This window comes from Denticeps clupeoides, chromosome 3 (genome assembly GCF_900700375.1).
Source record: "Denticeps clupeoides chromosome 3, fDenClu1.1, whole genome shotgun sequence".
NCBI lineage: Eukaryota > Metazoa > Chordata > Actinopteri > Clupeiformes > Denticipitidae > Denticeps > Denticeps clupeoides.
Window position 1 is genome coordinate 13636839 of NC_041709.1, and position 143629 is coordinate 13780467.

At 41.2% G+C, this 143629-nt stretch overlaps 7 protein-coding genes across 19 annotated transcripts; 4 read left to right on the plus strand and 3 right to left on the minus strand.

Moving 5' to 3' along the window:
• Positions 1-3155: 3155 nt before the first annotated feature.
• On the minus strand, positions 3156-10513 carry klhl8 (kelch-like family member 8). The gene is made up of 10 exons (XM_028973421.1): positions 10431-10513; positions 9533-9743; positions 8821-9369; positions 8550-8736; positions 8277-8420; positions 6997-7108; positions 6722-6890; positions 6239-6398; positions 5035-5236; positions 3156-4797 (listed from the first exon to the last, which is right to left on the minus strand). The coding sequence occupies exons 2-10, from the start codon at positions 9719-9721 to the stop codon at positions 4674-4676; spliced, it is 1836 nt and encodes a 611-aa protein (XP_028829254.1). The 5' UTR covers positions 9722-9743; positions 10431-10513; the 3' UTR covers positions 3156-4673.
• Positions 10514-12174: 1661 nt separating this feature from the next.
• On the minus strand, positions 12175-41119 carry rab27b (RAB27B, member RAS oncogene family). 2 transcript variants are annotated; one of them, XM_028974689.1, is made up of 6 exons: positions 40969-41119; positions 21204-21375; positions 18437-18522; positions 16492-16595; positions 15884-16007; positions 12175-15176 (listed from the first exon to the last, which is right to left on the minus strand). In XM_028974689.1, coding segments are annotated over exons 1-6 (675 nt in total). In that variant the 5' UTR covers positions 40971-41119; the 3' UTR covers positions 12175-14989. The 2 variants fall into 2 exon arrangements, with proteins under 2 accessions (XP_028830522.1, XP_028830523.1); XM_028974690.1 differs by lacking the exon at positions 40969-41119 and adding an exon at positions 30211-30313.
• Positions 41120-45037: 3918 nt separating this feature from the next.
• Positions 45038-50962, plus strand: wdr91 (WD repeat domain 91). Of its 2 annotated transcripts, none has more exons than XM_028973402.1 (16): positions 45038-45114; positions 45286-45425; positions 45591-45770; positions 46173-46380; positions 46605-46687; positions 46849-46955; positions 47733-47898; positions 48044-48199; positions 48291-48481; positions 48567-48717; positions 48831-48925; positions 49021-49162; positions 49343-49451; positions 49567-49679; positions 49786-49983; positions 50153-50962. In XM_028973402.1, exons 2-16 carry the CDS (start codon positions 45303-45305, stop codon positions 50315-50317), a joined length of 2187 nt encoding a protein of 728 aa, XP_028829235.1. In that variant the 5' UTR covers positions 45038-45114; positions 45286-45302; the 3' UTR covers positions 50318-50962. The 2 variants fall into 2 exon arrangements, with proteins under 2 accessions (XP_028829235.1, XP_028829236.1); XM_028973403.1 differs by having other exon boundaries at positions 45046-45114; positions 45289-45425.
• A 1313-nt stretch (positions 50963-52275) lies between these two features.
• c3h18orf54 (chromosome 3 C18orf54 homolog) lies at positions 52276-55773 on the minus strand. 2 transcript variants are annotated; one of them, XM_028974062.1, is made up of 7 exons: positions 55053-55773; positions 54177-54956; positions 53623-53746; positions 53403-53478; positions 53133-53327; positions 52907-52965; positions 52276-52679 (listed from the first exon to the last, which is right to left on the minus strand). In XM_028974062.1, exons 1-7 carry the CDS (start codon positions 55324-55326, stop codon positions 52565-52567), a joined length of 1623 nt encoding a protein of 540 aa, XP_028829895.1. In that variant the 5' UTR covers positions 55327-55773; the 3' UTR covers positions 52276-52564. The 2 variants fall into 2 exon arrangements, with proteins under 2 accessions (XP_028829895.1, XP_028829894.1); XM_028974061.1 differs by having other exon boundaries at positions 53623-53779.
• Positions 55774-56127: 354 nt separating this feature from the next.
• On the plus strand, positions 56128-60024 carry dck (deoxycytidine kinase). Its single transcript, XM_028973640.1, has 7 exons — positions 56128-56295; positions 56558-56673; positions 58509-58702; positions 58813-58960; positions 59085-59200; positions 59387-59486; positions 59697-60024. The coding sequence occupies exons 1-7, from the start codon at positions 56220-56222 to the stop codon at positions 59721-59723; spliced, it is 777 nt and encodes a 258-aa protein (XP_028829473.1). The 5' UTR covers positions 56128-56219; the 3' UTR covers positions 59724-60024.
• A 1124-nt stretch (positions 60025-61148) lies between these two features.
• slc4a4b (solute carrier family 4 member 4b) lies at positions 61149-89656 on the plus strand. 7 transcript variants are annotated; one of them, XM_028971134.1, is made up of 27 exons: positions 61149-61226; positions 61306-61453; positions 66600-66673; positions 67551-67724; positions 72572-72704; positions 73688-73848; positions 74048-74227; positions 74692-74784; positions 75193-75269; positions 76539-76696; positions 76877-76964; positions 77685-77839; positions 77970-78086; positions 78223-78397; positions 79823-79956; positions 81877-82145; positions 82692-82750; positions 83491-83679; positions 84304-84417; positions 85231-85392; positions 85569-85747; positions 85930-86002; positions 86508-86576; positions 86667-86840; positions 86977-87138; positions 87704-87759; positions 87855-89656. In XM_028971134.1, the coding sequence occupies exons 2-27, from the start codon at positions 61434-61436 to the stop codon at positions 87961-87963; spliced, it is 3354 nt and encodes a 1117-aa protein (XP_028826967.1). In that variant the 5' UTR covers positions 61149-61226; positions 61306-61433; the 3' UTR covers positions 87964-89656. The 7 variants fall into 7 exon arrangements, with proteins under 7 accessions (XP_028826967.1, XP_028826969.1, XP_028826968.1 ...); XM_028971136.1 differs by having other exon boundaries at positions 61149-61215; XM_028971135.1 differs by having other exon boundaries at positions 61156-61226; positions 61303-61453.
• Positions 89657-99027: 9371 nt separating this feature from the next.
• On the plus strand, positions 99028-113242 carry LOC114786169 (neuropeptide FF receptor 2-like). 4 transcript variants are annotated; one of them, XR_003749176.1, is made up of 7 exons: positions 99056-99164; positions 103923-104273; positions 105516-105615; positions 106044-106905; positions 108852-108948; positions 111001-111029; positions 111658-113242. XR_003749176.1 is itself a non-coding variant. In XM_028973045.1 (5 exons), exons 2-4 carry the CDS (start codon positions 103931-103933, stop codon positions 106900-106902), a joined length of 1302 nt encoding a protein of 433 aa, XP_028828878.1. In that variant the 5' UTR covers positions 99028-99144; positions 103923-103930; the 3' UTR covers positions 106903-106905; positions 111001-113242. The 4 variants fall into 4 exon arrangements, 2 of the variants coding, with proteins under 2 accessions (XP_028828878.1, XP_028828877.1); XR_003749175.1 differs by having other exon boundaries at positions 111001-113242; XM_028973045.1 differs by lacking the exon at positions 108852-108948 and having other exon boundaries at positions 99028-99144; positions 111001-113242.
• Positions 113243-143629: the final 30387 nt, after the last annotated feature.

The following is a 143629-nucleotide window of genomic DNA, read 5'->3' on the forward strand; positions in this document are numbered from 1 at the left end:
TCTTAATTCAGGCAGGTAAGCAAGCAGACACGTAATAAGAAGGTTGCCACCAAGGTGCCACTGAGGTGCCATTGAGCAAAGCACCGTCCCCACACACTGCTCCCCGGGCACCTTTCATGGCTGCCCACTGCTCACCAAGGGTGATGGTTAAAAGCAGAGGACACATTTTGTTGTGTCACCGTGTGCTGTGCTGTGTTTCACAATCACTTCACCTTGACAATGACACTTGTGGAACCAGCTACCACTTCACATTAAATTTGCCCCCACAACCTCTGTTTTTAAATCCAGGCTTAAAACTCGTCTGTTTTCTTTATTTGTTAGCTTCTACTGTCTATGTTTATTAGACTTTGTTCTTATTATGTATATTTGTATGTCCTTTTATGCCTGTACTGCAGTTTGCTAGAAAACAGTTGCTATTGGAAGTTAAATGACTAAACATTTATTCTGTCTGTTCAGAACATACGGTTGTCATGCTTGCAGATGTAACGCCGCCTGACCCCACAGTTCTCATCGTTCCACTGTCCATTGGCACCGCCAACCTGACCACAGTCTTCATTGTTATCCCAGTTATCTGGCTGACCCGATCTCCAGTTCCTGAAAGATAAAAGCACACAGCTCTTGCATAACAGTAATGTAAAAACGCAAAAACACCCCACCATCTTCAGATTCTCATCTACTCACTCTAAGTAATGGTCATATGTACTACCATCAACCCACTCCCACTTCCCTTCCTCAGCGATGTCATTCAGGCCAATCCAGTAGATTTCGCTGTTTATCTGAGTTTGAACCCATGTCTGCAGAGAGAGTGTTTATAAGATTGTGCCAGTGGTAGATCAGACCAGGTCTGAATAATTAGAGCATGATGATCAGTGATGGACGATCCTGGATCATAAATTACAAATTCAGATCAGGATGGAGAGCAATGAGTAGTGAATTCATTTGTGGACCCAACAAACTTTGTAGTTTGAGATCAAGGAACACCCATCACTGATGATAATATGTTTTTGCACATTATATCTTTTGGAAGTAGAGAAAAGTTTTGGACATCTGTGCTGTACAACGTACCCGCTCACGGACGGTGGTGATGCTCATCAGCCTGGCACCTTTGGTGTCACAGTCTGTGCGTGCCTCATCCCACGGCAAAGTTGAGGTAGAAAAGTAGTAACATCGCTCATCTAAGGGCCGCCATCCTTCTTCACACTGACAAAAGGCTTAAAATTCATCAGAGCAGATTTATCAGAGACATTATAAAATAAGGGGAAAGGTATTTAAAAGCACAAATTAACTGTAATCTGTGACCTTTCTTGTCCACACATTCACCAAATAATGTAGCAAAGAAATACATATAGACTTTTTAAAAGACATATTTCATCACAGATAGGTTTTTAATGGCTGAAGTGAGAGGTCCTTCTCATTACCATTTAAGTAATAAAAGTCGCATGACACAGCAAGCCATATAAACATTTTAAAGCTGTAATAATGGTAGCATTGATAATGTTTTACCAAGAGTCATTTCATAGACAGAGGGGAACAATAAAAATCACATGCTCCAAAATATAGACTGCTAGACAACATGGAACAATATATACTTCTGGACTAGTATGGAACATAAAAGTCATTTAAATGCAATAAGCATACCAGTCAATTGAAAAGGTAACAGTAAAAAGCATCAGCACCATCAACAAAAATTGAATTTCTTACTGCTATGACAATGATTAAAAACTGATGGAAAAACGATCTTGCGCTAGAACCCTGTGCAACACAAACAGCTTTCACTACTTCCTTTTGGTAGCAAGTCCAAAGGACTGGTTTTCCTCCATTCTGTAAAAGCAGTGAAAGCTGATACATCGGCATGAACAAAGTTTTACATTAACGGCACGCACTACTGTTCCATATAACATTAAAGAGAAAAAGACAGGTTACCCTCTTTTGAAATGTAAAGGGAGTTTCAACACCGCAAAAAACAGTGTATACTGACACAAACACCTCAACCCAGACTTTGCTGAATCCCTGATACTTACCAGCGCTGATGAGGCCGCAAATCGTAATAAAGAACAGCAGCATGCTTTGTCTGTTCCTCAGGAGATACACCTCTACATACACCTCTCTTATGGTTTCCTCCAGCCTACATTAGTTCATTGTGTCAACAACTGTGCTCTGTGTTGGAACCTACAGCCACTGCACAGCACTCTGAGCATCCAAGGTTGATGCGCCTTCTTTTGACAGAGCCGCTAGTCCAAAGGGCATTTCAGAGCGGGAGGGAGGGACAGAGATCATTCCGCATCCTCAAATCTGATGGATCAGCAGTGGGGTTAGTGTAGAACAAATAAAAAACATAAACCTTGGCATGAACAAGCCATTCAGAGAAAGGGAATTTAGATGTATACTTGAGCGGCACATCATGGAAAAAAACTTTGGAGGACCCGAATCTGTGTCTAGATATTAAGTTTAACCTGTCATTAAAACACACCACGGACCACAGAGACTTGTCAAAGTTCATTAAGGTGGACACACAAAAAACCCAAAGTCCACGAGAAGCAATTTTATATGCTCCACAACACAGCATATTTTTGGACTATAAAGTTTAGCCAACTTAAAATGTCTATTACTTTTTAACCAGTTTTATAGTAAATTTAAGATGGGTTACTATCATCAAACCTCTGAAAGTTAAATGGAGAAGGCAGCAAAAGCTTCATCTTTTTCACGTGTGCAGCAACACATTGTCAAATGCAACAAATGCAAACATTGTCTATTTTTCTGCATATGGACAATTTTCTTGGGAGCATTATACTACAAATAATTAATACTACGAATGTGTTTATATGGATTAAAAAGGTGTTTAAAAAAAAAAGTTCAATTGTTGCAATCACATGACTTTATTCTAAATGGACCAAACACATACAATAAAAATACTAGCAAATGGACAGACAATCCACTGCAGTAAACAATCAATCTATCAGTCGCTAAATGAGAACTAAATAGGCTTTCTCCTTTCGGCAAACAGGTCATTAATAACGGTCGCTCAAAAGAACCGTGTGAGAAACAAGCTTATGCCGAAACAGAGAGAACAAATATTTCATTTTAATTGTTCAAACCAGAGTAAAATTGACATGCACTGACACTGAAGTAGACTTAAATAAGACACAAGACTGAACTTTCAAGTGCCTGATGGAGAAGCATTAGTTTATTTTGTACTTTACAGTCATGAGAACATCTTGCAAAATGTGTCCTTGAATTGCACACAAAAAGTAAACAAGCACTCAATAGGCAACTATTTTGAGCAGAACCGTTCTACAAACATTAAAAACGCAACTTTTCTCTCTACCTGAGTCAGAAAAAGTTGCTGAGAGGAGGAAAAGCAATTATTTAATAAATAGCAAACATTCATTTAGCAAACTTCAGTCAATATTCAATATTTATTCAGCAATAAAATGAGAGACAATTATAAATAATACTCAGAACATAATCCTTTTTTTGCCCCATGTAAATGCAATGTGAAACGATAGTGGTGCAGCGGTGGCCTAGCAGGTAAGGAAACGGCCCCGTAATCAGAAGGATGCCGGTTCAAATCCCCACACACTGCTCCTCGGGTGCCTGTCATGGCTGCCCACTGCTCACAAAGGGTGATGGGTCATTACTTCACTTTCACTTTTGAGGATGTTACGATAAAATACATATTTGAAAAATAGCATGTATCACTCCAAAACATGTTTTTCAAGAAAAGACAAAATATATATATTTCATTCTATTCTACGAAAATAGTGCACAATAAGAGATAATAAGATTGTGAAGAATAACACACCAAATGAAACAGTCACACAACTTTAAAATACAAATTTCATACATCAAAATTCAGCTTTCCTTTTAATCTTGGCCCTGACGGATCAAGAAAAGCTCAGTGCCATTGACCACTGAAAAATGATTCCTGCCACAGCCATGCCTGACAACCTGATCTGCTTTCTAGCTTCTAAACCCAGTCATAACGAACCAGGTCTTTTTTCCATCGCATTACCCTCCTCCATTCCTCCATGGCAGGCACATTCATATCACTGCAAGGCAGGGTGAATTGGTCCAACACTACTGGTATCTGTACAGTATGATTGTTTACACGCAGTGGCAGGCTACAGCCAAAGCCCTGGTCATTTGCACTTTAATACAGAACCAGTGCATTCTGACATGTCAGCAACAAAATATCAAAGCTAATGGCTCAGTTATGGCAAGGTTGTACAGTAAAGTGAAAGAAGAGAGGTCATCTGTGCTGGCAATTTTATTTACAGTCACTCTCTTCACTGGCAAGAAACTGGCAACTGGCATACACTGCATATCATGATCCCCTGATCAGTCAAACTACTTACAGTTCATAAGTGAAGCAAACAATTGTTAAAGGAAAAAAAAGCAAAACGGAACAATACAATATATATCTTTTTAAATATATTTGTCATTGTCTTGAACATATAAAAAGTGATTGAAGAATTTAAATAAACTCTTATTTGCTTGTCCTGAACATTTTAGCCCACAGCTTCAGTCTGAGTGTGTGTGTGTGTGTGTGTGTGTGTGTGTGTGTACAGGTGTGAGAGTGTTGTATGCTCAGAGCGCTTACAAGCTTTAAAACATTCTTTCCAAAAGCAGTCCGGCCTTTCTGGCCAAACCCAGTGCAGCCGCTGCCTGTATTGTCACATGCAGTCCACAACGTTGCTAGAACCCTGTCCCACGTCTCTGATCTGACTGATGTGAGAGGCACAAACTGCCACACCAGCACCAGCTCTGCAATGAGACACTGAGCCAACCAACTCCCACCTGGAAGCAGAGTCAAACTGTTAAAACATGCCAGACCACTGCAGTTAATGAAAAGCAAGAACTACTACATAAATAAATAACTACACACACTTCAATACATATAGACATATATGGGTTATATATACAGACGCTAGGTTATTATATTTTATATACAGTATCACCTAATTTCATACATACATGTGTACAATTTAAAGTGTTTTAGATAACTACTGTATGTACTGCAACTAACGTACTGACCTGTTCATGCGGGGTTCATAGGCTTCTACAGTGTTCAGGTAGATATTCCCATTGTGGCCGCCAACTGCAAAGACACGTCCCATTACGGTGGCGACACCAACACCACCACGTGGAGTGGTAAGCTCAGCCACATATTCCCAGCTGTGCATACGAGGATCATAGCGCTCCACTGAACTTAGGGGAGAGTTATCGTCAAACCCACCTACACATACAAGAAGAACAAACATATCTTTGACCATTGACAATACTTTGACAATATTTAAGTTTGTTGTTTGCTTAAAGCAATATCCAATCAGAAAATGGCAGAATTGTATCTGGGTATTTTTCAACACACCCACCATTGAATATGCACCCTGTTACAACAAAAATTTTATTGACCTCATCCATAGGCACTCCAAGCACAGAGTAAGCCATCTTCTGTTTTAATGTTACAAAATCACAACTTGTTTGACAAAAACAATGACAGCTTGACTGAGAATGTTACCCAGATAATTAGCATCACTTTTTCCAATGCTGAGTGTCTGTAGCCTAAAATTTTACCACCTGTTCAGAACAAGTAGTCTCGGTCATATTTCAATATCACAGGATGACTGACATATAATAACAACAACACTTTTTTTCATTAATAAAATGAAACACCCATATTCCTGAAGCGGTGGTGGTGGTGTTTAGTGGAATGTCACTCTTACCAGTCTTTAAAACTTTAGAGCACTCCGTCTAGTTAGCCTTTACCCGCTACTTGGGGGGAAGCTAATTTTTTATTGGTCAACATGCTCAAGTTCATATATTTTCTTATATTTCTTTTCTAAGTATTTAAAATTTGATTTATTTAAATATAGAATGTCTAACACCAAGCTATTCAGGTTCTGTAGCTCTTTTATCCCATTGTCCTGAAGCTTGACTGTTATTCCATGTCAGCAAGTTGCTTTGAATGTCAGGCGTCTGCTAAATGAATGCAAAGTGAAGCTTTTCCTATGGTGCACCCCATGAGCTATTATGCAACAGTATAGTTATATGTGCTATCATGTCATGTTTAAAGGTGGCATCCTACAAAACTCATCATAAAGCTGGATTACTGGATACAACACAGAGTAACAGTACATATTACAGTATATATTACATGGAAGACCCAGTATGCAACTTTTCAAACACGGGTTGCTGCAGGTAGACCAGAAGTTATTACATCTTCAAAAATGTTACTTACCTACAACATAAAGGCAGCCATCCAGTTCACTCACTCCATTGCCAGCACGTCTCTGTCCCATCTCTCTGACGTCGGTCCACTTGTTAAGATGGGGGTCAAACCTCTCTACACTTGATAGAGAAGCCACACCATCATTACCCCCAACTGCGTACACATAGCTCTGAAAGGAAAGCCACAAAAGAAGGCGTTTAACTGCAGAAAAATCAATGTTGATTTAAAGAATAAATGTTGAAATTTAAAAATGACCCTAACAGAGAAACGCCTTCAGGTACCTATAAATCTAAATTCTTCCCCCTTCTTTTCACCAATGCCAATGACTAGCTGTGATAAAATGTGCTTTTTCTTTTACAGGGTCATTAAAGAGCGTAATAAAAAAGCTGCAGCAGTAGGTATACAGCTGATGTGATCATTAAATAATTGTAAATTCCACAGAGAACACGAAAAGATACTGTAAACTAATTACCCAGAAGCCTCAGCACTTACCCCTAAGGCCACAGATCCCACTCCTCCCCGAGGTGTATTCATGGGTGCCACTGCACTCCAGCGGTCTGACTCTATGTCATAGCGCTCCACATCGCTGAAGCACGAGTTGTCATCTAGTCCGCCAATGGCATAGATTGGACCTCCAAGTGCAGCCAAAGCTATACCTCTCCTTCACAACAGAGAAAGAGCCAAAGAATACCATTTATTGTACAGTTGCAGCCATGTCCCTGCATGACTGCTTACACTTAAACACTATGATTCTGCATCATGAGTACCTTTTGGTGTTCATAGAAGCTTTCATCATCCACTTGTTAGTAAGTGGGTCAAACACCTCCATGTTGCCCAGGTGCTCACTTCCATCATGGCCACCCACTGCATAAACCTTACCTGAGGAAATACAGAAAGCGAGTCAGTATTAAAATAACCATACATATAAACATTCTAACAAAAAGAATACATCTTCATGTAAAAATGAACTCAGTGCTTTGGGAATCTGTAGATTAAATGCTTTGTTCAAACACAAGGGGTCACTGTTACATGAACACCAGAAAGCATTACAAACAGACGAGTTCATTGTTTCCAATGACAAAGGTAGTTTAACTAAACATTATTATAAATATTTCAGCAGCTCTAACAATGGGGGTGGCCTAGAAGTTAAGGAAGCGAATTTGTAATCTGAAGGTTGCCGGTTTGAATCCCAAGCTGCCAAGGTGCCACTGAGGTGCCACTAAGAAACGCACCGTCCCCACACACTGCTGACTGGGTGCTTGTCATGGCGGCACGCTGCTCACTAAGGGTGATGTTAAAAGCAGAGGACACATTTCGTTGTGTCACCATGTGCTGTGCTGCAGTGTATCACAATGACAATCACTTCACTTTTAAAAAGTTATAGATATATGCAATTTTAGACAAGGATCAAGTAATTATTTAATGTATTCTATAGCAAATGACTTACAGAGGAAAGATACAAGAGACATGTCTGAATGATAAAAAAGGGAAAACAAAGATCTGATTTCTATCAGTTTTATTTAGTATTTCAGCATTAAATATGCACTGTTTCAGGGATGTGGCCTTCTGCCATAAAGAATTGCCAGAGTTTTCAATATCTACACCCATCTACACTGTAGAATAATTCATGGTTTGAATTCAATTCAAACTATGCAACAACACACCTTTCCAAACATTTTAATGAGAGCCTGTCTCAGACTAAGTCTTTTCAAAGTCAATTACTAAGATATGAAAACACAGATTTATTATGCTCTGTTGCAGCATTCAAGGAATCATTCTTAAGTAAACTGTCCAATATCTCCAAATATCAAGATATATAGATAATAAGATGGTTATTGGAACTAGGAATCCACTGGAACCCCCTAATGCTGGAACAGATGGCTCTACAGATATTCTTATAAGTTAATAAATAACTGTTACATAAAATCATTCTTTTGTAGCTTTGTGACCGAATCCTAAAGTGATGCACAATTGCCAGATCTGCTAAACATATTCCAAATGCAAAACAAATTTTCCCAATGTTCTGAAAATAGCCTCTCTTTCTCACCTCCCACTGATATGACTCCTACATGCCGACGACGGCTGTTCATCTCTGGTCCAAAGAACCAGCTGTTCTTCGTGATGGAATAGCATTCAATACTGCGGAATGGGTCACCTGAGCCACCACGTCCCCCAACGCAGAACAGCACACCTGTGCAGAAATACAAGTAACAAATAAAAAAATAAACATAAGCAAATCATAGTGCACACAAATGAATTTTAAACACGATTAAGTGAATAAAAGCAGAGTACAAAAACACCCTGAAGCACAATGGCACACCTGCCGTGTGTTTTCTAGGTGTCGTCCGGATGGAGTACTCAAAATCCGGCACAGTCTTATTGCTGAGGAGCAGGTGGTAGTTCCTGGCTTCATCCAGCAGGTCACGGCATCTCAGGTTGCCTTTAATCATTGCCTCTTTGGCCACAGTCCCAGTTAAGAAGTCCACCGGCAGAAGAGGTAGCCGTATCTGTGGACACATCACATGGGTGAGGAACGTGTGAGTAAGTACTCATGCGCTGCATGTTATTCTTCTTACGCCAAGCCCGGTCACCTGAGACATGATCTGGTCCAGCCAGGCCTCGTGGTGCTGGGGGTTCGCCCTGAGCCACTTGACGGCAGCGCTGTACACTTGCGTCTCAGAGTGGATGTTGAGGTCGCTGGAGGACAGCAGAGTGCGGAGGTGCTGGGGCGACACACAAGGGAAGTCCTCACAATCCACCACCTCGCAGAAGTGCTCACACGCATAGCGGTCAGCCATGTCCATCAGGTCCACGCGGTTGTGGCTCTCTGCGAAGGTGCGGACGGCCAGGCAATTGGACGGGTGGAAATGAGCCTTCATGTACTCACAGCACGCTCGAGCCACCAGCTCCACCTGCAAAATGCAGGCGGCGTACAGCATCGGCTGCACGTTGTCCACTGTGAGCATGAGCCGGGACGAGTATGCGAAGGTCACAAGGTCTTGGATGGCGTCACCATCAAAATCCCTGATCTCAATCAGTTCCTGCTTGGTCTCGGACATGTCTGAGAGGAACATAGCCCGAAAATAGGGGATGACACATGCAAGCACCAGCTTGTGGCATGGTATCAATCTGTTTCCAACCTTAAGGGAGACAAGAGCAGGAAATAATGCAGGAAGTGAACGAGGACAGAATTAGGAAGCCATAGGGATCATTAAAAGTTTGAATTAATCGGGCACAAGGTCAAGGAAAATCTGGCACTGTCACAGTCAGGGTCCGAGCCAACAAACTGGCTTGCGCGCCCACCTTCAGAGTGACATCACAGAGCTCTCCAGCCTCATAAAACTGCCGCAGGGAGCTGTGGAAGTCCTTCCAAGCCTCCTGGGCCTGGAACAGGAACGATCCGTCTGGCTCGGACTCCGAGGGATGATGCGGCTGCTTGTCTTTTGACCTTGACTGCTTCCCATGCTCCGGCACCACGTCTCCAGGCGCCATGGCAGCTCACTGAGGCCGAAGACTGCGATGCAGGCAGGAGCAAATGACAATTACAATTTTTTTTTTAAACACAAAAAGGTGGAAACTGAGCAGCGACAGAGTTAAAAACCAGACGCTCAATCCCATAATCTGTCGGCTGTACACTAACTGGAGCAGTGGGCCAAAGCCCATTTCCAAGAGACTAATGTTTCACAACGATTCGGGTCGAACGCTTCAAAATATTTACAAAATATTGTCTTATTTTCATCTCACTACGCCAAGGAGATGATTATTCTGGGCGGCTGACGTCACCTCCACAAAAATAAAAGCGCGCACTGCATTACAAACAACCCCCACGAGAGCCTCCACATGCGGGGTTCCGCGACGTGCTGCGTCCCGGGGGCTGACAGCGGTTATCGGGGTTCGCCTCCTCGCCCCCATTTCCTGTTACACCGCCGAAGCTGCTCGCTGCCACTTATCCGCGGATCTTCCTCCTCTTCACGCTCCAAACGGGCGTGTTTAGGCGGATAATGCAGCCGCGAAATAGCAGAAGTTATGTTGTTGTCACCGGCAAAATAAATGAAGAAATAAACGCCATTGGTGGCGTGCGTCTATTCTATTCCCGTCTTTCAATTGTCGCCGGAAATCATTGATTTGATAAATGAGGAGGGGAAAAAAACGTAGAGTCAGATTCACACATAGAATGAACACACGAATATGAACGTTTTACCTCATCGCAGCTCGCCTCTTACGAGCTGGCGGACGCGGTACGTAAATAAACAGGCGGCTTCTCCTTCTTCTTCTTCGGGCGAGGAGGCGCGGTGAGGCGGACGCGCGTCTTTCGCGGCGCTTCACCGCCCCCGTGTGGTCGGAGTGCGGAGCCGAGCGTGTGGAGGCTTGCCGCAGATTCAAGATTGGTTTATTGTCAGAACAACAGTACACAAAGCATACCGTGTATTGAAATAATATTTCACACAGACCCCCCAATTGTGCAATCATAAAAGAAAGAAAAAAATATATACATGTATATACACACTAAACTATACTAAGACTAGAGCTTACAATACTGTACAGATCTCTATAAAAGAAAAGTAAAACCTTTCTGTACAGTAAACAGGACAAACAGGACAACATCATGTAGGATGCTTGTAAGTGGATATGTTGGATATTTCAAACAGGACACACAAGACAAGACAAAATGTGCAAAAATGAGCAGAAATGTGCAAAAAAAAAAAAAATCACCTGGTTCTCTCACCTGGTAAAATGACGCATAAGTGTTCAATAGCCGTTTCACCACGTAGGTTTCAGAAGGTTAAGGTGTGGTTTTGCATTGCTCATGCCAGCTATGTTTGATCTGCAAGGACAACAAAAAGAAGGATCTGGATTTCACTTCAGCTCTTTTTCAAGCAGTTTGCAAAATCTGTCATGGCAAAACCTTGCTGGTCTGAATGTAAAACTGCTGATTCCATCATCATTGAACTGCGGATGAGAACATGTCTTGGGCAGCCATGAGCAGTGTGCAGGGACGGTGCCTTGCTCAAGGCGACCTCAGTGACATCTAGACAATTCATGACTTGAACCCGCAACCTTCCTGTTATGTGTCCACTTCCTTACCTGCTAGGCCACCACTGCCCATAGTGATGCAACTAGCAGGATTAGATTTAGGAGGTCATGGGTTGGCCAGGATGCGAGTTAATTTTTAGACAGGTTTATGTTATCTTTCCCCAATGTAGACATAATCCGAGGGACAAGACAACTTAGATCATCTCGTGGGAATGATAGAGCTGGGTTATGTTTAGCCTTGGAAGTGAAGTAAAGGAGGTGTGGATTGCAATGAGACGGGGTCCTGGTGCAGAGGTGGTGGGATTTGGATGTCACTCCCTGTATTACTTTGAGATTCATTTATTATTTATACTCACCACTCCAGTGGGGAGGAATTGTGAAACTGTGTATATACTTGTGTACATGTCTTTGTCAAGCTGTTCAAGGAGCCTTCATTCATGAAGACAAATGGATTTGCTGCCATCGTCAGCAGCTTGTTCCACTGCCCATTGAGGTCCATCTAAAGCACCTATTAATTTAGTTGCTCCATCTGTCTGGGTGCAAGCATAAGTGTTATTAATATCGTGAAAAATTACCAGAAATGGTTTGTTTCCCCCAAAGGCCTAAGCAAAAAATATGAATAAAGAAAATTTTTACTTTTTTGTTGGAAATTGCGTTCCTAATATTTATGTAGTTACCCAAATTTCCCACTTGTGGGACTAACAAAGGATAATCTTATATTTCCTTCAAAGAAGCAAATCAGAAACACTGACATTTCTGAATAAAGAGAAACCTGTATTGTACTGTGAAGACATTTAGCTAAAACATAATTTTACCCAGCAGCCTCTTTTGCCTTTGAGAGAGCATGAATCACATGTCCCCACTTCTAATATTCTTCAACATCCACGTGCTACACTGTAAATGACAAAATGTCACTGGTTTGAAAACTTTATTATGTTGATAAAAAATAATAAGAACAATGTGTTATTAATAAAACAAAAACGGTTTGTGTGCTCACAGAAATCCACAGTAGACTTGTAAAAAATATCAGAAAGAAATTGAGAGAGAAAGAAACTGAACATGTCACAGAGGAAAAGCCATTCAGCCAAGTTGATGCAATGCAACAGTTGAAGTCCATTGTTTTGGAGTGTCTGCTTTGTGTGTGTGTGTGTGTGTGTGTGTGTGTGTGTGTGTGTGCACAATGTAACTGAATAAACCAAGGCTGTCCTCATTATTATTATTATTATTATTATCATCATCATCATCATCATAACACTGACCAGTCAAAGCTCATAGCTCATTCCCAGACGACTCATGCTCACAACACACAGCAGGATGCGAAAACCTGAAAATCAGTCTTTACACAAACAGCAGGCATGAAAACATTTTTTTTAAATGCACAAGGAACATCCTTATTCTAAAAATAAATGATCTCAACAGGGATTAGTCAAGCCTCCTATACTTTTACACAGTCAAATATATATATTTTGCTAATTATACACTATTTTGAATGCATTAAAATACACACACTTTCCAAAGGAATATACAATGTCATTGGTCAAAAGAGCAATACAGGCACAAAGAATGAATCCTCCTGATAATGTAAACTTTTAATGGACTCATAAAGTGAAAAAAAAAAAAGAATCACAGGGCAAGGCAGAAAATATAGGTATTTCCCATTGGACAGTGTGTGCCCTAAATTACTCTGAGAATTAACAAGCGAAGGAATAAATATAGAGAAAAGTCTTGATATTTGGTCCAGAGATTGTCATTTATTTATATGTTATACTATTTTAGTTATAATGGAATGTGATGTGCTTAAGACAAACCCTTAACGGTGCTTGAACAGGATTATACGGAACTGAAAAGAACTGAAGGAAACATTCAACAAACACTCTTTAGAGTGCTGTAAGCCCTAAATGAACAGAGTGGTAGTTCATCTTTCTCCAACAACCACATGGAGCAGAAAGATCTAATCGCACGCTATGCTTTATTTTAATTAAAAAATGTTTTGTGGCACTGCCCATTCTCAGTTCTGTTGAAAATGAAAGCAAATGACTCCATGTGTGTGAAATATCACTCAGATCCTTGAGTCCCTTGATGACTTCATGACAAACGTGCAGGGTAGTGCACATGATTCTTCAGATACCTAAAAAGAGTTCTTCAGGTGGAAAAATAACTGACTTGACCCCTTAGCTAGAACACTGGGAGATATAAATCTTGCACAGACTCGGCGCCTACTTCATTCTAACAGTACGCAGCAGAACCAGAGTCGGCCATATAGCAACAAATATAGTCCCACTTCAACCAGTCATCTGTACAGTACAAACAGCAAAATTTGCATTAAACACATTTTTCATTTCATACAACAGTAGTTACACCTGCTGAGGCAAATACAGAAATCCTCCGTCACTGGTTACATTCAGGAGTTGCAAGTAAGTGACTGCAACACATCTGCCTGAATGGCAGGGTGACAGTAAATTTCACACCAATTCATCCAGACGTTCGAATCATGAAGAGAGGCAGATAAGGTAACTAGAGCCAATTCTCACTTTTTTTTTGGCACACCAATAGCAGTTAAAAGTCATAAAGTACTGTACAGGCGGCTTGAGCTCCACCTTGTCAGCATCACACCCAGCAGCTGAAATACACAGAAGGGATTGGAAATTTAAATATGAGGGGCACATGACATAATTTTGCTACTTAAATGACAAATGTTGCTTAAAATTCATATGAATAAGTTTCTTATGAATAAGTTGCCAATGCTATTAAGATTCGCCACATGCTCAACACATGCTGCAGACCAAACAACTGTCCAATAAAGCGGTAAGCGCTGTACTTTCCCACCTTCTCTTTTTACAAACCCACAGAGTGATAAAAAAGCAAACGGTGACATTTTCATACATTTAAATATTCAAACATCTTATGCGCTACCTTTGTCATCTTTTAATCAGCTCCACACATCTGAAATATTTGGGACTGTGCCAAATGCAATCAGATGCTTGTGCAAAAACATATTGGGCTGATATTTCTCCAAGGTATTTAATTATTCTTCATTGCATTTATTTACAAGGAGAACATGGCAGAGGCCTTTTAATTGTGTTTAAAGGGTCAAAAGCAATTTCAGTCTCAATGCCATTAAAATTGCCTGGATGTTATTTAACGTGGATGACATTGTCCCAATGAAAGTTTGGCACACAGTAAAACAGACTAAGCATACATTTTAAGCAGCACAGTAAGTGTTCTACTGTTCCTAAAAGCTTGTCAAAACTACTTCCATAGGCTCATAATTACATATTTTTAAGTACAACATCTGCAAAGACTTTCATTTTTCGCTTGTTAACACTGAACATCACTGCTTCAATCCAGAAATTATCATTGAGTAACACCGGTCAAGCATACTTGGAGCAGGCCGGGTACTCTTTGAGATTTAAAAAAACATTAAATAGAATAATTTTTGTTAATTCCAAACCATTATATCACAGTAAACAAATGAAAATTAAAATGAATAAAAAGTGAACATCAAAATCTATTCATATGGATTCATATTTGTGAATAAATTGGCTATTAAGGATGCTGGGAGAGGGGTCTTGAAGGCCTGTTAGCCCAAGGCAGTAGCAGAGATTTCATAAATACTCAGATGTGTTTTACAGATCAGAACCCTCTCTTGAGGTCACACCATCTCAGAATGATGCTGTAATGTGATTTCCTGTCCACTAGAGGGGGCAACGTGGGTGCAGATGTTCTCTAACAGGCGCATTTCTTCTCATGAGCTGGTGCAGCGTCCAGTTTGCTGGTGCCCTCGCCGTTGTGTCCGTCGGCTGTGGGCTTGTCCACACACTGCTCCATGCGTTTCATCACCAGGTCCAGCAGTGTGATCACAGACTTGTCCACCTCTGCTCCAGTGGCTGCACTCGTCTCGAAGTAGGGAATGCTAAAATACATGTTAAATTATTCAGCACAAAATGTTAACCCATAAAGAGCCCTACATTAAAAAGCCAATTGTTTGGGGAATTTGTTTTGTTACTTTTAGTTTTGTGTTTCTTTTCCCCGTCCTTCTCAATACATAAATGTATTCACATTGAGTTTCTATAAAGGCAATTATAAATAATATGTCATTCTTATTAACCATGCATTTCTGGACAAAAAGCCCAGATCAACTGTATAATCAGTGTAACCTACCACACAGACAGTGAGAGGATTTCTATTCTCTGTGTCATCCATGTCTTAGCCTCTCTTTGTGACAAGACTCGAAACATAATTACACTCATTGCATAGACAGAGAGATCACCCGAATGTTCCTCTATGAGAGATCACAGAAAAAAAAATGCTGGTTCACCCAGTCTGCGAGTGAACAATGTCTAAACAATAGCTCACACACAGTTAAAACACGGAGCTTATTCAATTATTGTCAAAGATCATGACAAGCGGACATCTATAACAGCTCATTGAAAGTTAGAGGCATTTATATTAAGACTATAATCATTAGCTTGGTGTGCATAATGACTTAATCTGACTTCAGTAATGGCCTTTCAAGTCTCTTTTAGGCTACTGGGTCATGTGCTGCTGGGAAGTGTTGAATGATTTAGTGTGATTTGTGCTTTTTTCAAGAAAAAGAAGATCATGTTGCCTCGTACTTACCCATACTTGTCAGCAAGCTCTTTTGCCTGCTTTTCCTGAACCTCCCTCTGGTCTGCCAGGTCCGCCTTGTTGCCAACCAACACAATGTCTGGATTTTCACAGTATGCATTAGCCTGGAGCTGACCTGGAGCCACACCAAGATTCAGAGATTAGTGCACACAAGAAGATCAGATGGACAAAATGCCATAAAACGACACTCCAATAGCAAGCCACCATATGATTATGCACCAATCTTACACACAAAAAAAACAGTTAAAAGATTTTTTATATACTGTGAACATATACTGTTTTACAGACTATCGCTGGGGCAGAGATTAGAATTCTGAATATGACACCAGACTTTTCCTTTTGCTTGCTTTGTTATTGTGCATTTGATGAAGACCTAAAAAAGTGAACCATCCATGGTGTTAGTTTCTAAGCAGAACATCTGGCAGCATCACTCATCTACTGTTTGTTCAGACCATTGTTCTTTCCCCAGATGTAGAGGCAACACACAGCGCATTCAATTTTCAAAACGCTCTAGGCAACTCTAAATTCATTATATTTCCTGCACACAGCGATAAAGCAGCAAAAATGACACACATCTTAGGATGCTCGGGCAAACTTACTCATCCAGTTGCGGACATTGAGGAAGCTCTGCTGACTGGTGAGGTCAAACATGAGCAGGAAGCCCATGGCATCCCTGAAGAAGGCCGTAGTGAGGCTCCTGAATCTGGAATACAGAAATGCATGAATCCGTCAGCAGTGCTTTCATAAAGAAAGAAATAAAACCGTAAACCTGCAGTGAAGTTATTCATGCTACATATGTACAACTGAAATAAACTCATGCCTGCCTCAGTATCCATGGTGATATGAAACCTAACTTTGTTTCCGGACCAATTATAAATAAATTAGGCTCTTCCCTTGTTATAATAAATGTTTCTGACTCATTCTCATAGTCAATGCATGGTCTTTTTTCATAAATGCTTCCGCTGATTGCATTGTAATCAGTAATTAAGTATTATCATATTGTCATTTGTAAGAGCTCAATATTTTCATCTTAGAGCATAGAAATGAGATTTCCTTCCTAAATACCATGTCATAGTTTCCCAGTCATTTCAGAAAAAGGAAAAACCCAAAATATACTTGTTACATAAGAAAGTGGTGAGTCACTGATTTAAATCCCAAGTAGTCCTTAGGATTATCCTCTTCTAAGAGATCAATTCTACACAAAAAAGTGTAAGGTTTGTGCACAAATCGGGTCCTGAAGTAAATTTTGATTAATATTTTCTCAGTGTCATTACTAATTGCTGATTTACATGGTTCATGATTAATTATTTTGTGGAGTGTACAGTATCAATAGCACTGGGTGCATCTTGGCTGTATGGAAACATAAAGTAAGTTACATGCAATTAATGAAGAGAAGTTCACATTCGGATGCTCTGATCACTGTGCATCTCCAGTTTCAGACCTCATAATAACCACTAACATAACCTCTCATCTAATCATATTGGGAACACGTTGGCTATCAAACCCAAATTCAGCTTTATTATCAACACTTTTATAAAAGCAAAAGATTGACGTTTTCAATCGGCATGCTCTATTAATTGCTCATCACATCCCTATTGAATGTGATCAGTATGATTAAAAAAACATCTAATTTTGCCATATGATGGAAGTCATAAAAGTGAGGTTTGAAGTAAAAAAGTATGCACTGATTAAGAGCATATGGATGGATCATAATAAGTGACATTATATTTGACACCTACAGCCATGAACATCTCTTTTTCCTTATACATGTGCACACACTAAAATTTAAAAAGACCTTCTACAAAAGAAATAAATGGCAACTGGGATTCCACAAGGTCGCATCTATATATATATAAAAATAAAAAAAAATCAGAAATTATTGTGTCACGATACAGACTAACCCCTTCCATTAAAACATGGGTGGACATTTACTGTTGTGACGTCATGTCGATAACTGCTGCACCACCACACGGCTCTAAATTAATATCTGTGTCATGATCCGGTCCGGAAGGGGTTACTCCGGTCCGGGATCCAGAGCAACGTTTGTCATGTGTAATGTTCCCTAATCGTTTTCACCTGTGTTTATACAATGTACAAAGCTGCTTTGTTGTGTTACATGTTCCCCTGTTACCAGATGTCTTCCCTGTCCTGTTCAGCACGTTTCATGACGTCATGCGAATGCGTCCTTCTTCCTCGTCATCTCTTCTCATCGTCTCTGTTCACCTGCCTTGTCATGCCACCATGGTTGTGACAATCTGTTAGTTAAAATTTGCATCTGCATATAGTTAAATAAACTATTAGTAGGTTGCAGTTGCTAAGCTTTATATTACAGCACTGCACTATATTAATAAACGCAAGCAGTCAGTTCGATACGTCATTCAGTTCACCAAAGAGTTCGAAGCCAGCACAGTGTTCGTTAAGGCATCTGAGAGTTAGAACTATGTTGCTCATATGTTCAGCAAAAGTTTGCATGGCCCATGTGGGGCTGAACAGTGATTATGGTAGGAACTGCGGACTGTCCTATGTAAACACGGTTTTCGGTACCTCTCCTGCCCAGCTGTGTCCCAGAGCTGGAGATGCACTTTAAATGTCTTCCCTGTAGTCCCATTAGGGCTGTTAGCCGTGTATACCTGCCATGAAAACACAAACAAAACATTTCGTATGGATACATTATTTTTTTTCTTGACAATATATCAGAATCTGCCCCATTATTGGCTTCCTGCCTCCACTTGGGCTTTGTTCTCAAACCATCCACCTGCAAAGCTATTCATAGACATACAGAAAATACGTTCCCTTTTGCCCCCTTTGCAGAGTACTGTATTTGATGACCTGCCGTCCTAGACCTGTCTGTGAATGAAAGTTTTCTTCTTTCTTTTGCATTTAACAAATTACAAACAGCATTCTATATTGTATACAATCAAAGATCTTCAATGTGTGATGTCTGTTGCAGTGCCTTAAATGGTGTCTGAAGGCAGCACTCCCGAGCACTGACTGGATAACTACATCATTTCCTTATTGTGTCATCAGCTAGGCCATATTTGAAAAAAAGCTCTGAATTGATATGTGTCTGCCTGGATAAAGCTGCCCTGTTCGTGTCTGTTCGTGCTTGGGTTCTTGTTTCCCCTGTCCTGTTCACCATGTATTAAACCCCTTTCTCATGACGTCGTGCATATGCGTCCTTCTCCCTCGCCATGTCCAGCCGTCATTCTGGATCTCCTTCCTCACACTGTCAAACCAATTAGCGATTGAGAAACAACATATTTTTTTTATGATGAACAAGAAATAATAATAAGTATTCACATTAATAAACGAGACTCATACTTATTCCTTAAAACAGGCATACAACAGCAAAAGAGAGCCATGCAGAATCCACATTTTCATGCAGAGGCCGCTTTTTATTAAGCAATCACTGCCATGGTCATGTGCCAACGAATCTCTCACTTTAATGAGTTTTTTTTGCTCCTATTTAAGCTGCACAATGTTTGCTTTCACTGCCAAACACACCCACTAAACAGCAATAACACAGATGTCTTTGTAACTTCATCATACTGCATACAATGGCACACATCAGGCTAGTCTGAAGCACATATTTTGTATTTGGCAAATAATATAATTTTACTTCCTAGGGCCTTGGTGTTCAAACTGTGGCACATGGGTGACTTAATGGGACATGGGAGAGTTCATATTAACAACACATTTAAATACAGTGCAGCTATTTGTCCAAACATGCTTAATATAGTACAGTTTAATATTGACAGTGGATGACAGCCAACAATAAATAATATTCATATTATATATATATATATATATATATATATATATATATATATATATATATATGTGTGTGTGTGTGTGTGTGTGTGTGTGTGTGTGTGTGTGTGTGTGTGTGTGTATATATAAAAAAATAAAAAACATTGTCTGCTGAGGCAACAAATGAAACAGGCCTAGCTGTGTATTCCAGTGCCAATCCAGACGGTGCGACTTGGAAAGCCAAATATTTTGTAGGTGGTAGTCACTGCGAAAATTCTGAGAACCTCTGTCCAAGTGGGATAAGCCATTGATTCGGTGTTGAGTCAGGGTATCAGTGTAACAGCTCTTTGAGTCACGCCATATATTCAGTGTCAAGCTCAGTACTGTGGAGTTTAGTAGTGCTGAAGGCTCTCAGCAGTGTGTGTACATGTGCGTGTAGGACCAGTGTCGGCGTGCTGGGTGTGACTGGGAGTTGTCAGAGGCAGTTCTGTGAGGCAGGCCTCATTAGCAACTCCTCCCCAGCTTCTTCACAGCACAGGAGTGTTGGGTGGGAGGTGGCAAAGCTTTTCACCTCCAAAACATGAGGCAACAAAGATTATTCTCTAATGCACTAACACACACACACATAGGGCTGTGCAAGATTTATAAAAAACATATTGCAATTAAAAATCATATTGCAATATAAATTTAACCATAGATGGTATATATTGCGGTCTGTAATTTGAGAAGTAAATTTGAATGTAACTGTTTTTGAACTGGTAGCATGTGTCCATAGCAAAGACACTGCAGAAGGAAAATGTATAATAAACTTTTTACAGATACATCAACATATAGCATAACCATATACCAGATATATGCTGCAAGAAGTGGTTTCATGCAGCTGATGCAACTTTATCATTTTCACAAGGAGCAGATATTTCTGCGGTAGGCCGGTATAATCAAAATCTCTCCAGTTCTCCAAATCCCTCCAAATGCATATCGCATAGCGTTAATACCTACACACACAGCTTTGTATAGTGAACCTGCAACATAAAGCTAGATGAATGGCTTATCACAGGTAGCTGACATAAGCCCAAATGTGCCTTTTGAAACAATACAAAATTCGTAATTAACTGTTATATTTCATGGATTTACATGTCTTATGGAAATCTTTAACACTTTGCCCCTTTATATCTGTTATGCATACACACACACACACACACACACACACAAATACAGACAGGAGAGTGACGTGCTGATGAGTCATCGCCAAACAGCAGACAAGGGCACACTCCATCTTGCGTAGAACGCATAATGAATGAGTGTGTGTGTGTGTGTGTGTGTGTGTGTGTGTGTGTGTGTGTGTGTGCCCAATTCCTTCAGACAGGACAAGGTGTAAACGGAATAAGAACAAATTAAATTCTGATACTGACTGATGCCACAAAACATTTCAGTCTTAGAGGAAGTACACACACACACACACACACACACACACAGTACTGCGGTGTTTAAAATGTTATACATGACATTAAAGCACACCTGAAACAGCAACAACAAAAAAACAAGAAAGATTAAGACTCACCACTCTCTTTTCCCGAAAGTCAATACCCACTGTAGTGATGAATTTGGGATTAAACTTGTTGTCTGTGTAGCGGTACAAGAAGGTGGTCTTCCCCACTCCTGAATCCCCCAGAGCTAGGAGCTTGATGAGATAATCGTAGTCACCATCAGTCATAGTGGTGCCTGCGCTGTACCTGACCACAGACACACATTAAGCCACATTAGCCGGACACAGTCACTCAAACCCCCCTTTTCAGTGCAAGTTCAGCGCAAACACATTAAAGATGCGGCGACTGAGCCACATCCTGGTCATTCGTGGCAGCCGATGATTCATCCCTTGCAGTCTCAGGCGCCAATACGCTACTGCTGTATTACGGCTGTGCTGATCATTTTAAACTGTTGAGGTTTGCAAAAAAAATACTAAATAAAGACTTATCTAAATTAGATCCAAATCTAATTACAGCAGATATTTCAACTGCATAGCAGTGTGAGTAAAAGCAAACCAATCAGAATCAAAAGGATCTGTAGAGCTTGAGCAAAATTTATTTCTGAGTAGGGCTGTGCGATATGGCTTAAAATTCATATTTCAATATAAATTAAACCATAGATGGGATATATTGTCATATATACCCATAATACCAGTGAAATACCAGTACCAGTTTGTATGATTTTTCTGTATTCAGCTGTAGTTTACATAGAAAATATCGCCAGAGAATATTAAAACAACACTATGCTTGTTCATATTTTATCACGCAGTTCCGCCAGTATTCCAAGATTTTATTTAGTTTTTTTTTTATAATCAGAATGACTTTTTCTTTTGTTAGTTGGCCTCGCACAGGGCATTTCCAAGCATGTGCTGCAAGTTGCGCAGCATGCAGTGATTGGTGAAATATCTGTCAGTAAATATAATTTATTGGGTTTGCAGTATTTCAAAAACCTTTAAAGGGCTTTTCCTGAATTTAAGGATTACTAGGCATTTTTAAAGATATTTAAGGCCTTATTTTTTGGAAACTCAAATTTAAGATTTAAGACCGTGCTGCAAGTAGGAGTGGTTTTGTGCAACTTTGAAGCAGTTATCGGCCAAATTTATATCGTCATTTATACCGCGCAGCCCTCGTTCTGAGGATTTTTTCTCCCTTTTTGCCTTTGTGTTTAAGCTTCCTGCAGACATAGCTGAAGGCAAATACAGCTGGAGACATCTACTAGATGAGGAGTAACTCAAGTTACTCAAGACATTTTTAACACAACATTCCTGTTGCTTTCACATTCTGATGTGAAAGAAATGCACAAAGACCCAAAGAACAATTCAGGAAATGGGAACATCCCAGGAGCACGTGAACGCAGCTAGAGCTGAGCTCCATCATGGGATGTGTGCATGTATGTGTGTGTGTGTGTGTGTGTGTGTGTGTGCGCACATGACTTGTTCCTCTCGCATGAGCAGTTATAGAATATTCTCAGTCCAGGCCAGGAAACTACCCATAGGACAGGACAGAAACTCCTCCTGTACCTCAGACAGAATAAATTAAAAAATGCATTATATAGTTAAAAAAAAACTGAAGTGATTATCATTGTGATACACAGCAGCACATTACATTGTAATGCGTCCTCTGCATTGTAATGTGTCCATGACAGGCACCCAGGGAGCAGTGTGTGGGGACGGTGCTTTGCTCAGTGGCACCTTGGCGGCTCGGGATTGGAACCGGCAACCTTCTGATTACGGGGCCGCTTCCTTAACCGCTAGGCCACCACTGCCTGTACTAATTGCCTCCACTGCCTGCACTGTGCTAAGTAGAGCTTGGCAAAATAATACGAATTTAGCGAATATTTTTTCGATGCATTAATTAATCTAACAACTCTTTTTCACATTAATTGTCTAATAATAACCAATGTAAACTTGGGGCTTAAATACAGAAAGTGTTTTATAGCTTTTATTAAAATAAACAGCAGCAACTGAAGCCACGTTTTTCACGTCAAGGGCATCCCACATGCCTAGTGGACTGTTTGGGACGTTTGAGAGGCACTGTACAAGTTATAGGTTCACGAGTTTCCAAATCAGATTACAAATATAACACAACCAAATAAAAATACTCCCATATCGCCCATATTTGTTTTGACTATCAACGTAATTTTTTGAGAAAAATAAAACCTGTCTTAATAGTCGAGCCGATGCAGTAAAATGCTGAAGCCCACCAGTGGCAAGGGTAACCACCTTCAGTCCCTTATCGACCACCACTACAACACTGATGACTTACTTACTGCCAGCAAATAGTGAAAATAATATATATATTTTTTACCCCACTACTCCTCATCGTTATGGAAACTAAATCTTACAAAAAGACAAGACAACGGGAATGGATAGCGGCCTTTCCAGTTGACATAAATCTCAGTGGGCTTGTTGAGTCGATGCTCCTGCCTGATTAGATTGACTCTGGCATTCCCACCCAGCTGGAGCCTCTGTCTTGACTCCGATTCATGGATCTATGCCTCGTTTGTCCGCAGCCCTCGTGCCACCCTGTATTTATATTTGGAGAAATCATGGGACTTCGGCCTGAGAGCGTCTCAGCTGAGACGACCCGGCAGCCTGCGAATCCCCCTCCTCCTGCTGCCATCCCCTGCGGCTCTTTAACCCCTGTTGTTCAGGAAGCTGGAGGGCAGGCGGAATGCTATCGATCCTCTTGTCAGAGGGCCGAGTGGCAGGTGTTGCCGGAGGGCACGCTTCCTCTGTCATGGCCCATAAACCTCAGAGCGCCCTCAAGAAACTCTAGACTAGGTGGAATTTGGCCGTTGTGTGTACTACTGAGCTAGTGTTCAATCAGAGAGTGCAACGTCCACGTCTTTATTTGTCTTTTTGGGGCATCTCCTGACTGTATTACAACATGTTTTCTCCAGGTCTCCAAGGTCAGCTGACTATGGCTTATGTAAAAGAGGCTCCGTGGCTAAACACATTAGACGGCCATGACAGACAGAGAAAGCTCATAAAAGAAGAATGAGCTGCGCAGACCAAAGAGCAATGAAATGGGGAGGCAACACAGAGAGACCATTTCGCCGCTCGGTTCAGCTTCCCATCACCAAACGGTTATGGGAAGTGACGAGAGCGCTTGTAACACGACAGAACACTTCAGGTCAATAATTCCTCAGCTTGCAAATGTTCCAGCCAAAGGTGCTCAGCAACAAAGAAAAGAAATTTGTGCATCAGTCTCTACTTCGATTTCAGTCCAGCAGTCAGTCAGAATACCCACCACAATCTCATCAGTGTACAATGAAAATATGTCATTAGATGTAATTGCATATAATTAAGTGCTCAGTTACAGTTATGATTTCTGCGATGCGAAAAAACGTGGCCAGTATCGTATAATTCAGCAAATAAATTGGAATCCGTTGTAAAATGTGGAATTGCATATAATTGCCGTTTCTGGCCGCTGCAGCCCACTACACGTGTTTCCTGTTGAGGTGGGACGTTCGCACACAAACAATGCAATGTAAACCCGCGGCCAGTTATGGTGAAGAGGTTGTCAGTATCGAATCAGTACCGATCGGTTCTGTGCCAACAAATCAGCTGATGCAAAACATGATTTTGTTATCATGGTTCCAGTTCGTTGTGCAAGTGGGCACAGCTTTTTTGGCATTCCAGGTCTTCCCAATGTTTATTATGTTGATTACCACTTTTATTTTTCAGATGGAAGAATGCGTAATATTGTGAAATATGTCTTTGCATGAAATGCACATATTATTTACATAGAAAATTATGGTTAACAGAAGAAGCCTCTACCTCTAAAGCAGGTAGCATTGATTGTGTGATCTCCTTAGAAAGTTAAACACAGATAAACATCAGATAAACACAGATGGTCTTTGAATAAGAAAATTATTTTTTCCCTTTGTCTTCCACATATGTGTCCTTCATCTAAAGTGTAGAAGATGATGGTCACCGCTACAGCTTCAGCTCTGCTGCTGCCCATTATAAGTGGCTAAAACACAGAATCAGGCCCCTTCTTATCTTTACCCGAGATGAGACCCAGAAATGTCACAAGCAGATTCTTAAAGCAACATCAGAGGTCCCATTCACTCTTACTGCATAAAATGATCCCTGCATGCACTGCCTCTGACTTTATTTCATTTATTATGCTGCAACGGAGAAAAGAACAGTACAGTAGTCAAAACAAATAACAGGACAAAGTAAAGCACATTAGTACTGTTAAAGATCAGTTGCCTTGGATCAGTTGTGACTTTGGTCACTGGGTCCTGAATTATTCATAGGGACAAAAATGGACCCATCAATAATAAGACTACCATTTTAATTAAAGCACAGACTTTCTGTGTGTGCAATTTGTCTCAGAAAACTGTTGCTATATATACACATCAATACACTGAAAGAAAATTAGAAATGGCATGAAGTGATACCTGAGGCCATGCTGTCACATTGCTTGGAACAGTTAAGTGAAGCATCTGCTATAAACAACTGATTGTAGTTATAGCTCTTAATAGCACAACAGGACAGTAGGGGGTGGAGGATGGATAAGATGCCTCCTCAATCACCCTTGGTTTCCTTTATGATGCACAAACCGTTCAACCACAATTTATACCGACTGTTATCAAAGGTGCAGTCTGTTGCTGGAGGAAAAGTCATTCCCATTTCAGATCTCTGTGCCATTTCACACGGCTTAGTCATTCAACCTCAGCTCAGTAGGCATCTCCTTAAAAAAAAAAAGCTCAATATCAGTCTCCCACACCCTGTGCTGTGTTTTTTTTTTGATCCAGCACCAAAATGTTAAGTCTGCCCAACCAAGGACAACAGCACGAACAGGCAGAGAAATGCAAGGCCAAGTGGACAACAACTGTGTATAAATGCCCACCCTGTGTATGAATCCTACAGCTTCTGCCTGGAGGCACGATCCTAAAGAAAAAAATAGACACGGTCAGCTGCAAACAACCTTTCAACCCCCGCATCACAGCACAGACTTTTTTCTTTCTAGAATTCTGATTCTATTTGCTGTATCTGTATTGAACTAGAGAGTCAACAAGGAAAAAAACTAATCTATACAACATGCAATGCATTATGTATAATATTCAAAGACATTACGACACAAACACAGGACATCTACCACTGCAGATATTCTACACACCGCCACAGGAGTCGAGCCGGCATCTGCAGCCCCAGTGGTATGGTGGAAAGGTTAGCAGTGCTGTGTACCAGCAGGCCAGACCAGGCGATCTGGCCTGCTGAGAGGTTTAACTTCGGGCTCCGACTTTACTGCAGCTCTGTACCCATCGTAAGTCAGCAGGGGACGGCTATGCCTGTGCTGTAGCCATACTTTATAATACGGCCTGAGCCACCAGTGAATCACGGGTCTGCAGCACAAAAAAAGGCCATATTGCATGTTCAGATCTATTGGTTATCTGTACTGCAAAGCCCAGTTACTCAATCAGCCATGGACAGCACTGGATTAAGGTTGCAATGCACATTACAGACACTGTATAGCATCTGTCACTGCAGGTAAAAATGCAAACAAAATATAATTCAGTGCCAAAATTAAACCACAAAAGACTGTCAACATTTAAAGGGAGTATTATTGTCCCAAAGATAATTAAATTTGTCCTTTACTTTTGTCAGGACTAGAGGTGTGAACCTTCACTGGTCTCATGATTCGATTGGATTACGACAATCAATCATGATGGGTTCCATACATTGTTTTACATTATTTCACATTATGTTTTCAAATACGTCTGTGAGATGAGAATTAAGTCCTCATTCACACAGACATCTGAACCAGGCATTTTCCTGTCATTTGTGGCATCAGGTGAGCACGGGCTGGTGAGCACGGGCTGAACACAGACTGCTCACTAAAATCAAATCGTTGTCAAATAGACGCTGCATGCAACATTTTCTTGGCATCAATTTCTGCCAAAATCCTGACAAGCATCAAACTAACGGCAATCGAATGCAACTACAAAGCACAGCAAAAATGTGTACGAGGTTCATAGTGCATTCATTTCGAACGAGGCTGAACTCCAATCTAGAGTGGTGCAGTACACAGATTAAGCCACCACTACCACTACTATTTCTTGAGTATAATTTTTATGCTGCCACCAGAAAATCATAAAGCAACATAATTATGAAATCTGCATTGCATTAATGCAGAATCATCCATGCATTGATTAATGAGATTAATTTCAACTCCCCTATTCAGGACATCAACAAAATACTATTTTCAAATAAGATGTACCACTTTGAACAAAAGGAGTAGCACTGCCATTCATGAAACACATAGATGTATAGATGTATAGATGTGATGTATAGATGTGATCTGGCAGATTTCATCATCTAATTAATTATTCCAGTTTTACCACTGGCTGGAATTCCGGTATGAATCAACCCAAATCGCAATTCGTACCTTTGATTACATGATTTATCAATTAATTTGAAGAGTGCATAACAGGTAAAACCCTACATAAATGCTTACTAATACAGCAGTACTTCTTAATGCATGAATACACATTATGTTCCATTATTATGGAAATATTTTAATAACTTAAAAGTTATATCTTATTATACTGTATCCTGTTACTCATCCCCAGCGCACTGGGCGCTAGCCGACCACAAGAAACACACACACCTTTAACACAAACACACACACTCAATCCACATTGTGGGCATGATTTTGAACAGTGTGAGAAAAACTGAGAACCTGAAGGAAAACCACTCTGACACAGGGAGAGCATGCAACTCAGCACACACATGGTTTCAGCTGGGATTCGAATGGATCTGAATGAATCAGGAAGTGACAGATGCCATGTAATGTGCATAAAGTGTGCTTTGGCCATTCTGCTTCGCCATTCAGACAGTTGCACCTCAGACGGTCAAATCTGGAATTTGGCCCCTTATGTTGTCATAAGGTGAAAAGTTACCTCCCCTTTCTCATACTTTGCCCCCCCTCTTAGTCTCCGTGTCACTCGACACAACGAATTGATTATTCGTTGTCGACTCTTTTACATTTACAGCCTTTATCAGACGTCCTTATCCAGAGCGACTTACAATCAGTAGTTACAGGGACAGTTTCCCTGGAGCTACTTAGGGTTAAGTGTCTTGCTCAAGGACACAATGGTAGTAAGTGGGATTTGAACCTGGGTCTTCTGATGCATAGTGTCTAACCCACTAGGCCACTATTACTATTTAGTAATCGATTTTTAGCGATTTTATTGATTCGTTGTTGCAGCCCTACACAAATGTATTTTTTTAGTTCTGTCCTGCGAGACTAACCAGTGGGTTAATTTTTTTTCTGGAAAAACACAGATACGACTTCCTGTTTCCACCATTGATGATGTTGATGACATCATTTCTGCAAATACCCACTGATTCCTAGAGGCCGCTCTCCTCCTAGTTCCGTCTCTCCTCCCCTCAATTGCAAAACGGTGCGTCCAGGGGAAATCTTGTTGTGAAACTTACTTTCAGTAAGAAATTTCAGATATTGTATAAGAGGACCACTAAGACCTATATAAAAGCAAAACATTTTTCAAAAATAGGGCATGTTTTATGTGTAACAATATCAGCATAGAGCAACTATAACTCTCATACTTAAAATGACAAGTATATTATATGAAAAATAAAAGATATTAAAGAACTGAACAATATCAATTACATTTTCTATAATGATTATATCGACATTTTCACATTATGCAAGTAAATTGATGATTGAACTGCTGATTGCCACTGTCAGGATTGGCTGCAGCTGTGCCCAATCAAGACAGCATATAAAAGGCACCATGCAGCCGCCCATCAGCAGCTGCGACATTCTTTAGTGGACCTGGCAACTGTGTACTAGTAGTGTTGTTCTGAGTTCTGGCAATTGGCACATGCCTGCACGCTAGTTTTGGTTCTTCCCCTTTATCTCCCAATTTTTCGGCCATGATGCCTGGTTTTGTTTCTGTCATTAATAAATCCTTAATAATGTCCCGCTTCCTTCCCCCCGTCATCTCGCCGACGTGACAGCCACGGCGTGTACAGTTCTTTAAATGAGTATTGGGATTTACTCCTTGAATTGAAAAATGTTTTTTTATATATATATATATATATATATATATATATATATATATATATATATATATATAAAAGTAACTTATATATAACAGTCTGTAATAGTCTACAATAGTCTGTAATGCTCTGAAATAATGTAAAGCTTCTTAGTTCGTTGTATGTAAAACAACAAGCCTAATGTGTTACAATCACAAGTCGCTTTTCCGTGCGGCGGAAGAAAGAAAACAACAACGCTTCATTATAGCATGTCGCCATGTCACATGCTTCAATCCTTACAAGGGATGAAGAGGGGTGAGAGAGGTGGATATGGAGACAGAACCACTGTTAATTGTAATATTGCTTCTCCGTCTTGCTGTATGCCACCGGTAAACTGACTCTCTCATCCATAAGCCGCAGCCAACTGAAAAGGATCAATAAGCAGCAGCACCCATTTCATTATTCCCTACAGACATCGTAACATGTGTATAAACATGTCAAGGGCTGCTGGAAAATCAATTCTTTGAGGTTGTTATCTGCTTCCTCCGTGTTTTAGAGTGGTCTAAAGCCTACTTTTACATCTTTAAGTGTTACTCTACGGCCGAGGTGTCTGATTTGAATCACGCTGACAGAAATCCCAGCCAAATCCAAGCCACCGCACCGGCTGCAGACAACTAAGAGCACTGAAGTAATTCAGAAAGTCTGTTTATAGTGGTTTGGAAAATAGCAGCTGGGTGATAATGGCAAACAGTTATCAACTTGTAGAGAAGGGTGTGAACACATTCCACACACACACACACACACACACACACACACACCTCATCCCATTAACTGCTCAAAAGCACTGTTCTCTGTGAAAAGGTGAAGTTTTTGCTTGCTTTTAGTACTTTTCTCATGTCTCAGTGCTGTCTGGATTAAAATAGTTGACAGTTGATTTACAGACCCCCCCACCCCCCACCCCTTATTTCCCCTTCAATAGTTCCCTGCTCATGTTTAAAGAGGATGGAACTAAACAAATTCTTACCTTTTTGTACTATTTTCACTGCAAAAAAACCTGTTCTGAAACTCAGCAGAAGCAGCGTATCCTCAGCTCCCAGAAAGCCAACTACCAGCCAGCTAAACAGACCACACCCACTGAGGTCACGCTTCAGTTCATGGGTTTAGACGTTTCTTTCCCTTTTTTCTCAGGCAGAGGAGGGGTGGAGAATGCTGGAGGGGCAGCAGAGGGGGAGGAGGATAGAGGACAGTTCTATGGTTCCATACCTCCCAGAATTCTCTATGGCTGCAGGCTCTGATGGATCAACAGGCTCCCATTCGCTAAAGAGCAAGGAGTGACCTGGGAATTAGTTCATAGAAAGTTGTGTGATGCACAGCATTTCGTTAACCATCATAGCATCAGCTCCTTCGTATATCATTGATTTTCATGTTTTAGAGTCCCAAAGAATTGTTATGTTCCAATTCTATAAAACACAATTCCACAAGAGCCATTTCCACAGCAAAGTTTTTTTTTCTTGATACGGTTTTAATTTCATTATTGTTCCACTGTTTCGGATTATTTTCCTCGCTAGCTGTTCACATCTGCCTCATCAATTCATGCCTCAATATCTAACTGTACCAAGTGTATTTACTATGATTATACCATAAAATATGTTCATTTGTTCTTTAATTTGGTATTTTTGCTGAAGATCTGAGGAACTCCTTGATTAAAAACTTTCAAATTCCATTCATCCTCCATACTCAAGACATTGTTGGATGTATTAATTCATATCTTTGGGGTTTTAAAGGGAATCCAGCAGAAGATTTCCTGGAATGAAGCAAAGACCTTCTTTGTTTGCTCATCTTTGCGTGGTGTAACCATGTAAACCACTCCTCTGTTTACCCCCCCATTAAAAGCGCTGAACGATCTCAGCTCTTGTAAGTACTCAAATGATGTGTGAACAACCCAGTGCATACAACATTCAGGCCTTATCTACACAAGGATGACTAATTACATGCACCACCTCTGTCAACCAAAATGATGATGGTATGTTCACCTATGACAGGGAAGTCACTGCAACCGTGAATGTAGAAATTGACAATGTAACCGTGGATATATGGTTACTAAAGGTCGTCTCTGTCCTCACAAACTTTTGGTGTTTCCTACGTGTACTTGGTTATGGGAATACAAATACAATTTATCAAATACAATTTCACTGGGACCACTGATTTACAGAGTGTAAGATACTGGGATTCACTCTCTCAGGCTAGGGCTGATCAGCTAAAAAGAGGGCCATAGCCACCCGCACTGTCATTAGTGACCATAACTCATCTTGTGGCTCAGCACAGCCCAAAAGAGGAACACTGCTCTAATTGCCAACCACTTCCACTGCCTCCAAACTGTGTCCTCATTCCTGCTTGGAGTTGGAAAACTGTCAAAAAAAAGTGCTCATCATCTTCTGTCTTTACATTTTTCAAGCTTCTATCTTATGGGTGGTGTAGAAGACGTAGGTGCCAACTTCTGAACTTAAACAAAGGCAGCATTCTAAATCTAAAAACTCAGTAAGACAAGTTCCAAATGTTATTTAACATTTGGAATGACTGGAAACTTAAAATCCCCAATCTGACCGATTTTTTAAGATCTGTGTTGTAATCAATGCCATTACTCTTTTATAAAAAAAACACGAAAGCCCTTCACATCCATTTTTGTAAATCAATGAACCGACAATAAACCACAGCAAAAACATATTCAACCGCTAAACACAAGTCATTACACAAACATAAATGATTATACAAAGTGTACACAACACTGTTCACATGCCAGGTTTTTTTAAATAAAAAAAAAACACAACAATATATAACATATGGAAAAAAGCCCTTGTCATAGCGGCATGGTGCAAGGATGGACACATTTGTATGACTTCACAAACGGGGTTTATTACATAAAACACGCATCAAGAACTTTTCTCTAAGGACCTGACAGGGAAGCAATACAAGAGGTGACATTTAAACACACAACAGCTGCACATAATAGCAATGAATAATACAAAGCTCCCATAATTCTACAGTCATCTTTTGTAGTGGTTGGCCTAGCAGGTAAGGAAATTAACCTGTAATCAGAAAGTTGTTGGTTCGAATCCCGAACCACCAAGGTACCACTGAAGTGCCACTGAGCAAGGTACCGTCCCCACACACTGCTCCCCGGTCTGCCTAGTGCTCACTAAGGGTGATGGTTAAATGCAAAAGACACATTACATTGTGTCACAGTGTGCTGTGCTGCAGTGTTTCACAATGACTTTCACTTCACTTTAACTATATACTCTTCCCTGCAAAACCAGATTGTGAGGGCAGATCTCTTGTGCACATCCCTTTTCAAGTCACCCCATAGATTCTCAATTGGATTTTTTGCTAATTTTATCCAGACCTGGACATTTTTCTTTCTAAGAAAAGACATCTTGTGACCCTAACCCGCAGTCCAGACGCATGGACATGCTAAAGCTTGTTGTCACAGGTAGAACACAAACAGTGCTTGCCAGAAACTCTTGAGGCTCCTAGGTCTCTTGGCAGATTTTGTCTTTTCATCAATTTTGTGATGTCTTGTTCTAGCAAATGTCACTGTTGTCCCCCATTTTCTCCACTTTTTGATTATTATTTTCACTATGTTCCATGATCCTTTAGGTGCTTCGTAAGCTCTCTGTGAACCATGGCATTGGGTTGTAGCACACAACTGCGTTAAATTCTACTTTAATGGTAGTAAGTGGGGTTTTGAACCTGCGAGTGTGTTACCCACTAGGCTACTTCCACCCTATACCTTTTAAATGTGAAGCTATATCTGCTGCAAAAAACATGAGAGGAGTTTAAATTTCTGTCTTTTTGGGAAATAAATCGCAGTTTCATTAAAAACGTTTCCAGATTTTCACCGACATTCAGAAAGATACATCAAATAAAAAACCTGCTAAGTACAGTAGTGAATAACATTTACTTTTTTACTGTCCACCTCTGGTGGTTAGTAGCCTTTTTTATGCTGTGAGTTAGACAGCAACAGATGAGTAATCTAGAGGTAAAAACAAGATGGAAGAGTCACACAGTCTGAATTAAGGACATTTAAAGGCATGTGAGGTATGCTGTTTCCTGTTTAAGACTTCTGTGTGAGGTCTTACACAGGCTATTGTTTTGGGAGGAGCATGAGACTGTTTACTTGTTCTCTAATTAAATGCAACACAACTCTGTTACACAACCATCAGCAACGTGTCCCATTCAGAGTAACATGCGGTCATGTGTGAGTTATTACAGGAGAGAAAAAAAAAAGTCACAAAAAAATGTACAATGATACAAGAACAAATTTTCTTCAGTATGTTGTCCAGTTTACTACTGTAGGTTTACAGAATATTCAAGCATATTTAAATGTTTTAAAATCTTAATAAAATAGCATAAAATATAGTGTTTTCATTTTAAACAGTTTTCAAGGACAAAACTTCTCTGCAATGTAGTGAGCTACACTGCATCACTTTTCTAGAAAAGTTGGCTGTCACTCAGCTTCACAACAAATGACTGTATTCATTTTTAAATAATGATAATAATAAATAAAAACATTGACAATATAATGTGCAATCCTGCAGTGGGAAAATGATTGCTCATTAAATATTTCTGTGGATGATTTATATCTACGTCGCAGGGTGGGGGTGGGGGAGGGGCAAAATGGCTCAAATTTAAAAATACATGAGCTTTCTACTTTGGGAAACTGCTGTGGAAAATGGAAGTGAGTGAACATATTTCATTACATTACTCTTCAGCAGATGCGTGTTTAAAAAGAGTATAAATATTTACAATAAATATACATACATTTAATACTAAATTGAATTTTAAATAAACTATATGCAGTATCTATGTAAATAATAGGAAATAAAGAGTTTGTTTATTTATTCTAAGTTACAACAACAAAACAACAACAGTTCCACAGTCTGGTTTGAGGTGGCAGAATTTGAGGAGCAGAATCATCTGCCAAGTCATGGTGCTTATGTCCGAAATGAAAAAAAGGCACAAATATGTAATAAAATGTTGTTGACTTTTGATGAAGTTTAGGTAGGTTAAAAGTGTCATTTCATAGCCTTAAAACAAGACATATTGTATGGCAAGAAAATGAACAACAGTGCACCAAAGAACAATGAGAGTCAACCCAAAAAACCATTGGAGAGAAAACAGCAACATAGCAAAAAATGTGACAATCAATACATGATCATGAAAATTGAATTCAAAGGGACATAACACTATTGATATGCTTTTTTATTTGAATGTTGGCATCAGCTTTATAAATGAGCTATAAAATTTCTATAGGCAGTTTATGCATTATCTCTGTAAAGTGAAACCACCACAGGTTCAGTGCATCTGTCCTACGTGAAAAAAAAATCCACTGTACCGTACAAAAACGTTCCACTTGAGAAAATGAAATGGTTGACAGCCTGAACTGGAAGAGACCAGATACAGCATCTGTACTACATGGAAGGTGTACTAAATACTACAACAATAACTACTAAACAACACTACCTACACAGGCACCACATTTGACTACATGGTGGAGATGTTTGCTTTATTTTATTACAATGGAAAGTAAAAAACTGAAAAAGTCCCCTTCTCCTGAAACATCTATATAAAAATGGTTAGAGAGGTGAAGAGGTGAGAGTGGTGTAAGGGTTTGATGCAAAAAAACAGTGGAAGTTGGAGTTATGACATGGATCAAACAATCGTTTAATGACAATAAAACACATTACATGATTTGTGCATTATGAGAATGTATAAACAGATCTAAGTACCTGAGAACTTTTGGGTCAGTTTGCCTCATTCAAGATGTTTTATTTAAGATGTGACACTGTATTTACTGAGAAAAATAGAGACAAACAGCCCTATCACAATTAGCATCGACCAAGGGTGTGATGTTCGTGTTCTGAAATGTTGTCCTCCATAGATCACAACACATTTTATTTTGTTAAAATAGCACAAAACAAATATGTGCAGTAGAATGTGTTAGATGGTCAAAACAGCTCATTTCACTCAATTAGTGATACAAACAATGAATTTCACAGGGTGTGGGGGCCCTTCCTGGAGTATTTTACAAGCCTTCAGTCTCCAAATCCGACTATTAGTATTACCCAGTAAAGTTCCAGAAACAATATTGTTTCTTTTTAATTAATCAATCTGGCACGAATTTAACTTCCTGGCCATGACTTCTGCCTGTCCCTGACCTTGAGCCTGCCTGCCCCTTGTGTTAAGACGTGAATCCATCTTCGCCATCTCCCGGTTCTCCTCTGCCCCGGTACTCCCCACAGATCCAGAACTCACTCCCCGCCGTGCTGCGGCACGTCCACGGCTTCCTCCCCATCCTCACTCCCCACCAGTCTCCCCCTCACAGACCAAACGCCTCCGGTCCTCCTCCCCAGCTCGTCCAGTGTCTGCAAGTTCGTCACCGAATTTGCCTCGTGACAAATATATATTTCATACAGTCGAGTCCAATTCCAATTATAATTTCACTGGCAGGGTGCCAGCAGTTCACTGCTTGATCAGTTCATCGCTGTGCTGTTTTGTGCTGAGAAAAGCAATAACTATAAAAAATAGTTATTTATTATTTATTTCCAATTAAAAAATAAATTAGTACCCAAAAAGACTGGCTTTTTACTGCAATTGTAATTTTGAATACACTGTTTAGTATTATTATTTTTATTATTAATTGTCACAAACATGAAACCCCAAACACATATTCCTCTGTCTCAGGAAACACTGAAATCAAGACAAGGTAATTATTGTTTGAGTTGACGTTTGTATTAGTTCTCCACTGGTGCCCTGGGGTTTTAATTAAAGAAGTTGGTTAATTAAATGCAATGAAATTGTATTCAATTTAGCAGAATCCATTTAGATACCAGCTAAACATATGCCTACACCATTTCACACAGATTGTTAAGTATTATTTTTGTCATGTTTTAATTACTGAACTTATTTGTTTAGTTAAAGGTCATTGATCTAACAGGAGTTAAGGCCCTTTGATATGTGTTACATTCATGTGGAGAGATGTCTTCAATTAACTGAAATTTGTACCAGGATTAATGATCGTGTTCAAGTGAGGTTTTACCTCCGGCTAAGGCCATCTTGCTTTGATGTTTACCGTAGCATTTATCCCACACCCTCGCACGGCAGCGCACACTATGTCAGAAGAAATGTGCCGTTTGAGCCTGGGACTGCCGAACAAAGCAGAGGTAGCGACAGCCCAGCGGCGGAGGCAGACATCTCACAGACACCGCTTGGCATTTCTCAGCACTCCATCAATTATTTACAGCCGGCAATTGGTTCCTTATCCTCATCCTATAAGAGTTTTATATTAATCCTACGTGCTGCGTGTTCGAGCGCAAGTAACGGCACATGGTCCATGGCAACCAGATGTGTGAGAACATTAACATGTGCGCTGCATTCTGAACGTGTGATAAAATAATGACTGATGCCTTCATGACCCAGATGTGATGACAATTATGACTTTTACAGGCAGCGGTAAGGAGTCGCCATAAGAAAGCGGAAGGTGCAGTTTCTTTTCCCATTGATTGATGTCCATAACATCATGCATTATTGATCGACAACCATCCAGTTAAGAGATGCCTAGGGAGGCTGTCGGAGAGAGCTCATCTTCAGCTAAACATCCCTGGAATGACCAAGCGAGCCGAGCACGCAGTTGACGTGCCAATCCCGAAGAGGAAAAAGTAAGGACACCCTAACATTTAGTGTTTGCCCTGAATGAGACATTTCCAATAACCATTTCAGTCGCTGGCGTCGACTGGCAGAAATGTTTTCCAAATCTTCAATGCAGAACGGCATGGATTGTCTCCTTGCACACATCAAATGCAAACAAGCTATTGCAGTCTGGTGGCAGAAGCATGTACCTTGATGCATTGATCCCAACTGTGTGCTTCATATCTGATGAAGGCATTTTATCTAAATCACAGATGGAAATATTTAACAGTGGAGTCTGAACATTTTGCTTGCATTTCTATGTTGTTGCAACCGACATGAATAAGTATTAATGGGTAAACTGTGGTGTTACAGACCTGCCGCTGGTCAATGAGACTAAAATAGCCACACAATGCAAATCAAACACAATGATTTTCAACAGACTGGAAATGAAAAAAAAAATGTTTAAAAGTGAAGTATATAATATCTGCATGTTTATGCTTCCCTTTCCAGTGTATCGGGTTCCAAACACGGCTGTCAAGTGCTAGTTGCTACTTCTTATCAGTGCTGTTAAGGTGGAAGAGGATTTGAAGAAGTGATTATAATCTGCTCATTCTAAGCTTGCAGAATCACAACAAGGCTGCATGATATTGGGAAAATATGATATGGTTATATATTTTTTCACAATTCATTATAAAAACACAGGGAGGCAGTGTTCATCGGTGCTGTGAGAAGATGCACAACAATACCAAAAGTTTACTGTAAATAACGTGCATCAACAGTAGGTTAGTTGGCCAAGTGTCTGGGTCGTAAGAGTAATGGTGGTGCAGCCCATGGAGAAGAAGCCCCCTGGGCACCTGGGCCTGTGGTTAGACAGACAGGCCTCCACGGAGAACACTTCCTTTGACCCCCGACTCCCCAGTATGACCCAGCAGGCCGGCCTCTACCTACGCTAATTGCCAACTGAGCCGAGTGTCGTGCTATGCAGAAGCGGCATCCGCCATTCACACGCCTGCAGAGAACCCACATCATCTGTGTGTTGTTCTGTTTTATCCGCTTATTCATTATCCAATCTGTAAGCATATGTCCCTCCCTTTCACTTTGTGCCTCTCATTTTCGCTCTTTCTCTCATAGGGCTTATCGGCGCGCTTTTGATTGCTCATTAAAATATACCACTTACCAAAAACATAAACTCCTCATCGCTGTAATGTGTCTTTAGGGAACGTGTATTCATACATAAAACCCTATACTAATTACAAAGCGGTATACACATGTCCACTGGGCTTGTACGGTGCTGAGGAGCTGCACGGGGCCGGCTGTGTAACAAGATCAGAAGCCGTACTTTCAGGTCGGTGTAGTGCGAGTATGAGACGCTTAGTAGCTGATGGCCTTTCTCCTCCGTCATCAGCCCGCAGCAACGTCGAGGCAGGGCAGTGCATTCACCGGAATGGCTGTGTACAAGATTAGTTCAGCCCAAATGGCATGTCACATAGATGTCAGACAGAGCATTGTGGGGAAAGGAGGGGCAGAGTGGTGCTACAATCAAATTGGTTCAGGCAACAATAATTATTTAGTGAATTACAAGCAGATAGAAACCCTGGACGCATTATGCATACAAGATCAGCCAAAACATTACAACTACATAGAAAAAAAAACCCAGCTTGAAGTTAAATACCAGAAAACATCTTCATGGATCCAGGACTCCAGGGCTCAACATGCACTGGTTGGTATATATAAAATATATCTCCGGGTGCCTGTCATGGCTGCCCACTGCTCACCAATGGTGATGGGTTAAAAGCAGAGGACACATTTCATTGCATCACCGTGTGCTGTGCTGCAGGGTTTCACCTTTCACTGTCATTAAAGCATCAGTGATTGAATGCGGTAAACGATGCTCTAGTCTGGTCTAATTGTGTGCTGGAAACCGAAGCCACCTTTACCATAGCTTCAGATTAAATTAGAATCCTTTGTACCATTGATTAAAATCTCCTGCAGGTAGAACCTGTCTCCTTTAATTCTTTGGCGGTAGATTGCAAACGATTTGTCCAGAACTAGATGTCTCAGAAAATTCAGCCTGAAAGGACACCATTTGATGCTAAAGGAAGACTTATCACTTCATCTGCAGGTAAAAAAGTGTTGGCATGAAAGAGAATATATTTCTGCAGTCAGAAAGAGATTAAGCAAATGTCACTTCTATGCGAGTCGTGCCCAGAAAAATAATTGTTCTGCCAAAAATCATAGAGCAAGATTGGGATTTGCCTGTGGAAAACAGACAGTGCCTATCCCTTTTGGAATAAAGTGCTCTGGACTGACAAACCGAAGATAGAGCTGTTAGATAAAGTAAGGCTATCAGTCCAGAAGCTGCAGCAGAAATGGAGGTGGACCTTTCAAAAAGGATAACGATCCTAAGCACCCGAGTGAACCTGCTTACGAACATTTAAAAAAGAACAACAGGGTTATGGAGTGCCCGCGACGATGCCCACTGAAACCCTGAAGCGTCTCGCAGCTGAAGTGGTTTTCTGTGGAAGTGAGGTCGATGAACAATTATGCAATAATAATAGTATCAGAGGCAATCCACAGAAGAATATTACACCTACTGAAGATGCTATGTCCAAGTAAATCAGATATTTTCCAGTATGTACAGTTTTAATGGCATAAAAAAAAGAATAAATTAAGAACTGGGAATTTTAACCTGGTATTAACCAATCCACACTGAAAAATAAATTACTAAAATTTTAACTTTCATACCCCCCCATGGTTTAAGCTTGCCATTAAACCTAACCGGAGTCTATGAATGTGATGTGAAAAACTAATGCATGAAGTGATACAAGTTATGCTCAGAGGGCAGTGGTGGCCTAGCGGGTAAGGAATCTGACCCGTATTCAGAAAGGTTGCCGGTTTGAATCCCGAACCGTCAAGGTGTCACTGAGCAAAGCACCGCCCCCAGACACTGCTCCCCGGGCACCTGTCACGGCACCAAGGGTGATGGTTAAAAGCAGAGGACACATTTCGTTGTGTCACTGTGTGCTGTGCTGCAGTGTTTCACAATGACAATCACGACGCGCATCCATTAACGTTGAAACGTGTACCAAACCATCAGCATGGGCCAGAATTATTGCAGTAATACTGGTGTGCTGAAAGTGGCTGAAAACCGAAGTCTTTGACTCTGTTTTGGGAGGGGCGTCTCCATCCCTAATTGTCCCATATACTGGGTGAATAAAGACAGCATCAGCACAAGTTGTTTTTGTTATTTATTTTTCTGCTTTTGTATTTTTGCACATTGCCAAGGTGGCTCAAAATTAAGTGGAAAATGGTCCCCAAACGATAACAGGTGCAATTCGGACATTCTGATGTTTTTGTGATGTGATTTGTATTTTAATCCGTTAAAAAAAATGTTATTTCAACCTGAATATTTTACTATTTATCTACAATATTTGGGCTGAACCGAGGAACCATCTCTAATTTGTCCAGTTTCATTCCATTTTACAAGTGTGGACATCATGCATCGTGTTCTTTCCGTCCATTTATTTTTTATTTATGAACAGTAGCGCCTTGGACACGTCAAATCTGACCCTTTAAATGTTAAAATATGCTCAGGCCTTAATGAACGCTCCGTCAATTAATAAAAACCGATTCACGGCTGACTCTTCGCGCCACACCTACGCAAAACGGACGGCCACAGCAAACTGGCAGAAACTGACTCTTTATCCAGAATCGTTGGCAAACAGCAGCATCTGGCACGGAAACTGCGACTCGAGTCGTTTTCGTGGCTTTCGCAGAGTGGCGTGATTATTTCCCACGCAATGGTGTTTGCGGTAGGGGGGGGGGAGAAGAACACAAGCCGGCCGAGAGTGAGGAACGTCGCTCCAAAACGCTTTAGAAAGCAGAAGAGACACTGTCATGCGGCGGCGGGGGGGAGGAGGACAGCGGTGCAGTTGGAGACCCGAACAAGTTTGGGTTTGGGCGGGCGGGGATGACTCAGAGGGTGGGAGAGGGGGGGTCGACGACGAGACGAAACGTGACCGAAAACGAAGGGGAAAAAAAAAAAAAAAAAGCCCGGCTCCGCCATGATGCGCGTAGCTTCGGCGTCGCTACTTACATGTCAGCAGAAGCGAGGTGTTGCTAGCAGGTGTCTGCCCGGCGACGAGGCATCCTCCTCCTCCTCAGCCTGAGCGCAGCGCGACCGACCGCGGCGCCGAATCCATCACCCCGCGCGCGCCCGCCCGCGCCCGCGCTCCCCCGAGCGCGCCCCCGTCGTCTGGCGCGCCGCGCGCGCCCGCGTGCCTTTTTTTTTTTTTTTTTTGCGTGGATTTTTTTTTTTTTTTTTTTTTTGGTTTAGTTCTCCGACGGGCTCGCCGCGTTGACGCTTCTCCCGGCTGCTTGTCGGTTCGGGTTCGCCGGTCCGACCGGGTCCTAGCGCCGCCTTGACCGGGTTCGTTCTGGATTCAACAGGTTGCTCCGTGCGTCGTGATGCCGAGCGCTCCGCGACTTGCTCTGCTGCGGCCAAGATCACAGCTACAGACTTAATCGAGCGTTTTGCTGCACAAGAGCCATCACTTTCATCTTCTAATTTTGATATGAGCAGGGAAAAAAGCAGGCAGGCGCGCAGCACACTACTGTAACAACTACACACTGCACCCTGGGGCAAAACATGATGACATTTCATGATTGTGTCTCCCAATGAGATGGCATACATGAAATTGGGGACAGAGCACATGGCCTGCATTAGATGATGCATTGTTCTCTTAGCGCTGGAAGTGGAATGATTTATGGATTAACAATGGGTCAGCTGGGCCTTGCCCAACCCCCCGGTTGCTATGTGCCTTTGGGTTCCTGGGTGTTGAGTGAATCTCATATTTACACCTGACCTCCGCAGGCTCAAGGATGGTAACGCCCTAACATCGTTAGAGATGAGACGTTGCTATGTGTAAGCACTGTCCAGTCAGACCACCACGCGTATGTTGCAATTGGACTATTCTTGCATGTTGGTCTGTGCGTTTTTTAAAGGTATTACTGAATGATGATGCCAATTTTAATAATTACCTTGTGCCATTTATGTCACAGCCCGGATATATACTGAGCTGCAACATAAAGATCCTGTTCAATGTAGGGTACTGTAAGAGCCATAGTCTAAAATTTCACTTCCACATGTTGTCATGGACACACATTCAGCTTGTGCTCACAGCAGGGGGCAATGTAAATTGTTCAGGGACTTGTGAGAAACCGTCTTTTGTTAAGGGCAATTAGCAACGTCAGGAGTTTTGGTTCTCCGTTGTTAACCAATATAACAGGACACCTTGCAGCATCCTAAAATGCATTGTGGTGGTTCTGAGGAGATTTGCTTTTAAGCAGGAGGCATCAAAGTTTGCTGATGAAGCAGTGTTCCCATGGAAACATTTAATGTGGAGGCTTAATGCGCTCTGTCTGTATGTTAATGCCTAATTAGCTTCAGTATGAAGACCGTTAAAGCATGCAAAGAAATTAAGAGGAAATATATCACCAAGCATTTGCAAAAGATATCCTGTCAGAATGTGTCTAGTGCATTAACATTTAGATGTGATTTGTTCTATGTTCATTTAACTGTATACACTGTGACAAGCAGTAAATATTTTCAACTTGCAGATATGTGTGGTGTTACTAGTGTATTACAGTACAGTGTGTTAATTACAATTAGAAAGGTAGAATAACATGCTTATTTTTGTGCATTGTAACAAACATGACATAGCCATGCATTGAATGGTTCTCTTACTTGGATATGGAGCATTCACAAATAATAAAAAGTAAAGCAAAGGTCTATTATCACAGCTATTCTGAGCACATGCAGAAAATGTAAACTGTATATTTCAGAAACTGACTAAAGAAAGAAGTATTGGGGATGATAAAAAAAAGATCAATTAATAAAACAATCACACGTGATTCAGGAGGCTCAAGTGGGCGGTAATGGGGAGATGGTCTTGTAATTTTTTTAATTAAAGCACCTTGCAGATGACAGTAAAAGACAGTTAATAAATAAGAAATGCTTTTCCCAATAGTTCCGTTGCGCAACTGTTTATTTTTTTACTATATCCTCCTAAAGATTGATTCAGATGAAAAAAAAACAATGAACAGCATCTCACTGAATTCTGTGTGTGTTTAAATATATGAATCTGCTCATAGCTGATTGCAGACACACCATAGGCATGTTGCTCCAATGCGTGAGTGCAGCACCCGTGTCTCTCTATTTGAAAATAATGTAAGCACACACACCAAATTGTATGGTTATGATCTGGTTAAGATGAATTTCTCATCCGTGTCATAGGTTAGACCCTACATGGAGAGTAAATGAAACGTGACTGTGTAAATTGTGTTAATTTATTTGAACCTGTTAAATATTTATAAATGACGCACAGCAACTGATGCACTGTCACGGCAGCGACAGTGATCAGCGTGGCAGGAAAAGAACACAGGACGCATTCATAGACAAGGGGATTTATTTCAAACTAAAGCATCATACATGAACACAAACATACAATAAATCCCCCGGCAAAGACTCGGGACAATGGACTCCCTGACATACAGACAACAACAGGTGGATACAATAAAGGTAGGGGCAGACAACACGGACACCTGGACACATGGATCCAGAGTACCCCAAATTCTCCACCGTGACACGGACCAACAATCATTATTTGAAAAAAAAAAAAAGCCCAGTACAGTGGGAGCCGGATCTACGAGGAAAAGTGCATGTCTTGCTGCCCCTCTCCCAGTGGTGGAACGTTTATGAAGTCAGGGGATGGCACTACCCCCATCAGTGGCAAGAGAGATGAGCCAGCCCGTAGGGGTGGATCATCCCTCTGCAAATACGTTGCTCTGAAAGCGGATTTCTGAGCATGTAATTATATATTGTACATAGGCATACACAATCACATGCACACAGACACACAACAAGCAATCATACCCATCTCTCATTCATTAGATCTGGATACAAAACTCTCTTTTCAGCCACTGCAGTTCTTCTAAGAATGTGTTTTCAGGAATCCCACTGATCAGTGTAGTTCTTTATGCAAGAGAAAGACAAAATCCATCGAAAGCGACCTTCCCGCTCTACTACTTGTTGCTCCCAGCAACAAGCACATTATTAGTTTGCTTTTGATTTTTTACACTGTGTCACTGGCCATCTGGGAAATGCAAACTTATTATGAAAACGCCTTTAAGACCTCTTTTAAGATCCTTTCAAACTAAGATCTCCTCAAACCTGCCCCTACTTAGCAGGTCAAAGACATTCTTTCTGTGGCATCACCTCCCACATCTCACTTTTCATTTAGTCTACATGTCACCTTTTCTTCCCTGAATTGTTTTCATCTCTTTGTTAGTTAATTTCAGGCCCACTCCACGTTTATGTCTCACTATGAAAAGAAATAAATATAAACTCCCAAATCCTCCAAAATTGTTGCTTTATTTTCATTACATACAATTTTCCAGCTAAAACATTCAAATATATATATATAAAAACAGTTTTGTTGCATGAAATGCAGAGCGTTGTGCAGCATTCCTAATGCTCCAAAATGAAATTGGTTTTGATTGCGCCACCACCATCAGGTCATTTCTTTTAATTGCAAGGATATTAATTAGTCAGGTTGCCGATTCGAATCGGTGTAAAGCACCGTCCCCACACGCTGCTCCCCGGGCCCACTGCTCACCAAGGGTGATGGTTAAAAGCAGAGGACACATTTCACTGTGCTGCGCTACAGTGTTTGACAATGACAATCACTTTGCTATGCCTTAATGGTGTGAAATAAAAATCAATATATTACAGAAATATTAAGCTAAAATGGGCCAGTCTGAAATGTTCCAGAGGGTCACCCTAACAATCTGAACCATCGGTTGAAGCTAAAGGGAGTAACGTCTGGGGGAGTGGTGGCCTGGAGGGTAATCACGGTTTTGGAAACCTGCAATGATGCCTATTGCAGACTCATTCTACATGGAGAATTGCTAGTGAGTTGTACTGTTTATGATTTTGGGCTATATGAAATAATTGTATTCGACTTCTGTTATTATTATTAATGAACAATGGGAGTCGCATCATTATGCTGCATCAAGAACTGTAACTGCTGTAGTCCCTGAACGCCTAAACTGGAGTTAAAGCGCCCCCTACTGAGAAGAATTTAATCAGCACATGTCACGTGAAAACGTCGAGGCAATCACGTGACGCGCGGCGGAAAAAAAAAAAGAAAACAGGAAGTGGGTCCATTGCGCTTCTTTTCGGGTGGGTTTTGTATAAATTCACTTTGCGTCCTAAAATTATTCTTTAAAGATGTAGTTTGTCTGTCTTTTTGTGCTAAACATATAGCTCTTGTCGTTGTTTACAAATGCTCACAACTTCAGTGTTTCCAGTCGGTGGTCCTTATTTACTGAGCTGCTGTTCTTTTGCGTAAAGGAGGAGGGGGAAACAATATGGCATCAGCCGTAGAAAGGACGGATGATCTGGTCAGAGAGTATTTAGTTTACCGAGGGTTCACCAGCACCCTCAAGTACCTGGACTCCGAAATAAAAGCCGATAAGGACAAAGGATTTCGTGTACGTCTCTCTCTCTCTCTCTCTCACACTCACACTCACACACACACACACACACACACACACACACTATGACTGTCACTTTCCCTCATCTGCAGCAATACGTTTTCTGCATTATGGGTTACAGGCTGAATTATACACTGATCTCAAATTAACTTTCTCCTTCAGGTCGATAAGATTATCGACCAGCTGCAGCACTTCATTCAGAACTATGACCTGAATGCACTGAAGGAGTACTGGGGTTACCTGGACCGTCGGCTCTTCTGTCGGCTTGAGGACATCTACAGACCCACTGTCAACAAACTCAGAACCAGTCTTTTCAGATACTACCTGGTCTACACTGTGCAGGTAATGTGTGCTTTCTTTTTTAGGGGCAGTGGTGGCCTAGCGGTTAAGGAAGCGGCCCCGTAATCAGAAGGTTGCCGGTTCGAATCCCGATCTGCCAAGGTGCCACTGAGGTGCCACTGAGCAAAGCACCGTCCCCACACACTGCTCCCCGGGTGCCTGTCATGGCTGCCCACTGCTCACTCAGGGTGAAGGGTTAAATGCAGAGGACAAATTGCACCGTGTTCTGTGCTGCTGTGTATCACAAGTGACAATCACTTCACTTTCACTCTTCTGTCAGAATACCATATTCATTCTTGCTGTAGATCTGAAATAATTTTTTTATCCTTAATCTTTGTCAACCTGTAGTTTGCTTGATGTGGTTTTTATTAATGTTCCTTTTTGTATCTGCAACTGACTTCACAGACAAAAAATCTGGAGAAGACACAGGAGTTCTTCCTAAAACAGGCCCTGGAGCTTCAGGGACAGGCTGAGTGGCGGGATTGGTTCATCCTGCCGTTTATTCCTGCTCCAGAGCAGAATCATGTCTTTGCTCCGTACTTTTCACGGCAATGGGCAGACACTTTCATTGTCTCCCTGCACAACTTCCTCAGTGTGCTCTTTCAGTGCATGCATATCCTTTTGTCTTTTGTTATGAATAGCCTCATTACACTGCTCTATGCTAGATTGTTGCTTTTTAAAGTTTAAATGAATTAATTATTCATTAATCACATCTGTACAAATTAGGGCACACTAAGGCCATAGCAATGGAATTTGTTACGTAGCTTTTTCAGAAGGAAAGGCGTCACTGTTTTTCATACAGTTCCACAACACGATGACATTCCTTAACATTTCCACCCCTACCTGCACTCCTGAGTTTTGATGCAGAGGTGCAAAGAACAACTGGTCTTCAAGAGGAAAACGAGCAGCTTAGGCAATTGGTGAGACATGTATAGTAAGACATTTACACACACAGCTTTTATCCCCCCGACACGCACATTTCATTTCAGTTTTTAGATGTCAGTATGCATCTGAACAGTCATTAGTTATATTGCTCAATTTAAATCTTGATACTATGTGTTTTTTCACAATCCCTTTCCAGTTATTTGCGCTACAAGGAGAATCACGTCAGAAAAAGGATGATGGCTTGGTGCACCACAAACTCCCTGCTTACGTGCAGCACATGGACCGACTCGGTGACACTGAGCTGTGAGGACTGACTTTGGGAGTGGATTGGTGTTTTAAAACTTTTGCACTTTCTACAAGATCTGGTTCTTTTTCTATGTCTCTATGGTACAGACAAAGAAATTACATATTTATTTAAATCATCCATGCTTACACATTTCACGTAAAGGACGAAAATAAATGTCAATTGATTTTTTGTGTTCATTACCACAGTGCCATTTTTTCCTCAACTCTCTTTCATTCAGCATCATGAATCAGAAGAACAGTGTTGCTGTAGTTTCATAGTAAACACAATGTTGCAGTACTTATACTGTAGATCTATCAAAGTATATTCAAATCCAAATAATCAGTTGTATAAAGTCTACTAAAAGGGTAAGAGTGAATCATTTTTTTCCCAATAGCTGAAAGTATTCAGGATGTGAAATATTGTGAGGTTTCAAGTTTTTAGTGTGTGGTCCCAAGCCCCAATCTAAAACCAGGATGTGATTAAAAAAAAAAAAACAAAGCAGGTAAGAGAAGATTCTGCTCTCTTGGTGTTACCTGAAAATCTAGAGGATTTAAGTCATAAGGTAAAAGTTAAAAAGGCGAAGTGCAAACCTGACCGACAGGTATTTCAGCGATCAGACAAGGTATTTTCTGCCCAAAAAGCAAAGAAAAATTCCATCACAGACATTTTTTATAGTAATTTTGAGAACCCAACTGGGAAGTAGTGGGCAGTGGTGTGTGTGTGTTCATGTGCATGTGTGTTTCTATGTGAGGTTATAACCTGGCAATAACCTGTTTTCTGTCTCTTGCTCTTAGGGACTTGGTATCCAGCCAGCGCAATGTCAGCCTCACCACCCCCTCGCGAAACTTCTTCTCCACATTCCTCCCCCAAGGGAAACGGGCGCCTGGCAAGGTGCCTCAAGCAGCTGGGTCTTCACCAACACAGGCTTCCATGGGGAGAAAGGACACTGTTGCCAGTCAGGTGTGTCCATGTGGCTCTCGGGAATGTCTCATGTTTGAGTCATTTTGATTGTGAAGTCTGATTTGTTCTTCTCTTTCTTGGGCTAGTGCGGAAATACAATGTTGATGTGTCTTTCTGACTACATTATTTGTGTTTTTCTGTAAAGGTCACGAAATCGAAAGACAGCGCTCCTTTGAAGGACTCTAAGATGCCGTCTGTTTCTGGGGTGACCATTGAATCCTCAGGGGCTTCAACCAGACAGAGGAGGCAACAAGATCACGAGAAGGAGAGGAAGGAGCTCTTCGCAAAGCCTTCAGCACAGGTAATATTAACTATAACTATATTCTAACATTCTTCTTGAACTATCTACATGTAGGTATCTGTGAGATTAAGCTTTTGTACTGATATTTCAGCTGAACCCGGAGAAAAAAGCTGAGAGTTCTGATGGCGAGGCCCACACAGAGATGCAAAGTGACCCTACCACTTCTCCAACCAATCAGGCACAAGCCAGTGCAGAAGTTGGTGGCCCAGAGGTGGAGCAGCCGTTCATTAAACTTAGTCAGGAGGAGTATGGGGAACATCACTCATCAATCATGCATTGCAGGTAGTCATTGTCCAGTCATATCCTGTCATGAACATCGCAAACATCTCAGTTACTTGGAGCAGATCTTTCTTCTGTATCATGACAGGGTGGATTGCTCTGGGAGGAGAGTAGCCAGTCTAGATGTGGATGGTGTCATTAAAGTCTGGTCCTTCAATCCCATGATGCAGACCAAAGCCACAATCATGTCCAAGTCCCCACTGTTGTCACTAGAGTGGGCCACCAAGCCAGACAGACTGGTCAGTTTCTCAGCATGTCATAGTATCTCAAATCAAATGACATATGAGCTGGAAAGCTTAGGCCATTTTTCTGCCAGTCATTCTGTCAACTAATAATTTAGTTCTGTGTTCAGTTACTTTTGGGCAGCGGTGTTGGCACAGTTCGGCTGTATGACACTGATGCCAAGAAGAATCTATATGAGATGTCCATCGATGAAGCTCATCCTCGGTAAGATATACTTGTAACCCTCAAACTCGCCGTAGATCAACTGATCCTTTAGCCTGTGTTTGCGTTTGACTGAATGCATGTCCTGTTCTGTCCAGGATCTTGTCGTTGGCCTGTAGTCCCAGTGGAACATCATTTGTGTGTTCAGCTGCAGCACGTGTTCTAGACACCGGGTCCAGGGTTTCTCTCCCTGTCTCGGGACAGTTGTTGCTCTGGGACACCAAGACAGTCAAACAGCAGGTAGGACAATAGACAGACCACAGGCTCAGTAGGAGGTGGGTCCTATCGGGTCCGAAGGATTTCTTAATTAACTACTGGATGATTTGGTTCATTTGTTTTTAAATGTATCTTGCTGTAATGTCGTACTCCTGTGTCTTTTCATAACATACATAACAAAAATACTTCTGGTTTCTTCTGAAGCTTCAGTTTGCTCTTGAGCCAGGCCCTGTGGCCATTAACTGCAATGCCTTCAACCACAATGGAAACCTGCTGGTCACCGGAGCTGCTGATGGAGTCATTCGGCTGTTTGGTTAGCTTTCCCCTCTGTGATGAATTAATAACGACTTTGTTTGGTTGTGGTAATTGTAATTAACATTACTTTGTTCCCCATTCTGTTCTTTTGACTTTTTTTCCTCCTCTCTCAGACATGCAGCGTTACGAGAGTGCGATGAGCTGGAAGGCTCATGATGGGGAGGTGTACAGTGTTGAGTTCAGCTACGATGAGAACACAGTCTTCAGTATCGGGCAGGATGGAAAGGTAGTATACTACTGTGTACCCAACACCAATCTTGGCCGTTCTGGTTGTCATTTTCTCTTGTTTTAACCCTGAACGTGTCCTCTGCGTTTATCATTACCTCCCCCAGTTTATCCAGTGGAACATTCACCGCAGTGGGGTAAAGCAGTTGGAGTATTCTTTGCCACAGGATGCCACTGGGCCATTTGTGCTGTCGGGGTACAGTGGTTATAAGCAGGTCCAGGTTCCTCATGGTCAACTGTTTGCGTTTGATTCTGAGGGGCAGCATGTACTCACGTGTTCCAGCAATGGAGGCCTAATATACCGGGTAATACATCTTTAGCATCTACTGCCAAGTTGTTTGTCTTATCTGTGAAGGGCTTGTCTGCATGCAGTTTTATGACCTAAATGACTTAGGTCAGCGATTTCACAGTAGTTTTACTGGAAGTGTGTGAGAATATGACTGAAAGTATATTTGTCTAATTATCTCTACACAGCTCAACAAAGGGGAGGGTGGTCTGGAAAGTGTGTTGTCCCTTGGAGGACACAAAGCCCCAGTGGTCACTGTGGATTGGTGCTCTGCCATGGACTGTGGAACCTGCCTTACTGCATCCATGGATGGCAAGATTAAACTGAGTACTCTCCTGGCACAGAAGTCCTGAAAGTGGGACATTCTTAAATTGGGTTTAGAAGAGGCAGTTTTAGTTTAAAGCACTGAGGACTGGTCACAAATTAATTGTTAATATGAGGTGCTACATCCAGTGCATGTGTATTGTGAACAAACTATTATGGACACATTAACATTTCCTTTCCCATTTTTTTCAGAGGAGTTTGTAACCTCAGATTAGACTCGATATGAACATAGGAGTTGGATGTGCATAAAAAGCACAACAGCTATATCAAAAGAATTTTGCTGTTCTACTGCTACTAGTTCAGAAGAGGAAGAATTTAAATGCAGTTTTAAAAGGCCCTTTCTAGTTCCTCCCTGTTACAGTCCTCATTTCCTCTGAAGCTGTTCACTTTGATCCAGAGTTTATGAGACATTGCACAGTTTCTTCCTTGCCATTCCATAAGCTTCAAATGAACTGGACGTTTTTTAAGGAGCACAGAGTTAATAATGGAATTTACCACATTGTTTTATTTTCAGGATGATGCAAATCAGTTAAAAAAAAAACTTTCTTTTGCTGATGTCTCTGCACTACTTACCATGTTGTAATGATGATGATAATCAATCCAATCGACTAATTTATGTATTGTACAATGTAAACATGAGTCAAGAATTAAAGAAAAGGTGCATGGATGAAAAATTGTTTCTTATTTCCAGTTAGTATAGAACTGAACTGAACCGACAGGGCAGTCAGTTCATAATGCACAATACATCCCAGCAAGTACAGAACTCAGCATATAATGGGAAATGTGATCTATTTATCTATTTAATTTTGGCTCTCACAAATAATGATTTGAACATTTAAATTATGTCTTTGAATTACAATAAGGTTATCAAAATACAGAAACCGATTTATGTTACTGGTCCTGGTATGTTTGCTCTCTTGCTTAAGCATATTAAAACGGCATGAATGACCATACTTACGATTTGGTGGTGACAGTTGTGAAGAAAGTTAATGCTCATCAGACCAGTATTACTATTAATAGGACTAACACTGTTCGTTTTGGACAACCTGCACTACCAAGATGCTCGGACCAGCTTACCGCCATAATGCAACTAATATTCAATTAAATCTTCAATATTTTAATGGTTACAGTAAGTGTTCATTCATTATAAGAAGAAAATATATGTTGCCATGCCTAATATGATCAAACAAGTTCACAAGATCTGTTGAACTGTCAGAGGTGCTGTATACAGTGCATCACTTTGCATCACTTCCCATCCAACCTCAACCCGAGCTTGAGAGGTGCTGCAAAGAGGAATCGGCCAAACTGGCCAAGGATAGGTGTGCCAAGCTTGTGGAATCATATTCAAAAAGACTTCAGCCAGTGAATCGGTGCATCGACAAAGGCTGTGAATACTTTTGTACATGTGATTTCTGAGTTCTTTTTATTTTTTATTAATTTGCCAAGACCTTAAGTAAACATTTTTCACATTGTCATTATGGGGTGTTGTATGTAGAATGAGGGGGAAAATGCATTTAATCCATTTTGGAATTTAGCCGTAACATAACAAAGTGTGGAAAAAGTGATTCTTTCCAGAGGAACTGTAATTTATTCAGCTCAAGAGGTGAGTGTTTACTCAGCACGAGGCCTGTGTTTCACAATTAACCGTTATCATGCCTCAGTCCCTCTATTGCCTCTCAGACTCTTTTACAGTGGGCGGATGCTCTCATCTACTTGACTTAATTAGCATCAGGAACTGGCACAAATACAAATTTAATTAAATTTCTATTGTGAAATAACCATGCTTGATTGATGCGGTGCAGAACAAATCACTGTGTTCAATTCTTTAAGCTTATGGTCTTATACCTAGCCAGAATCTATTATAGGTGGATTACACAGCTGCTTGATGGTAAAATGAAATGTTCTGGCTCACTTCATAAGACTGATGCTGACATGACATTAAACATAACACATATCACATAACACTGCTAAAATAATGAATGCACAATTCAATTTATACTTTAATGAATCAAAACTTGAAACAGGAATGATTATCATGGATGTTCATTATGAATGGAAACGAATACTGTAATAGTAGCATTGTTGAGGCAACCAGTAGACAGTGTTTTTCATTTCTACCAATCAACTCATGTTTTAAATGTGCTCTAAATATAAAGTGACCTGATTTTTAATGCAACACAAGCCTTCATATAAATATAAAACAATTTGTGTGTAACTCTCAAAAGGTACAATTCAACTCAGAAGTATGACAATTGCACTTCATAGGCTAATATTGTTCAGGCGACTGGTTCAGTGATGTTCTGATGTTCTGCTCCCTCTAGCTGCTCCCTCTCTTTCTTTGCATTCATGTCATCCACTAGGCTTTTGAGTCTGCCTAGGTGGTGAAGTGCCCTAGGGAAAAGAATTATCAAAGGGATCAACATTATTACTGCAATCATTCTATTCAACAGATTCATTCAAACTGATCAATTATGAGATTGCTTAGAGTAGTCTGATCTAGGTGTTGATGTGAATGATTTTATTCAAAGCTAGTTTGGAATACTAATGTAATATTAAAGTTACATTATTGCAACCTTAGCCAATAAGGCCAATTTGTTGTTATGGAAAGCTCAGGCTACCTTTGTAGTGACTGCTCCCCAGGAGCCATTTCACAATCAGCTAACACCATTTTGCACTCCTACAGTGAACATAAAAAGAAATGCAAATGCATTTGCACCCATATACTGTACATGCACACACCATATCATATACTGTACATGTACACACCATGTTGCACACCATGCTTGTAGAGAGCACATGGATAGCAAGCCAGTAAAAACAATGATAAGCTTTTGTACTCTTCACCTTATCTGTTATTGTTTCCTTATTCTGGATCAGTGAGGTAGTCCAGCCAGAACCCAATCTGCTCTCAGCCTCAGGGTCTTTGTGCTGTGCGACCTTGTGCTCCACTGTCTGTAGACTAAATAGCATCTGCTTGAGAGCCTCTACAGGACCAGGATGTCTCCTGCTGCTGTATCCTGATGAGGAGGAACCCAAAATCTGTAGAGCACAAACAGTAAGCAGGGCATCTCCTTAACAAACAGCATCTTCTCACCAGAATGAAACAGGTCACACCTCTTCTTTACTATCCGTCAGTGTTTCTTTGTGACGAAGTGGGTCTTCACAGCTTCCCACTGGCACTGGAGATTTGCTGCAGAGCAAAACATAAACTGATTAGAAATTACCTAATTTTCTTAAACCAAATAAGGCCAATCATGAGGCCAATCATACAGGGAGTGGTCTTATGGTTTATAACAGCATTTACAACAAAAGGTATACAGAGTGTAATACTAACAACATTACTGGTGGATTGTCCCAGGAGTGATCTCCCTCCAAGATTTCCTCTGTGCCTCCTGGGCTTCCGTTCCCCTTTTGTGATTGGTTGTTGAGCCCCAGTGAAGGAGACTTCAAAGCCTGCTCTGCCCTCAGGATCAAAGACTCAATATTATCATCTAATAACAGAGTGGGAAAAAAAAATCAAAGAATCACATTTGTATCAATGGCAATTTGTATATCAAGCAGCAGATATCTTTGTTTTTTCTGTGGACCAACATTTCTCTCTATAATGACCAAACCACATGACAGTCCAAAATACTGCTCCTTCAGCCTGACAGAGTTCATCTGAAGAAAGACAGCAATGTGTTTCTGAAAATAATAAATTTTTTCTTATGGATTATTCATTATTTAATATCTAACCCATGCTGACATAGGGGTTATGTCACATTGAAATTGTTTAAATTAAATTAAAGCGTGATGTCAATTTTTGCCAAAACAATCAAGCAGCCCTACAGTCGATCTTTTATTAACCATTAATAATACAGTTGCAATGCTCAAATAACTGTCTCTAACCTCTGAAAGGTTTGTTGTTGGCAGCATTCGTCTGGTTCTCCAGAGACGGCCTGAACTGCAGTCGGACCCGGGTCCTTAGGGACCCATCACTGGCCTCTGCCGCCAGGTCTGTTGCCTGGTTACTATGCAGCTCGTCAGAGCCACCAACCATCTTCTCATGGCTCAGCGGCTTCTCCTTAACCAGGTGAGATGAAATCTGACATAATGACTGGATACTGTCAGAGGAATTTGAATGTGGAACGCTCTCCTTTAGCCAAGCTGGGTACTTCAGGTCAGGTATGCTTGTGACTCCTGAGAAATCCATCTCTGACTTTTTACTGGTCAGCCACAGTGGATAATGGAGAGCTGCCGATGCAGCTGCTGGACGCCTTGGATGCAGCTTTGCCCGAGAGGCATTGTGTGGCGTCGGGGTGCTCCCTCCCACAGCCGAAACCTGAGGATGGCCTTCTGACGCGCTGTGGTGTCGAAAGGATTTAGTAAAGCTGCTCAGTCTAGATCCATGTGAAGAATGACAGCGGTGGCATAACTGGCTGTGATAACAGCATCCCTGGCCCACTGTAAACCTTCTAGACTGGAGCTGAGAATGGGAGTGTTGATTCAGGGGGCAATCTGCAGACTGGGAGAGGAAAGCCGAAGTGCATGTGACAGGCAGGGAGCCGTCACATGGCACCAACAGGAGGTCATCAGTGGTCATGCTGAGGCGGTCTGTGTCCTTCATCTTGGTTCCCACAGGAAGACTGAGGAAATTAATCTCCCTGTCTGTCAGACGTTCCTTCAGAACTAAGAATGGGTTAGAAAAACAACATGAATACATTCCCTTGTTTGCTTACAAATCAAATGTCAGCGCTAAAGTACTAAAAAAGAAAGTTATTTTACCATCTTTGTTTCTGAAGTCAGACCGGGGTAGATGAGGAGTGAGGGGGTCTTTCACGATCTCAAGCTTCCCTGTGCCAGATGTCTGCTGGAAGTCTGAAATGTATGCGTCCAGCGCGTCTGATGCAGATTCGTAGTTTTTGCCTCCGTACCTGATGTGAGGTGATAATCCAAGGCACAGGCCACTTCTGAGGTGCCCAGAGCTTTCAAACAGGGACGTCACATTGGACTCCGGTGACAAGAGACCCTTTGCAGAAGTCATGTTGCCACCCAACATTCTTTTAACATCCCATCTTCATGAAAGGTAAAGCAAGCTCACTGGCTATTAGCTAGTGACACTGAGGGATATCTAAAATCCTAACAAAACCATTCCCAACTGTTTAAGTTCACCTTAGACGAAGACTGTACTACCACCTTATGTTTGCAAAATATATTAATATATTTGCAGGAATGTTTTAAAGACATTTAAGTGCACAAAACCTCTGGTAACATCTGGCACTGAATCAGCACCGAAACTCCGCTGCTCCAGACAAATCACTACGGTATTGCGCAAAATTATGACCAACAGAAATCCAAGGTTGACGAGTGGATACTGTTAGCTAGAAAACCTATACGCTAACAAGCGGCCCAATCTCATGACCACTCCTCCATCTTAACGGACAACTGGGAAACTAACAACAAGTGGTAACTCCCCACCGCCAGCATCAGGACACACGAACACTAAAGAAAGTGGCGGATGAAGTTTTAAAATAAAAGTTTACCTGCGTGTTCTCAGCCACACAAACTGTGCAAAGACCTTTATTTTGACACCAACATATTTCCGGTTTCACAGGAAACACAACCTTTCAAACACCGCGGGCAAAACGACTGCTGCGAGAATACAAAAATGTCTAGATTTTTTAAAAATATGACTAATACCTTAAATTGTTAGACAAATACTACAATCAGCTAATATGCTGCGGCAGCTAAACAACTGCCGGCAGCTTCCGCCTGTACAGTAAGAACATTGACCAATCAGCGCGCACCATGGGCGGAGCTCCGTGTCTCGGCACCTTATCAATATTAGCGCCAAAATTTCAAGCGTTCCAGTGTCCGGTCGGCTTCTCGCGGTCCCTGGTTTGTTTTCTTTTATTCCCCCATCAGTCTTATTTCACCACCCGAGAGAGTAATATGTCTCCGTCATTGAAAAGAGCCTGTCCCGGCTTGGAAAAACGAATTAAGAGGATTTTCATCGAAGGCAATATTGGTAAGTGGCCTGTATCATTGACGTGTATTATTACGCGCAGAAATTCTGGAATCTTCCATAGTGTTCGTCGCGTAGCTGTCATGTTTGTTTTTGTTTTCTTTTATGTGTGTGCAGCTGCTTTTATATGGAGTCAAGGGGCGAAACACGACTGCCAATTATTAGGATAAAAAAACCCGCCACAAAATCTCAGTTTGGGTAGTTTGCACTCCTCCCAAATGAGGCGTGAAATATACCATGTGATGATCTTTTTGTGTTGTCGCAGCTGCTGGAAAGTCGACTTTCGTGCATCTCCTGGAGGAACAGAGTAAAGACTGGGAGGTTGTGCCTGAACCCATCGCGAGGTGGTGCAACGTCCAAACGCAGCAGGCCGAGTTTGAAGTGAGTCCCTGCCTCTTACCTCATCCGATGCACAACGTGAAGAACAAATTCTGTACGGTGTACAGTGAATTTTTATGTCAGCATGCCAATTTTAGCCCCCGGCTGTGTACATGTTGTCAGTACGTATGACAGATTTTTTTGTGTTTTGCATGCATGTACAGTACAGGACACACCATCTTATTCAATGTGTTTTCTTTATTTTCATGACCATTTACATTGGTAGATTCTCACTGAAGGCATCCAAACTATGAATGAACACATGTGGAGTTATGTACTTAACAAAAAAAGGTGAAATAACTGAAAACATGTTTTATATTCTAGTTTCTTCAAAATAGCCGCCCTTTGCTCTGATTACTGCTTTGTACACTCTTGGCATTCTCTCGATGAGCTTCAAGAGGTCGTCACCTGAAATGGTTTTCCAACAGTCTTGAAGGAGTTCCCAGAGGTGTTTATCACTTGCTGGCCCCTTTGCCCTCACTCTTTGGCAGTGGTGGCCTAGTGGGGGCAGTGGGGCCTAGTGGTTAAGGAAGCGGCCCCGTAATCAGAAGGTTGCTGCTCGAATCCCGATCCGCCAAGGTGCCACTGAGATGCCACTGAGCAAAGTACCGTCCCCACACACTGCTCTCTGGGTGCCTGTCATGGCTGCCCATGACAGGATGATGGGTTAAATGCAGAGGACACATTTCATTGTGTGCACCGTGTGCTGTGCTGCTGTGGATCACAATGTCAAGGTCCGGAGGCCAGGTCTCCACTTTTTGTTAAGTACATAACTACACACGTGTTCATTCATAGTTTTGATGCCTTCAGTGAGAATCTACCAATGTCATGAAAATAAAGAAAACACATTGAATGGTGTGTCCAAACTTTAGCCCTGTACTGTACACCTGCAGGATCATCCTCACCATGGCTGTTTTATCATAACACGCTGATCATGTGATAGTGGGGTACATGCAGTTCTCCGGTGGAAGCAGCTGTCTGTTTGTCTTTTATTAGATCTCCCATGGGGATTAATATACAGCCATAAACGTCTGAGCCCCAGAGAAGATGAACGGTGCTAAAAACAATGCTAGCACCTAGGATGCAACAGCGTGACTGGAATGAAGTGTGTCCTCGGGCACAAGAGTCACATTCAGCATCTGTGCAGAAGCTTCGACTGGCAAATAATCTAAATGTAAAACTTTTACTTTGAAAACATCTTCCCTAAACGCCCCCTGCTTTCCTTTTTACATTTTTAAATTCTACTGCAAGGACGCACCCTGCAAAATGGAAATGCTTGTGTCTGGAGACAACGTGTCCCGTCTGTCACAGAGGTTTCAAAAGAGATTAATGTTTACTTGGGATAGGGGACTGTTTAGTAACATCTGTATATCATAAATAATAATTCCTTAGCACTGATAAAGCTGCACCTGAAATTAGGAGACATCCTTCATATGGTTCTTCAGAACCAGAATTATTTTTTTAAAACTTTATTTAGTTATTGAAACTAAGTGGAATTTTCAGTCTTTTCAGAGGATTCAAAGTAATTTAACTGAGGTAAAGTGAAGTAATTGATAACGAAGGTGGATATACCGTCAAGTCTTTAGTTCAAGTTCTGTAAAAGGAACATCATTTAGAGCGTATTATATGTGCTACTACACATTTTTTTTCTTGCACAAGATACAATATATTTTGCACAAATTAAATTGATCTGTATAATTATATATGCAACTATTCTATATATTTTTAGACAAGCCAATTCCATATGACTAATTTTAAAAAATCTGATTTAGGTGTCTTTGTTGCTGTCAGACTGAAGTAATGTGTAATATATTAAACTATATCACTGTTGTTTTCAGGAGCTGACAACATCTCAGAAGAGCGGCGGGAATGTTCTCCAGATGATGTATGAGAAGCCGGAGCGCTGGGCCTACACTTTCCAGAGCTATGCTTGCATGAGCCGAATCCGTGCTCAGATCAAATCCACCTATGGCAAACTGCAGGAGGCAGAGAACCCTGTGCAGTTTTTTGAGCGCTCCGTGTACAGTGACCGGTATGAAGATTATAGGTGTATCGTAGTACACTCAACGCTTGGATTTTTATTGTATCTGTCTTCCTTTCTTTTGGCACTTCTCAGCTGACTGTTTGCATTCCCACCCTCAGGTACATCTTTGCTTCTAACCTGTATGAGTGTGAGTGTGTAAATGAGACTGAATGGGCAATATACCAGGACTGGCACAGCTGGCTCCATCAGCAGTTTGGGAAGCACATCGAGCTGGACGGCATCATCTACTTGCGGGCAGCACCGGAGGTCAGAAGCAGCCCTGTGCTCTACAGCCGACCGGCGTATTCCCCACACATGGGCCTTTTTCTCTAGTCACAGTAGTCAGCAGTACTTAGAAACTGTGTGTGTGTGTGTGTGTGTGTGCTTTCAGATGTGCATGCAGCGCTTGCATTTAAGAGGGAGAGAGGAGGAGCAGGGCATTCCATTGGAGTACCTGGAGAAACTGCACTTCAAGCATGAGAGCTGGCTCCAGAACCGCACCTTGAAGTAAGGCCTTTTCCTTAAGCTCCAGGTGCGGTGCACTTTACCTGCACATGGTCCAATATGTGCAGTTTATGCAAAAAACATAGCTAAGAGTAACGTTTCATTATCCCTGAATATGTCAAATAGTAGATTAACAATTTGAGACTAAGACATATCTTAAAAACAAATACCTCTTTGTTTGACTAACAGAATGGAGTTTGAGTACCTGAATGAAATTCCCATTCTCACTCTGGATGTTAATGAGGATTTTAAGGGAGATTCTGTTAAATGTGGTGACATGGTTGAAAAGGTAAGATCATGTTTTCTTCAGTTGTTACATCTGTTTCATGCTTAAAAAAAATGATTCCAATTAAATGAGTGTTGTGTAATGTTGTTGTACTGTAATTTGAGAAATGATTTATAACATTTTGCTAAATTAAGGAGAGACCTCAGACATGCACAGTGTGCTCCACATGACAATCACTTCACTTTCACTTAATTTTTGTCTCTTATATTTCAGGTGAAAGAATTTCTCAGCACATTGTGAGCGTGCATTTCTGTAAACAGTGTACATTTAAGTATTTGTGCATCTGACACGTCTGTATGGTTTGCGCGTCTGTGTGTTCTCCTGGTGAAGGCATAATATAACAATCACCCATTCAGTGTCCTTTCCTAATATTGCCTTTAATGAATTTTAAATTATTTGTAAGGAAACTGATGTTAAACTTGCTAAGTTACTTATAAAATCACCTGCTGTGATAATGTTTATTCAGTGCTTTATATATATATACAGATATTTTTACATTTATTTATGTGTTATAAATAATCTTTTGTCCTGTGATAATAAATGGCATGTTTGTGCTTCTTTTATTTTTTTCTTTGTATTACAGAACAACTCAAGTTAGTGTCAATTGATGTTACTTTTCATAGCAAATTGATGTTACTTTCACATGGACATGTAATGGGAACCCCGAACCGTCAAGGTGCCACTGAGCAAAGCACCATACCCACACACTGCTCCCCGGGCACCTGAAATGGCTGCCCACTGCTCACCAAGGGTGATGGTTAAAAGCAGAGGACACATTTCATTGTGTCACCATGTGCTGTGCTGCAGTGTTTCACAATGTCAATCACGTTGCTTCCTTTTTCCTTCAAACACGATTTAGCATGTTTGACAGGGGTGTTAGGGTAAGGCACGTGCCTAAGAACCAACAGACCATAAAGACCCGGGTTCAACTACGGTTTGTAAGGCGCTCTGGATAATGGCGTCTGATAAATGCCATAAATGTAAATTGGTAGAAAGTACATGTGTGTATGCATGGTACACATGAAAGAAATAACTAATATAGTATATGTGGCCGCTACAGAGCAGCTTGAATAATTTCAGTGCCCCTTAGTGTCAATTTAAACTTTATGGCTTTCACAAGATGACATGATTTTTGCTCATAACATCTTTTAAAGTGTTCGCTTGGTGTGTTAATTTAAACCATTCTCCTACTCTATGAATAACAGCGTAAACTGGTGTAAATAACAGGGAAGCAGCGCTGTCCAGTGGGGGGCGCTGTGTTCCTTTTACGCTTGCTGGCTGTTAATTGCCGTGTTAATAGCCACCATAAAGAGTCTCTGAACTAAACTCAAGGCCCGCGGTGTTACGGCCAAATTAGAACTCTTGATTACTTTTTTAATCTTTTTTTTCTTTACTTCATTTCGCCTGCAGGTAATTTATCCGCTTGAGTAGTTGAATTCGTTCCGCGACTCTTAAATAAAGGCTTCGTTCCATCTGTTTTTAATTTACATCACATATGCATTGCCCCGCACAGTTAAATTTTTTTTTATTATTCTTATTCAGAATAATCGCAATTTTCTATTCCTGCCGTGTAATTTCAGACCCGTGGTCCGCCGTCTCCGCCGGGCTTCAACTTCTTGACCTCCGGTCTTCACCTCCCACCTGTGACGTCGCCGCTTTAAATATGGAAAAGAGGCGCTGAGCGGCCGGGGTAGCGGCGCACGCTGCCGGTCGGGACGTGGAAGCAGGAGGAGTAAATAAGGAGTAAAAAAAATATATATATAGCTTTTTAAAAGTTCTCTTTGCCCACGCGGCATGACTGACGGACGCGTCTCTCCAGCAGCGCCGGTTCCGGACAGATAGTCGAGACCTCCCTGGTCACTTTGGGCGCCGCCTTCCCAGTGGTCAACTACTCCGAGTCGGTGCTGCTCATCCCGGGGACAGAGTCGGTCGCCCGAACGGGGGGACAAGATGAGCGGCGACAAGAGCAAGTAAGTGGACGGGCTGCGGCGCGCCGCGTGGTAACGCCGTTCCGCGCTCCGCGGGGGTCTCGTGGCGCATCGCGCGGTTCGAGTTTCTCTACTCGCTCGTGGAAGAGGCGACGCGCCATTTATTATTTAGATTATTGTCCAGGAGCCCCAAATGTACGCACTTCTCGGGTCTAATGACGTCACTGCGTGTCAACATGTGGAAATGGTCGTAGTGTCGGAGCCCCCCAAATGACAAGGCTATTAAAACATTTACTCGCTCGGGGCAGCCCGAACTAGTTCGGACGTTGAGTAGGTATGGATTAGTCGCAGCAGCAGCAGCAGGGGCTTGCACGGGCAGTAATCTATTTCTAAGTAGGACCTGTCACAGCCAATTAGATCCCTTCTTCACTCCCTCCCTTCTACAGAGGGCCCTTATGGCCGAGTCACGAGCTTAAATCAGCATGTCATGTTACCTGGTCGTTTCCATGTGACTGTTTTGGGGGTTAAAACATATAATTTCAGGATGATTTGTGAGATATGTGATGATTTAACAGTGTACAATGTTCTACACATTCATTCATTCATTCATTCACATGCTACTACATTTACCCATTTATTCTATGGATTTGAGAAAATCAGATAACTCCTTAAACCTGACCCTTGTTATGGCAGTGTGGTTATGGCCCTCGGGCCACATATGTTACATGTTACATTGAATCTCTGGAAGCCCTTTGATGCCACGCGCTGCATGTCCCTGCCCTGCACTCTGCCTGAATATGCATGGTCATGCACTTAAGATGAAGCACCGTTCGTCACCTGACCAAACTGCAGCAGTTATACTCAACTACAAACCAAGTACTTTTCAGTGACATGCTGTTAATTGATAGCCTGTTTAGTGCCAGCTTTTCTTGTTTTTTGAGAAGCGTGTCTGGACGTGTGGGGAATGTGTCATCCCAGGAAATAAATATTGAAATACTTTATTTCCTTCAAAATTTTCATTTTTTTTAAACTGGACTTGACACTGTAACATTGTAGTCGAGTACAATAGAGGAGTTTATTCGGGCTGTCAAAGCTGGATGGACCCACTGAGTTGATATTTCCTGGTATGATTTTTCAAAACTTTGCAACAAAGGTATTTTTTTTGTGTGGACATTCCGAAGACTATAAAATAAATGGTAAAATAAATGGCCTTATGATTCAAAATGCATTTCTGTACTATTAACAATTATGTGTTAATATCTACGGCATTTAGCTGATTCACTTTTCCAGAGGGCGTCACCATACTCTATGGCAGCCTATCGTCCACAGCAGTGTATGTGTTTTTTTTTATGTTACATGCTGTCATATAAAGCAGGCCTTGGTCAGCTAAGAGAAATCAGACTTCCTCAAATTAATGGTCTAATCTTTGGGTGACCGTGTCGTATCATCTATTGTAGATTTAACTTATTTTAATCCTTCTTAGAACCCAGATAGGTGGATACTGATGAACTAATGTTTCTGTGATTAATTAAATTAGCTTGCAGTCTAAACCAGTTGCCAATTTAGTGCTGGCAGGACAATTAGACAACTATGGTTTTTAAATCCCATGTGGTTTAGGAATCTGTGCTCAGAATGCCATTTTTTGTTTTTAAAAATATAGCTTCTTATATATAATGTTTTGCAACCATTTTGGATATTTCACATTAAATGTAAAACTTGGAAAAACCCTACAATTGCCTCCACATACACCATAGACATGTTTTTTGGAAGTTAAATGTCTTGAATTTTATAGAATTTTATTTAGCATGTTTAACTCCCAAATGTTTCCTCCACAAGGTTTATCTAGCTATGCATAGGTAGAGTTCTCTGGTACAGCGATTACTGACTGACACAGACTTGCACATGACCTGCAGTCATATATCAAGTGTGTATACCATGTTTGGGTTCAGACTCCATTGCTGAGATACAGTATCACCTAATTTATTTCTAAGACATTTTTGAAATTTCAGAATTCTGTTGATAACCTTTAATGGGTTGATGGAGCTGAGAGTCTTCTCTGTGGTTAATGTAACTATTTTAATAAAGATTTAAAAAATAATGGCAAAGTTGGCAAATTTAGATTTTTCAGAAACAACTTGGGCAGAAATGGAACCCCTGGAAAATGGTATTATACTGTCTGTAGGCACGCTGCTTACCAGTGTCACAAAACCAATAAGGAAGACTATATTTGTTAAGGAATCTATGTTCTAAACTCGATTGCAGTTAATTATGGGTCATGCTGTCAGGATATTATGTAATTGGCTTAAGTTACTAACATCATCACTTGTATATTTGGTACCTTAATGAAGAATGTTCTGCGGTGAGCGGCTGACTTTGAGGGAACACGATCAAGTGCAGCTGATCACGTTCACTGATCCCTGGTCCATGAAGGTTGTCACTGAATCTATACTCCCAACAACAAGAGAAGATAGGGGGAGATGTTCCACATCACCTAGTGCTTTTGTATGTTAGCATACACTCACACTTTGTCCAAATTTCACTTTACTTGATCATGGCCTATACCTGATGTGTCAAAATCATCTTGACACCATATTATTGATGGCAATATTGGTTAATTTTATACGCTCTAGGATGTTCTCTAATTATTTATACATGCAAACCTGAAACCTCATGGATGAGCTAAGGACATTGGTTTTACCTTGTTAAGGTAAAACTGAAGTGATCAGATTCAATACAATGATCATACAAGATGAGACTGTAGTTTCAATATTTACTGGCTTGCACATTTTTGCCACAACGTGGCCCTTTCTTGTCGAGAGTGGTTGCTTTCTGTGACAACGGTTAGACTTAATGGTTAAACACAACTGCATTTTGATTAACGTATGTTCACTTTAACATGGGTCATACGTGGTATACTATTGGGTTTACTCAACAAAACCATCTTGGCACCAAAGTTTTAATTCTGTTGTATGAATCCCCTTGCTGCACTGAAACCATAAAAGGTTCATTCTCAAATCACTTTAACATGCATGCATACATACTAGAGACATTCAATGGTCTCACAATTCGATTGGATTATGATGCATCCCATAAATATTCTACATTACATGATGTTGTTATATACAAGCGTTAAGGTCTCATTCCCATGTGTGGATTTGCCACAATGAGTAGCAAAACTCGTCATTCAGTTCGTGCTCACCTGATGCCACAAACGGCAGAATAACGGCTGGTTCAGATGTCCGTGGAATTGGACTGAAGTGCGGACTGAATGCGATCTTTTTTTCTGCTGGAGCAAATCTAAGGCCACTTTCAGGTTGAATGCACCATGTGCTGCGCTCGCTGCAAGGTTTGGCATCCCTCTCAGAAAACAGCGAGTTGCCGCAGTTATTTTTTTTATTGATTATGTGCTGCACTGCATTGATGCAGAATTGTCCCCGTATGCATCGCGATGGATCGATTATAATTTCAACACCCCTAATACATCTTTTCAACTTTTTACTAAGAGTTGGGTTATTTGGCATGGTTTTGGAATGTCTGACACTTATAGGCATTTCTTCTCTCATGATTATTCTCCTGTCCTGCCATTGAGTGACAGGCCAAAATAATGAATAGTTAATGACCTGTCAGGCTAATGTCTCACTTAACCTTTCTCTAAACACCGTCACTGGAGGAAATGATGACCTTTACCAAGCCTCAGAGATGTACCTCGGACTCCTGTATGACTCCTGTGAGCTTTAATGGCCTCTCCTCGCTTCCTGAACTGTAGCTTCTATACTTCTCTGGCCTGTAACATGACCTGTCAGAGCTGAAAGTGCTAAAGGCTAAAAGCTCATTGTTAAAGCACTCCTGTAGTGATCAAGCCTGTTCTCTAGCCTGCAAGCAAAGCGGGTTGGAGTGACCGATTCTACTACATTCCTTATTAGACCTTGAATGATCACCAGAGCCTCCTGGATGATAACATTCGGTTGTTGTACAGACAAAAGTGGAAGGCTATAGTGCTTCTGTTAATTGTGGGTAAGGGTGGTTACTGTGTCATTTACATGGGAAAACACGTAAATGTACGTTTTCTCACCTGAGGAGGAGAGTCTGCAGTTAGAGGAACAGGATTTACCCTTCCTGCCTTTTTTTTGGTTTGTGTATTTCAACGCCCTCTTCCTAATGACATCCATAATTGCACAAACTCACAAAAGCATGTGAGCTCCGATGTTAAATTGTGCATGATGAGTTTTTCTGGAACATCACATCTGCCATGTGTAGTAATTACTCTTATTTGAAAGAGTGGAACATCTGGAATTCAGACATGACTGTTCATCATGTGATGGGCCTTTAACAAACAGGCCTTATTTCGTTAAGGTAAGGGTGTGCCCTGACTTTTCTAGTTCTGAAATGGAGAGGGGTTGGTGTGTAAATGCCTGAAGGCTCCTCGTCACTCCTCAGTTTCTGTCCTGACTCATGTGCTGCTGGCAGGTTACATTCTTAAGTAAAGTCAAGGTAATCCCAGCAGGAGAGATCATCGTAAGATGCCACGTGACCGAGAGCACGGGCCTGGGGTCAAGCGATGTGCAGGACAGGTGGGGAGGTTGATCGACCAGATCACGCCAAGTGACCCATAACAGAATAAATCTGCGTGGGGGCAACGAACTGCTTGGAGGCGTATGTGCACGTGCTTGCAGAATTTGTCCATGAATTCAGGGCCGGTCATTCTCCTGTTCTTGATTTGATCGGGCTGTTGGCGCCTCTCTCACTGAATACTGGTGTAGTTGCCATGTTATTGTGTTATTTATTTTTTTTTGTGATTCAGTTTAAAGCCTGGGTTTTATTTAGCAGCTTTGCAATGTTATAAAAATGCTGCCGTCATCCTGATGGCAGGGTGAGTCTGCATTTCCAACCGTCTGGCTGATCGCGAATTAATGAGAATCAAATGTTGTCTGCTTGCTTGCTTTCTCATCATTGTTTTATCACTAACAGGTGAGAGTCCTTCAATTTCATGTGGCATTTGGTGTGCCGGTGTCTCTCTGTAATTTGCATGTTTCTTTAGAATCTATTTTCAGGTCTGTAATTACCTGTGCCTTGGTGGCTCCAATGTAAGGTGGAGTGACATTTCTCAGAGCAGAGAGCATTTTTTTTATGTTTTGTGTTGCTGTTAAAGTACTTTTGTGTAAAGTACTTTTATTTAATTTTTTTTCAGAGTGGATGATGAAGCCGTTCTAGACAGAGGAGCATCCTTCTTAAAACATATGTGTGATGAGGAAGAGGTGGAAGGTATGGTGGACCACACAACACTCCCAATTTAAACTATATCTCTTTTTCTACTGTAAATTTTTTTTACTGTTTTTTACTTTACTGTTTTATCCTTGCATGCCAGAAGAGCATTATGGGAGGTAAAGACACAGAGTGGGGACACAATCAAATGGAGACATTTGCTAAATAAGTCCCTATTTGACCTATAGAGTGCCCCCAATTTGAGGGATTGGGTCATGTCAGGAGTACTGCGCCATGAGATGAAATGTTACTTGCCCACTGAAACCACATGCCCTACCTTCTACATTAATCAGTGCATCCGTTCCCAGAAAGCAGCCAACACTCACACTATCTTCTGTCTACAGTTCGCCGTTGAAGCGGCGAGCGGGTGCCAATCAGGCCCGCTTAATGAGTCATCCTAAACAAATATTGTAGTCAGGTGAAGGTACCGACCTTGCTTCCTGTACAACGTCCTGTTACTTTGTCTTTATGGGCTTTGCTGTCTTGCGTGGGTGCGCACACACTCATGCTGACACACTTTTTAGTGCCTTCACTTTTGCCATCGTTTCATTTTTGTTCTTTTTTAACTTTGAGAAATGGCTTCCTGGACACATTACGCCATTTCCCGAATGGACTGTTCTGCAGGAAGCGGGTCATTTACGTGATTGTCAGAATAAGCAGATCTCTTCCTGATCAGCCTTCAGGAAATGGTTAATATACAATAAATTAACCAAAACCATGCACAATATCAACATTTTAGCAAACAAAAAGGAAAATGAGCTTTTAGTCATACATGTATGTCTCAGTTTGTGGGGATCTTTCCTCATCCAGTAATATAATATCAGTTGTAGAGAAACTTATCCTGACCTGACCCTGTGGGTGTGTAATGTGTTTGCAGGTCATCACACTGTATATATTGGTGTTCACGTGCCTAAGAGTTATCGCCGGCGGCGACGTCACAGGAGGCGTTCCAGTCACAAAGACAAGAGGGAGAAAGTGACGGAAAACACGAGCGACAAGTCAGACACAGAGAACACCGATGAGACTGTTCCCAGCATCCTCAAACCACTCAGTGAGTGTGTGTGTGTGTGTGTGTCTGTGTGTGTGTGTGTGTGAGGAAGAAGAAGAATAAAAATAAATAAATAAATAATAATATATATATAAAAAACAAATGTGTATGTTTGTCTGCATGAGTACACATCATTCATCTGGGCAAAGACATTTTATGACAAACTCTTGTCAGTTTATTTTTGTAACCACTATATAATTGTCCAGGTATGTATTTATGTATGTGTAGGGTTGTCAAAAGTAACACTTTAATTGCTGCAATTAATTTATAAATATGTAATGTGTTTCCACTCAGCGGTAACAAGGTAATTTTGTTTTTGCTGCGTGGCACTGGATGCTGATAAAGTCTTTTCCTACATGGGGGCTTTTGTGTGCTAACTGCAAAGGTGGTTTCGGGTTCTCATGGTTTCGATTCGCTGATCAAGTTGCCTCGTGTGTCCATGTTAAATGACTTTACGGGGGAGTGTGTTTATGTGTGTATGTGTGTGTCTGCTCAGGTCAGTCGACAGTGTTTTCCTGGCATGACTGGTGATTTTTGGTTGGGAAAGTGAATGCCTGCTTTCCCACAGAATCCTGGCAGTCTGCTGTTAGAAGTTGTTTTCTGTCCCAATTGTTGACAGGACATTTATGAGCCAGTCTTATGCTTCTGTTTGCACTGTGGCTTCATCTTTCATTGGTAAAATGTAGGGCCCTGTGATTTCCACGGATCACAAATAAAACAGAATCCTCTATAAAACACAGAATTGACTACTACACATGTTTGAGGTGGGACTTTCACACACCAACACAATGTAAACACTCTGAATTCAGAAGAATAAAATTTTTTTATTTTTTTATTTATGAAAAAATAAAACAGAATTTAGGAAAAGAAAAACTGATTGGTTAGGGCCCTACAAATAGTTGCAGATAATATGATTGCATGAATGAAAGTTGTTTAGTTGTAGTAGTAACCACAGTTTCATTTGCTAAATGGTTTTGGTTCAGTACATTTACATTTACAGCATTTATCAGATGCCCTTATCCAGAGCGACTTACAATCAGTAGTTACAGGGACAGTCTCCCTGGAGCAATTTAGGGTTAAGTGTCTTGCTCAGGGACACAATGGTAGTAAGTGGGATTTGAACCTGGGTCTTCTGGTTCATAGGCGAGTGTGTTACCCACTAGGCTGCTACCACCCCGTAATGAGAACAGTTCTTGTGTAATGAGTACACCATGACATAAACACACCAAGTAGTGGGGCAATTTTCTAAAAAAAAAATAAAAAGAGCATTTAAAACTGTGATCCCCCACAGTTTTCATTAATGCACTGGACATGAGAAAATTGCCATGTGACCATGGACCTCTGTTGTGTGGAAAGCCACTTTGGAGTGTCCTCCTCTTAAGGAGGCTCCTTGTGTACTCACTTGCCTTTCTTTTGGAGTGCTGGAATGTTGTACCCAGCTGCTCATGCTGCTTTGGTCAGACTGCGACAGTGGTTCTTGCCAGAACACGAGGTCCACTTCTCTCATCCTTACTTCGCGTCTGGACTGAAAAGCTATTTTTGTGTTTCTCAGTTTAAATCAAAATACTTGAGAAGAGAGCCGAACTGTGACCAGGACACCAGGCGATTGTTGCACTGTGGTGAATTTTGAAAATTCACACTGTGAAATTGGCTCTGTAGAAATGACAAATGCTAATGTGTGTGGTATATGATGAAGAAGTTGCATAACATTGCACATACACACATTGGAGAACATCCATATTGTGGTGTAGTTCTTGGTCTTTCTCCAGAATATATATTTAGGCTTCCAAGCGCTACCAGATAATCCCTGGCACAGGAATAGAATCTGCACTCTTACTGGTGACTCAGTTGCTCTTTAAGCTCTCTACTGAGAGTTCAGAGGTCATTGGGGTATAGTATATAGCATGAATGCCTTTTTCCCCCTCATTAATACGTCTGCATTGTGAGACCTCCAGCTTTATAATAATATCTTTTATTAAATACTGTCAAGAGAAATGGGATTTATGTTTTTTCCTATTATCCATGTACGTATTTCCTGTCATTGTGCAATGATAATGGATTAGATGTTCACATTTACTTTTACAGCATTTTTCAGACACCCTTATCCAGAGCCACTTACAATCAGTAGTTACAGGGACAGTCCCCCCCCTGGAGACTCTCAGGGTTCAGTGTCTTGCTCAGGTACACAATGGTAGTAAGTGGGGTTTGAACCTGGGTCTTCTGGTTCATAGGCAAGTGTGTTACCCACTAGGCTACTACCACCAATTTACATTAACATTTAAATTCACATTTCCATTTGTGGCATTTGGCAGATGTCCTTATCCAGAGCAATTTACAACTGGCTTTCATGTTACCATCATTGAAGTAATCAGTTCTGGTTCACTAGGACCCCCCACTATAAATACAAAATCTTTTTATTTGCTCTATTATAGTTTTTCTTACATAAGTCAGACTATTAGAAAGTTACAGGTTGGTCTAAGTATTCTCTAAAGAGTAAAGTCTTAAGCTGCCATTTGAAAATACTCAGCGACTGTTCTGACCTCGAGGGGAAGATTAAATGCCAATGCGTGTGTAACGAGAACACACTTTTAATTTGCAGTGTAAGAGTCAGCAGCAGGGTAAAGAGCAGGTATTACCAAATGAGCTGAATCTGTGTAGAGGAGTCTGGGGTGAAGACGTAAGAGCTCTCACCACCACCCACCCCATTTTCTTTTGGCCCACTTGTTCTGGTAATCTCCTCTAAAGCAGTTAGCACTTCTGACGCTGTAATCCAGCCTGGTGTGACGGCCTGTGTTTATGTTTGTTGGTGGGAACATACAGTGCCTAGTCACCTGAAGATCCTAGTGTTATCCTCTTACGACCCGTACATTCGCCAACCGTGCTTCTGTGTGGGCCTTATATCCCGCCAGTCACTGACAAAAGAATCAGATTATATTAATACGTCTGTCTAAAGGACCTTTGGCATAATTTAGGGGTCATGCGTTATGTATACGTGGCCTACCTGTCTTTATAACAAATAAAGCCACAATAATGAGGGCAGAGAGGAAATTGGTGATGACCTTTTATGTTAACCAAACCCCAGAAAACACATTGTACTCTAATATAAATTTTACAGTCTGCTTTCCATTGAACTGGGACACAGGGAACAATTCACAATTCAGTCTTTTAATGCTGTGGTTTTTGTTTGGCACTGTCTCATGATTTATCTGATGTCTAAACAACAACATTTTACAAGATAGTGTTCTTAAACAGATTTTAATAATGTTCGTAATTGGTCCTGTAGATGAAAGTATGGTGATCATTTATCTGATATTCACCATTTTAAGCCTAAAAAACATCCAACAAAGCGCTGCTCAGTCAACCCATGTTGGCATGATCTCCATGATTATTCATTCAATTATTTACATATTAAGATGAGGACCTTCGTTATTTGATTTTTGATATAAATGCCTTCAAAAGAACAAGCATTTTGTGAAGACCAGTAAGGACTTGCCACTTGTTCCTTTACTGGACCAACTGCAGAAGAACTTTTTTTTATTTACACTGAACTTTGGATCAGCAGATCCCCAAAGAAAGCTCTATCCTCTGAGAGAGTTCTACCTGGTTTATGGCTTTACAGCCATGCTGTCACTTCTACTTGCTCAATCTTGACTTTTCCTTGAGCAAATTGCCAGCATGACTAGTGAGCATGATTGTTCTTCATATCTCTAAAGGACTTGGGACTGTCCTCTGACACGAATCAGAATATATCAGGAGTGCATAGTCTTTGTCCGTGGTCTGTAACAACTGAACAGAGAATGGCGATATTGTTATCTCACAATCGGCTGTCCCTTGGGGTCTGTCTCATACTTGGTCTCATTTTTATGAGAATCACTTTGAATAAAGCAAAATCCATGAAGACATAAACCAATCAATCACTCTTTATCCGGTGCTACCCCGCTTCTTGCTGAAACTCTGTTAAGAATAGATTGTGCTAAAACTATATTTTTAATTCTACTTTGTTCACAATTCTTTACTTATTTTACTTCTCAAATAAGTGCACAGTTAATTACATAGAAGTTGACAGTTCATGTAATATGGGGGCAGTGGTGACCTAGCAGTTAAGGAAGTGGCCCCATAGTCAGAAGATTGCCGGTTCGAATCCGCCAAGGTGCCACTGAGGTGCCACTGAGCAAAGCACCGTCCCCACACACTGCTCCCCGTCATGGCTGCCCACTGCTCACTCAGGGTGTTGGGTTAAAAGCAGAGGACACGTTTCATTGTGTCACCGTGTACTGTGCTGCAGTGTATCACAATGACAATCACTTCACATTCACTTTCAATTTCGTTCACATTAATGTTCAACTGCTCAGTCCAAAACATCCTACATTTAAAGGCACTGTATACTGGCCATCTTCCAAGCCGTTCTCCAATAATCTTCATCAGCCAAGCAAATATTCAGTCCATTGCTACTTCACAACAGTCCTTGGTGCTCTTTGGTGCAACAGTTCCTTGGTGCTTCTAATCCCTTTGTCACTTGGAAGCCAAACACGACTTTGAGCACGTGTGACCTGTGACAGGGCAGAGCGATGTCACTGTAAGGAAGAGCATGTGAGACTATTTATTTCTCACTCTTTCATTTCTCACTCCGAATGTTTTGCATGAGAGAAGATTTGCATTGTCACAGCGTGTCAATTACTCCCGTGTAATGAAATAACCGCTATTCGTTTAAATGAAACACTTGCTTTCGTTGGTTTTGTTATTAGTATACCAAGAATAATTTTGCTTCATCCAGGATTTAATGTTTTGATTGAATTCGTTTTTTTCATTGATTCATATTTTTATTATTTGTTGTGCTTTGATCTTGACAGTCTCGCCTGCGGAGCGGATACGGTTTATCCTGGGGGAGGATGACAGTGGTCCCCCGCCTCCGCAGCTCTTCACTGAGCTCGATGAGCTGCTCGCTGTGGACGGTCAGGAAATGGAGTGGAAAGAAACGGCCAGGTGATTTCCATACACACCCTTGCATGCACACACACGTTCTCACAGGCCACTCCTTCACAATTAACCCAGTTTTGAATCAGTGCCAGCACTCAATAGACCAAAGCAAATATAAAAGCTTTCCTGGGTCTTCTGTTTTCTGGTCTGCATTTGTGTTAAAGAAACCAACATTAAGAGCTAAAACCCATTTAGCTTTGGTTGCTTATTAGTGGTTTTCCTAATGTTTGAGTGGACCATCCTAAAGCACTTGGAGAATGCACTGATGCGAACTGCAGCACACACTGTCACATATTGTTATAGTTGAGAGGGTTCATCTGGTGCAGCCATTAATGGCACCTAATGCAGGTGGATTGGTTAGCTGTAAAAAAGTCCTTTCGTGTGGCATAATCATCGGATTCTAAGCTAATAATTCAGATTTTTATTCAGATTTCTATCTGATTTAGATTTTACAGCACATATATAAAGTGTTTGTGTGTCTAGTCAATAGTGAAAAGAAGAAATGGTGCGTGGCCATAGGGCCTCATTGTACACAGAGAAACTCAACCCTCTCCCAGAAGAGGAGAATGCAATTTTGCAATTTAAGGTTCAATAGACAGGAATTTCTTCTCTTTTGCTTCTCTTCTCTTCCCTCTGACTATTTTCCTTATTGTCTCCACTGCCCCTCACTCTTGCTTCTCGTCTTTTCCCATTTCTACCTTGAATTGACTTCGTATCTTTATATGTACTACCTTTTTTTTTTTTTTTTGTCCATTCACTGGTCTGAGCATAGTAGACAAGTAGACTCACCACTCTGCCTCACACCCTTATTTTCCGACGTTGTATTCCCTGTTACATTGTTTACATTTTGCCTCCCGAACCTCTGATCTTTTGAGAAATTTCCACTGAAGCATGAGCGCAAACAAATTAATGTTGATTGAAGCTATCTTTCTGCATCCCATGTGTGTTCTTTGTGTATTTACAGTGCTCTGTGTGTGTTTGCACCCCAGGTGGATCAAGTTTGAGGAGAAGGTAGAGAAGGGTGGTGAGCGGTGGAGTAAGCCGCATGTGGCCACGCTGTCTCTGCACAGTCTTTTTGAACTAAAGACCTGCATAGAGAAAGGCACTATAATGCTGGAGTTGGAGGCCTCCACCCTGCCACAGGTGGTCGGTAAGCTGTGTATTGACTACAGTTGGAATCATCCCCAACTCATTAATTCTAGTATTCAAAAGGAATACTAGAAATCTACACTAGCATTCAAGTTAATGGTAACTGAATAAAACAACAAGAATAACCTGAATAAGAAATTAATTGACAAGTTCATAATTATGAATGGCCTTTTTTGACATTTATTTTCCCCATTCTCTAGAAATGATAACTGACAGTCAGATAGAGGCTGGTTTGCTCAAGCCTGACCTCAAAGAGAAGGTCATGTACACGTTGCTGCGGAAACACCGGCACCAGACCAAGAAGTCCAATCTGCGTTCCTTGGCGGATATCGGCAAGACGGTGTCCAGTGCGAGTAGGCTGTTCTCAAACCAGGAGAATGGTAATGCTGATGCCAGCTGTGGTGAACCCTTCTCTGTTCTTCCTCTTCCTTCTCTTTTCCATCTTCTGTTACACTTAACTGTGCCACTCAAATGCCTCCAATCACCTGTTGCCTCCAATAATCTGTTAGATATGTCAGCACAATGACTGTACAGCAGTGCTCATAACAATGTGCTTTTTTTAATGTACAAATCCTGATTTATCCATCTGTAGCTGCTTGATTATGAACAAGTAGCAGTTTTTGATGTTCTGCTGTGGCTTTATAGACTTACAAATGCAGCAATGCATGAGCCCAAGACTAATTATGTGTAGCTTCTACTTGTCTCAAAAATATTCTTGAACTTCATCTGCAACTTTATTTTTCTTCTCTGTATTTTCTGTTTCCACCTTCTCCTCTGTGGGTGATCTGTTCTGCATCCTGGGCTGTTGCGCTGTTGCGCGCATGGTGTGTGTGTCTCACCAAAGCACGTAGTCCTCACGAGAACCCCGTGCCTTGCTTTATGTTCGGGTCAGAAGAACAGCTTCATATGCATCGGAGCTCCAGTTTGGGACTGCTCTGTAAGTTTAGCTGTAGTTTGGGCGTGCTCTGTCTCCTGGAAAAAATCCCAACATTAAAGTTTTAAAATGAAAAATATTTAAATACATCCACAGACTCTGCCTTCTCTGTTGTAGTGGCTTTACAGTTGCATGAAGGGGAAAAAAAAGAAGCTGAGATTACCACACTGTAGCATCTGTAAACCTATGTTGTATGATATCTGTGGGGGGGTAGAACCATGTATGTTTTATCTGACTGGAACAGGTACTGTTCGCATAACTTTTCAATTGCCAAATTATCCTAAATATAAAACAAAAAACTTAATTTAATTTAAATGGAATGTAAGCTTTACTCTCTGGGGATATGTACTGATGCATCAGTGTTTTGATGTTGCCTGCAAAGACTTGACTGTCACCACTTCCACTTTACAGGTAGCCCGACCACAGCTCACCGTAATCTAACCTCAAACAGCCTGAATGACCTTTCAGACAAGCCAGAAAAGGACCAAGTAAGACATCACACCATGTCATGTTTGCCATCTGCTACACCTATTATTATGGATAAAAGGTGCATTATGTTAGGAGCTGAATGCGGCCGCCCGTTTGTAAAATGGCCTTTATCTCTTCAATCTTTCATGTGGATTTCTGGTGTTCTTGCCCAAAGCTAAATGCATGAAATGTAAAATTTTGCTTTTAAACAAACCCAAAAAGGAACAGTCCAATGCAGTAATTGGCATGGACTAGTGCTCCCGCTGGACTTCTGACAGGCAGTGAGAGTGTCTCTCGTTCCTGCAGTGCAGTAACCGTATCTGGGTTCAGTGGTAGGGCACAGGCCTGGGGGAGTTGAATGGGAGTGTGGAAATGACTTTGGTTGGCGGACAGTTCCCGTTAGACCTCTCTTTCGTGTTTACTGATAAGGGATGCCCTGCCCTTCGTTAGCGTGCTGTGCTGGGGTTGAAATGTGCTTGTTAAATCCTGCTTGGCCTTGGTCATCTTCACCTAGGGCACATGGCCATTTGTCTTCTTTGGGTAATTTTTGGTGGTGCGATTTAGCTGTTGAAAGGATCCTGTAGTTCCTGGAAAAACACTTATCATTACGAGCCACTGGAGGTTAATAAAAATGACAAGTGTCATACTAAGTGGGGAATCCTAATTGCCCCAACTTGCCCCAACAAGGTTGTTGATGCTTGGATAAGTGTCGCTCTCTGTGTAATTATTGTTGAGAAACAACAGGAAATCACCTCAGTGCTATCTGATAATGCCCTGTCCCTTTATTGAACGTCATAAAGGAAGAGTTCCAGTCTGGCTTAATGAATGGCCTTTTCTTCGATTTTTATCTTTTTTTTTTTTTCCATCTTCTCCAAGTTGCTTTTGATAAGTTTTAAGAAGTTACTGGAGACAAAGGAGTGATTGTTCTGTCAAGGTCGCCTGGGCTTCCTTTAGACATAATATCCCACTACGGTCTCATAATGGCAAATCATTGTATTTTACACACAGGTGTCAGTTTGCCAGAATGACAAAGAATAGAAATAAAATACATTAAAACTATTTCATCCATGTTTGTGTGTGTGTGTGTGTGTGTGAGTGGTTGTGTAGCTTCACAATTGTTTAATACAGTTACTGTAGTATGCTTGGGTACTCACAAGGGTACATGTAGCCGCTGACCTTGTGGGAATTTTGGTAATCGGGTAATTTGACACAAAGACATTTTTTGTGCCATCTGCTCTGTATTGCCTTGGTTTTTTTGTGCTCTCCTCACATGTGTTTCACTCCTCCAGTTACAAAACAAGTTCATGAAGAAGATCCCCCGTGATGCAGAGGCATCCAACGTGTTGGTGGGGGAGGTCGATTTCTTGGACGCGCCGTTCGTGGCGTTTGTGCGTCTGCAGCAGGCGGTCATGCTGGGAGCGCTGACTGAGGTTCCAGTTCCCACCAGGTGTGTTGGATCTCTAGAAACCAGCTGCCTTAGAAGCTTGCTGCTGTTCATTTCATTTGGTAAACGACAGATATTTTACTGTAAAAGAGCTAGGTGTTCTTTTTTTATTACGGTTAATGTATAACAGTAGACAGAGGTGATAATTTGGAGCGATAATTTCTGTTTATTTTCCCCTTTCAGATTCCTATTTATTTTGCTGGGACCCAAGGGCAAAGCCAAGTCCTACCATGAGATTGGACGAGCCATTGCCACCCTTATGTCAGATGAGGTGTGTGTGTGTGTGTGTGTGTGTGTATGTGTGTGTGTGTTCTGTGCATCCCAGTAACACTGAATACCAAGAAAGATTAGAACATCCTTCAAGTTTTTTTTCTTACTCTGCTCTAGCTCCTTTGACATTTATGCCACCTTTATGTGCAATAATCTCTGTACAATCTCTTCTGTAAATGACAGGTACAGTCATTTCCTCTATCTTGCGGGAGGTGTGACTTTACAATGATATGGTCATATGCCCTTGGGTGTGAGGCTGTGTTTGAGTGTACGTAAACTGATTTAACTGCCTCCATCACTAATGTTTACATTCAAGATTGTGGGTCTGTCATCATCATCATCATCATCTCCCAATAAATACACACCCTTGAGTTTTTAATAACTCCGAATCAGCCTGGTATTTCTGTAAATGCAACTTTGCCATGTGATGGAGTTGCTATGATTACTTGGATCCCACAGAAACATGGGGTCATCTGGTCATCAAAAAAGAGGGAAGAGTCCCATTTTATGTCCCACAACAGACTTAGCCACCATACAGTTCAGTTGCATAGTCGGGCTATAGCTGTGTGGGTGACGGTGTAGTAAACGGCACATTGATGAAGCCATGTATCAGCTCTGATGTAGTAAGCGATGCTTTTCCTTTGGAAGGTTACATGATCTCGCTGTCATGATACTGATCAGCGACTGCTGTGAGACACCGGTGCTCTTACCCCTACTGCAGGTATTCCATGACGTAGCATACAAAGCTAAAGACCGGCAGGACCTGCTGGCGGGCATCGATGAGTTCCTGGATGAGGTCATTGTCCTGCCACCTGGTGAATGGGACCCTGACATAAGGATAGAGCCGCCCAAATCTGTTCCCTCTGCAGACAAACGGTAAAACACACACTACACCACAATCTGAACATCGCACAACACACAGGATTTTTAACATGATTGTGTGCCTAAATACAAACAGGAAATATGAAGAGCATTGTAATAAAGCTGTATGTTTGTGTGTCTGTAGGAAGAATAATCTTGCAGGTGTGGAGGCATTTCAGATGAATGGGGACACACCTCATGATGGTAGCAATGGTGGTGGGGGAGGGCACCATGTCGGTGAGGAACTCCTAAGAACTGGAAGGTATAACTTTGCCCATAATATTATACACAGTATAATAATGAATCCAATCCATAATTGAATTATAACCTAAAATATAAAACCGAACATGCTTTGCTAAGACATTTGGCATTAATTTAATTAAATTAATCTTGCACAGATTCTGTGGTGGCCTCATCCGTGACATCAAAAGGAAGCTCCCCTTTTTCGCCAGCGACTTTTATGATGCTCTCAACATCCAGTCGCTGTCTGCCATCTTGTTCATCTACCTGGGTACAGTAACCAATGCCATCACTTTTGGAGGCCTGCTCGGAGACGCCACGGAGAACATGCAGGCCAGTCCTTAGCTAATTTAGTCTTCATCGCCAAACATGTTAGTTCCAGTGCTGTCTAAAGTTAGCTGTTCTTCCAGAGTTAATCCGGACTTTCACAGTATTTCAGGGGTTTGGAAATGGGCCAAAGGAGCTTAACAGCTCACATAAGTCTCTCTCTGTGTGTGTGTGTGTGTGTGTGTGTGTGTGTGTCTCTGTACACTCGCAATTTTTGACCTGGTTTAATGAAGTCATGTAGTTCTTACACTGAAGGTCAGCTCTGAAGAACACCTTCTCCCAGATACTCATGAACACATTTTTAAACACAGACACACAAACACTACATATGTGCTGTAAAATGAGGTCAGGTCATTGATAATGAGTTTTGTGATAAAGATGCACTTTATCTTTTTTCGTACTTGTGTTTTGTATTAGCTATCAGTGGGCGCCCTGCTTATAAGGTTCATCATTTTAATTCAAGTGTAGCTTTCCTGAGCAAGTTATCACAAAAATAACATGAAATATGTGTGAATCCATAACAAACCGGTAAAGCCTATATCATACAGCAACGTTTTAGCAATGACATGCATAAGTTTAAGGAAATTGAGGATTTCATAAATACTTTTATATCTGCTGTGACATGGTGCAGTCATAAACAGTTAAAAACATATTCTATATTACGTAGCAGCATTATATTAATATTTGTGTTATCCATGTGGATTGATTTGTCCAGGCTCTAAAGAGCTGTGCAACCTCAGTACCTGTGTACAGATTAAAGACACATTACTCAGCCCAAACCCTCCTGCTGTGCCAGAGCTGAGAAATCCCACTAAGGTCAGAGATCTCCCCCAGTGATCTCTGACCTTTCCTAGAATCCTCAGTTTTAAGACCAAAGCCTGGAAATTGGCTGCATAGTAGCAATTGATTGGGTCCTAGGGATAAATATCTAGTCAATGTTAAATAAGAGTGGTGGGGAAAAAAAGTTATGTTTTTTTTGTATATATTCTTTCAGTCTTTGCTATTTCTGTTCTTCTGCACGCCTTACACAGTTCCTCAAAGTGTCCTTAGTTCTGAGAGGGAGCTGTGGTTCCATAACAGCAGCCACTTCTTTCTGTCAGTCATTCTGCTCTGGAGTCAGTGTGATGGAAACAGGGGACGAGTCGACTCAGCAGTTTGTTATCTGTGAGAAAAGTCAGACTGAGAAAATGTAAGAGGAAGCAAATAAAGACGCCTGCAGCTCAGCTGTCGTTGTGTGTCCTGAATGCATGCAGCATCGTTACTTGCAGGCTTCTGCAGGTCTGAGGTTGCAAGTCAACGTTCTGAATTGTTTTAGTGGTTTTGCAGCATCTGTATTGGGGACCTGAGTGTGTGTTCATTTGCAAGAGCTTTGAACTATTTCCTGCACGGACGGTGCTGATTCATTCTTTTCTCATTTGTTTCATTCTACAGGGTGTGTTGGAGAGTTTCGTAGGCACGGCGTTATCTGGTGCCCTCTTCTGCCTCCTTGCAGGGCAGCCCCTGACCATTCTGAGCAGCACTGGCCCTGTGCTTGTCTTTGAGAGACTGCTCTTCAACTTCAGCAAGTGGGTACTTATGACCTCACTACTGCTTACCATAGATAACAGCTGCTCCCTCTGACTCCACCAACTGCTCGCAATAGATCACAGTTGCTCCCAGTGGTCCCCAGCAGCTCACAAATCACTGCTGTTCACTGAGGCTCATTTATGTTCCATCAGGTTAAGTTACTTCCTATATGCGGCTTCATTTACTTGCCCCAATATTTTTCTCACATTTTGTGTGAAAATAATATTTCATTGAAATTATTATTGAATCCTGAATCCCAATGAATCCTGGCATTGTCCTCTTGAAATATATCTGCGTCAACATATATGCACATTCATATATGAACTGCTTCCACAGGCTTGTACAGTAAGGGTTGTGCATGATAGGCTTGTCACATCCATACTTCCATTCTTACACCATTGTGCCCATCACCGTGGAACAGGGTAATTCTCATCATACCACATGACCTTTTTGCTTCACAGCCCAATATTTAGGCTTATGATTAGCCATTTTATCCCAATCCTTTGCAGAGTGCACATGGAAATGTTTACTTTCACTATTTCAATATATTGAAATATAAATATATATTAAAGGTTCTTTGAGTGATTAATTGCATATTGTATATTGTTGTAATGCCACAAAAAGGATTCAGAACCCTCTTTTTGTAGGCAATAAACAGAACAATTAGCGCTGTCAGACATTGAGTGGTTCTGTGTTTTTTGTTTTAATTTTTTTACAAGGAGTGTCTATTTTCCTGCAGATAGGGTTGGAATATGTGCATTTCAGTACGACAAAAGTAGACTGTTTCTGGTGCAATAATGTCCTTTATTGTATGACTTTCAATTGTCCAATGACACCAATATAAATATAAGACCCACTGCTGCATTTTTTTGTCCGAATTGGACTGAAAGATGATTCTGTTTCCAGTATTTATCCATAAACCGAGACCCAGAGGGCCTCAGAGGTCCAGCTGTAACTGTAAGACGGTAACAACTTTTTAACATATTGCGAAGTCTCTGTTTTTTAACATTATTTATTAGGGTTACATGTTTTGTATTTTCGTTTGCATTACATACATTTTTTTAGCAGATTTTTCTGTGTCATTATATCATCTAGTGGTGAGATGCTGTTTCTTTGAAGGTCACTAAATCAACATGCATTGTGAGAGAAGCAGTTTATAGTCAAAAGTATGCTTTTAAACAGCTTTTTTTTTTTGGCCCATGGGCCTTGAGTTTGACATGAGATTGAATCCGTTTTAGCCACACTGGTCTGAAACAAAACATTCTTTTAAGATCTCAGTGTGGCTGCTTTTGATTATTCTTCCATTTCCTTTCTCATCTTCCTGTCTAATCCCATGGTCTGATACCTGGATCTGGCCAGACTTTCACATCAGTTATATCCGTGTGTAATGGTAATACCCTTTTTAATATATATAAATAACTAAGGATACTCTGTACTCACATGAAAGCTTTCATTGTTCTGACAAATACTACCAGATTTAAAGATTTACTTAAAGGTACAGGTCCACGCGGTCACATGACAACATCTAGACTGAACAATTATCTATGCTTTCCTTTCACTTTATTTCTCTTTCCGCCATCTCTCTATCTCGTTCTTGCTTCTTGCTTGTACCTCCTAACCTTCCCTCTGACTCTGTGGCTAGTGGTTAGGCTCTCCTAGAGTTACTCCATGCTGGTTATGTTCTTTTATGAATAATTAAGTCTAATTTCACTTCGGTGTCTGGATGGGGCATGGTGCAGGCTGTACATTCTCAGGTTTCTGCCCTGCAGCAACTGCTGAGCCAGTGCCTGCTGCTGACTGATAATCCCACAGATCTCTTTGAAAAGTTTTTACGTTTTCTCTGCTGGCCTGCGCATGTAGAAAAATGCCTTTTTATGTTGACTTTGTCTGTATTTCACTGTATTTCTGCTGCACTGCAGGGACAATGATGTGGATTACCTGGAATTCCGACTGTGGATCGGCTTGTGGTCTGCCTTCCTGTGCCTGATCCTAGTTGCCACGGATGCGAGCTTCCTGATCCAGTACTTCACCCGCTTCACAGAGGAAGGTTTCTCTGCCCTCATCAGCTTTATCTTCATCTATGATGCCTTCAAGAAGATGCTGAAGTTGGCCCACCATCACCCCATCAACTCTGACTACAACATGAACATGGTCACACAATACTACTGCCACTGTGAACCTCCTAATGGTGAGGAGGTTTCTTATCTCGCACCCCCCCCACAAAAAACAACAACATTTTGTCCTCCATATCTTCCTGAAAATCTCACTTGCTGAAAATGTGTACAAATGTTTCTGGTAATCAGTCATTGTGTCTCTAAATAATAAATGGAGTCTGCAAGGTTAACTAGACAAAGTAAAAGCACAAAGTTGGCCATCTGCCAGAGCGGTAGCGAGACTCTGTGCCCAAAACATGCATTAGGGTCTTACTCAATAGTAGTGACATGAATTGTGTAAAAAGAAAGAGATAGTAGTGTTTGCTTTCACAGGGACATTTCAGTATCAGTGTGTTTTGGCAATTTGCTTGACAGGAATAAAGAATAGTGTCATCTGGTCAAAGCCAGTGGGGGTTTGTAATTTAGACTTGCATGTCTGCACATTTTTGAGAATATAATTGTGAAATTAGGAGTATAGTTTCTTTATTGATTCACTGATACTGATTGTACTACTTATCAAGTCACATATAAAAACAAAGTATTACTGACAACACATCTAAATAAATGTTTAATTTCCACAGGTAATAATTCAGATCTCAATATGGAGCAGTTGGAGATGTTAATGAACAACACTAATCAGGTGAGAAACAAAATTAAAGAAAGTTGCACTTCAAGGATAACAGCAATAATAATAATACAAAAAAGTATTATTTATATAGTAATTGAACAATTGCGTTCTTGTAATTGAAGAATACGTTTCAATGGGAAAAGTGGTACCACTTCAGGTGGGCCTCTGCAGGGACTGATGGAACACAATGGCCTCATTGATGTAAAGCACACTGAGTCATGGTAGCCACCGAAACCAAATTCTCTGATCATAGCTCACAAGACTATGGCCTATGAGAATGACAAATGAAAGAGACCTGGGATTTAGTTTTTATGCTTCTCTGCTTTGGTGTGTGGCCATTTGTGAAGATCAGCAGTGTGGGAGTTTTCAGACAGACGGCTCAGTCATTTTTAACACAAGGTGGTTTAATAGACAAACTCCATGGTTCCTTTTGAATATGTGATTCAGATGAATGCATTCCATCTTACCTGCATGAGTTCACTTAGTAACACACCAGCTGTATGTAAATAAATTCACATTTTCAATGGTACTGACTCAGATGTGGTAGGAATTGTTGTTTCCAGTTATTGTTCTTATATTTACATGGTGAGACAATTGCAATATTTTCACAGCAGAGCCCGCCAAATATTTTTGTTTGATTTTGTGTATCGATTGTAATCTAGGATTTCATATGAGATTTATCTCCATGACACTCCATTGCTTTGGTTCTCACCCGTCAGTATGTTGTGGCTTGCTCCTATCTGTCCGAGCAGCATCACATGAACACCACCTGGGCATCCTTGACCAGGTTGGAATGTGGACGTTATGGGGGCCGGCTGGTGGGCTCAGCCTGTGGTTTCGTTCCTGACATCACCCTCATGTCTTTCATCCTGTTCCTGGGCACCTATGCCTGCTCCATGGGCCTGAAGAAGTTTAAAACCAGCAAGTTCTTCCCCACTACCGTGAGTTTCTGGCTTTGTTGAAAGACTGTACACGTAGTAACATTTTAACAATGGAGAAAAGCACTGAGGAAATGCTGATTGGCTCAATTTACTAAGAAACACAAATTCTACACTTTCTACAGAAACAATACAGGAAACGTCCCTTCAGCTCAGATTACTGCCCACTTTCCACTGCCAACAGTGTCTCACAGGTCACGCACACACAGCCTGCAGACAGCCATCGAGAGCATCACATGAGAGCACCACTTCTCATTCACTCTTGTAAACACAGCAGATCTGATATCGTCCTCTCACTGCTGTGTGGGTGGCCGGACTTGTTGGGTTTTTTCCTATCAGGCGAACGTGACTGTGGCTGAGTGGCTCCAGCAGTTGGCTCGCATGGGGTTAACACACAGCACATTATGGAGGAGATCCCAGTGAAACAGGATCTGCTGCTCTTATCTCCTCAGCAGTGCTGTACCGTGAATAAGGAAAACCATATCGGCTAGCTACTATTTCAACCTGGCTAATATTTGCAAATCAACAGAATATATACACTGTTGTAATCCAACAAATTGTATGGGGATGGCAATTGTATAAGTTATATCACTTCATGGGGGTAATTCAGCATTTTTTATCTCGCAGGTGCGCAAGCTGATCAGCGATTTTGCCATCATACTGGCCATTTTCATCTTTTGTGGTGTGGACGCACTGGTAGGAGTGGACACACCTAAACTCCTGGTGCCAAGTGAATTCAAGGTGCGCTTGTCCTGTAGGAGTGGATAATCACATTTCACCTTCTGTTACCGTGTATGGATGGGAGCAATTGACATGGCCGTTCTACTGTTACGACACAAGGTTTACGGAGTAGCTCTATATAATAATTAGCCTATGAAGCAGATGATCACCTGAAACCAAGACACCGGACACCCAGCCCTTTTCTGCGTGTCTCTGCTTATTCGGAATCTGTCCAACAGTGACAGGGGGAGGTGGGGTTGTAAAGAGATTAGTAGAGGTTGAGAGAACAGTGGCACTATTCTAGTCTTGGACACACTCATACACTCACCAAACACACACACACACTTTTGTTCAGGGTGGAGGAAAAATGTTTTTGGCTGTTTTATTCTGGGAGCGTTGTTAACCTTTTAACAATCTGATTGGATTTAATCATATTTAATACATTAATGTTTTTTATCCATTAATCCTGTGTTATTAGGCTATGATTGACAACATCTCTGTCTGTAGGACTTGACTCATTCTTTATGTTATTTGAGTTTTCAAAGTGCTAATAATAGATGCAAAGTGCACTTGAGTAAGGCCAAGTATATCTTCAGGATTTGCATAAATATATATAAACAAACAAGGACCACTTGCTAGTTATCAGTATCTAGAAGATATTCTAAAGAGAACTCTCTATCCTTTTTACTGATTATTTAAAGGCCTTCCTTCTCTGACTTCCATGCAGATAGATTAGTATTTATTATTAATAAATTATCAATTTCTTATTGAATTCTGAGTGGCGAAAAGGTGAACCTGACAGTCCTGAATTTATTTGTTCTGCTCTCTTCTCAGCCTACAAATCCACACCGTGGTTGGTTCGTGCCCCCTTTTGGGAAGAATCCCTGGTGGGTTTACATTGCTTCCATTGTCCCTGCACTGCTAGTCACAATCCTGGTTTTCATGGATCAACAGATTACTGCAGTCATTGTGAACAGGAAGGAGCACAAGCTGAAGGTATGGGCTTGGGTTAATAGTAGGGATTGGGTGGCGTGTCGGACGTTCAAGGCCTTAAGGCTGCTGTGCATTCACCAGCAATGCAGAACATGTACAGACATGAGATTACCTCTGCAAATTGACAGTTTTACACCGCTGCATAGGGAAATGGCAACTTTTTCTTGTTTGGCTTTCAGAAAGGTGCAGGCTACCATCTGGATCTGTTTTGGGTGGCCATTCTCATGGTGATCTGCTCCTTCATGGGCCTTCCCTGGTATGTAGCAGCCACAGTCATCTCCATTGCCCACATTGACTCACTGAAGATGGAGACGGAGACCTCTGCTCCTGGAGAGATGCCCAAGTTCCTGGGTGTCAGGTGAGGCCTGAAGGGAGAATGAAAGATGAGAACATCTACAGGAACTCTTTGAATCGCAGAGCCCAGTAATACGTCTGAATAACTCCAGTATTTAAATTCAGTGAAATCATTTTCAGCAATGAAATTCACAGTTCTCTGTTTTATTTTTGAGAACCACAATGTTTTTTGAATATGTTTCTCAGGGAGCAGAGAGTGACTGGCATCATTGTCTTCATTATGACTGGACTCTCAGTGTTTATGGCACCTATCCTCAAGGTATTGTTTTTAATGCAAGAAAATGTATTATTTAACTCCTGAAAGTCTTTAGTCAATGTACATTGGATGTCAATGTACAAAAGATGTACCATTATCGTAGCACATTTGCATTTTATGGCTAGTTTACATTTTATGGAGAACAAGGGTGATGTCAGGTCTGAACCCACTCTGCAAGGTCCACATTCTGAAAGAAAAAAAACAGAAAAAGGTTTCAGTTACAGGGAATGGTACTGAGCCATATTGTAACTTTCCAGTTCTTTCTCTCTACTTAAAATGCAGTGTGGCGCCCCCTAAGTGACCACATTGGGAGTGTTTTCAGAATGCATATTTGTTACTTTTGTTATTTTTATTTTACAAAAATAAAAGAATAAATGTTTGTAATTGTAAACCCTGAACAGTGGTTGTAACATAGACCCTATGTTTTGCGGTTGTGTATTGTTGAATATTATTGGTTTGTGTGATTCGATAGTAAAGTAGCTTTCTCCCTCTCGCTGCTACTTTCCAGTTTATCCCAATGCCTGTACTGTATGGCGTTTTTCTGTACATGGGTGTTGCATCCCTTAATGGCGTCCAGGTAAGTCTACAGGCATTAAACACAGCTATGCTTGCAAATGTGCCTGCTGCCCACTGCTTATCTCACCTCCACACGTCATCTGTCTGTCAGTTCATGGACCGTCTGCAGCTCCTGCTTATGCCGGCGAAGCACCAGCCGGACCTGATCTACCTGCGGCATGTCCCCCTGAGGCGCGTCCACCTCTTCACGTTCATCCAGGTCCTCTGCCTCGCGCTGCTCTGGGTCTTGAAATCCACTGTAGCTGCCATCATATTTCCTGTCATGGTAAGTACACTTATTTGAAATGTGTGTTATTGTTTGATAGAACTCTTGTGTAATTGATGCTGAAATGCAGCGTCGGTGTGCACTGCTTTCCCACACGGCCGAGAATCAGAATGACCTTCTTTTATTGTCACTCCAGATTCTGGCATTAGTCGCAGTCAGGAAGGCCATGGATTACATGTTCTCACAACATGACCTCAGCTATCTGGATGACATCATGCCAGAGAAGGACAAGAAGAAGAAGGAGGATGAAAAAAAGAAGAAGAAAAAGAAAGGAAGCATAGACAGCCAGATGAATTATGTAAGTAGAAAAGATATCACTATATTACCAGATTTTCAATTCAGAAATTTAAGGATTTAAGTTTAAGGATTACATTGTTAATGCACGTCAGACCCCAACATTCAGCTTTTCAATTACTTCTTGCATTCACAGTCTGACTGCAATCTTCATGACAACATACCTAGTATTAAAATATCCATGGATATGATGGAGAAGGAGCCCATGTTGGGCGATGATTTGATTTTGGACAGTGAGTACCATTCATGCATGGGCACATTTGCACAAAAATAACATCCATTTTATCATTTCTCCTTCTGTGTCTTTTCCTCCATCTCCTGTGGGGATTCAATCCAAGCTTCTCCGTTTCTCCTGTCTGGAGCTCTGCGCTTCTTTCTTCTTTCAGGCCCTGACTGCTGTGTGCATTAACACTAACCTGCACTCAGACTCTCTAAACTCTTTCAGGTTTTCAATTTGTCTGAGCTGTGGAGGTCTGATGTTTGTCTTCTTTTGATTCAGCTCAGGCTAATGTGTGTATTTGTACTTCTTTTTGCTAATTTCAAATTTGTGTGTGTGTCCTTGCCTCTAGGAAATAAATCTTCGTCGTTCCTCTCTCCCTACTGAAGAAATGAACTACAGCCAGTCGTGAGTATGACCATTGCTCAGTATTATAGATGGAGTTAAGGAGAAAGAGAGAGGAATTCTGAAATTCTTTTTTTTAATTTTTTTTTTATTTGCAGTTTTGTTGGAAATTCCTTTAAGAAAACTGTGCCTCAGATTAGGATAGACATGGAACGGGACGGCAACGGCTTTTTCTGGAAAGATCGTGCATCTGAAACTTCTCTCTGAAAAGCACCAGGACGGTCATTACCAGCTCATTGTATATAGCCTCTTGGCAGCAGCTCTTTTAAAGTAACGGATGTAGATATTTTTAGTATTAGCATTAAAGCAATCTATACATTTTTTTTTTTTTTTAGAAATCTAAGGCAAACAATGGGAAGTCTAAGGTATAAATTTAGTCCTAAAACACTAGATACCACAGAATGGGCCGGCACATATTTTTGAACCTGTATAAATTTCTGTACTTATATAATTCCATTTATCCATGTAACAGTTCTCTAAGAAGTACTATTTAATTGTGATTGATATATATATTCATATCAATACTGATCACAAAGAACACAAAATGATGTGAAGGTCATGTAATTCAAAAAGAGTATCTTATCTTTTTTTACATATCTTATTTTATTTTGCTTTAAAAAAATCTATTCCTACCATTGAGCCAAAATGGTGGTTTCATCCACTGGTCTGTATGAGAAACTGATTTGTTATTGATCTCAACTTAATACTACACTTTCCTGTGCTTACCTACACAGTACTGGTGTTTCCTGTAGTGGCAGTAGTTTCCTGAGGAACATTATCTCCTGTTCATAGCTCTACCTCCTTTAAAATCATGTAAAGTTTAGGTGCCAGCCATTCAGAGTTTAACGTTTATTTATGCAAAGGTTTGTGGATCTTATTTCTCAGTCTTGTTTTTAGATGCGGGCACAGCATAGGGTGTTTCTTTAAAACATTCTCTCTCTCTCTCTCTCTCTCTCTCTCTCTCTCTCGCATGCTCTCTCAATCTCTCTCTCTACTAGTCATAAACTATTTAAGAGTTTATTTGTATTAAGAATTGTAATACAAATCATGTCGCTCAGAGACTGAGATGTACATTTACTTTTTATTACTGTCTGTGGACATTTTTATGGTATTACTTTTATTTTTTTTAAGGAAGTGATTTAGACAGTATTGGCTTTTTTTTTTTTACTGGAGTAAATGATTGAGTATTGATTGCAAGACTCTAAAATGTCTTGCATCACTGCAATGTGGTAGTGGATCTATTATTTTATAGTGGGAAGCAGAGGTTCTTCTTCTGCTGTTTATTACATAATGGTCCATTAAGGTAATGAAGACAATGTACCCACAACAATATTATTCAAACCACATTTAATATGCAAAAAAATTGGAGACATTTCCAATTGTTTTCTTCCTGAGTACTTGAACACCTGCATCTTTTTTCACTGTTAGGTTTGTCTTCCAAATGTGAATTCACTATGTTAATGTTCATTTCTTTGAGGGCTAAATTATAAGTGTGTAGGGAAATGGGTCAGGATTGAGGTGAGCCTTTTGATCAAATCTCTGTTTCATAATTTGTCCCCTGACTAATCACTTACACACACACACACACACACACACACACACACACACACACGCTGCTGTGTCAGTTCTGTATAAGTTCGCATTAAACTGTTATGTTTCCATGTTGTTTCCTTGTTACTGACCATGAATGCATTATCAAATTTATGAACCATAAGTTAAAATTAAAAACCTTCACTTGGTGCACTAGTGTTTCATGTGCTGTGCACCGGGATCCCACTAGAGAACACCACATCAAAAATTGAGGCTGTTAATTAAACTACGTCAAGCACACTTTGACCATTTATTAAATTGGATGGCATTTCTATTTTTAAACTGTTGGAATTAAACTGATTGACTAATTGTTTGGTCTTCTCCATTCTTCATTGTATGGACTACCAGGGTTGAATGTTCTTTTTTTTTCAGGTACCTATCTCACCTAATATGGCTGAAAACGCAAGAATAAGTCTTGTTCTAGTTTTATGGCTTTTTGGATGCCACTGAACTGTTGAAGCCTCTGTGTGACCTTTTAATTCCCTTTTTCGATATAAAGTTTTGTTTTTTTTAAGTGATTGTCATTGTGAAACCCTGCAGCACAGCACACGGTGACACAACGAAATGTGTCCTCTTCTTTTAACCATCACCCATAGTGAGCAGTAAGCAGCCATGACAGGTGCCCAGGGAGCAGTGTGTGAGGACAGTGCTTTTGCTCAGTGGCACCTTTGCAGATCGGGATTCAAACCGGCAACGTTCTGATTACAGGGGTGCTTCCACTGCCCTACATGAAACTTTGCTAGAACTTTTTTTTGTTTTTCTCCATCTAAAGAGGTCTTCAACTAGTTTGCACTGAATCAAATTTCTGTTTTTGTATCACATATAATGTGTCTGTATGGATTCAGGGGGTATAAACTCCAATTACTGGTTATTAACAAAATTACCTACTATCGCACCACCATCGCTGCCAGCCAAGAAAAGAACCCAGGCTGAAGCCTGTGCGCTTTTTACATCACAGCACTAAACGGATCAGGTCACGAGAACAGACCTCAGTCTGTCCTCAGAAGGATCTGGATATTTTACAAATTAATTGTGAGGAGTTAGTCCTTGCTTTGATCCATTAAGGGGAAGCTTTCCCATGAAGCTTTCTCGACACTGCTTAAGGTGCATGGGTGTCTTAGAGAAAAATTGCGGTTTAAATAGCCAATTACTTACATTTAACTACATTTTTTAAAAATCAGTCTGAACAAAATGGCAGTTTGTGCAAAATATAGATATGAACATCTATATTTCTGAATAAAATATTGAAAGGTCGTGAGCAGCAATCACTGAAATGTTTAGTGAAGTGAAAGTGGTTGTTTTTGTCATTGTGTTACCCAGCAAGTGAAAGGTGTCCTCTGCATTTAATCCATCACCTTTATTGAGCAGTGGACAGCCACGAAAGGTGCCGGGGAGCAGTTTGTGGGTGTGGTACCTTTAAGATTAGAACCCACAATCTTCTGGTTATGAAGACTTCCTTAACTGCCAGACTTATAACAGCTGAACTCACAGCTATGTTCAACAGTGACATTAGGAGCTTTTCCATATGCACAATGTGATGGGAACTCTAGGGACGAAGGCTGTGTGGCCTTAAGAGAACCACTGATCAGTGAGGCTAATTGGGGGGAAAATGCTTCAATTTGATAGGAAACATAAAAGTAGGAGAAGAAGGTCATGTGGTGTGATGAGTCCAGATTGACCCTGTTCCAGAGTGATTGTTGCATCAAGGTAAGAAGAGAGGTGCATGAAGTGATGCAGCACTCATGCCTAGTTATACTTGTGCTTACTGTAGAAGTCTATTGGCCACCTGAGTGCAGACATTAACCCCATTGAGAATCTTTGTTATGTGCTTGCTCAGGAGTTCAAACAATTAACCTGGATAAAAAGGATCTATGTTTTAAAATCCTTTGTTTCTCTATCCAAGAACTGCTAAAAACACTAGATGCTACACTAGATTGGATCACTGCTATCCAAATACTTACATTTGGTCTGCTGGTGCTTTATATGGAATGCACAGTGTAGCCTACTGGTTTAAAAATGTCTTTGAAATGCTATTTACAGTAGGTTTTTAGAGCTTTGAAATTTCATATTACTTCTACTTTGATGGCCACTGTCCTAGTTCAAAAATGTTACAAAATATGAATAAATTACATATCATCAGCTTTCACTGCATTTGTGATGAAATTCGCACTGAATTCACCTTTGTGTTGGAATATGATTTTTTTTGAATCAAGTGTATCCCAATTCAAACACAAAGTAAAGGTTTGGTCCAGATTAAACTTGATATTGGATTTGATCTGATTTCAGAATCCCTCTTTGAACAACCCATTTTTAAGATTCAATCCCACCTTTTATGCAAAATCCCATTGGATTACCTTTTGAACAAGTCAGCCCTGGTATGAGGACATGGTGCTTGGCTGCCATCTGGTGGTGGTTTGGTAAATTAAATGTACGAATTAAAATAAATATAGAAATATATTGATTTCAAATCAAACCCTGCAAGTACATGTGTCTAATATGAGAAGTACAACATTTATCACCCAAAAATATATTTGCTTGGTTTTGTTTGCTTGTCTGACTCACAAATGAGTGTGTGCTTCCATCTGTACCAACTACATGCTCACTATAACGCAGTGCGGGGAACCGGCCCACCACAGGACGTGCTCTCACACACATGTGTGCACCATTCACTCACACATCTGTGGACAATTCAGAGTTGCCAATTCACCTAATGTGCATGCCTTTGGACTGTGGGAGGAAACTGTAGAACCTAGAAGAAACCTATGCCAAAACTTGGAGAGGATGCAAACTTCACACACACAAGGTCTGTGTCATGATTCAAACTCACAACCTAGGAGGTCTGAGTCCACGTTGCTAACTGTGAATGCACTAATGCACTATAAAACAACAAACTGAAGCATGGGAATGTGCAATTTCAGGGCACTCCAGTGTCCTCCTGTCCTCAGTTGTTGATGTATCTGAGAACCTGTGCAACAGATTCCCTAATGTCCTGTTCCTTTTCCTGACTCCACTGTCGTTGAGTCTTACAAATGACTGCCCATCACTCAGATCGGTCCACAATCCAGGGAGTGTGAAATCTGCTTTGTTCCTCACTTGGAAGCACTGCAGATGTCACAGTGCTTGAGTCTGACTGCTGTGGCATCATGGCTGGGAGAAAGATGTATGGAGCTTTTATACCATGGCACCTGCCAAAAAACACTGATTGGGGGGTACAGATGGACTGAGGATCTCAGTTGTTTCATGGTCAACCTATCAAAGGCCATGATGTGTGAAATGAGTGTGAAGTGCTCTGAAATCACTATGGTCACTGATCTGCCCTGTCTTTGACATCGAAGACCTGCAAGAATAGTCCCCTTGTCCCTACATGTTGAATGTGGAGGACCTCAAACTGCTGGCTCGGTTTGTCCTCAGGAGAAATGCAGTGCCAGAAGCATGATGCTTATGAAAAACAAACTACAACTGAGAAGAAAGCAATAGAAAGAATAAGATGGCGGTGTTAGAGAATGGCCAACCTGACAGGTGAGAGAGGAACCACAAAGAAACAATTCCAGTCCAGCCTTCTTCCCAGTCTCCAGCACACTCTTGACCACTTTCAGTCGTGTCATTCTGGTTGTCACAGCTACTCTATATACTCAGATGAGCAGACAAAGATGATACATAGAGGTAAAAAAATTAAGAAATGTTTGCAAATGGTAACATCTGTCAACAGCTTACAGAAGTTTCAGATGTTGGAGTCTAGACAGTGTTTATTCTGTCTGCCATGGATGCAGGATACATCCACAGACAGTAATAAAACGTTCCTAAAACATTACAAACATAATGGACTGAATGTGACAAAAATGTGACAAAAGCGCTTTGTGCTTTATATATATTTTTTGAAGGACAAAGGGCTCCATCGCATTCATTGCACAGCTTTACACTGATGACTTTCAGTAATTCATGTATTATAAGCAGTTGAATGCAACATGGCCTCACACCTCCAAGATCGTGACTTTGAATACTGGCTCCAGCATTGTGTGAGTGGGGTTGGCATGCTCTTCCCATGCCTCTGTGGGTTTCCCCCCGGGTTCTCTGGTTCACTAAGTGGATTGGTGAGTGAATGGTGTGTGGGCTGGCTGCCCTCCCTCAGAGCATCCCCACCCTGCACCCAGTGTTCCGGGAGGGACTCCAGCGGCTATGAGCCCTGGCTAGGAATAAATTATGGGTCATGGGTGAAGTGAGAGGGAACAGTAATGCATAAGTAATGAAGAGAAATTGGGACGGATGATAAATCCAGCTGATTCGGTTTCTCATTGTGTACAAATGGAGGAATTATCTTGATGAAACATAAGCAATATTCTTGCAGCATCCTCCCTGAGAGTTCTTAAGTTTTTTTTTTTTTTTTTTTAGTATTACACTTACCTCTATTGCGTAACCCTTGCATTATGCTGCCTTTTCAAACTTATGGTTAATTACAGTGTACTTTGAGCTTTGCAAACTCAAAAGAGTTTGCAATAACAAAAGAAAATCTAATGCATTTCCACAAAGAAGCTGCAATGCTATAACTGTACTTTTATGAACAGGGCGGTCTTAAGGTCCAAGGAGGAAGAAGGCGCAGAAGCAGGACATTATTATATTATTATTTTATTCACAAAGGACAAAAAAAAACAAAGGAAAAATTATGAAAACAAATCCTAAGGTGTGTGGCAATTGCCAGGAACAGAAACATAAAGCAGGTATGTCACGGTCCACATTAATGTGGCAGCACCTACGGCGTCATCAATTGGGTATTTTAATGAACTTTGCTTATTAAAGCAAAATGCAATCTGCAATCAAACAACAATGAGAATCCTTTTGCCAAGAACAGCAGACTAATTAAAAATGACTTTTTTCAATGAAGACATTGCCAGTCGCTCAGTCATTGATTGGCACCCCTCAACTTGACTCGCCTCCTTCCTCACCTCAAACCTGTAAGACTTATCCTGGTCATCTCCTCTCTACTCTTCCCTCTCATCTTGACACATCCCAAATTCAACCCAAAACGCGAACGACAACAACCGTGTGGTGTTGCGTCTCACGCCGGCTCTCATTCGTATATTAAACCGGAGGAACTTACCTGCCTCCTTGCGTCCCACCGCACCGGGGGTTCTCATTTCTTCCCACATGCGCTCACGTTCTGGTCCCTCGCCAGGACCATGACAGACATGGCTTCTCGAGTAATGTATGGACTGTGTGAAAATGTCCAATTGTCACTGACAATAACAGACAAGGTCAACAGAATGATCAATAAACCACAAAACAATTTTTGAGTGGTTGAGTGGCAGACAAGTGATTAGACAAGTGATTTTCCCTTGGGCCCGTTTCCTGTGGAAAGACTTGATTTGGCAACAGAAAATCCTGAGAGCAGTTTGTGTGTATGATGAGTCTTGTCTGCATTTCCAGAGCAGTTTTCAATTCTTGTTTGGAGCTGGCAGAAATTGGAGGTAGAGGAAATGATTTTTTATGGCTAAGAAAGAGGAATATAAAGAAAAGAAAACACTACAGAACTGAGCATTGTGACTGTTTTGTTGGAGTTTGTCTCTCATTTTAAATAAATCCAGACCTAGTATTAGACTTAAATACTAGATAGATTTCATAGGATGTAAGACAATGCTTTAAGATCAAGGTACTTAAGACACAGTGCATTTTTTGATGGTCTGATATCACTTGAATTCATTGGTCAGACAGACAATATTTAGGCCACATAAACAAACTCAAAGGCAAAATACTACATTGCAGTTCTGTCAATTTGCACTTTCTGTAAATATATAAATATACTGTATATCGAATATTATAGTCACACAGCTTAATAGAAAGAAACCAGTCATTTTGTACATAATAATAAAGCATCAGCAACATTACAATATTACTATATTTTCGATTTGAGCCCCTCTTATTGGGATTCACTTAGTCTCCTATAGGTGGTAGCCTAGTGGGAAAGACACTTGCCTGTGAACCAGGAGACCCAGGTTCAAATCCCACTTACTACCATTGTGTCCCTGAGCAAGACACTTAACCTTAAGTTGCTCCAGGGGGACTGTCCCTATAACTACTGATTGTAAGTCGCTCTGAATAAGGGCGTCTGATAAATGCTGTAAATGAAATGTAAAATGTAGGACTACATGTTTGGTGCGTAATGCTTTTTAAAAAGTTGCAATCATATTCCAAGTTTGTTTTGCCTCTGAGCATGGATGCAGCTCTGTGCAGACAGAATACAATACTGTTCATGTGACTGAGAGAGCAGAGTGGCTTCCATCTGGGGAGTTCAGAGGGTTCATGGAAGTCAACTTTACATTTACTTTTAACAAACTAGTAAATTACTATAATAAACACAATAAATTAATGTAAATATCACAGCCCTGTGAAAAGAAGTGTCAAATTATAATATGTGGTGTGTGTATGTGTATATAGTATGTAATAATTAGTTATGATATATTTTGCTTAGACATCGTTTTGAGATTACATTAGATTAAATTATTTCAGTCCAGAGTTGAATTTATTGTCAATTTAATTTTATGTGGAGGATAGCAGGGACAAAACACTGTGCAAAGTCAGCACATCTTGTGAGTGAGGTCTGGACTGGCCAATCCATGTGTGAAAATTATGCCTCATACTCCCTGAACATTAAGAGCTCAATGAATTCTGGCATTGTTCTTTTGAAATAAACCTGGACCATCAGGAAATAACAAATCCATTGACGTAAAAGCCATTCTGTATATTCAGGTAGTCAGCTGACTTCATTTCATTGTCATTTAATGATGTTGAACCCAGACCTAACAAATTAAGGTAACCCCATCATTGCAACAGTGAAGATTATTGTTGTCAGATGAAACATTTTAATCATTAACACTCTTAATTAAACACTCTTGCCTTCGTGCTTGTTTAAATCCAGGCTGTGACTACCAGTTAAGGAAGGACTTGTAACTGAAAGGTTGTGGGTTCAAATCCTGAACCGTCAAGGTGCCACTCAGGTCCCATTGATCAAGGTTCTGTCCCCAATCTGTCCACTAAGAGTGACGGATTAAATGCTGAGGACAGGTTTGTATGCTGTGCTCTGCAGTGTATCACAATGAAAATAATTGTAATCACTTTCACTTCACTTAGGCAGCAGAGAACTACACAGTAACTGATCCAAATATTATTTTCTGCCAGATTTTTGCTTATTTAAATGACAAATACAATAAATTGAGCCGAAAAATTAGCTCCTTTTTTTACTGGCACTTACAAAAAAGGTGTTTTGCTGAGGCCAGCATGAAATGTACAAAGCAATCAGTGAACTGCAATCATGCCCACTGACATGAATTTTTGTTTCTGGGGATTGCAGACATGCAAACTTAAAATCCGTCTTGCCCAAATGACATTAGCATTGGCGTTCCATACTTGGGAATCTAATGTGCTGAATGTGGTCTACACCAACATCATTTTGTAGTCTCTGACCACTACAGCGCTGCTTGCTCCATTATGCACACCCATGCTGAAGAGGGCAGAACCAGCAACAATACAGGTCAGAATATGGCCAGAGGGAGCTACTGAAGCAGTGCAGTACTGCTCTAAAAGCACAGACTGGAGCGGACTTCAGGGACGCAGCAATCACTGGCCTGCACACCAACGTTCATGTATTGAAGACGTCCTCAACGCCTGGCAACCCGAAGCCTTGGTCGACAGCCGACATTTGCAAACTGCTGAAGACATGGGTTCCCTGCTTTCAGAGCATCAGGAGCCAACTGGTCTCCAGGCATCTAGGCCACCATGCACTGCTGCATGACTCTGAAACTGACACCTCTCCACCAGGTGCCCTCAGTGCCTTCCATGCCAGGGTTGAGGCCCTGAACTCCTCCCACCAGATGCTGTCTCTGTCTCCATGAAGGGTTGACTCTTGCCAGACTCAATCTAGGCTTGCAGGTCCAGGCTATGGAAACAGCCTAGGTGAGAGCTCAGAGCCTGTCCTGACCCGCTCAAACCAAGTCGACCCACAAACACCAGACTGGTTCCAAGGAAGGCTGCAGTACCAGAGCTCAATGACACCAGTTATGCAGCTAGTCTTGAGCTAGTCTTGAGGCATCTTAAAATCTTTAGAAAGACCAACACTGACTGCATTGAAAGACCGGCACTCTGCATTGATGGAGCCACAGTATAGAGTATAACAACACCACCTCACTCACCAAAAAAGATCAGCAGCACCTGCACTGAGGTGAAGGTGCATCTCCACAAACCCATCCTCACCACCTTCTAAAGTGGCACCCTCGTGAGATTCCAGACCAGCAGTCTCACTTCTGAGCACAAAGCCGTTCACTGGAACCCCTGTCCCCAACCTGCAGGTCATGTCCACCACCTGCTACAGATGCTTGTGATGTTACTGTCACCCGATCTGCTCATTATTCCTACAGTCTGTATGTTTACACCTACTTACAATATTTTGTTTACTTGTTTGCAGTAACAAATGTGCAATATGGCTGCTGGTTGTTTTCCTATTTTGTTTGATGATGCACCTTATTGGTCCAGGAGGACACAATCTTGTCTCTTCTATATGCTGCAACATGGCTGAGATGAGATGACAACAAAACTTGACTTGGCTTCAGGCAGCCCTAAGTATCAACATTGTGTAGCATCGGTGTGTTTGTGTTCACACCTCTGCCAGAAGAACACACAGGTCTGTAGAACCTCTCTGAGCTTATGTAGCCCCAGGCACGAGACAGTCATTCCTGTTTTTAAAGATTTTACCAGTACATTGAAATGCTGTACAGCGGACAGTGACATGTTGCTCCACCCACACCAGAAACCGGTATTATTGTATGTTTGAGTCCCGTCCCTGCACACTGCTCCCCAGGCGCCTGTCATGGTTGCACACTGCTCAACAAGGGTGATGGGTTAAACGCAGAGGACACATTTCGTTGTGTACTGTTTCATAATGATCACTTCACTTTCACTTTAAGACATGGCTGAGAGACAGGCCTGTTTGAATGTGAGGGAATTGTTCATTGCTGCTGCGCCCAATGGGTTAATATGGGAGATGTTGAACTTCAGCCCTGGAGCTGGACAAAAATAATACAAGACCAAGTTCATGTTCTACATTACATTTTATACAAAGAGTGTACATTGGAATAAAATATTATTTCATATGGCACAAGGTACATGGAATAGAACAAAGCAGTAAACACACATTCACAATCATTCACAATAAATTACTGGGCAACCATTCAACAAGCACATTCAAATAGGCTGTTTTCTTGTTTTCTCTGCACTGTGTGTGTATGTGTGTGCATGTATATATACACGTACACACACATATTGCATATATATTATCCTATATGTGGCATACATATTTTCCTATTTAAATGACAGTAATTTCAAATATTAAAAATATTATACACATTTCCATTTTACTACCACACTACAACATTCAGTACTTTATGCTCTCGCGTTAAAACGCAGTTTTAATTTTAAAATTATATATGGAAGATAGTGAGAGCTCTTGTCTATTAATTAGGAGCTGACGCCTAACATTAGTCATGATGTGACATTCCGGGAAGAAAAGATCCATACGTTTATTGCATAATCCAGCTATTGATCCCTCTGATCCATGTACATGTGCCTCTCCAAACGGGACCGCGGGTCCCTCGGACCCGCCACGCCGCCTCTCCTCCCACCTCCGCAACAGGTCAGGCGGCGGACGCGCGCAGCGCGGGTTCAGACGTCGGCTGGGCTTCCGCGCCACACGTGGCCAGGAGCAGCGGAGCTCACTTCGCTTCACTTCGGCACGACAGAGACCCGTCTGCACGGGTGAGGATTTCCAAAGAAAGGTGCAGTAATGTATGCAATAATTATTTAAAAATGTGTTAAACCGCAGCCGCGGTCGAACGGACAGTTTTCACTTTATATACTGTGTTGGTGGTTTGAACCATTTAGACAGTTTCATTGACATTTCTTTGTGCCTTATTACTCTTATATAGACAGTAATTCTCATTTTCTTGTTAGCCTTGTTATGATACTATCATGAATTTACGTGGAATGATTAGAACGCGAGGCATCGAATAACCAGTAGGGGGCAGCACACACGTTTACAGAACTGAGGCGTCACCACATGATCAACACAACAGACTTTTAAATGTAAAAACAATGGAACAATGAAGGATAAAAAATTTTTAAGTAAACACAAGTTTCACATATACACGCATGAACAAAGTTCTTTTGTTAAATGATGCTTCATTGTGTTTAAGTTTAAGTCTTTGTTCAGTCACTGAATGGTGTAAGGATCACTTTGTCACTTTGGTGTAAGGATGCAGTTTACATCATTGCTAAACAGATACATTGATGAGACAGAGTGAGCAATGAGAGTGACCTTAGACTACAGCATATTATCCCTTTGTAATTATCCCATCGTGGTCTTAGTTGATCTGTCTAGCAAATAAATAAATAAATAACTATTTCTTGCCCATCAGGGTGAGAACTGTAGTCTTGACCGTACCGCATTATGTACGTATGTATGACGTCATGCAGAGTAGCGTCTAAACACAGGACCAGTTTAGCAGCTCATTAAATATTATGCAAGCCTTAGCCTTGACCTTAATTAAAAATCTGTTGGTTAGCCTGAGGTTGTTGAGTGCAGTGTGTGAGTGCCATGACCTTTCACACTCTAAGCAGAGTGAAAGATGAGTTATTGTGTGGTAGATCATTTAAATCAGCTCATTTAAATGTGATTACATGTGATGTTCACCAGCATCATGCAGTTATGGCTTTTAATGTGGTTTTGAACACACAGCAGTGAAACATGTAATGCCACATACTTTTTTGTAAATCCCAGAATAAATTCCAGCAACACAAAACCCGGTAGACTACAAGGAAGATTATTAATTTCTGATGCAGTTTTCCTCAGCGTAATCCAATGAGCTGCTCTTTACATTCTTTATTTGGATGATTGCGGTTTGGTTTGCATATATCTGTCTATCAGTCTATTAATTTTTTCTGGTTCCAACATCTACTATACCATTAACATGGAAGGGTTGGTTATTGCTTATGGAATTGTTCATATAATTTTAAAGATTAGATCGCAGTTCAACGGTAATCAGCAACATGACCAACACTAAATAATGCCCAAGTAGTAGCTGTAGGGAGCCGCTCTCCTTGATCCATTTTAAGTCACAGTAGGTCTTATCTGTTCTTTAAAGAATATAGGCCTTTCTCACTGTGTTCACCAATGTTCTGGTGCTGCTGCCGGAAAGCTTTTGTTTGGAGCCAATAAATTACTCGGGGGATTAGTGGGACACCTACTATATAAAGCAACATCCAGGGTCTGCGGGTGGCAAATCAAGCTCACCAAAATGCACATTGCATGGCTGCATGAAATTATGACCTTAGTTCCTGAGATGTACGGGTGTGAAGAAAATGGATGATCTCCAGGTTTACACCCACAGTAGGCTACGACCAGAAGTCAATCAAGAACCCCTGTGCAGCTTTTGTAGAGCAACCGCTCAGAAATAACATGACTGGATATTAAAGGGAAAATAACTCATCTCCTGTTATCTCTGCAATGCTGAAACCCGAGGGGTGACAGTGTCTTTGCTGTCACGCATTCACATGAAACAAAAGTCAAAGGTGACTGAAATCATCTGACTACTATGACATCTGACTGTGATGAAAGCCCTCAGCGTGCACCGTTTTTAAAATGACTGTCTTCCCGGCCACTTTTGCTCAGTGCATCAAAAGCATGTCTGTATCCATTTTGCTATTTCAATGGCAAAAAGGCAGACTTTGAGCCAGGAGGTTGTCATAGTTCTCTTAATTATTCTGAAGTATGTTTTGGCTCTGAAGTGAAAATGCCTGAGTTCCATCTATACAGAACAGTGAATCCCATACAGTTTGCATGTCATTAACATAAATGAGGGGATAAAATAAATGTGTATAGCAGTCTGGTACTGCAAATGAGAACACGGTCATTTGTTATGTGCGGTAGATCGCCAGAATAGAGCCTCCTAGTCATTCTTAGTTGGTTCAACGACCACAATACGTTTGCATTGAAAAAATCTAGCTATTCAGTCGTTGAAATCCAGCTAGTCGTTGAACCTGTCATATGATGGATGTTGTCCCCTACTTTGTCCCTTACTTAGAGGGCAAGGAGCTTCCAGACCATGTAATCCGCTTGTTTAGGTTTTGAATAGTTTAGCTGTTCAATTTAGTTCGCTGCCAGCATCCACTGATTTACAGAAAACTGTTGCTTCAAATTCTAAGCTACTCAACATGTCAGTAATGATAATTGAACACGGCAAGTATTTTTAATGCCATTCATAAGGGTGATCGTTAAATGCAGAGATCACATTTCACCGTGTGCTGTGCTTGCTGTGCATCACAATAAAAAAAAAGAAGATTACTTTCCCCTTTTCACATTTTCACATTTTGTCCTTGACACTGAGGAGAAGAAAGCAGGAAAAAAATGTCTAAGAGTGAGGATTGCGGTTAGATGTCCCTGGTCTCTGGATCAGCACGTGTGCTCTACACCTTTTCTCTTTCCTGATGGCATAGGCTTCAGGCTCTAACTGTGAAAGCATATTTATTTCATTCATTTTAAAAGGTGGAGTTTGTGTACAAATGCAAAAGCACAACCCTGCAAATAAAAACAAAACATAAAAAAAAACAAAAAAAAACAAAATTGAACTATTACCCCTTAATCAGTCTTTTGATGTATACTAAAGGGTTAGATATGTTTTAGGTTTTAGAAAAATATCTGCATATATCTGCACTCGACTTCGGGCTGCTATCAGACCCCGACCACGACCAACAACACTGACCTCTCAATTTTCAGGCTCTCTGTGATATAATAGAACTTCCACTCTGTTAACGAATGTGCCAGTTTATAATGATCTGAAAATGAGTGAATCGAGATGGCACAATAGCTGGACACATTATTCTCTCACACATTATCTGATTACACATAAGTATGGATGGTTTTAAATCTGTACAACAACCTGGTGGAAGACGCCAGTCAAGCCATTTTCTATCATTTAAAAATCCACACTGAATACAGCGTTAATAGTATCTGTGTTACAAAAAATTCACTCCCTCATTATGTTTTTCTTCTTTAGATTATTAGATTTATACATTGGCACATCTTATTAGTGTAGACCTGGCAAAAAGGTCACATCGTTTTTTTGCCATTTGCTTTAGTAAGCAGTTGAATCTGTAGTATATGCAAATGTTCCAAGTAAATTGCATGGCTGGTGTCTTGGATGTAAAGTTTCATTTGCATTTAATAACGGACATGCCCATTTTCAAGCTCACCAGAAACAGAAAATAACAATGCCCTCCCCCTCGCTCAGACTCTCTTTGCTCTCCACCCCCCACCTCTTCAAAATGCTAAAAATAGACATTTTGAACAGAAAATTAATCACAGGCTACATCTTTGCGTGCGAAATCACTGTGACACCAAAACGGAAAGTTGGACCCAAATAAATGTGGGTAGAAGCGCATCCGACACAGGACTTTGTTCGTTTTCCAGCCTTGGTAAATGTTCTGTTGACGCGGTCTCCGCCACCATCACGCTCAACAATGAGTTCTCTTGGTCACTCATGAGGAATAACTTACTGAAGAACTAGCTTTCTCCCTCTACAGAGTATTTCAATGAGAAAAATCTCTCTCCCCAGGCAAATGTTTGGTCTGGTGCTCTGACAGACACAATTATTGTTCACTTCTCAAAAAAACATTTGTGACAGGCTACATGAATAATTCTATGTACGATTTTTTTTTTTTTGTATTGGAAGGATTATTTCATGTTTTGACAGCCCATCACATATATTTGATCCTCTGGATCAAGAACTGTGTGGTTTGTCAAAAACTTTGTCAAAGGTGACCCGCTCTAGTTGTTTTTGATGCTTTCAAGGGTATTTTCACGACCATCGACTTACATAAGATTGAATAGCCAGTTTAGATGCTGCATCCTTCGAAGAGCACTTTGTCACATCGGAAGGTCTTGTCCATTTCCTGTCCCTGCCTCACGTTTACTCAGGGCTCTGCTTGTTCTGTTGGATATGTTGTACAATGAATTTCTGTGTCGCAGCCCTTGAAATGAAACACAGATATTTGAGCGATACCAGTGGTGACAGCTGCATGAAATACAGCATAGCAGGACAGCAGGATGCAGTCTCATTATTTTTTATGAAACTCATGCCACAGCCCTGCATTGCTGTTGCTGTGTGGCAATAGGTCAGTTCTTTCCATTCCATTTGGTTTGTTTATATGAAACACTTGTAGTTCTGGGCAGAATGTCATTACTATTTTCTCAACTTCTCAGTGCAGTGTCATTACTATAGCAACAAATGTGGAGCCAAGTGAAAATGAGGACTGCCACACGGACACACAGATCAGATCTAATCGCATGGCCTCAGATTGGATAAGGAAAAATTGGTGGGACAACCACAGTTTCTCTGCATTTCAGAAGAAATTAAAGAGGACATTAAAATTCTATAATATGCTATAATATACTTATGACAGCTGATTTATATAGAAGTCAATCATCTGTCTCTCGATCTCTTATTGCAGTTCCTGACACCCGAAACTTCTCTCCACAGTGTCAGACATGGCGGATGGACCGGACCTGAACTATACGGTGCCATCTGTTCTCTTCCAGCACTGGCCTTCTGAGAATGGCTCCCTGAAATATGACATGCCACCTTACCCTCCAAATGTCACTTATGTTGAGTTTTATCTCCACAAGCCATCGGTGGCTGCAGTCTTCATTGTGTCATACCTGCTCATCTTCATCCTCTGTATGGTGGGCAATGGAATAGTGAGTTTCATTGTGCTGAGGAACAAAAATATGCGAACGGTCACTAACCTCTTCATCCTCAATCTGGCTGTTAGTGATCTCCTTGTTGGCATCTTCTGCATGCCAACAACCCTTGTGGATAACATCATCACAGGTCAGTAGTGAATATCATATGCAATAATCTTTATGTAAGGCTTAATTAATAATGTACTAATGCAGTAACCCAATTGGAACATCAGATTTAACACATTTTGTGCCCTGTTTGATATACATTACAGGCCAAAATTTTGGACACACCTTCTCATCCAATGTGTTTTCTTTATTTTCATGCCCATTTATATTGGTAGATTCTCACTGAAGGCACCAAAACTATGAATGAACACATGTGGAGTTATGTACTTAACAAAAAAGGTGAAATAACTGAAAACATGTTTTATATTCTAGTTTCTTCAAAATAGCCACCCTTTGCTCTGATTACTGCTTTACATTTACATTTACATTTACAGCATTTATCAGACGCCCTTATCCAGAGCGACTTACAATCAGTAGTTACAGGGACAGTCTCCCTGGAGCAACTCAGGGTTAAGTGTCTTGCTCAGGGACACAATGGTAGTAAGTGGGATTCGAACCCGGGTCTTCTGGTTCATAGGCGAGTGTGTTACCCACTAGGCTACTACCACCTTTACACACTCTTGGCATTCTCTCGACGAGCTTCACCTGAAATGGTTTTCCAACAGTCTTGAAGGAGTTCCCAGGGGTGTTTAGCACTTGTTGGACCCTTTGCCTTCACTCTTCGTTCCAGCTCACCCCAAAACCATCTTGACTGGGTTCAGGTCCGGTGACTGTGGAGGCCAGGTCTCCACTTTTTGTTAAGGAGATACACATCAAATGTGTCCAAACTTTTGGCCTGTACTGTACATTACATATTGCAGCTGCTGACATGTATTTAAAAAAAAAAAAAAGTCTTATCTAAATCCAATAACTCCAGATTCCTACTTCCAGTCTATTTTGAGAAAAATGTTTGAATGGAATAATGTTCATTTACTGGGCTCACCTCAAGGTCCAGAGAGCCCTAACCCTGGCTATACCATGATAAATTATTTTTTTCCAAGTGGTGAGGCACAGTTTCAAAGAAATATTTCAATAAACACAAGAAGCACTGTATATAGGCATTTTCTAGTGAAGTTTCTATGTGTATATGCTAGTTTTTACTTTTCATTCACATTCAAAATTAGGATATGATGACAATGCTAGCAACCTACTAGCTCACCACATTTATCACAAATTTCATAAAAACAGAATTGACAGAAATAAGACGGCACCTCTTATCACACGAAAAAGTGATTTAAAAAAAGCATTGGCTACTGTAACTTAAAGCACCCAATTTTTCTCTCAGGTTGGCCATTTGGCAGCATTGTATGTAAATTGAGTGGAATGGTCCAGGGAATCTCAGTGTCTGCCTCAGTTTTCACCCTGGTTGCTATAGCTGTGGACAGGTGAGTTTACTTAAGGTCTCTATTTGCATGTGTGCATGTTGCCTATACACTGGTTGTTCATTCTTAGATCACTAAGTAACTACTCCATACAAGGCTGCTGTATTGGTGATGTCCTTCTGTTCCAGTCATTTATCAACCATCTTGGTTGCAGAATTTGGCTGTTTTAAGCCTCCTTCAGTAAATAACTGAGAAAATTATGATCATGATTATTAATTGATCACAGTCCCTGCCTTTGTGCAAGTGCATGAAATGTTGATAGTTTGGAGGCAAAGGGAGGCATCAAAAATGTTCAATGGTTTGCATTGAACATTTGAAGATTTTGCATTTTTGAAAGATACTTTACAGCATCTTAATTTATTGCCCTGCACTGTATTGTATATAGTGGACAATATATGGCTATATATCTTAATCAACCCTCTTTGTCTCAGGTTCAGATGCATTGTTTACCCATTTAAGCAGAAGTTGACCATCTCTACATCCACATTGATCATTATGGTCATCTGGGTGCTGGCCATCTCCATCATGTGTCCCTCAGCAGTCATGCTCCAGGTTACCAAGGAACATAGAATCTCCATCCTCAGTGTAAATGACAACACAACACAACCTTTCTACTGGTGCCGTGAAATCTGGCCAAGTCAGGAGATGCGCAAGATCTACACCACGGTGCTATTCACCAGCATTTACCTGGCACCTCTCAGCCTGATTGTCATCATGTATGCACGAATTGGAATAACACTTTTTAAAACGTCAATGCCTGCGTCTGTAGGGCAGTCGGGCTCGAGCCTGGGAGCATCCAAGGCCAGATATGACAACCAGCACACAGTGTCAAAGAAGAAAAAGAGAGTGGTGAAGATGCTCCTGGTGGTTGCGCTGCTCTTCATTTTCTCCTGGTTGCCACTGTGGGCGCTGATGATGCTGAGCGACTATGCCAGCCTTACAGAGCACCAGCACCGCATCATTAACATCTACGTCTTCCCACTTGCCCACTGGCTGGCTTTCTTTAACAGCAGCATCAATCCCATCATATATGGGTTCTTCAATGAAAACTTTCGCAGAGGCTTCCAGGCAGCGTTCAAATTTCAGCTCTTCTCTACAGACATGGTGCATCAGAAGGTCTACTCACACAGGGTACAAGGAAATGCAATACTACCAGCAAATCTGCCGAGTCCCAAGGGACCAGTTCCTGAATTGGGGTTGGCATGTGTGAATGGAAAAGGTCTGAAGCAGAACAGCAGTCACTCCTCTGGGAACACTCAGGAGCAGGATCTGATCATGGAAGACCTGTAGAAGGTATGGAGACACCATGTTTTCTTGACATACCATGGTGTTCAAAAGTCCAGTCTATAGATGTTTTTGGCAGCCTGTCTTAATTTTTGTTTTAATCTAGTGTTTGCATCCAGCTGTCATTTTAGTCTTTAGTCTTTCTCCATGAATATTTTATTCTAGTTTTAGTCAATGAGAACTGATGACATTGTAGTCTAATTCAATGAAAATTGTATTTTAGTTTCTTTTTTGAAAGTGAAGTAATTGTCATTGTGAAACACAGCACACAGTGCACACATGAAATGTGTCCACTTATTTAACCATCACCATTGGTGAGCAATGGGCAGCCATGAAAGGCGCCCAGGGAGCAGTGTGTGAGGACGGTGCTTTGCTTAGTGTCACCTCAGTGGCACCTTGGCGTTTCAGGATTAGAACCAACAACCTTCTGATTCTATTTAAACCAGTCAATATAGTACAAGTATCTAGCAGAACAGACAAAAGCAACTATTTTCTTTTCCACTTCACTATAAAGAAAGTGCATCCAAAGTCCTGTTCCTCATCTGCTCACACATCAGAAGTATTCTGAAATGCTTTAGCGACTGCTATAGACCACAGTATTGCAAATATTGCAAGTATACAATGAACCAATATGCAAATATTGCAAATATAACCAAATACTACACTTTTATGTCTTTAACATAAAACATAAAATATGTGTAACAGGTAGGGTGAAGGTGTGCAAATGAATGAAGTCAAAGTAAAAAGTAAAGAGTAAAAAAAAGTAGGAAAGGAAGCTTCTTATTCTCTCTGTGTTGGCCTTCAGGGAGCGGAAGCGCTTCCCTGAGCACAGCAGAGAGAACAGTCCATTGTTGGGGTGGCTACCCCCAACGATGGTCCTTCACTATCTTCCTGGCCCTGGTCCCGTCAGGATGCTCTCTATGGTGCAGGAGTAGAAGTTTCTGAGTTCCTTGGAGGGCAGTCTAAAGTCTGTCAGGTGTCCGAGGTGGTAGAGGTGGCCTTTTTCACCACGGTGTTGATGTGACAGGACCATGACAGGTCCTGCGTGATGTGAACACCGAGGTATCGGAAGCTGTCCACTCTTTCCACTGGGCTCCTGCTGATGACAGTATTTAACATCAGTTTGATAGAAGTGCCCAAAGGTGGAAGTGGAATGGCCTGCAATGAGGAACAAAAATGCAAACTGACATTAAGAGTCTGGTCAGGTATAGAGAATGATGAAAAGGAGAGGCACTTTCCTGTCAATCCTTGACCCTGGCATGACAGCAGAGGCCACGGAGACCAGAGGGCTGCACTGTCAAGGGGGTTTAACCTTGTAATTCAGGGTTATTAAGCCTAAAGTGGTGTAAACCGCTACTACAGTGGCAATTAAGGTGCTCATGCATGTGTGTGTTCCTCAAAGGGCAGCAATGCAGGCAGCACTTTTACATAAGGGCTTATTCTCAGTTTTACATGGGCACAATCCATGTTAATTATGTGAATATGTGAGGAGGAAGAACACAACTGCAAGAGAAAACAAAGCACACTTATCATGTAGGGGTGGAAGATAATGAAACACAGACAAAAACAGAAGAATGATGGTGTCAAGCCACCAGCATCCTCAAGGTTCTTATATTTGATGAATTTTCATCTGTTGATTTAAAATGTATTTAAAAAGCCATATGCTCATCTTTTCTACATCTCACAGAAACACAGTGGGTAGAACCTAAGATCTGAAATACCAAAGGACAGAGTAACACCCATTCCTTGTGTTTCAGGCCAAAGCAACTAGCTTGTTCTTGCTTAGAATTTGCTTCTTTGCAGCAATTTTACCATGAGGCCTGATTCATGTTATCTCCAGTTTGATGGGCTTTGCTACTGCGCTTGAGAATGCGTTCCAAAATTTTACAGATTGACACTTTCAGGTCTTTAGGTAATAATGGTTCTCTTTACTTGTGTTCAATGTTTCTTGTCAGATCAATAGTCAAAAATAGCCCATTTGCACCAACCTCTGCACAACACAACTGATGGTCTCAAACACATTAAGAAGACAAGGAATGGACTCTTGACAAGGTACTTGAAAACCATTCCAGGTGACAACCTCATGAAGCTGACTGAAATACTAAGAGTGTGCAAAGCTGTCATGGAAATGGAAAACATGTTAGTTTTCTACATAATTGTATATGTGTTCCTTCATAGTTTGCAAGTTGTCAATATTCATTTACAATGTACAGCATAACAAAGAAAAGAAAAAGACATATACATATGTATATGAATACACACAATTATTATTATATGCATGTACATGTCTTTTGTTGGTAAAAAATGATCTGAATAGGTTTCTCCTACTGTCTACTAAATGTCACTTGGTCCACCATGTCTATTGGCATTGGCTGTTTCCATGGTACTCTTTCTTTTTAAATTGTAGTGACATAACGAAGCATTACATTGAAGCAGCTGTATTCCTCTCTCTCTTCAAGAACCTCACTCTTCTTTTAAAAACTTTGCTTGGTGATATTAGCATAGTGGGTAATACACTCGCTTATGAACCATTAGACCACAGGTTCAAACCCTACTTACTATCATTGTGTACCTGAGCAAGACACTTAACCCTGAGTGTCTCCAGGAACACTGTCCCCGTAACTACTGATTGTGAAGAGCTCCGGATAAAAGCATATGCTAAATGCCCTAAATGTATATGTAACATAACGAATTGGAGGCTAAGGAGCCCTGTACCCTGTTTGGGTGGTGAATATATGTGCAGCACTGGGTTCATTTCTAGTAGCATACAGTACAGGCCAAAAGTTTGGACACACCTTCTCATTCAGTGTGTTTTCTTTATTTTTATGACCATTTACATTGGAAGATTCTCACTGAAGGCCTCAAAATGAACACATATGGAGTTATGTAGTGAACAAAAAAAAGGTGAAAAAACTGAAAACATGTTTTATATTCTAGTTTCTTCAAAATAGCCACCCTTTGCTCTGATTACTGCTTTGCACACTCTTGGCATTCTCTGGATGAGCTTCAAGAGGTCGTCACCTGAAATGGTTTTCCAACAGTCTTGAAGGAGTTCCCAGAGGTGTTTAGCACTTGTTGGCCATTTTGCCTTCACTCTGAGTGGACTCTGATCTCATCCCTAACCATCTCGATTGGGTTCAGGTCTGGTGACTGTGGAGGCCACTTTTTGTTAAGTACATAACTCCACATGTGTTCATTCATAGTTTTGATGCCTTATGCGAGAATCTACTAATGTAAATGGTCATGAAAATAAAGAAAACACATTAAATGAGAAGGTATGTCCAAACGTTTGGCCTGTACTGTATGCTACTAGAAATGAACCCAGTGCTGCACATATATTCATGAATAGCAACCATGGCTGGCCCCAGTTTTTCCTCATATGGTCCCTTACATGGTCATTTTCCTATTGGTGCACTGGTGTTGTGGCCAAAAAGCCACGACTCCAGCACTCCAAAAACAATTTGCTTTTAGTTTCACCATAGCTGTATGCCGCATTTGTTTTTGTCATTAAAATACTGCACTGAGTTTAGTTATTAAATGAAACTGAAATTCTCCTGAATAAGATTAAATGTATAGCTACTTTTGTCACTAACAACATGTCTCATTTTTAAAATCTTTATTTTGCCCCCAGACTATTCTGTCTTAATGTATTCTCAGATTGTTTTTCAGTAAAGCCTGTGGCATATTTTGCTGTGTGAAGCAGGCAGAGATGCAACTGCATGACTCATGGCTTTCTTTACTTCTGTTAAGATGAACACATAAGCAGATGCCTATGCAAAAACATACAAAATCATAACACAACAATTGATTCAATCAGGGCAACTGGGCATGCACACAACTCTTTTCCTCTTTCTTGATAACTTAAGCTGACACAAATCGGTACATTACATTCGAAAACATAATTAAACATCGTGTTTTAGTTTTACCTATTTCAATTGGGCAGTGGTGAAGGAAGCAGCCCCGTAATCAGAAGGTTGAATCACGATCCTATCTATCGGAGTTCCTGGAGGAGGTGGGGCTGTGTTTAGTCAAAGTCAATCTTTTAATGCAATGATTCAATGATTCTTGAATAAGAATAAGAAAATGTTTTTTCTTTTAACACAGGTCATATGTGACAAGAGGACACAAAGAAGGTTGGTGATCACGTGTGATCCTTTCATACATTTTATTTTTTGCACTTGAGTTAGCAGAATGTTAAAAAGAATAAAATGTTAAGATGGAAAGATGTTGATAAAGGTACAGTGCTACACTCCATAGGCCTTAGGTCTGGCCTTGCTCATAATGTATAATGTGATAAGACAGATTATCTAATGCACCCACATTGAAAGCGGGATAAGTGACTCATATAATCACAAAATGCATACATTTTGGATGGGAGAGGGCTGTAGAATGTTACGAGTCTGTAAATGCATCCTGTCTTTCAAGCAAATTCTATTCTGCTGTCCTAAAATTGAACTGCCTTGATGGTTTGCCTGAAAGTGACCCATTTCTGCAGGGACAAATTGTATGTAACAGTATGTAAATTTACTTTGAGGTATTGCCTGGATTCTGGAGTCCAATACATCAAGAGAATATTTGATGCCCATTTGCCTCTAAAAACTCAAAATTGCTTATGTGGTTTATATGGAAACAAGATTTCTTGGAAAAAGGGAAGAAATTTCATTGCCTTGTTCAATTGTTCATATGTGTAATTCCAATGGGGACCATGGATCTTTCTAGCCCAGCATTTGCAGTCATTCTGACTTGTTCTTCTCTCTTCAGATGTACAGTTTGTCACCTCAAGTGAAATTCACATCTCTGGTTTTGCACAGAAGGGTTGGGGTAGACCATTTACACTGCTGCTATGCAGACTTTACAGGTGATGGAAAGATGCCTGCTATTCATAAATGCGTGCATACCAATATCCTATATACTGAATAATCAACAATGAAATATCACTCTTTACAGAAATAAAATCATTCAACAATCAGCCACAACATTAAAACCACCCACCTAATATTATGTGAACACTGATATCTTTTAGAGGATCTTGAATCTGGCAAAAGCAGTGTTTTTATGTCCTGTAAGCATCGGTATGGACCTTCTGAGCAGGCTAAGCAAGCTGTGATGTATGCCTTTCTATCATGGCCAGCATTAAGGTTTTCTGATGGTGCTTAAGTCACACCAGACATGCCATCTTTTACTCCCATGACATAACTGAGCTTTCAGGGACCCAATGTTTTGTCAGCTTTCACTGCATGCAAACCTGAACTCTAAATGTTCAAACATAAGATCAAGTCTCAGCACTGGTTACCAAATCTTATTTAAAAAATGATCAGATCCTGCTCCTTTAATTTGTGCCAAATTAAATTCTGACTTTCAGAATGTGTCTGAGCAGAAAAAGACAAGACATTGACATTTCAAAAAGAAAAATAACAAAATTAAGGAATTGACACCACCGTAGTTTTTATAGAAGTTGCAGTGGGTTAGATAAATTTGTTTCCTGGCCTTTTATACTATCATTCTAATGTCAAGCACTGTTTCTACAGCAGTCACTGCAAACAAAATCATTACCCGACAAAACACATTTTCAGACGACAAAAAAATAAGCCAAAAACAGTGTACTGGAAACAAATCATTTTTTGTAGAGATATTTAATTTTGTGCACATTGCCCTCTGAAGATGGGTTGGAAAAGCCATTCAAACTGATTTGAGGGACTTAAGAACACTGTAAGTGGGGTCAGTGTTTGGTATTCTGATCTGAATCTTTTAATGAATAATTAATGTTCATGTATATGAAAGCAGTCAAATCCAATGCAGAATGATGTGTAAGATAAAAGCTTTTGAAGATGTTTTGAAGATATTGGAAATGTTGACTAATCACACATCATGACCTGTATTTTACCGTTTCTAAATATTTGTGTTTACTTTTATAATTGATTGAAGGTTGATGCCATTTTATTAGACATATTTGTATGTTGGTCATGTACACATTATTTTAAATGAAGTCTTTCTGTGTGTGTCGTCTTCAATTATGGTTGCGATACATAGAAAAATGGCAAAAAGTCATCATTTCAGAGGAATGGTGAGAATCATTATGCTTTCCCCATTGCGAGGAAAAGATCAAAGAGGGAACGGCTGAAAGTGGACAAAGGAAATGTCAGTCATCTTAATAACTGTCATGTGAGGGTGAGACTAATTATTTCTAACATACTGACGGCTGAATGTTGAGACGTTCTGAAGAGCAGCTCTGGTGTAATTTATTGCATGTTGTGCTTTTTTATTTTGTCGTCTTGTTATATGTGCTGGACTGGACTCTACGTGGACCTGCTGTAAACAATCTTCTGTTGGATAAAGATAAAACGCACAAAAAAAAAGAAAAAAAAAAAAAAGAGTCCATCTACAGATACAGACTATGCCTCAGTTCTAAAATATTCTTCACTCCCTTTGCCTTTGGTACATCTTTCCTTACGTCTCTTTATAAAAATGTGCTTTGTCACGTCGCATGCCGAGTGTTGTGTGTAACGGGACTGAGGTCATCCTCTGTGACCAGATTTTATTTACATCATTCTGAATCATTTTTCATCCTGTGACCAAAGGACATGCAGCTGTCAGTGTTACTTCGGTCCTTCCTTCTGTCCTTCTGTTTTTGTGACCTGTTCATGTTTAGTATGCATAGAGTTGCACTGATGTAATTTTAATGTAAGCTCAATTTGGTGATAACGTTATTAATTATGCATGTAGTGTTTCTATATTGGGAAAAGGGCTTTGCACTCTGCAGCCTGTGCAACATACAGACAGGGTTATAGTGTTCTGGTTCACACCTCAGACTTGCGTTCAGACTTATTTCCTTAGACTTACATTTAGATTGAGACTTCAATGCTTCACAGCTTTGCTTGGACTTGGACAGCTGATGATTAGAAATAGGACTCTGACATCTGACACAGTTCATATTAATTAAAAAATTGTACAATTGAAAGTATAAAATGTATTCTTGAAATGTATGATTTTATATCCACTTTTATATGGATAAGGAAATAGTTCAGTATTACCTTAGTGAGCTAACAAGAACCAACTTACAAATTTTTATTGCCCTAGAAATTGGCCATATTTACATCCTGACTAATCAATAAGCAACTGCACAATTGCGTTTACTGTCGTAATGACATTGGAAAATCCGCGCATGTTCATGGTGACTTAGAATTTTCATGACTTGGATTATTAACTTGACTCAGACCTTAAAGTTACTTGACAACCCTGCTTGCCACAGGAGGGAGGGTCAGTGGCACTGACCAGTCAACTATTCTATCACATTGATCACTGGAGTCGATGTGGTAAAACTACTGGATTAAATTTGGGTCCAATGTGCCAATTTTCATTGTTTGGTTGTATAATAGTGTACATATGTTGAAACCTTTCCATGTGACAAATGTCATTCAGAAGCTTTGAAACAATAAAATGAGAAACTGTTACATACACAGCTGTGAGTTGGCTTTGTTTTCTGAAGAGAAATAAATGTCTGCAAGTGTGAAATATTCTCTGCCAATATATTTGTATTAAAAGTCTTTGTAACCCTCTGAAAAATCGTGCATTGCCAAAAGCATAAACTGGTCTTGGATCAGCTATGAAGTCATGTGGGTTTAGGCTTTATGTTTTGCTTGCCTTAATGAAATTATTAATCCATTCTGAGACTGACTATTACTTCACAAGCAATACAAATGTGGCAGCAATCATCTTCATTCACAGAGAATGAACATGATCCAAACAGATAAGCAATTTTTATTTCATTGATTTATTACATATGTAGGATATACACACACACACACACACACACACACACACACACACATACACACACACACACACACACATTGTTGGACAATGTGCTCTATCTAGCTACAGTTCGGTCATTTACTTCTATAACCTCTCAGAGTCACACATGGTCTCTCTTGAGGTCTGTTGGGATTAACAGGCTATTAATTTTTTTTTTGCGGATCTAAATGTTTATCATGGGAGATTCCACCTGCATACTCTGGCCCATTAAAAGATTAATGTAAGTCTGAAAGCAAGGCAGAAAGTTCTGCTATTATCCTGTAATGATTCACTGGGGCCATTAAGGAGGATCACTCTGTTTTAAAAAATATATCAGATGAAAATTTTCATTTTAAAGTACAAGAAAGCAAATTTAAAAGTACATGTTGGTAATAATGTTGGTGCAGAGGAAAATAAGATGCCTAAGTGGTCATATAAAATTCTTAAATGCATTAGTGACAAAGTTAACCATGGACAGAGCAAAGAAACTGGAGGTGGATGTCCTTCTTTTTAGAGAAAAATCAAGGTCCCCTAAGTAAATTGAAAACTGTGTGGACAAACAAAAATAGTGTCAATGTTGTGAGAAAAATTTGATGAAACATAGCAGTATAAACTCAAGTTGGTTGTTAGTATTCCAACTTTGTTTGTTATTGCATAGTTCTGCATAAATCCTTTTTGTTGCCACATAATGTTGTGGTCACGATGGCTGGACATGGCGAGGAAGAAGGACGCATATGCACAACGTCACTAAACGGGAACAAGGGAAACATCACCAAACAATGACCCGATGGCGAACAGACACGAACAGGGCAGCTTTATACAATCATACACAGGTAAACATGATCAGGAAACTGAATAAAACAGGAATAACATGAAATCTGGACCCAGAGTAGCCCCCGCTGGACCGGATCATGACAGTTCCTAAACCCAGGTCAGACCAACTGGAGCAACCAGAGATCATAACACTGTTTTACAGGCTATAACAGGGACCATGCATGATAGGCGCATCACTTCAAGTGTTTCCCTTCTACCCTGATGCGCCCATCACTCTGGAACAGGATGAACCTGGACTAATCAGTACAGACTTCTACAAAGAGTACATTTTTCATCTTTATTCTCAATAACAAGTGTGTTTTTGTATAGCCGCAAAGCCTTTTAGTCCCAATCCCCTTTAGCTTCAAGTTCTCACTTGGTTATTTCTAAACAATACTGTGAATACTGCTGCTCATCTCTATGTACACACACACACCCACACACACACACCTACACTTTGTGAAAGCCCTGGAGGTAATACAAATAGTAAAAAGAGAAATGATTTGTGGCAATCTGTGCCGAATCATTGCACAATGCCTTCAGAACAACCCCTAGTCAGTGTAGTTGAGCACAGGTGAAGATGGTTTCACTTTGTGGGTCATCTGAAAAAAGACACAATAAAAGGGTTTCAGAATCTAATGCTTTTTGGTTTAGCTTTCATGGTCTGTTTTGTTCAGAGACATCTTAATATTAAATAAACAGCACCAAAACAACCCCAATATAACTCCATACCTTTAACCTTTTGTACACTTTTAGCGCTCCCCTTGTAGAAGCTACAGCTAAACTAGATTTTCTATTACCGGTATAATCTATTTCTATTTTCCCTCATAGAGGCTCATTTTGTGCATGGAGCTGATGGTTCCCATTGAATAAATCAGACCCAAGTGCAACGTAACGTCCATTTCCTCCACTTTACTGTCTGAGATTGTGGAACCTGTAAAAGCTTGACCTAAATCTCTAATGGATGAAACAAGTTATGATGAGCTGGTGCAAATGGCTGCTCTTTCAGTAAGCCTGTCAGACTGCGAGGAAACCTCTCAGTTGGTATCTGAACAGGACGTACTGGGGTCGTTCTCACCAAAACATGAAAATTTAATTTAGCACTGTAACAAATAAAAATCTGTAATATTGTTCTTTTTTCCTTTTTTGCCTGTCAGACGAGGTAAAGAGCATTATTGACTATCAGTACAAAAATAGGTTGGATGTGGTAGAGAGAAGAATTGCCCACACAGATGCTCTGTGGGGTCAGTCACAGGTGTTTCAGGGCTGCCCTCCCCTTTTCATCATGTACAGATCTATGGACCCAGGATCTTCAGGGCTGTTTTGCACTTTGGCCAGATTGATCCCTTCTTCCTCTTGCCTCCTTCATCTCTGTCTGCTGATGTGCGTGAAGAGTTTTGCTTTGTCATTCAACAAATGGTTCAAGACTCAACAACTTTAACAATACAATAAATGCAGCACTAATGTCAGAAAACTATAGCTAATGGCGACACTGAAAACATGCCATAGAAGGATAATAAAAAAATTAATCAGGTTTACTGTAAAAAGGTCCTGTGATCTGTAGTTGAATCTGTGGTTGAACAGTATTCAGTAAATTCAATAAGCTTCCCACATGATCATCCAATAACGTCCTAGAAATGGGGATGAGCAATGTATGTAAAACATTCTAAAATAAACAACAGCAACAACATTTATTTCTTATATAGCCCATAGTCACATACAGTATGTCTCAATGGGTTTTGACCCGCCCCCCTCACACTTGACAAAATAATGTTGTTAATAATTGTTTTAAATGTATTTTGGCAGAAAAATAATTATTTTGCACCACTGTCATGTCTCTTCTGTGGACAGAGTCTTTTTTCTTTAAAGGACAGAAAATTATTTTGTTGACACCCAGCCTTCTGTTCCCAAAACGGTCAGGTGCTGATGTCAATCCAGTGCCCCAAATGAATCATTGCTTATGACTTCTTTGACAAAAGCTAGTGATGACGTCTTGCTTTTGAGTACAGAAAGAGACAGGAATTAATCCTGGCACACCATGCAAGCACAACAAATGACAGCCCTCGGGAATGACTGGAATCGTTTGGGCTGAAGTTTGGAGGTGAAACTTCTGAAGTGGTACTAGGTACCTACCTCGCTCATTCACGTCATTCCTTTCTTTCAGTCAGTGCTGTAGAGTCACGGGTGCTGAAGCACACCCTGGGCAGAAAGGGCCTGTTGTTTAGTAGGCGGGCTGGATGTGGGTACATTTGTTTTACTGGCCAGTGTTGGTGTAGTGGCTGTCTGGTGATTAATAATTTATTATAATACAATCCACTTACAGTTGGTTTACAGATGTCATTGTGGCTGCATGGACCTCACCTGCGTTGTAAATACACAATGGTGAGGAGGTTCAGAGTTGAAAAGGACGCTAGCCTCTGGTGTTTACGCTTTGGTTTCACAGAATATCTGCAATATCTGGGGTGTGGGAAAGTAAAAGATCTGCATGTATATGCATATTTAAATAATGTGGTAAGTTTTCGCTGAACTGGTAACACCCAGCTCTCATTCTGGCAGGAATAAGAGCTTTTTACTTGTACAAGCTGGTAGGCCAAGTCAACAGTACAACATGGCCACTTTTTACTTACTGACTAATGAGAATGTGGCTGCGCTTATTCTCTGAAGATGGTGCCTAGAGACACTTTCTCTGAAGTGAAAGGTGGTCAGCAACACTGTTCCCACTAAAAGTGAATGTAAAATGAACACTGTAATGCCTTTTTCATGTTTATGTCTGATATGTCTCATATGTATGCATCTGGTGTGGGCCCGGCCCACCTGTCAATGTGGCCCCTGAGCTAAAAAGTTGGCCCACCTCTAGTCTATGAGGTCAGAACCTTCAACCACCAAAACATCAGTCTCACATACTGAAAGTTTCAAGTTCCGGACGACCTTTCATATTGCCGTGTCTTGTGTTTCCTGATTGCCCTGAGTGTTTCCATCTGTTATTATTAGTATATATGTCTCTATACTATATATGTATTATATATGACTCCTATGTGTCATGTTCTTGTGCTGTCATTCCTTTTTTACCCTGTTTTTTTCTGTGTGACAGTTCATGAGCTCTGTTTATTTATTGTTAAATCCCTGCGTTTGCGAGTCTTGCGTTTGTGCTCTTCCGTCCCTGCTTCATTACAGGGGTCACCGGCTGTTTATGCCTGAGAGTTGCAAAGTAAGTATGATCTGAGATGATTGATGAACTGGGAAATCTATTATCACTAATTTTACAAGTACACGCCAAATGACCTTGTTTATCACAATTACTGAAGGCCCCATTCTTGTAAACCTGCTGCGCTCTTTCTTATCTATCCATTCCAAGCTTTAGCTTTTCTATCTAAATGAATGTTACAATGAGACAATGTAAAATGAGGCTGCATCGCATAAAGTGGTAAAGAATGGCTCAACAGGTCTTTTGAAATGACTTAAATGCACAGTTTATTGAATAATTCTGTAGCATTTTCAGGGTTATGGTTTAAAATGAATTATTTTTTTACATTGTGTATTAGCCAATTATGCAACTGAGTCAGAGAAAAAACAATGTCCTTCCATGTTTTTATGTGATAATCAGCTTTGAGTGGGAGAATGTTAAATTGAATAGCTGCCCTTTCCGATATAGTGAGTGAACCCATCCCCCCACTCTCACTACTCCCACCTGCCCACGCCGCCAACAACTGGAGCCATGTGCTCGCAGCTGTGTTAAGAACCTGTCTAGGAGGACCTTTCATTTTTTTCTCCAGAAGGATCGGGGCAACATTATAAGGTTGTGAATTTTGCTGGAGACCTCAGACTAACCTAGAGAGAGAGTTACAAGGTTTTGTCCTAATTTCTGATTTCTAAATCCATTCAAAGGTATGACCGACTATGACTTTTATTTACATTTACATTTAAGGCACTCAGCAGACGCCCTTATCCAGAGCGACTTACAACGTGCTTTCAAGTTACCATCGATGAAGAGAGTGTGTGGGCTCGGTACCGTTCTCATTGGCGCCACAGCGGCTCAGGTTTCAAACTGACAACCTTCCGATTACAGGTCTGCTTCCTTACCCACTAGACCACCAATGCCCCAGAGTTGGGGCCCTTCACACTCCATTAAGGGTCACCTATTATGAAAATGTAACTTTCTGAGATTATTTGTCAGGATTAGAGATGAAAAGACGCCAATGAACACAAATATGAACGCAATACGAGGGAACCCAATTGCGGAGAGTGCAAAGGAGTTGATGAGTATTGCAGGTTTGATCTGTGAACGCGAATCAGTTTATACTGCAATGTCCACTGGCATTTGCCATTCACACAGGAAACATATGAGAGTCAAAAGGAGGCACGTTTGGAAAGGAGAGTAGGATCGGGCTTACTTTTAAATTAAGCTGAAAAGTGCTAAGCTGAGTCAGTTCGAGGAAAGAACTCAATGACTGAACAACAAACTCTGGTCGGCGCTGGTTAAGCATGCTGGGAATCTTCCCATGTCCAGCCACAATCCGGACCATCACATGACATTACTTAATATTAATACGAGTCCCCTAGCCTGTCTATAGTCCTGCAGTGGCTAAAAATGGTAATATGTATAAAGCATGCTTTGGTTATTCTGCTTTGGTGCAGCAGCTCAGATGGTTAAATCTGGAATGTCTCGCCTTATGTCGTCATAAGGGGAAAGGTTACCTCCCCTGTATCATGCTTTGTCTGCCCCAAGATTTTCCAACCCCTTAAAAAAGTAACTACTGCGACCATCATGTCTTTCAAATGTGAAAAGCATTGCTTAGTGATTGGATGTAAAAATGAGCACAAATGTATTTTTTTAGTTCGGTTACACAAGACACTGTAGAACCAGTTGGTTAATTTTATTTCATTCTGGAAAATGCAGACACAACTTCCTGATTGCGATTGTGTTGAGGACGTAATTTCAGCGAATGCCCGTTCAACAGCTGCTCTCCTCCTCGTCCCGCATCTCTCCTCCTCATTTGCATTTAAAGCTACACACACTGAAGGCTTATGACCACACACTAGGTCCTAGACCTATATAAAAGAAATAAAAGGACAATATAGACATAGACAATACAATTGTTTCTGTCCCCCTAGCAAGTCCTCCAACTTCATCTTTTGCACTGCAGCCATCATATATAAGCAATTTGCCTTTCCCAGACCCCACCCCTTGCTCTACAACCCATTCATCGGAGCAATGAATCAGCACCTGAAATCCAAACCACCTCCTCTGCACTACAGCTTCTTCTCCAGAGTTAATAGCTGAAATTGTCCCTGCCTTCACATCCTCTCATCAGGCAGTTGGCAACATATTTAGAGCCTCTTGCTCTAACAAATTCAGTTGGGAGTCCATTCAGTGCACTGACAATCTATAGACCATGTCTGTGTTATGAATTAAGGGTCAGGGTCATCAACATCCTCATCTAGCATATTTATCTGTGTAAAGTAAGATACAACATGTTAGCTCTGATAACACTTTTGCAGCACTTATTTAACTGATTAAAGTATTGTGTTGTTTTAATTGAATGGGGACAAGCATAAGCATAAGAAGATTAATGGTGTTATTGCAACTTCTTGCTGAAATAAATTAAAAAACATTACGATGCTGAAGGGGAGAAAGCTGGACCCTGAAAACCCGAAACAGTGTGTTACAACATCTTGGCCTTTGTGGTTCTGCACAATATTTAACAACCAGATGCCATCTGATGCTCCGCAGCATCCACAGAAGTGTTAGAACAAGGCAGGACATCATTCAGCAGTACGAAAATGTGAGGGCTAAACACTTATCCTTGCCAGTAATGCTATTAGAATAATCTCTTCCTCAGGGTCCTCAGATTGGCGACTGAAGATGGACACTGACCAGTTTTCGGACTCTGCTGGGCCTGGTTCCGATGCCTGGAGGCCACTGGTGCTTGGCACTGAATCATCTGTAGGGTGGTAGTGTCCTAGTGGGTAAGACACTCGCCTATGAACCAGAAGATGCAGGTTCAAATCCCACTTAATACCATTGTGTCCCTGAGCAAGTCACTGAACCCTGAGTGTCTCCAGGGGGACTGTCCCTGTAACTACTGATTGTAAGTCGCTCTGGATGAGGGCGTCTGATAAATGCCGTAAATGTAAATCTGTAAATCTGTAAATGTTACAGATTTTCATTTGTCTCTGTTTGCTGAATTAACAACATTAAAATATATTTGACAAAAATATGATTTTTGGCTCTCAAATATTTATTTATCTATATTTGTCCTGGATGCAGGTTCATGGGAACCCAGACATGGGATTTATCTTCTTTTTAAGATGCCAAAGAGCAACACTTTATTCCTCTCTATCTGAATAAATTAACATCTTCCTTCTTTATTGTGCTTTCAGTGCAATACTAATACTAGAAAAAGTCATCTCTTCTCTATCCAGAAGTTCCACTTCTTTACCGCCTTCCATTCCTCCATGTTGTAAATTAAGATTGGTTTCAGACACCAGATTTATCAACACGGTGCCTTCATTTCTGACCGTTTTACCTGGAGGAGTATAGAACTGCTCTCGCAAGCACTAGAGTGGCCTGTGTGCCGATTGACGCTATGAGGGTGAAGAAGGCAGGCCCTGAGGAATGGTTGTAGTCAGCCCCCCCCAAATCAGCTAAGCCATGATCATCTAATTCAGTTATTCCTAACCTGGGGGTCACCAGGTATTGTAGGGGGGGGGCACAGAATTGTATCTGTGCTGAGGTTACCAAAAGTATATTTGTAAACTGTAAATATATAAAATCCCAATAACACACCCAACAGGACAATCAAAACTCTGTTTAATCCTGTTTGCTATATAGTGTATATCTGTAAATCTTCAAACTCAATTTCTATTATTTTAGTCGGGCTCAGAGGTTCGGGGGTGTGCACCTTGGGCACCAGGCAGGCAGGGGGGCTTCAGGGAAAAAAGGTTGTGAACCACTAATGCTGTGTGTGTGAATGTTCCTGTTCACCACTCTGACCTGCAGAGTCCACCTCACATTCTGGGTAAGAACGAAGCATCGCAACCTGTTTCACAAACCACACATGGAAGGTGATTATTTTTATATCCAAATCTCAAATACAGGAATGCTTAAGCTATATTTCTCCAAAACTGCATAATTTGTGGCACTGCTAATTTTCCTAGAAAACAGAATTTATGGGCAATGGTTGCATAATATTATTTTATCTAGGTCATGTTTTTTGACTAAGGATTTGAACCATCCGTAAAGTGCAATAGAAGGAATCCACATATGATGCAGCCCAAAGACAAATCAGTGTAATATGTAGCAAGGTGCCCTTTTAAACTGATTAAAAAACCCCACAATCTTTTGTATTCTGAACTGTCTGTAAGGCTCTCATTGCAGGGGGTCATTGCACTTGTAGAGGTGAGTCATTAACAGGGACCTGAACCAGAATATAAGTGGGATATTGAGTGAGGACTGATAATAAAAAGCATTATTTTTATTCATTTTTAAACCCAATTACCCAATTACATAAAAGTGATTATAGGGGTAAAAGTTAGCCACAAAAAGACACATATATAGACAAGACCAGATTTTAAAATTTGAGTTGCATGTGAGTTGCATCAAGGTCCGTAAAGAATTCAAGCTTTTACGTCACAACAACCAGGTTTCACAACATTGGTTGCAATGAAAGGTGAAGAGGTCATTTCTATGTTGTGATCAATTCAATATTGTGTCTGAGATAGACACCAGGCCAAATTCAAAGCTTTATTGTCATATGATGATACTGAAGTGAGATGAGACAAGATACAGGTCAAGGCAGATGAACTCAGGGCGTCACAGACAAAAGGTGAGGGCCGCGAGACTGCAGATGTGTGTGTGTGTACACACACATACACAGTACAGGCCTAAAGTTTGGACACACCTTCTCATTCAATGTGTTTTCTTTATTTTCATGACCATTTACATTGTTTACTAACCACAGCAAACAAAACTACCAGGGATTGAACCCTATGCTGCTCCAGGGGAACAGTACCTGTAATAAGTGAATATTTTATACCCCATGGGTACAACTGGACACATGACATTGTACTTGTGTCTGCTTTCATTACATCTATCAATCATGATGCAGTGCCATTGCTCACATGGTTTGTTTAAATCTTTTGATTCATCTGAATGAATGAAAAACATGAGAATAATTTCATCAAAGAAATATTGTAGGTGTTGGTAGCACAGATGGATGCACACTTAGCATTTAAACGCACATCTTTACAAATAGCTGTGTACTCCAGGCACCTTTCTTCACTCATCCCCCATTCACAGTTAACATATTCCGTCATGGCCCCGGCCACCCTGCTCACGTTCTCTTCTCTTCACCCATGCTAAACGATTCATGGACAGTGTACTTTAACAAACCATCAGGATCTGAAAATGATAGTATTCTGATATTTATTATATCTATTCTCTATCCTCAATTCTTACTCATTACTCCTACTCCTCATTATTTTTAATTGTTACATAATTGTTATTACATTATTATTGTTTACCCATACGCTGGGTGCTGCTTAAAAGACTTTACACTAAACAAACAGAAATAGTTGGTGCCAAAAATGTGTTTGAGACTGAAATCTAAACATTTAAAAAATGTTATATCAAGTCAAGTCCGCTTTATTGTCAATTCTGCCACATGTACAGGACATGCAGAGAATTGAAATTACGTTACTCTCTGACCCATACAAGTAACATTAAATACAAAAACAGTAACAGTAACATTGAATACAGAGTATAAATACAATTTAAAAAAAAAAAAAAAAAAAGGCACAATATACAATTTTAAAAACACCATATACAAATAAGGGCACATGGTGGAGAGTGCAAAACCAGGAGAGTGCAAAACCAATAGTGCAACAGAGGTAAGTTTAAAGTGACAAAGTGAAAGTGAGGTAGTTGGCAGACCAGAGCTGCACAGAGTGACTGGTGCATGGTCAGTTTGTGTGTGTTAGAGTTCAGAAAGTTTGTGGAGCTGAAGAGGGGAGTGAGGGTAGTGGGTGCAGAGCTGGGAGGGAGTTGAGTTTCCTGACAGCCTGATGGGTGAAGCTGTCCTTCAGTCTGCTGGTCCTGGCCTGGAGACTCCGCAGTCTCCTCCCTGATGGCAGCAGGCTGAAGAAGGTTTGCATTGGGTGGGTGGGATCAGCTGCTATGCAGAGGGCTTTCTTGGTGAGGCGTGTACTGTAGATGTCTTGGAGGGAGGGGAGAGGGACACCGATGATTCTCTCAGCTGCTCTGACTATGCGTTGGAGAGTTTTTTGGCAGGACGCATTGCAGGCTCCAAACCACACAGTGATGCAGCTAGACAGGATGCTCTCGATGGTTCCTCGGTAGAATGTGTACATGATGGGGGCTGGTGCTCTTGCTCTTCTAAGTTTGCGGAGGAAGTAGAGACGCTGCTGTGCTTTCTTGGCCAATGCAGTGGTGTTTTTTGTCCAGGAGAGATCCTCAGTAATGTGCACACCCAGGAACTTGGTGCTGCTCACTCTCTCCACAGATGCACCGTTGATGGTCAGAGGAGCATGCTGAGTGTTTCCTCTCCTGAAGTCAACAACAATCTCTTTTGTCTTCTCCACATTCAGGGAGAGATTGTTGTCTCCGCACCACTTGGCCAGGCGGCTCACCTCGCTTCTGTAGTTAGACTCATCCCTGTTATTAATGAGTCCCACCACAGTCGTGTCATCCACAAACTTGATGAAGAGGTTGGAGCAGTGTGACGGAGTGCAGTCGTGGGTCAGCAGAGTGAAGAGAAGGGGGCTCAGCACACATCCCTGAGGAGCCCCCGTGTTAAGGACGATGGTGCTGGATGTGCTACTGCCAACCCGTACTGCTTGTGGTCTTCCTGTGAGGAAGTCCAACAGCCAGTTACACAGTGAGGTGTTGAGCCCCAGCTGGATCAGTTTTTGTGTGAGCTGTTGTGGGATTATTGTGTTAAATGCTGAACTGACGTCTATGAACAGCATTCGAACATATGAGTCTTTTTTGTCCAGATGTGTGAGTGCTGAGACATCTATGTGTTTAAAGAAATATGTTTTACAAAAATTAAATCAACACAGCATTCATCATTTTTAAACGACCAAAACAAGAAAAATTAAGTAACGTTCACTTTAGTGGAACAAATGATCTTGCAGAGAGTAAAAAATCAATGCATAAACATTGTAGTCGATTCAATATTTAGGTTGCACTACTCTGATTGCATACCGCATTTTAATATCATCACTGTTTAGGATATTGTACACGAAACCCCTTTACTCTACTCATCATGACAATCTAATCCGCATGCAGTCTGTGGTACCTAGAAGCACAGTGAATCCATCAACAGCCATCAAAAAAATTCCTGGGCGGTCTAGCGGGTAAGGAAGCGAACCTGTAATTGGAAGTTTGCCGGTTCAGATCCGAGGTGCCACTGAGTAAAGCACCGTCCCCACAAACTGCTCCCCGGGCGTCTGTCAAGTCTGCCCACTGCCCACCCAGGGTGATGGTTAAAAGCAGAGGACACATTTCTTTGTGTCACTGTGTGCTGTGCTGCAGTGTTTTACAATGACAATCAGTTCACTTTCACTTTCAGACACAGAAGCTGGCCGAGATCATCCATTGCCTGCCATGTAACATATGGATAACAATGTAAGTTGGTTCAATGGATGGTTTTATCTGACAGTAGAAGTGATTGTTTTGTTATTTTGATACACAGCAAGCACAACACATGGTGCACACAACAAAACATGTCAAGATTCAGACATTTACATTATTTTCACATGGAGCCACATGGCAGCCTGGGCTGTCAAACACGGGATCAACGTGCCTGCTGTATGCCTTTGATCCAAACATTTAAATGCACACAGTACCATTTGACAAACATCCTCATGCATTTTTAAAACATTGTAATCATCATCTAAGCTATCTTCAAACTCTATGATGTCTAGTGGTAAAAAAAAAAAACTGATTTGAGAAACACAGATTTAAATCCACCTGCTAGTTGTCACAGAGGTTCCCTTTAGCAAGGTGCCGCCTCCACGGGGCTCGCCGGGCACATTCCTGACATCCCACTGCAAACTTGGGTTAACTGAAGAGGCCACATTTCACTCTCCGCACACTCTGCCCTGTGTATCGAGAAAGGATTCTACATCACAAGTTATATTAATACAGTTCAGGTCAATGTTCACCTTACCTATTGTGCCAAGAAACATCTCACAAGATGAAACGTTATTGAAGACACTACTAATATTAGAGCAGAAAATTTTATTTATTTCTCTTTGTTCTCTTATTTCTTTTTATTACTTTGGATTGAAATGTATTATTTTTATTATTACAAGCTCCTACAGCTTTCAACCTACATCCATGAAACTTCACACTTTTTCATCAACCTGTACACGATCCATTTTTATATCAATTTTATTTTAGCCCAGGAGATTTAATAGATCTTGAATTTCAGCCGTGCCTGTCAGCTCACTGGTTTAAAAACATGGGTAAGTGCACAACGTGTGGCTAAAATAACAATGCCAGAGATTACTGCCAGTTCTGCCACGACTGCGACCTTTTCCCCTGATTTTAACTCATCAGTGAGAATGCCTGAATTCCAGAGGTGAAAAGTAACTAATTACATTTACTCACGTTACTGAAATGTATTCGTTTTTTGTGAGTTATTTTGTTATTTAGTTTTTGTGAGCAGCCTAGTGGGTAACACACTTGCCTATGAACCAGAAGACCCGGGTTCGAATCCCACTTACTACCATTGTGTCCCTGAGCAAGACACTTAACCCTAAATTGCTCCAGGGGGACTGTCCCTGTAACTACTGGTTGTAAGTCGCTCTGGATAAGGGCGTCTGATAAATGCTGTAAATGTAAATGTTAAAGTTGTTTTTGAAGTGAAAGTGAAGTGGGGACAGTGCTTTGTTCAGTGGCACCTCAGTGGCAACCTTCTGATTACGAGGCTTCCTTAACCGCTAGGCCACCACTGGTAGTTTTTCTTTCGTACTCAAGTACATTTTCTAGTAGTATTTTACTTTTCTACATTGGAAAACCCCACACGTTACCTGCAGGGAAAGAAAAAATTGCCTGAACTGAAAGTAAATTGCGCAGGTTTGCATGTTGCGTATTTCTGGCCTCACTAGAAACAAGGCATCACCTCTGGCTCCTAGAGCTGGTCAATTACCAGCCAATCAAAAAAAAAAAAAAAGGCCTACGCAATAGCCATTCAGAAAATGGCAGTACTGTATCTGGGCATAAGGAAACACAACAACCATGAAAAGGTTATACAATGCCAACTTGACTGCGGTTATAACATTATATATGTGTGTGTGTGTGTGTGTGTGTGTGTGTGGAATAAGATTTCTGTACACAACCAACTGCACGATCAATCGTAAGTATTGATTAAATAATAACCTGCTGTCCAATGAGGCGAAGCCCCACCCACACGAGTGAATTGTGCCAAAAGTCCAACCGAATCCTCAGTCAGTGTAAACGTAAAACTGTGTGGAGCGACTGAAAAGCCAGCAGTGAAAAAAAACTGGGTAACCACTTTTCCCAATGATTTGTAAATTTGTAAAGTTAAATAAACCTGTAACTCTAATTATGTAATAACTGAGGGATTCTGACTGATCACCTGTGATGGCTTGTCTCCAAAATCTAGCATTTTAGCATTTTATTCACCACCAGATAATTTCACCTCCTTTCACACACAATGGTTTTGAACAGTGTTAATATGTTAAAAAAAACATGGATTTTACATCAATATCTAAATCATACACAAAATTACATCACATTTTTTCCACCCATTTCCCTCCTCTTGACAGTCACTTTTTTCCCAAGTCACCCTGCTTGAACCAGAGTTTTTCATATCAAGACCCCATGACCTCAATTTTCATTGTACAAACCCATAACTCAATAAATCGCATGACCCCCCGCTTGACATCCAGTCCTTCCCAAGTCACCCTGTTCGAACCCATGACCACTTTTCTACTCTCACGACACCTATAACTTGCATTAGCTTTTTATGACGTTAGCATTTGCATTCAAACTACCCCATAGTAGTTATAAATACAGCCTTTCATGTCAATGGAATCAAATGAATAGATTCAACATTTGTTCTTTCTATGTATGTACACAACACACAGTTCTGGTCTGATCCATATCTTCCATACTGACCCAAAAGTGCTAATTTACTGGCTTTGTAAAAGTGGTCTTGATTGTATCGGAGTAGCCATGTGGGTAACTAATTTAGCACCACACCTACAAAAACACTGAGCACAACCGGCAACAAGCAATGATTTTGCATAAAAAACATTCTCTCTGCAAGTGCTGACAGTTTATCCCGCACTCGCAACTGATACTTTGGGCTCTAATATAAGATTAAATGAATATATAATTTAATTCTAATCTAATATAATAAATGAATATATAATTTAATTCTAATCTAATATCTAATCTAATATCAGTGTAATGACCATTCAACATGTCTTGGCCTTACATCACAAACATGTATCTCTACTGCTTCCCGATGTCAACTTTTGGAAGGGATTCCAGAATCGATGTCCTGGAGTCATTTGGGTTGACTCAGAGGACCTCTGGACCCTCAGTGGATCTTCCTCACAGCAAACCTGCAGCTCTATTCAAATGACTCTATTAAAATATATATATGAAAGGTTTAGCCACAGAGACTTAATTAAACATTTCCCTTACCCAATTACTTTCCATGTTAGAAAGTCCATTTTTTAAGCCTCCACCTCAATCCCTGTGAGTATCTGCTCTCTAGCACTGAACCGGGTGCTGAGGATTGCCATGGCTAGACAAAAGAATATTGCTGGTATTTTCAAATTATTCTAGCCTGATGAATTACAGCTTGATGAATTGATTTTCCTTTTAAGGATTCCAAGCATTTAACACAACATAGAACTGGTTACATACATGCCACAGGGAACACATTTGGCTAAGAAAAGCCTGAGGTCTTTACTGTCAGACAGCATGGGATAATATTTCTGGCTGCAACTTCAGAGAGTATTTTGGCAGTGTGCAGGTAGGATGATTGACAGGATGATTCAGCAAGAGAGCAGGATGATCTGGGCCTTCTATATCTAGCAGCTTTTTCTGTCGGCTGATTCCATTCAAAATGTTTTTTTTTTACATATACTGGTTGTAGCCTCTGGTCCCGTCTTGTTTGGAGGCTTCTTTGATTCTCTAGTGGTCCAGTAATGTACAATGCAACCAGGAAGGACAAATAAGTTATTTAGGGTTTATTATCTTCATTTTATACCAAATCATAACAGCAAGTCTAAATCCATTAATAAATCCATTTGTTAAATCAAACCATGCAATCCATTTAACAGTATACTTGACATAAAACGCATTATGTTGCTCATTCTTCCCTTTCACTCTTTCCATTATTGAAAGTGAAGTGAAAGTGAAGTGATTGTCATTGTGTTACACTGTAGCACAACACACTGTGACACAACAAAATGAGTCCTCTGCTTTTAACCATCACCCTTAGTGAGCAGTGGGCAGCCATGACAGGCGCCCGGGGAGAACTGGGCTTTGCCCAGGTACCCGGGTGATGGAATTTTGCTCAGTGGCACCTCAGTGGCACCTTGGCGGCTCGGGATTTGAACCGGCAACCTTTCTGATTACAAGGCTGCTTCCTTAATCGCTAGGCCACCACTGCCCCAAAAATGTTGATGTTGCATATCATTGGACCACGCCATGATTTGCATAAAAAAACTTTTCTCTCTGCAAGTGCTGACAGTTTATACTATCCTGAAGCTTTGGTCTCTTAAACTGCTTAGTCTAATATAAAATTAAATTAATAAATTAATTCTAATCTAATATCTAAAATGTAATTTAAGCACCAAAGCGAATGATATAAATAAATCTTTATTTTGTGAGGGGGCAGCTCATTATTCCTCTCATTATTCATTCATCAAACCAAAATCTTTACTGACTGGGTGCCATCAAGACTATGCAGCAGGAGTCTAATAGGAAGGCTGCATGGACTAAGTATTCCCATTTGTCAATCTCCCCTGATAACATCTTGGGTAGTTGTGAGTAAAGTCATTGTATTATTTTTTTTACAAAAAATAATACAATGCTGAAGTACCTTCAACTTTCAATTAAAAAAATAGAAATTCTGCAAAATTATAATCATGCAAAGCAAAACATTTGCCTAATCTATAAATACATTTACAATACAATGTGAAACATTGTGAATGTGAAAATGAATGTGAAACAAGTTGATTGGAATATATAGGAGCTAACCATCTTAAATAAATGGCTTCCTTATTAAATGGGACACAAATATGAGGAGCAAACCACTATTCCATCCAAATGAAGCAGAAGTATGTTGCCCTCTGTAAATCAGGAAATGGCTACTTGCCTGAAAATGCCCATCTGTTAGGCCAAAATTGGAAATAAAAATGGATTTTTTTCAGTGTTAGTGTTAGTGCAAAAGAAAGGATGGTCTTAATGAAAAGTGGCCCATCTTGCCAGCTGTCTAATCTGACTGAGGTTTTATGATGTGGGACATTTTATTCTCCAAAAGCCCTGGAGAACTGTTAGGGTACATGGAACCATGGATTCCGTAAAAAATCTGGCCATTTTTAAATGAAACCTGGCTACCTTAAATCAGGAAACTAAAACTGTTTCATCACTGGATATTCCAGGAGAATAATTAATTGAAATATATGCAAGTCAACCATGCAATGGTTAACTGACCAAAAAAAAAAAAAGATTCTGTCATGGCCATCTCAATTCCCTGAACTGAACCCATAAGAAAACTGCATAAAAAAGACTACTGTCAGGATTGACTGCAGTTGTGCTCAACACCGGTGGCCAATCCTGACAGCGCTTAAATGCCGGATGTTTCCGCCCCTTCCAGGTCTCCGGCATTTTCGTGAACTTCAGTTGGCAACAGTGTGCACGCCTACGGGTTAGTTTGTTTATTTGTATTTATTTATTGTCCGTTAATAAAAACCCCTTCCCAGCATGTCAGACCTCTGCGCTTCCTTCCCCCGTAAGTCTGTAGTCGTGACAGAATGCCGGAGACCCACCCAAAAGCGCAGAGGTAAGAAGCAGAGGAGAAAAAGCACCGCGAAGGACGCAGCCCGGCGCGGCGAACGCGGACGCCAGGGGAGAGACGCGACACCCGTTCTGGTGGAGCGTTTTCTCCCCGAGAAGCCGTGGTACGCGGCGCCGCGTGATGACGTCACCCCCGGGACACTCCGCGAAACCCGGAAGCGACAACGTCGGCGGGTGAGTGGGCGGAGCGAGGACGTTGGCTTCGGCAGCAACGAGGAAGTGACGTGGGCAGCGAGCGCAGAGGATGCGACCCCCACGATCTTCGCCATGTCGAGCCAAGAACTCTGCGCTCTGCTGGCCAGGCTCCCCGTGGACTGGGACGACACGGACGACGACGAGAGCACGGGGGACGAGAGTTGGGCTCCGCGCATCACGCCCGTCCATGATCGTCGTGAGGTCCGTGGGAACCCACGTCACTTCCAGGGGGGTGAGAAGCGACAACGGCGCCGTCCCTCCAGCGAGGAGGTGGGCAGGCTCCAGCCCGAATGGCCAGAGTACTGCCCCTGGGAGTTGATCGCACCCTGGGTCCAGGATGTCCGCAGGGTGGACGACCTTCTGAGTCACCGGTGGGAGGACACGGATGACGTGAGCGACAATGACGTGGATTTTTGTTGGCCAGTCGGGGCCGGGATGGCTCCACCCAGCGCGCGCGTCCGAGATTGTCGCGACATCCGTGAAGACCCACGTGACTTCCGAGGGTACGAGGTCGACACGGACTATGACGAGGATGACGCCAATTGGGCAGTTGGTGCCGGGATGGCTCCGCCCATCGTGCCAGTCCATGATCGTCGCGAGGTCCGTGGAGACCCACGTCAGTCCCAGAGGTGCGTCAACAGCGAGGAGGACAGCGATGCGGGGGTAAGCTGGTGGAACAGGGCGACAGGAGGTCGCCAGCCAGCAACTGCACTGCCGGAACTGCCTCGCAGGGAAGACGCCCTCCCAGCTCCAGTCGCCAACCCGCCTTCCCTCTGCCCGGACATTCCCCAGCTGAACGGCAGCGCATCACCAGCGCCCCCGCATGCTGGAGAAGACGTCCACCACCCCCCACGCCCACCACAATCTCCAGCGATGTGCCCAGCCCCGTGTGGGCCAGCCCAATGGTCCCAGGACCCTTCAGTGGAGCAGCAGTCACCACCATCCTCACGTGTCTGACTGGGTCAGCATGGGGCAGGAGCACAGCCCTCTGGCAGCAGGGAGAGACCGACAGGAGTTTTCGGGACTTCCAGCAGAGACTGAGGGCGGAGTTTGATCGGCCAGAGCCTGAGCCAGGGATCAAACTCTGTCCCTCCACCACGTCCAGCGCCAGTCAGGATCCGGGGCAAGAGGACCAAGCACTGGCGGGCAACGAGAAGGTCACGCCTCCCGAGATCCTGGCTGTGCCCCCTGAGGAGGTCCCGGAGAGCCCAGAGAGGGAGCCAGACGACCCTCTCTTCTGTCTGTCTCTGTCTGTGTGTGTGTGCGTGGTTTATGTGTCCGTATGTCGCCCCACTTCCCCTCTTTGTGTCCACCAGATGGCGACCCAGCAGCGGAGCCGAACCCCAGGGAGGGAGTTCCCAACCTGACTGCACCGGTCCAAAGCGAGGTGGACGAGCCCCAAGGTACCCCTAAGTCCAGCCGGGGGGGGGGGGGTGCTCCCCCAAAGAATTTTTTTGGGGGGTGCAGTTCGGGTTGGGGACTCCTCCTGAGGGGAGGGGAGGTGGGGAAGCGATGGAGCTGGGTCCTCCGGTAGCCGGTAAGGAGGACGGGCCATGCATGGGCCTGTGTCTGCCTCCAGAGGGGTGGAGCGCCATAGAGCCCCCGGGTAGGCATAAGGACCCAGCTGGGACAGGCAGGAAGAGGGCCTGCTTGTCCCAACGGACGCAGAAGGGGCTAGCTGGATATTCTGGCCACCTCCACTGATGGTACTGCTGGGGCTCCGCGGACGTAGCCCTTGGAGGGGGGGCTCTGTCAGGATTGACTGCAGCTGTGCTCAACACCGGTGGCCAATCCTGACAGCGCTTAAATGCCGGATGTTTCCGCCCCTTCCAGGTCTCCGGCATTTTCGTGAACTTCAGTTGGCAACAGTGTGCATGTTTGTAATTTGAGTTCTGGCAATCGCCACACGCCTACGGGTTAGTTTGTGTTCTTTATTTAAGTTAAATCGTTTTCGGCCACCGCGCCATTGTTTATTTGTATTTATTTATTGTCCGTTAATAAAAACCCCTTCCCAGCATGTCAGACCTCTGCGCTTCCTTCCCCCGTAAGTCCATAGTCATGACAACTACATGCTTTTGTATTGGCAGCGGTGCTATGTGCTTTGGTTAAATTTAGTTTTTCTTCGAATATTTTGCAAACATAGTAGAAAGGAATATTGCAGCTGTATAAAATTCAACACTCTTATGTTATTCTGGTATCCCAGAATGTTGCAATAGTTTTAAGTGATTTGCTACTCAGCAATGGAACTAGTCTACATGATGTCAGGGGACTTTCATAAATGCTTTCAGCCATGATATTCCCTGATTATTTTATTCAAATTGCTTCTACAACCATATTAGAATTGGCACAGTACTACCACTATGGACCTACCACCACTGAAATGAATCAGTGCTGGGCTAATTGTTATTTTCCTTGTACATGCTACCTGTGATGGCCACACCTGCTGCCACACATTTATCTGAATGGTGGTAACCATTATACACTAAACAGTCTTAGCTAGCTTTTATGTTTTATTTGCTTCATTTAGATGTTAATGTTACACAAAATATTATACAATTCCTTTTCTGGTTTGGTTTCATCTAAATTACCTTTTATTTCTGTTACATTTAAATTTACAGCATTTATCAGATGCCCTTATCCAGAGCGACTTACAATCAGTAGTTACAGGGACAGTCTCCCCTGGAGCAATTTAGGGTTAAGTGTCTTGCTCAGGGACTCAATGGTAGTAAGTGGGATTTGAACCTGGGTCTTCTGGTTCATAGGCGAGTGTTTTACCCACTAGGCTACTACCACCCTGTTAATAAATCATTAACACATTTAGCTAGTTATCTTTGACAGTCACATTGTTGCTTGGATCAATTTAGATTATTTGAGTTACCAGTGTGAAGGATGGCACTGCTGATCAGGTGCTGGGAGCCATGTGTCATTAACACATTTAGCTTTAATTACATCTGATTAACTAAGGGTGACATTTTGTTTTAGTTGTTTGTAATTTGGCTTTATGTGTCCTGTTAAGATCTAATCAGCCATTATGATCTACTGTGTGTTAGGTCAGTTGAGTTCTAATTATTTTTTTTAAATTGCTGGTTGTTTAAATTTCCTTTGGTTTTGTTATTATCATATTAAGGCTCTTCTATGTGTTGTTTTGCACATTTTTGGGTAAAACCAGATCTTTTTCTCACAAACCCCCTGTGTGCTCTTTCCTGCCTGCTTGGTCCTTCACACTGCGGACACCCAAGTGTTCATCTCTGTCAAGCTGGATGAGGTCCACCACCTCTCTAACATGAAAGATTGTTTAAAGGACTTCAGAGACTTAATGAGTTGCAACATTCTTAACTCTGATTAAAGCAGATCAACAGAATACAGATTGTAGTAGCAATATCTATGTCTGTGAAGCCCTTTTTATGTAACGCAATGATGACTGCACGTGTTTCCTTGCAGGTAACCATGGTTAACAGAGGAAAGACAATGATTTCATGCATCACCCTCCTTTTTAAGCATCCAGTCTGCTATTTAATCTCAATCAGCATGACAGAATGATCTCCAGCCTTGTGCAAAACCCTCACCGGTGTTAATGAGAGGATCCTGAAATGATCTCAGCAGGTTCTTTTGTGGCAAGGCTGAAATGCAGTGGAAATGTTTTTTGGGGGGATTAAGTTCATTTTCATGGCAAAGGAGGACTTTCAATTCATCGGATTACTCTTCATAACATTCTGGAGTATATGCAAATTGCCAAAATAAAAAAACAGAAGGAGTAAACTTTGTGTATTTGTGTCATTCTCAAAACTTTTAGCCATGACTGTATACACCATATTTCCTGCATCCCAGAGTAATCCAATGCTGACCAGAGGAGGATGGGATCCCCTTGATGAACCTTTCTTCCTCTCAAGGTGTCTTCCTTTTTCAGGCAGTTTTTCCGTACCACAGTTGCCTCTGGGGCCTTGAGCCCTGTTCTATTGTTAGGCACTTTGTGACAATTTACATTGTAAAAAGCGCTGTGTTAATAAAAATTAATCGATGGATTAATAATTTGATTAGCTCAATGGAACTGTGATTATGAACTTGCTGTAACTGTCATTATTCCTGACAGATAGTCATGCAGGTTTCTACTCTATCAAGAAACACCTTACAGCATTTGTCAGGCACTCAGCACACTTTTAATAAATTTTATACTGCTCTAATGGAAGCAAAGAGAGACCTTAGATTCATCTTACAGCCTCAGGGTAAGTCAGTAATGAAGTGTCAGGGGAGGACACCACACAAACAGCCTCACGTTAAAAAAATTATGGAAAAGGATCATCACAGATTCTTTTTATTATTTTTTACATACTCTTAGAAATTAATTTATAGTTACGTACAAGTAAATACTTCACTGGTTTTCATCAGTAGAGAACTCACAGAGCTAACTTTCTATTCATCGTTCATCATAAATTATGGTACCGTCTCTCTGGTAACATCTCTCGTTCATGTTTGTAAAAAAAAGTCTAATTATTTGATAACTGGATTGTGTTAAAGACTGGAAGCGGACACGTTTTTGTAACAGTTGTGAGGGAATACTCCAAGGGCGAGGTGAGTGGCAAGTTTAAAAAATACAAATAGGAAATGCAGAAATGCATATATGGCTGAGAATCATTCACATTTCAAGAGAACTGGTAGAGAACAAGCATTCAGCTAATTGAGCAGGGTAGCTGTGGTGAATTTCTTTGAGGTAGTTGAGGATGAGAGGCTGTTTGGTCTGCGTGGGAGTGGGAATAACCGGCATCTGCTAAATGTGACCAAGATTAAGGAGGTGGTGGATATTAGGAGGTCCAGGAAAAATACACACACACACACACACGCACCCACACACCCACACCATGATGCCTGGTCTGCTTCTATGTAGTTAGTACAATAACCTTGGGAAGCACAGGATTGCCTCAGAACATTTACACTAATTAGTAATAACCCCTAAAAACTGTCAGTAGCCTGCAGGCATGAACATAAGAATCCGGTGCAGTGTAATTCAAGAGCCTTCAGCCCTGAAATGTGGTTGAAATAATGTAAGTTGTAAAACATAAACATTCTGGGCTGTAAAGACTTTTTAATACAATTTCTAAAAATCTTAAAGGAAATATAATTGTTTTATTGGAAACAATTGGGGTTTCAGTTGCAGTATTGATCTGGCACAGATGATAGTAAAATAAAAAATATTATTATTCAGTGTCAAGACAAGACTTTAATTAATTTACAGCCTCATTCGTGATTCAACTGAAAAATGGAACTGGAAATATTTGAAAATATGCACTAGAATGCTCATGCTCAACTCAATGATATGTCTCATGTCAATTTCACACAATTAGCTCATGTCAATTTCACACAATTCAAAACTGTCAACAAAGTCTGCTTTCAATGGTTGCCAATGGCAACTAAACAGTGCCAGCTGCAGTATGTATATAAACAAATTGTTATTGTTGATTCAATTTTAGACAGTAAGTCATGTTTAAGTGGTTATTAATGTCATGCAAAAAAAATTAAAATAAATGAAAGGGAGATAAGGAAGCGGATCCAGACACATATAGTGAGGAGGTTCTGTTCCCTGAAACCAACTCAGATTCATAATTAAGGTTATGATTAATACACTGAATGTCTTTCTTTATGTTGGAAGCCACTGTGTTCATATGTTTTTTTTAGTCAGTGCCTTCCCAGCATGCATGGGGGTTGATTTAAAAAAAACACCTTACTGTCTCTGGACAAGTTTAATGAAAGATATTTTGGAGCAAGCTAGAAGATGTAACACCACATGAGGGCTCCTAGGGGCAGGCAATAATTAGAGCTTTTCAAGCAAAGTCAAATGGAAAGGAACTAATATTGACGTACAATGGGGAAACCAGCACTCACACACCACAGAAGCAAACCACAGTGTCTAATATTCAAGCATGCCAGGATGAGAAAATAAGATAAATACTGCTTATTGATACTAATATGTCATGATACTAATATTAATACTATCATAAGATAATAAGAGTACCTTATATTTAATGTAATGTATTTTAAAGAAATGAGATTTCAAGTGTAATCTTACACACACAAAAAAACTCAGTGACTGCATAGTCCAACTCAATGTCATGGCTGCTAGACACTCTTTGTCTCCAGAACAGGACTTTGTGTGTGTGTGAAGCCTTAACTAGGAAGTAGCGGAAATGAATAGTGAAGAAGAGTCAGTATTTCTTTTAGAAAATGGGATGCTCCTGGGTTTCTGACTTCTGATATACATTGCATGAGTGGTGCTGAATTATTGCTTAAGAGACAACCATTTGCTCTAGTGGGTATGCATCACTATGCATCACTCTAGTGGGTATGCATCAGTTCAAGGGCTGAGTCATTTGGAGAAAGCATTTAATAAACATATGTAATGTATGTATCCTGCTGAATAAGTTGAGAGGGTCCTTCAAATGCAGCCAACAAATCCATCCATCACATTCCATGCAAAGAAGGACCTTTTGAGGTCTGACCATGTTTTATTGAGGGACTATTGTGAGCATTCTGACCAGCTGCATCACTGTCTGGTTTGGGAACTGCACCGCATCGGAAAGCAAGACCGTACAGCAGATAATGAGGACCACTGAGAAGAGTCTCTCTTCCCTCCACAATGGACATTTACCACACACGCTGTATCAAGAAAGCCACCAGCATTGTGAAGGACTCTAAACACCCCTCACATGCACTTTTCACCCTCTTACCATATAGAAAAAGCTACTGAAGCAATTGGGCCCTCATTGCCAGGTTCCTATCACAGGCCACCAAACACCTGAAAACTCAGGCCTTCACACACCTGAAAAATATTTCAGTATTTGCACTACTACAGCAGTATTTTTACATTTTTCTACTTGGCACCTTCATTATTAATTTCACCTATACCATAATTAATTGCATGGATTTACCATAAAGGACACATTGACTGTGGAAACCACATTTAAATGCTCCTTCTGCTAAATTGAATGCATCGATTTGAAGATAAATTTCAACACCCCTAGTGGACAGTAAACAAACCAATTTAAGGTAACTAACTAACTAAATCCACATCCTGAAATGGTAGTTTACAAATCCCGTCCTTGCACAAAGAGTTCTTCTCACCTGAGATCTATCTCTGTGGATATGGAGTAATAGGCCTGTGTATTACATCATTTGTGTATTGTTTATGGAATAACTACTATGGAATGACTACTTCCAACACAACCAATCCCTCTTGGCCGAAAAGAATGCATTTAAAGGAGTCTCCAAACCAAAACCGCATTGTTAAGACAATTGTAAAGCCATTAGTAGTCACAGAATATTGCCTTATAGTCTTTATTCATTGTACAGTATAGTTGAGGCCAAAATTATTAGCCCCCCTTATGAAACACTCTTGAAAATGACCTTTAACAAGTGTTTGTTATCTGGAAACAAGTACTCTATAAATAACAATGTTGTTAGGATATTTAGGATATTTTATTGATACACAGAGTTACACAAATTATTAGCCCCAAAATTATATGGCCCATTCTTCCATTGCAAATTGCATGGTTTCAGAGCATGGACAATCACTTTGAGCACCTGCCACAGATTCTTAATAGGATTAAGGTCTGGACTCTGTGCCGGCCACTCCAGCATCTTAGTTTTGGGTGTATGCTTTGGGTCATTGTCTTGTTGGACGACCCAAACCTAGTCCATGAGCACATTTTTGCATATTCTCCATCAAAATGTCAACATAATTTTCTTTTTTCATGATGCCATGCACTCAATTAAGGCTCCCTGTGCCTGAGGCTGCAAAACAGCCCCACAGCATTATGCTCCCACCACCATGTTTAACTGTGGGAACTGTGTTCCTAGATTTGAAGGCCTCTTTCTTTCTTTGCCAAATATAAGCTACATCGATGTGCCCAAACAATTCCAGTTTAGTCTCATCAGACCAAATCACAGACTCATCTTTACCTTTCAACTGTTCACCGGCAAACCTCAGTCAGGCTCTGATGTGCCGCTCTTTGAGTAAAAGGTTTTTTCTGAGACAATTCTTTTTATGCTGATTGAAAATTGTTAGGAAGCCAATTGACTGCACCCATGTGGTTTCAAAGCTGATTGGTTCATTACTGTAGCTGTGTTTTGAAAGCAAACATTCACATGGGGTTAATATTTTGATATAAAGCAAGCCTAAAATATATATTGTATATTACAAAATGTACCAGAAGCTTCTAAATATATCAAGTTCTCATCAATGACATAAACACTAGGAAGAAGATGTTCCATATTTTCTGGGCAGCTAATAATTTTTGCCTCAGCTGTATCTAACTATTAGTTCATTCCCTTAAGCTCCCATTATTATGCCCAAGACATCCCTTGGGACGAGCAAACCTATGACTATAAGAAACAGAGGAACCATGGCCACTGCAGCCTTTATATCCATGAAGCTATGTGGCTGATCCCCCCACCCAGTTTTAGTCAAGTGGTCTGTATTCTTTACCCAATTCCATTTCACCACCTCTTAGCAGCCAGGCTCCAAGAATAGTACATTTGACACACTGTATAACTCCCACAGAGGAGGCTGGCTGAAGAACTCCAGCCACTCCCTGTGCTACAGTGGCCATTGTCTCAGCTGTGGACATTCACAAATCTCCCTAGGTCCAAAGGTAGCATGGTTGTCGCAGTGGTGGACTATTTTCCAATAAATCCCATTTGCGACACTGGAAAAAACACAAAACTCTGGTCCGGAACATGGATCCAGAGAATGTTAGAATGATTACAAACCTGTTGCTTTATTTCATGGTCCCTGACAGGTTGTGAAAGGTGATCCAAATAATTAAAGAAACAATCATTTACTGCCATGATCCGGACCGGCAGGAGTTACTCCGGATCCGTAGTTTGGACCGGAGTTTCATGTTAGTCTTGTGTAATGTCCATGATCATGTTCAGCTGTTGTATATTTATATAATTGTATAAAGCTATCCTGTTCGTGTCTGTTCGCGGTCAGGTCATTGTGTGTGTTGATGTCGTGTGCAGTCTGTATTAAACCCCTATTGTGTGAAGTCATGCGTATGCGTCCTCCTTCATCACCATGTCCAGCCCACCGTGACATTTACATTAGGATGACTAGGATGGGTGACCATGTGAACAGTTCTCTTCACATCTAATAATGTGAAAATTCAGGAAGAAAAAAAAATTACATTCTTAAATATCAGATTGCTGTTGTTTTAACACAACCTTTATTTCCACATATTTTTGTTGTCCAATAAAAAAAAATACAAACACAAATGTGTAGACTGCATTCCAGAAATAATGACATGGCTTATTAGTAGTGATTTGAATTAAACTAGAATGTAAAAAATTATTGTAAATCTATGTAGACCAACTTTTTAGTTATTTATCCCCTCATACTGTTCAAGTAAGATTTATTGTCATTTCAGCTTGTAAGAATGGACATCACGGGAGCCTGCTTTTGTCTTGCATAACAGCTGTCTGCAGGGGGAGGTGTGACATTCCTGTGTCGATGGTTGTGCGTGGAGATTCGGCACCTCTGTTTTACATGCCTTTTGTCTGACAGCAACGTGTGAAGTGTCAGCCGTCAGGACCGCCCACCCCCTTTGTCTTCCCCAAATGGGAGGCACCGGGGGCGTGACATCAGAAACAACAGGTTCTGATTGGTCAATGACAACTTCCTGTAGGCCAGTGACAACTTCCTGTAGGCCAGGGGTATAAAGGTCTGCTCACATGTGGAATGAGGACTGAGCTCTCTTGCTCAGGGTTTTTCCATCGGAAGCCGGAAGGTTTCTGAGTCGTTCTCTTCTCCCATTTTTTCTCATCGCTTTTTCTTTCTCCTCTCCCTCTTTACTCTTTCTTCTCATTTTTATTTTCTCTGTAACCTTGGTACCTTTTTACATTCAATATTCACATGTAACTACAATAATTATTTACCGGTGTTAATAAATTAGAAACTGTTCATTTTTAACCTCTTTCTGCCAGGTAACATCAAATTGGAGTGGTTGAATACAGTGCTTTGTGTGAGTTTTTCTACACACTCTGTTCTCTCTCACACCACATGGTCTTTTTAAAAGCTACATACACGTTAAACAGTACATAGCGAAACTAAACAACGTTTATCCGGAACCAGGTGCTACATGTAACATCTAAACAAAGTCACATACTGCACATGTGCAATATGTAACTGTCACGGGTGGGCTGGATCACAGGACAGTGTCACGTCCATGCGGGCATGACGCGGCAGGGGAATGGAGAGGAGGACGAAGAGTGACGAGGAATGAAGGACGCTTTCACCTGACATCACGGAACAGGGGTTTAATGGTGACGCACAGGGGAGACATCCGAGACGTAGACACTGGTGAACACGGAACATAACTTCAAAGACCTGACAGCGAACAGAAACGAACAGGGCAGCTTTATACAATTAACACAGGTGAAAACGATTAGGGAAAACGGATCCCAGACCGGAGTAACCCCCATTTCGGACCGGATCGTGACAGACAGGGGTTTAATAACATGCACAATGACCCAACGGCGAACAGACACAAACAGGATAGCTTTATACAATTATATAAATAGACAGCAGGTGAACACGATCAGGGAACATTGCACAAGACTAACATGTAACCCCTGCCGTTCCGGATCATGACAGTAACCCATTGTAGATGATATCTTGACATTTGAAGTGTTTCCATGACAGCATCCCTGACAATATTCTTGCATGTTATACAAGGTATAATGTTATGCATGGTATAACTCTCTCAATCATATTAAGATTTCTCACACTCCTCTACTCTCTGTTGACTGGCTAAAGTTGCATTTCTCATGATTCATCTTTAAAATTTCGTAACACTGAAAGTTTATGAAAAAAAATATTTATGTAATTTGCAGTAAACGTAGCTCCATACATTATTGTGTCACGGTTCCAGCATCTCCACCACACCCACAGAGGTCACATGTTTAAACTCGCAGTTGCGACTCAGATGTAGAGAGAGCAGAGGTAGGCATGTCCATCAAATAGCTCCAAAGCTCTGAAATTACAGTCAACACGCCCAGTCCACGACCAACGTGCTGCAGGGGAAACCGTCTCAGTCATCTGGAATCTGAAAGCCCAAGCTCTAAAATAACACTTCACCTCAACCATCATGGTGGTTCACCCATTCTCACTGCCAAGCCTGCCAATTGCATTTGCCTCTCTGCCCCCAGATTGCTTTCAACCTTGTTTCTGTGACCCCGACCTCGTTCTCTGGTTTACTCTTTTGTCTGGTTACTGCATTGGCCAAGCAGCTGCAGGCTTTCCAGCTTCCACCACCACTGCTGGAGTTTCTGTCTTCTCACTGCCGCAGGCATCCAGTCTCCAAACCTCCCGGGGCTGGTGCCACCTCTGCTTTACGATGGGAATTCAGCAAGCTGCTGGGGGTTCCTCTGGTCCGAAAAAAGAACAACTAAGGCTGATGCCTCTCTCACCAGTACACCACACAGGACTACCCCCAAGACCATGATCCCTGCACCTCTCATTCTGGCCCCCATACAATGGACCCTCCACCAGGAGGTGGTGGCAGGACACGGCAAAGAATTTCCATCACCTGACACCCACCTGACACTCACTGGACGGACACCCCGGCTGAACCAGAACCATTGACCTCATCCAGCAATCATTCTGGCTACTGAGCCTACCAAAAGACGTGGCCAACCAGATGAGATGACACTACGTGGCCACCTTCCCCACCTGCGCTGCCCACAAGGAAGATAAACAGCGCCCCCATTGCCCCTGGTCCCACACCACAGTTCTAGTCCTGGTAGACAGATTCTCATAGTCTGCCAATTTCATCACACTGCTGGGACTCCCCACAGCTC

What these genes read in the sequence shown, in the direction of transcription:
- klhl8 (XM_028973421.1), bottom strand. Translation starts at nt 9,721, where the DNA reads ATGGCGCCTGGAGACGTGGTGCCGGAGCATGGGAAGCAGTCAAGGTCA. An exon ending in TGGGATCTGTGGCCTTAGGG is followed by an intron (nt 6,399 to 6,721) that starts GTAAGTGCTGAG and finishes CTTTCCTTTCAG; the next exon opens with AGCTATGTGTACGCAGTTGG. An exon ending in TGGCTGCCTTTATGTTGTAG is followed by an intron (nt 5,237 to 6,238) that starts GTAAGTAACATT and finishes TTGTATGTGTAG; the next exon opens with GTGGGTTTGACGATAACTCT.
- rab27b (XM_028974689.1), bottom strand. An exon ending in GACACAGCTGGGCAGGAGAG is followed by an intron (nt 16,596 to 18,436) that starts GTACCGAAAACC and finishes TCTGTATTCCAG; the next exon opens with ATTCAGGAGCCTCACTACGG. An exon ending in CAATGTCCGCAACTGGATGA is followed by an intron (nt 16,008 to 16,491) that starts GTAAGTTTGCCC and finishes GTGTGGCTCCAG; the next exon opens with GTCAGCTCCAGGCTAATGCA.
- wdr91 (XM_028973402.1), top strand. Translation starts at nt 45,303, where the DNA reads ATGGCATCAGCCGTAGAAAGGACGGATGATCTGGTCAGAGAGTATTTA. An exon ending in CCAAGACAGTCAAACAGCAG is followed by an intron (nt 49,163 to 49,342) that starts GTAGGACAATAG and finishes TTTCTTCTGAAG; the next exon opens with CTTCAGTTTGCTCTTGAGCC. An exon ending in TGGAGTCATTCGGCTGTTTG is followed by an intron (nt 49,452 to 49,566) that starts GTTAGCTTTCCC and finishes CTCCTCTCTCAG; the next exon opens with ACATGCAGCGTTACGAGAGT.
- c3h18orf54 (XM_028974061.1), bottom strand. Translation starts at nt 55,326, where the DNA reads ATGTTGGGTGGCAACATGACTTCTGCAAAGGGTCTCTTGTCACCGGAG. An exon ending in CAACAACAAACCTTTCAGAG is followed by an intron (nt 53,780 to 54,176) that starts GTTAGAGACAGT and finishes CTCTGTTATTAG; the next exon opens with ATGATAATATTGAGTCTTTG. An exon ending in GGGGAGCAGTCACTACAAAG is followed by an intron (nt 52,680 to 52,906) that starts GTAGCCTGAGCT and finishes TCTTTTCCCTAG; the next exon opens with GGCACTTCACCACCTAGGCA.
- dck (XM_028973640.1), top strand. Translation starts at nt 56,220, where the DNA reads ATGTCTCCGTCATTGAAAAGAGCCTGTCCCGGCTTGGAAAAACGAATT. An exon ending in CGCAGCAGGCCGAGTTTGAA is followed by an intron (nt 56,674 to 58,508) that starts GTGAGTCCCTGC and finishes TGTTGTTTTCAG; the next exon opens with GAGCTGACAACATCTCAGAA. An exon ending in CTCCAGAACCGCACCTTGAA is followed by an intron (nt 59,201 to 59,386) that starts GTAAGGCCTTTT and finishes TTTGACTAACAG; the next exon opens with AATGGAGTTTGAGTACCTGA.
- slc4a4b (XM_028971134.1), top strand. Translation starts at nt 61,434, where the DNA reads ATGAGCGGCGACAAGAGCAA. An exon ending in CAGCATCCTCAAACCACTCA is followed by an intron (nt 67,725 to 72,571) that starts GTGAGTGTGTGT and finishes TGATCTTGACAG; the next exon opens with TCTCGCCTGCGGAGCGGATA. An exon ending in TTATGGCACCTATCCTCAAG is followed by an intron (nt 86,003 to 86,507) that starts GTATTGTTTTTA and finishes GCTACTTTCCAG; the next exon opens with TTTATCCCAATGCCTGTACT.
- LOC114786169 (XM_028973045.1), top strand. Translation starts at nt 103,931, where the DNA reads ATGGCGGATGGACCGGACCTGAACTATACGGTGCCATCTGTTCTCTTC. An exon ending in TGTGGATAACATCATCACAG is followed by an intron (nt 104,274 to 105,515) that starts GTCAGTAGTGAA and finishes TTTTTCTCTCAG; the next exon opens with GTTGGCCATTTGGCAGCATT. An exon ending in GTTGCTATAGCTGTGGACAG is followed by an intron (nt 105,616 to 106,043) that starts GTGAGTTTACTT and finishes TCTTTGTCTCAG; the next exon opens with GTTCAGATGCATTGTTTACC.